The following is a 105,882-nucleotide window of genomic DNA, read 5'->3' on the forward strand; positions in this document are numbered from 1 at the left end:
TGGGTGCCTCGCGCCTGTCTTTCCCGCCGCCGCCTCCCTGCCAGGTAGGAATGGTCAGCGCGCCAGGGCTGTGGGGACAGGACCCGGGTTCGAATCCCGACCCCGACGTTTCCGCACTACGTGCCGTTGGGAAGTGGCTGACGTCACCTCGCCGGGCCTCAGTTTCCTTATCTGGTATGGTGAGGAGGTGGAGCATGGGACGTGGTGTGCCTTACATCAGTGATGACTGTTGGAGCTAGCGGGCTCCCAGAGGCGCATCCTGGCAGTCAGTCATTAAAATTTTATTGAGCGTCTACTATATGCCAGTCGCTTGTATTGGGCAGCAAACGGGCAAAAACGTTAGCCACAAATGTTAGGTGCACAATTTAAATTTCCTAGGAGCTGTGTTAAAGGAAAGAAAAGTTTAAAAAAAACCAAAACCCAGGTGATGTTACTATTATTAATGTGCTTTATTTAACAGCGTGTCCAAAATGTTATTTCTATGTGTAATCAAAAGTTATGAGTTTTTTTACATTTTTCTGCCCCCCCGTCCACGCCTCTGAAATCTGGTGTGTCTTACACAGTGCGTCTCAGATTGGACTGGCTGCATTTCCACAGCTGAGCAACCACGCGGCTACGGCGCTGACCCTGCAGTGCTAGATGGGGACGTGGAAGAGACACCAAGTGGATTTCCTATCAAGTAGGTGGGAAGGGGTAAGAAGAAAAGTAAATTGGAGAAAGGTATGGGGAAGGTGGGGAAGGTTGAGAAGATGGTATTTGCTGAAGGAACCGAGCAAGTAATTATGTCGTTCATTGTTTAATGCAGTGTTTGTCTTTTAGGACTTCCTGTAATGATGGGCATGTTTTCCACCATCAGTGCCTAATTTAGCAGCCACTCGCTGCACGTGGCTTCTGGGCACTTGACATGTGGCTGGTGCCGTGGAAGAACTGAATTTTTAACGTCCTTAATTTTTACTTAATTTAAATTTAGTCACATAGAGGATGACCGTTCTTTATGCTGTGTGCGTTCTCCTGTGGGATGCTCACAGTAACCTGTGAGAAGGGAGCCAGCTTCATCGCTGTGGGGAAGAACGAAGTCCATCGTGTATTTATACTTTGTCTTTGTTCTCATTAGTAGACATTGTCTTTTGGAGCAGCTTGAGATTTACAGAAATACTTGAAAGAAAGTACAGAGTTACCATTTTCCCCATACCCAGTTTCTCCTATCAGTAACAGGGTTCATTAGCATGATACATTTGTTATAATTAATGAATCAATCTTGATACATTATGAATCAAAGTTCGTGGTTTATTTAAATTTCCTTTGTTTTTACTTAATGTCCTTCTTCCCTTCCAGAATCCCATGCAGGGTGCCACATTACTAAAAGTTGTCCTGGTTTTCACTCACTGTCTCTCTCTCTCTTTTCTTTCTTGAGCTAGAATTGACATGTAACACATGCCAGTTTTTGATGTATGGCATAATGATTTAATGTATGTATATGTTGTAAGCTAATTAGCACAATAAGTTCAGTTGACACCTATCACCACCCATAATTATAAATATTTTGTTGTTGGTGTGATGAGAACTTTTAAGACCCACTCACTTGGCTTTGCTGTTTCTTTAGGGACCTCACGGCTGTGGTGGGTTCTCAGATTCTCCTTATTTTTGATGACCTTGACGGTTTTGAGAAGAAATGATCAGGTATTTTGTAGAATGCCCCTCTATTGGAATCTGTCTGGTGTTTTTCTTGTGATAAGACTGGAATGATGGGTTTGGGGGGAGGAAGAACCCCAGAGGTAAAGCGTGACTCTCGTCACCTCCTGCGAGGGTACCTACAGCCGCGTTATCTGTACCTGTTTATGTTGACCTTGACTGCAGGCTGAGGTAGCATTGGTCAGGGTTCTCCTCTGGAAAATTACTTGCTGCCCCCCACCTTTCTGTAGCGTGTACTTCGGAAGGAAATCGTTATGTGCAGCACACGCCTAAAGAGTGAGAAATCTTCCTTACGTGAGATGTCTATGTGAATTATGTGGAATTCTTCTGCATGGGAGCGTTCTCTTCTCTCCCTGACTTATTAGCTTACCCATCATTTAATTATAACAGTGTGGCCGCTGGATATTTATTTCCTACTCTGGGTTATAATCCAATACGACTGTATTCTGTTGTTTGAATTCTTCCAGCTTTGGCCATCGGGAACTTTTCCAGCTGGCTCCCGTGACCCCTTAACACACTCCCATCAGTGTGTTTGGCTTGGGGTGTTTTTGTTTTCCTGGGAACACTTCCTTACTTCCTGGTACTACAAGATGCTCCGGGCTCATCTCATATATTTCCTGCCCCAGTCCTAGAATCAGCCACTTCTCCCCGCCTGGTTCCTTTTATTAGAGAGTAGTTTTAGAAATCAAGATCTGGGCACTTGGAGTGTTCATTGCCACTGGGGTGTTGTTTCTTTTAGGTTCTCAGTACTTTTTACTCGGCCCCAGTGTGCCCTGCGGGTGCTCCGCCCTGGGGATACCACAGCAGCCGTGCCACACACAAGTCACAGTCAGCCATGGGAATGGGCTGAAGCGGGCAACTCCAGCACTGACAAGGTGTGCAACCTTGGGTAAGTTTTCTTAATCTCTCTGAGCTTCAGCCTCCCCATCCCCAGCCTTCACATCCGTGAAGTGTGGGTGATTATAAGACTTCAGGAGGGCACTGGGAAAATTAAATGATCTCCCCACTCCTAGAAACTTTGGTGTGACGTGTTTATTAAATTTGATTATTGTTCATAGTGATCAGAAATTGCACAATTACGATCATTACAAAATAATTACGATCTGCAGAGGTTCAGAATGCCAGAAAAGCATGTAGCAGAAGAACCTCATTTTGGGGTGGCCAGGAAAGCTTCCCAAGTCAGAGGGGTTACAGCTACGGCAAGAAGGGTAAGTCACCAGGAAGGGGAGGGCAGAATGTTTCTGACAGAAAGAACAGGAAGTGCAAAGACCCTGATTCAGGCAGGAGCCTGGCACAATTAGGGACTGAGAAAAAGAGGCCAGTGGTGGAGACGAACAGGAGAGGAGACTCATGGGATCGGAAGGGGCAAGTCACACAGGGCCTGGTGGGCCATGGCGAATTGAGACTCAGTCTTAAGAGTGACTTTTTCAAGGGCACATGTCTATTAAGGACCGTCAGGATTGGAACCCAGTTCTGTTTAATCTCAGAGGTCTTTATTTTCTTGGTCTGAATTTGAGAGAGGAAGTTCTTGGTTGGTGGGGGGCTTATTTTGTTTTTGTTTTTGGGAAGAAGCAGTTTTTGTTCTTAGGGGTCAGAATCGGAATATACTCCAGCCACCCAGATTCTGGGTTGTTCTTGTTATCCCTCTAAGTACCAGCTCTGAGGGCTGGTGAGGTCAGGAGACACAAAGATGACTTAGCCTACATTCCGGCCCTTGGGCACCTCACTACCCAAGGGAGAGGAAGACGCAGAGACATGTAAATCCAGCCAGAGTGACAAGGGATAGGCACAGAGCACCACCTCTCACGGAGCTCAGTGTCCAAGCCGGAATACAGTTGGAGCAGGTGGGAGGTAGGGCTTCTGGACAGAGGGGCCGGGAGGAGCGCAGGCACGGATTTGTCCCAGGGGATCTGGTAGGAAACAGGAGCCATCAGAAGCACTGGATGCAGCTTGTGAGGTGGCACTGGGGAGACGTCGGTCTCCAGCCTCAAAGGGCCCTGGAGAGTCAGGCAGAGAAGCAGGGATTTTATCCTGTAGACCAGGAGCCAGCAAATTACAGCTTGACTCGGCCCACGCCGTATTTGTACTGCCTTTGAGTAACAGTGAGGGCTGCTCTTTTTTTTTTCCTAAAGAGAGAGAGCACGAGTGCACGAGGGGGTGGGGAGGGACAGAGGGAGAGGGAGAGAGAGTTCCAAACAGGCTTCATGTCCAGCGTGGCGGGGTTCGATCTCCCAACCCTGAGATCATGACCTGAGCCGAAGAGTCAGAAGCTTAACCAACTGAGCCATCTGGGCCCCTTTGATGTTTACGTTTTTAAGGGGTTGAGAAAAATAACAGAAGAGGAGCGTCTGGCTGGTTCAGTGGGTGGAGCACATGACTTTTGATCTTAGGGTCCTGAGTTCAAACCCCATACTGGGCATGGAGCCTACTTATAACAAAAATGAAAGGAAAAGCAGAAGCAGAATAGCATCTCGTGACATGAGAAAATTATAATTTATAATTTAGGTGTCCCGTTAGGTTGGGTAGTGACACAGCGTCACCTGTCGTCTGCACATGGCCCGTGGCGGCTTTCCAGCCACAGCAGCAGAGGCAGGGCCGCGTCCTGGCTGGACATGCTGTGGGGTCTCACCGGACCCTGCTCTTCTATCACCGTTTCAAAATTCTTAGTTATCTGTGCACGAGGGGCCCCTCATTTCTATCTTGGCATCAGACCCTGAAAATTACATAGCCAGGCCTAGTGACAGAGACCGAATGGCCCACCAGGCCTACAGTATTTACTGTCGGGCCCTTCTCAGAAGTACGTGAATCCTGTTCAGAATCGCAGCCCCTCCAAGACGTCCATGACCTCATCTCTGACACCTGCAGCTGCCTGACCTTACCTGGCAGAGGGAACCCCGCCAAGGATCTGCAGAGGGAGAGATTATCACGGATGATCCACATGGCACGTGTAATCACAGGGATCTCATGGGAGGGGACCAGGAAGATCAGAGCAAAGAAGTGATAACGGAAGCAGCGGCCAGCATGCCCGTTGCCGGCCGTGCCCGTGGAGGAGGGGCCTTGAACCACAGGGTGCAGGCAGCTTCTGGAGACTGGCAAAGGCCTAGAAACAGATTTCCTCCTAGCACTCCCAGAAGGGCCCACAGTGCGGCTGACACCTTAATTTTAGCCTCGTAAGACTGCTTTCATGCTTCTGACCTCGGGGGCCGTAAGAGAGTAAGTGTGTGTTCAGGAGACACAAAGATGACTTAGCCTGCACTCCTGCCGGAATGCAGGGCAGCCATTTGTCACAGCGGCCACAGGGCACTAATGCACCTGTCCTAGGCAACGAGCATGTAAAAGAATTTGTTTTGTAGCCAAAGGGAATCTTAGATGAGAGACTGACTTTGCTTATTTATACGAGGAAAGCAAACCGGAGGCAGTGGGTGGACAGCCAGGGCAGGGACCGGGGGGCTGGGTATGGGCAGGAGGGTTCCAGATGTTGACGAGGTGGGATCAGGAAACTGGTCAGTGCCCAATCAAAAGTGGAGAAGGAGGTGTCCTGATTTATTAGACCCAGTGATGTGAGGGGAAGCCGTGACGTCTGAACCATTTCCAGGGCTGCGAACATAGGTGGGGGCTATTTTGGGGACACAAGAAACGGGTTTCACTGTCAGGCAGTTACTGGCCTCCCAAACAGAGCTGAGGCATTGGAGCAGACACTGCTTGGGAGGACAGAGGCTGGACGGGCCTGGACAAGCCCAGAGAGCCTTCTGGAACTCAGCACGCTTTACTGCTGCCGTCCGAGTCCATCTCAGATGCCCAATAGGTCAGTTGTGTCAAGAGACGGGAAACTTTCTTTATTTTTCCTTAGGCAACAGCATGTATTTTCAGGTTAGCCACAGTTTGGAGGTCATGGCCTTGTGCCAAGGACACCGGCCCCTTCCAGGTGTGGGTCACCTTGGTTCCTGCGTGTGCACATTTCTGCCCCGAAGAACCCAGCCCTGGAGGAGACGCAGGAATGCAGGGCTTGCTTTCCGGCACTGCTGTGCTCCTGCGTCCCTGCACCTCCGTTTGCTTATCTGTGAAAGGCAGGTGGCACCACCGCCTCAGGGACAGGCGTGAAGCAGGCACCGAGCTGAGCATCTAACGCAGCTGACACTGCAGAGAGCCGGAAGGATCTGCTCTTATTTATATATTTTTTTTTAAGTCAGCTCCATGCCCAGCGTGGAGCCCAGTGTGAGGCTTGAACTCACGACCCTGAGATCGAGACCTGAGCTAAGATCAAGGGTCGGTCACTTCACCGAATGAGCCCCCCAGGCACCCAATCTGCTTTTGGTCTTAAAACCGCGGCTCCTGGAATGCCACCCCTGAGATAACGTGGGTCACTGACCTGGACAACCGTGGCAAATTTTGCTTCCCAGAATGCTCTTTCTGCAACTGACCCATAACCATTCCCGTGAGTATCTTTCTGGCAAGAACAACGCTGGCGTTTTCTCTCTCCTGAGGTCAAAGGTTAGGAAAGGCCCTGCAGGTCTGGTTCCCAAGGGTCACGGCATGGCCTGGCTTTCCCTGTTGTCCTGGGGTTGTCGATAGCCATCACTTTCACCTCCAGGTGTCCTCACCCGGTCACCCTCCATCCCACGCTGACAGTGTAGCAGCCATTATCACTTTTCGTTTCTGTTTTTAAGGTTTCTGATATTTCCTTTTTATGGCATGTAAGTTCTCTTTCTTGCTGGGCTGATGTTTCCTTGTATTTGTGGGGCTTTCTGCAATGCTTTTTAATTTAGTTTTTTTTTTTGTTTTTAAGTGAAAATTCAGGTGTTTTCTAATATATTCACAAAGTGGTGCAAACTTCACCACTGTCTCATTCCAGATCATTTCTTTACCCCAGAATGAAAGAAACCCATGCCTGTTAGCAGTCACTTCCCAGCCTCTGGCGACCACGAGTCTATTTCTTGACCCCAGGGATTTGCCTGTTCTGGTCACTTCATGTAACTGGAATCACGTCCCATGTGGCCTTTTGTGTTTGAGCATCCTGTCATCAAGGTCCATCCACACTGGAGTGTGAACTGGTACCTCACCATATTTTCTTGATCCAGTCATCACGTGACGAACATGGGGCTTTTCCCACCCCTTGGCTATTGGGAATAATGCTGCTGTGAACATTCACGGATGAGTTTTTATACGAACATATGGTCTCCATTCTCTTGGGTCGATACCTAGGAGTGGGATGGTGGGGTCCTTTGGTCACTCTATGTTTAATGTTTTGAGAGACCATTTTCCCCGATCCTTTGTTTATAAATGAGGTGGAGGCTTCGTGCTTGCTGTCACAGGCAGGCTGTCAGCTGGCTGCGACGTTTCTCCAACCTCATTCTTCATGGCGACTCACAGGAAGCAGACCAGGGGCTCGTGTGTGTGCTCTGGTCTGTGTGCAAGGTGCCTCCCACCGGCCCCTGATGTGCTGGCACAGGAACACCAAGGACGGGTGTTTCTCTTTCTGGGTCCTCCCCCACCCCCCAGCAATACCCACACTCCCCGTATCACAAAATCTTCAAACCTCTCAGCTCCCCAGACCTCGTTTCCAAAAGCACACATTTCTCAGAGTGCCCCATGCTTGCCGGTGTGCAGTGGAGAGCCGGTTGTGCGGTAGGAATAAGCCATATGTTATCAGTCTACTAAGAGCTCACGCAAATTGATAAGAACCAAAGGAGCAAAGGTCAGAAACAATTTGCAGGCAGAGTCCACAAACCTCAGAGCAGGTCAACCAGGGGGCACAAGGGTAGGACCCAAGGTGTAGATCATTCCAGCATTGCCAGAACCCCCACACTGGCTTTCCCCGGGGCTGGCAGCCATGTGATGCCAGAAAGACACCCATTGGAAGATACCTGCTCAGCAGAGAAAAAGGTTCACTTTCTGTCTCTGTCACTGAAGTGCTAACCATTCTCCTGAGCCACCCATGGAAGAGCTGTAGGCCAAAGGACATTCGACATTCTAGACCTTCGGCTTGGCGCTGGTCCAAATGCCCAGAGATGAGGCTGGCTTAATGAATTGCCCATCCTCTAGAAAAAATGGGTAGAGGCCTGTGACCATGCGGAGTTAGAGTGGCTCCCGGCCTCCAGGCTGGCCACTGTGTGGATGCCTTTCCTTTTTAAAAAAACTTTTAATTTTTGGGGGCACCTGGGTGGCTCATTGGGTTAAAGCCTCTGCCTTCAGCTCAGGTTGTGATCCTGGGGTCCTGGGATCGAGCCCTGCATCGGGCTCTCTGCTCAGCGGGGAGCCTGTTTCCCCCTTTCTCTCTGCCTGCCTCTCTGTCTACTTGTGATTTCTGTCAAATAAATAAACAAAATCTTTAAAAGAAAAAAATTTTTAATTTTTATTATTATTTTTTAAAGTCAGCTCCCCTCCCAGCATGGAGCCCAACATGGCGCTCGAACTCACAACCCTGAGATTATGACCTGAGCTGAGATCAAGAGTTGGACACCTAACCGACTGAGCCGCACAGGTGCCCCATGTGCGGACGCAGTTCAGTCCTCATGGTAAGTCTCTGAGCTGGGGCCTGTTAGCCCCATTTTACAGAATGATCAAGGGGACCCAAGATCACACACTCCCAGAGGGTGGCAGGGCGGAGCTAGGGGTGGGGACCACAGGGCCAAACAGCTCATGATGTGAGAGAAGAGGATGGGGCACAGAAGTGTGTCTACACGACACGTGGCCATCCACCCACAGCTGGAAGAATCCTGGGGAGAGTGGAGAAAGGGGAGGGTGCAGGCCAGCCCCGAGAGGGGCCCCAGCCTCAACCCCAAGGGGATGGATGGGAGGATAGACTGCGTAGGATGCAGATAAGAGGTGGGGGTGTGGGGGGTTGCGTCTAGGAGAGAGGAGGGGCGCGAGGAGAAGACTTGCATAGATGACTCTGGAAGAGAAGAGCCCAGCAGGCGGGGATCATGGGTCCACAGTGTGTCTCAATGTGTTAATTCTACTTCCCCTTTCAACCAGAGCCCAGTGGCTTAAGATGGTTGGGTTTGGAGGGAAGGGGACATCCTCAGTATGCAGTTAAAGCACGAGGTCCGTGTGGGACAGCGAGGAGACCAAGGCCATGGAGAAAGAGTCTGTCTTGGCCTTCATTCCCTCCCCACGTCCCTAGGCACCCGACACCTCTTCCGCCTTACTTAGGTCCATCCCGGGCACCTGGGTTTGCTCTGGCTGCTGAAGCAAAGCCGTCCGGTCTGGGTGGCCCCGGGACAACAGAAATCTAATTTCTCACACTGAGAGTGTCAGATCAATGCTCTTTGTTTGTTTAAAGCTTTGATTTATTTATTTTTTAAAGATTTTATTTATTTGTCAGAGAGAGCAGGAGTGAGCACAGGCAGATAGAATGGCAGGCAGAGGCAGAGGGAGAAGCAGGCTCCCCGCTGAGCAAGGAGCCCGATGCGGGACTTGATCCCAGGATGCTGGGATCATGACCTGAGCCGAAGGCAGCCGCTTAACCAACTGAGCCACCCAGGCATCCCTAAAGCTTTTATTTTTAAGTCATCTCTCCACCCAGCGTGGAGCTCGAACCCACAACCCCAAGACCTTGAGTCACCCACTCCACAGACTGAGCCGGCTGGCGCCCCTAAAGAGATGTTTGATGTTATCATATGTATGTGAAGGTCCATTTGAAGTAAAATTGTTTTATTAGTAAACAGAGTTCTTTCCTCACGGTTCATTCTGGAGGCCAGGAGCCCAAGCTCAAGGTGTTGGCAGGGCTGGTTCTTTCTGAGGTGTCCCTCCTTGGCTTACAGATGGCCGCCTTCTCCCCGTGGCCTCACTCGGTCTTCCTTCTGTGTTCATCTGTGTCCTATTTTCCCCTTTCTGTAAGGACACCAGTCACTGGATTCGGGCCCACCGTAATGGCCTCATTTTAACTTGATCACCGCTTCAGAGGCCCTCCCTCCAAATACAGTCACATCCCAAAGCCCTGCGAGTTAGGGCTGCGACACATGAATGTTGGAGGGGGCACACGGTTCGGTCCGTCCCCCTAGGTAAGCCCACTGGGTTTCAGCTCAGGTGGCCCTTGTCTCCCATGGGCACTGCCCAGCCTCTGCAGTTAGGGACGTGGGATTCTCTGGTGGATGGGGCTGGCTTAGAGCCCCGGTGGGAGGACGGGGGGGCCATCCGTCAGGGGCTCAGGCCTGGTGAGGGGCCCCAGAGGCTGACCGGATGAGCTACAGCTGGCACAGGAGCAGGAAAGGGGATCCACGCGCAGCCGGCGGGGAGGGGGCGCTGGCCATCTTCCCAGAGCAGTCCTCCTGCCCCCAGGAGCAGGGGTTCCACTGGGCTCACACCGAGAGGGAAGCCCCACAGGACACATGCTCTCTTTCCCCCTCCTCTCCGTGCCTCCACACCAGGCCCGGCTTTGCTCACACCCCTGCCTCCCTCCTTTCCCCTGGCCACCAGCCCCCCCGTCCCTTGCCGTAGCACTGCAGGTAGCCTGTTCCCACAGGTGCTGTGATGAGAACAGAGCTGAGAGCCCCTGGCAGCTGCCAGCACGAGCCCTGTTCTCCCCAGTCGCTATGGCTCCCTGCGGGACCGGCTGGTCTTGTCACCACCAGTGCCCAGCACAGGGCCTGGCAGCCAGGAGATGTCCAAGGGTTGCTGGCCGAAGGAGCAAGAAACAGGCCCTTCCTGGGAGGCCAGCCACACTTAAGACCCCAGCACGGGTTTGTCCCATTCTGGCATGGCCCGCCCCCGTCGCCTCTGGCCGTGAATTAGGCCACTCACGCCAGGGTCCCTTCCATGGCTGGTGAGCAAGAAGGGCCCCCCACTCCTGCCCCAGCCCAGTGACCACACAGCTAACCCCTCCACCTGTCACCGGTCCTGTCCCCTGCTGCCCCATGCTTTGTGAATGAGCTAGCTTAGTGCCCACCCAGTGACCAGTGTCCTGTGTCCTTAGTGCGTGCGGGGACCCAGAGGCCAGAGTGGTCAGCCTGGGGCGGGGCGGGGCAAGGTGAAGCGGGGTTGGTTGGGGTGAGGAGAAGTGCCTCGGCTCTTCCAGCTCTTCCGGCCGCCGTCCTGGGTCTGGGTCTTGCATTCCCCGGGGAGGAGTGTTTAACCCACCCGAGTGCACCCAGGGCAGGCCAAGGGTCAGGAGGAACTGAAAGCTGCTGTTCCCAAGAAAGGCAGGACTGTTGTGAAAGGCCAAAGGTCTCTGAGCAGAAACCCTCTAGGGGGTGGGGGGAGCCCCTCCAAGTTTGGAGAGACAGGGCCAGGAAGCAGCTGTTAGTCTCTGTGCTGTAAACCGGGTCTCTCTCTCTCTCTCTGTGTCCCACTGACCTTTGAGCCGAAGGAGTCTTCCTGCTGGGGGATGGGGGGTGCAGCTCTAGCCATCCCTCCTCTCGTGCCAACCAGTTCTCTCTCCAGTCATTGCCAGGTGTCCCCTGCGAGCAAAATCGGCCCAGGTGAGAATCCCCCACTTGAGAGAACCAAGCCTGGAAAGGGGCCTCCTTTGCCTGGGGTTCGGAGGCTGATGTCAAGGGCCTTCAGATCACATCCGGGGCAGCTGTTCGGGGAGCCTGCTGTTTGAGGTGCCCTGTTCGGGGGCCTGGAATTCCCCCCACCCCCAACCCCACCCGCCCTTTTCCAGAACTGGGTCCACATACCACTTCCCCCAAGAAGTGTTCCGTGGGTACTGCGGCAGGCAGAATCGTCCCCCGCCCCAGGTGTCCATGTCCCCATCCCCGGAACCTGACGCTGTCACCTTCCACAGTGGAAGGGACTTGGCCGATGGGGTTGAAGTGAGGCTCTGGAGAGGGACGATGATCCTGGGTGATGCTGATAGCAACACGTCATACGAGGGTCCTTAGGACAGGGAGGCAGGACGGTCCGAGCCAGAGAGGGAAAGAGGCAACAGGAGTAGGACACAGAGAGAGGCTGGAACGAGCTCCAACTGCCAGCTTTGCCGGAGGAGGAAGGCCATGCGCCAGGGAGCGTGGGCCCCTGGAAGCCGGAGGGGTGAAGACACACATGGCCCACCGAGCCTCCAGATGGATCTTGGCCCGGTCAGTAGCTTGATTTGAGGACTTCTGCCCTCCAGAACCAAAAGATCAGAAGTTCGTGTTGTTTTAAGCCACAGTGCTTGGGGGTAGTTTATGACCGTGGCCGTGGGAGCTCAGAACAGGTGTGCGTTCCCTCTGGAGTCCGAGTCGGGGGTGGGGGTGCTGGGCGGTCAGGCTGGCCTCCGTCCTTCTTGGGGCACGAGCTGCCCTGTACCATGGGCCTGCTGTCTCTCCCACTTGCGCCGAGGACTCCGTGTATGAAGGTTAGGGGTCGGGCTTTGGGTGGACCAGACGTTCTCAGGCTGAGAACACCGCAATGAAGCAGACAGGGGGGCCTCTTTTCTCCCCACTCCACGTGCCCAAGAATCACACATAAAAAAACCAGAAAGGTCCCATCTTTGCTTCCCGTTCTTCTTCTTGCGTTCTTCGAGGTGTCCTGGGCCCCATTCCTTTCGCCCCCGTCCCCAGGAAGAGGCCTCTTGGATTTTTTTAGCCAACATAAAAGGGAAAGTGAATTTTGCATTCAGAAGTTTGCAATTAGACACGTAGCCCATGAGGCACCTCCAGCCCCTTTGTCAGCAGCAAAAACACCCAAGTGGGGCTGGTTGTGTGGCCTCAGCCTGAACCCAGAGAAAGGGACCAGGGACTGAACCATGAGAAAATGCTCTTGTCTCAGAGACAACGGAAAGGAGGGGAGAAGGACCCAGAGCGGGTGTGTCTTCAAAGCCAAGACAGGAGTCCTAGGGGAGCCACCAGGGGTCTGCGGGCCACACGAGCAGCTGTCAGGGATCCGTGGAGCCGGAGCAGGGGGTGACAGGGATAGTCGGCAGGAGGGGTCAGGGATGCCCGGTTTCTTGGGGTCGGGGAGACTGGAGAGGCATCCTTGGCCTTTATCCCCAGCAGAGGGGGTGGCCGCACAAATGGACAAGACGGAGAACCGGTGGTGGGAGCAGAGAGGTGGGGAAAGTGTCCGCTGTGGTTTTTATTTTCTCCACTCTGATGCTTTGCGTTCCAGGGGCCTCGCTGCTGTGGGAGGAACTGCCCCTCCCAGGGCTCGCTGATCTGAGAGAGAGCACACCCCTCGCCTCCCTCCGCTCCTCCTCTGACCCATCAGGAGGCAGTGTCCCCTTGCCCTGATGTCCCCAGGGCCCAGGACCAGATGACTAGGCCGGCCACTCTCCCCCAGAGCCCGAAGAGGTTGTTCAAACCAGCCGGTCCTAAGCCAACTGACCCTGCCTTCCGTCCCGTAGAAACCACTGTGAAGGCTCCTGCGCACGTCTCTGCCTTGCTTGCTCCCTTGCGTGGCCGCACGTGGTGTGGTGCCCCCTCCTCCTGGGGTCTGTGAGTAACGGACTGTCTCCTGCTCTGTTAGCCTCACCATATCTGAATAATAATAAAACCTACATTTTAAAACCCCAGGGGACCCACCTGTCCCTGGGGAGGGCCAGAAAGGAGAAAATGGGGTCCAAAGAAGGTAGAGGGAGTGGACACACGGGCCTCCTTGTCTGGGTGACACTGGAGGAGGGGGGACTGCTCGCTCAGTTCGAAGCCCGCCGGAGCTGACGTGTGCAGGAGGTGACCCGTCATGTCCTGTCATCTGCTCTCAGCAGTCACAGGGCTTCCCATGGGCTGTGCACCTGAGCCGCCACACCCTCACCCTCTGTGGGTCCCACCCCATGAGCCCTGCGAGGTAGCTGGCCTTGCCCCCCTCCTGGCTGGCACTGACCGGCCGCAGCAGCCCAGGACGAAGCTGCCACTTGCCCCGCAGCACCCAAACACCCGCATGGTGACCTGCCCCAGCACGGCCCGGGCATCCAGAGTCAGCTGGGGGAGAGCCGCACCTGGGCTGAGCACCATGCCCCTCAGTCCCCCAGCCTCGACCCCCTGTTGCTGTCACCTTGGGTACAGCCTGGAGCCCTGTGGGGCTTTTGGACCCCTCAGCTTACCCGTCCCTTCCTTTTTTAATGGAGCCCAGCAGTTAGGAGGTGCCGGACTTCTGCAGTCAAGCAGGCCGGGCCGAGCTGCTCAGTCCTGACTCCCCGCACACAGCACTGACTGGCCCCAGCCTCAGTTGTCACATCAGTGGATATAAAATTCCTGGGGTGGGGACCTGGCGTGTTGCAAGTACATGACAGTGGCGGTTGCATTCTTTGTTGCTACAGCTGCTAAGGGATCAGGGTCAAACAGGGACGGTGGCTTAAACATACACAGATACAGCAGCACAGCCTGTGAGAACAGAAACTTGGATCCCCTAGTTCCTCACTGGAGCAGTGGTTCCCAGTGGGGGTGGGGGAGCCAGGAATTTTTGTCTGGGGACAGTTGGGGCTGTCACAACCAGGGAGCCATGCCCGTGGCAGCTAGTGGGTGGAGGCCGGGGATGTGGCCCAGCATTCTGTGACACACAGCATGACCCTCGGCAACACAGAAGTATCTAGACCCTAGTATCCACAGTGCCGGGACTGAGAAGCCCTACCCTTGAGTGTGAGCTGTGAGAGGCCAGGGGTTTAGTTCCTGTCACTCACTGTGTAGCCTCCTATTCTGGAACGTGGCCTGGCAGAGAATAGGCTCTCAGAAGTGTCCATGGTACTCACGCTGTCCCAAGTCACGAGTGCTAACACCTGCTCCCAGCACCCTTGGACCCTTCTAAGGCACCAGTTGCCACTCCAATGCCCCTTGGCCACCACCCTCCTAAGCTACCTGCCATGATGACAACCATGACAACGGTGTCCCCCTTACTGGTGGGCTCGGACCACCACCAGGACCTGGAGGCTACCATCAGCCACCGGATCCCCTTGGAACTCTGTGCCTCCTGCATCTGCGTGTCCCCATCTTTCTATTCTGACCATGATGAGTTTGGCTTTGAGGAATGTTGCCACCGATTTTCCTCACCAAGCTCTTGAGAAGAGGGACTGTGCTGCGAAAATGATGGCACTGTGGGACCCACAAGGTGGCCAAGTTTCCGTGAGGATGGCAAGAAAGCAGACTGTGGTGACTGGGAGAGCAAGCTGGAGACCACGGAGCATAGGTTACTCTTGGTGCAAAATGTGATTCGGTCACCACCAGCATTGCACAAAGCGGCCATCGACAAAAATGGCCAAGTCATCCCTGTAACTTCATCCAGTGAGGGTGACATCCATCAAAGACTTGGGCGATCACCTAACCAGCCTGCACAAAACGGGATCCCAGAACCCCTGCATGGCAGTTTCTTTTTGACAAGGACACCCCAGGAGGGTGATGACAACTGAGCCTTCAACAGGCTTCCCCACAGCCACGAGTGATGTCCACGGCAGGGAGTGCACGTGCACTGTGTGTTCCGTGCCCTCTTCGCTCAGTTGTATCCACTTCGTACACTTGTACCGTTCCTTCAAATAGAGCAATTCGTTATCTCCTGAGGAATTGTGTGCGCCTGTTTTGACCTGTCTGGGGGTTCCTTGAAGGAATGATGCAAGGCACTGGCTTGTTTTTCCCACGTTGTAACTCTCAAAGCAGGGAGGGACTATGCAGAGGGCATTCCCTGAGTACAGCTGACAGGCAAGTGAACAAAGTGCTATCATATGGGGGAAAAGATGACAGTTGGGACAAACAATAGAAGTGCTGAAAGCCTCAGAGGAAAAGCTGGGGGGGGAGCTACTTGGGGGAGGAGCTGCTTGGGGGAATAATGGCTTTGAAAATCCTCCCATCCCCGGGGCAAGATGCATGCTCAGAAAAGATTTTAGAAGCCCCTAAGTGTTCACCTCCGGTGATCTTTAGTCTCACCCCAAGCAGGAAGTGAAGGCTAAGGCAGAGTTGTAAGCAACCTGGCTTGGAGTTCTAGGAGTGCCCCAACGCAGAGTCAGTCTGCAAACACCAAGAAAGTACTTTGTCTCCTCTCCTCTTTCCTGTCTTCCACCCTGCCCTCTTCCTCTCTCCTTTCCACCTTTCTCCATCTCCTCCCTCAACTCCTCCTCCTTGTGTCCTTCCTTCAGGCCTTTAAGAAATGTCCAACAGCTGCTAATCAGAAGCTAAAGGAACTGACCACACACAGCAAGAAATACAGTTTTAAAAATATTCTAGGAGGGGCGCCTGGGTGGCTCAGTGGGTTAAAGCCTTTGCCTTTGGCTCAGGTCATGATCTCAGGGTCCTGAGATCGAGCCCCGCATCGGGCTCTCTGCTCAGCGGGAAGCCTGCTTCCCCCCCTCCCTCTGCCTGCCTCTCTGCCTACTTGTGATCTCTGTCTGTCAAATAAATAAATAAAAATCTTTTTAAAAATTCTAGGGAAGTCATTCAGACAACTGCAACCCACAGCAAACAACAAACCCAGAGGGGGACAAACCCGATTTACGGAATTAGTATATTGTAGCATTCAAATTACCTAATTTTCAACAACAACAAAAATGAAGCATGCTGAGAAACAAGAGCATGGCCCATTTGCAGGAAAATGAGAAACAAGTGATCCCTTGAGGACACATACATTAGACTTGAAGAAGACTTTAAATCAACTGTGTTAAGTATACTCAAAAAGCTAAGGGGAACCATAGACAAAGAACTAGGGGAAATCAGGAGAATGATGTCTCATCAAATAGAGACTATCAATAAGAAAGAGAACTTATATGAAAGAAACAAATAGAAATTCTGGAGCCGTAAAATAAGATAAGATGAAAATTTCCCTGGACAGTTTCAACAGAAGATTTCAGTGGGCAAAAGAAACAACCACTGAACTTGAAAATTGGGTCAATTGAAATTATCCAGTTTGGGGAGCCTAAAGAAGAAAGAATGAAGAAAAATGAATAGGACCTGAGACCCCTTTGGGACACCAGCAAGAGTATAAGCGAGGGTATAACGGGCATCCCAGAGGCAGGAAAAAATGAGAAAAACTTTCAAAGAAACAGTGGCTGACTGCTTACCAAGTTTAGTAACAATCATGAATCTGTACGTGCAAGAAACTTGACAAATTCCAAGCAGAAAATAAACCAGAGATCCATACCAGACATTATAATTAAATTATTGAAAAATAAAACCAAGAGGGGTGCCTGGGTGGTATAGTCAGTGAAGCAGCTGACTTGGTTTCGGCTCAGGTCATGATCTCAGGGTCATGAGATCACACTCAGCACAGAATCTGCTTGACATTCTCTCTCCCTCTGCCCCCCTAAAATAAATAAATAAATAAATCTTTACAAAGAAAAAGAAGGACCAAGAGAACTTTTAAAGCAGCAAGAGAGAAGTGACTCATTACATACAAGGGATCGCCAGTGAGAATAACAGCTGATTTCTCATCAGATATCATGGAGTCCAGTAAAAAGCGAAAGTCATTTAAAGTGATGAAAGGAAAAAACCTGTCCACCAAGCATTCTGTATCTGGTAAAACTATCCTTCAGAAAGGAAAGAGAAACTAAGATACTCCCAGTTAAACAAAAGTTCAGAGACTTTGAAGCTAGTATACCTGTCCTACAAAAAATTACTGAAAGGAGTCCTTCTGACTGAACTGAACACTCGCTAGCAATTAGAAGACCCAGGAAAAAATAACACTGGGAAGGTAACCACATAAGTGAATATAAAAGCCAGATTTACTGTATTCTTGGTTTGTAACTCCTTCCCCCTCCCATATATGATTTAAGAAACAAATCCATAAAGCAAGAATTATAAAGGTATGTTAATGGGAATACAATGTATCAAGATGTAATTTGTGATGGTAACAATACAAAGGGGAAGGGATGCAGATGAGCAGAATTTTTAAACTGTTGAAGATAAGTTGTACTAATTGGAACTGGATTATCACAAGCTGAGGATACTAACTGTCACCCTAGGTAAATAAGAAGAAAATAATGGAGCATATACAGAAAACAAAATAAGGGAATCAAAGTGGTACACTGTAAAAAAAAAAAAATCAATGAAACACAGGAGAAAATTGTAATGAACAAATTGAGGAACAAAATAAGTATAAGACACACTTGTAAAACAAATAATAAAATAGCAGAATTAAGTCCTTTCTATTTTCTTTAAAAGATTTTTATTTATTTATTTGACAGATTGAGTGAGAGAGAGAGAGCACAAGCAGGGGGAGCGGGAAAGGGAAAAGCAGACTCCCCGCTGAGCAGGGAGCCCAATGTGGGGCTTGATCCCAGAGCTCTGGGATCATGACCCCAGGTGAAGGCAGACACTCCACCGACTGAGCCACCCAGGCACCCCAGAAGTAAGTCCTTTCTTATCAGTAATTACTTTAAAGGTAAGTAGATTAAACTCTCCAAAGAGAAGGCAGGCAGTGACAGAAGAGATAAGAGACAGGATCCAGCTGCATGCTTCCCACAAGAGACTCATTTTAGATCCACAAATACAAATAGATTGAAATGAAAGAGAGGGGGAAAGAAAGTCCATGAAAATAGTAATTGAAAGAGAGCTGGGATAGCCATGCTAATATTACACAAAATAGTCTTTATGTCAAAAACTTCTATGAGAGGGGCGCCTGGGTGGCTCAGTGGGTTAAAGCATCTGCCTTTGGCTCGTGCTTCCCTTGGGATCAAGTCCTGCATTGGGGCTCTCTGCTCGGCAGGGAGCCTGCTTCCTCCTCTCTCTCTCTCTCTCTCTCTGCCTACTTCTCTGCCTACTTGTGATCTCCGTCTGTCAAATAAATAAATAAAATCTTAAAAAAAATTCTATGAGAAACAAAGAAGAACATTACCAACTGATAAAAGGGTCAATCTACCAAGAAGATATGAAAATTATAAACCTATACCTACTGGGGTGCCTGGTCAGTGCAGCAGGTGGACTGTGGGACTCTTGATCTCAGGGTTGTGGGTTTGGGCCCCATGTGGGGTGTAGAGATTGCTTAAAATTTTTAAAAAAAATCTTTAAAATTTAAAAAAATATATATAAACATATACATACCAAACTATAGAGCCCCAGAAAATATGGATCAAACATTGGCGGACCTGAAGGAAGAAATAGACCCTTTTACGGTAGTAGCTGGTGACTGCGATACTCCCATTTTCAACAATAGTTATATTTTTTTTATTTGTTAGTTGTTTATTTATCAAGACAAACTATTCCATAACCCAATATCTGTGCTTCATAGTTCAGGAACACATGTCAGTGACAAACTTCAATTGAACTCAACCCAAAGAAATTCTTTACATTCCAAAAATCACTTTGCACTCTGAAAGATACCAGCCCTCTTCATCTCCTGAGAATCTTTCATGAATCATAATTTCTGTAGAAATCTGCCTATGCCTTCTTTCTTGGTTCAGCCACAGCAAACTTCTAGAAAGCTGCGACCCGCCCCGGGATACAACGAAGGCTCCAACAACATGAAATCGCAGACGCTTGGCCAGAAGGCCTCGCATCTGAGGTTTCGTCAAAGCCCTGGAAGTCATGGTAGTTATTCTCCTCAACACCAACCTCAAACCTAATGTCCTTCCTAACTGATAAAGAAAATCCCCACTTTCAACAATAGTTATAACCGGACCTACTCGACATGCTGGGAATACTCCGGCAAACAACAGCAGAACACACATTCTTCTCAAATGCGTGTCATACATCCTCCCGTATAGACCATAAGTCAGGCCACACAACAAGTCCAGTGAATTTTAAAAGGTTGAAATCATGCAAACTATCCTCTCTGACCACAACAGAATGAAGCTAGAAATGAATGATGGAAGGAAAACTGGAAAATTCTCCAGTATTTGGAATTTAAACACCACTTAAAAAAAAAAAAACCTCCAGTTAACATACAGTGTTCTGTTAGTTTCAGGTGTGCAATCCAGTGATTAAACACTTCTATACGCTACTCAGTGCTCATTGCGTAACCACAATCTTAATCCCCTTCATGTATTGCACCCATCCCTACCCCGTCCCCTCTGGTAACCATCTCGTCATTCTCCATGGCTAGCACTCTGTTTCTTGGCTTGTCTCTTTTTTCCTCTGTTCATTTATCTTGGTGCTTAAGTGCTACATACAAGTGAAATCATATGGGATTTGTCTTTCTCTGACTCATTTCACTTAGCATTATACTCTCCAGCTCTATCCATGTTGTCGCAAATGGCAAGATTTCATTTTCTTTTATGGCTGAGCAATATTCTGTTGCATACGTGCTATGTTGTCTTTATCCATTCATCTGTCGATGGACACTTGGATTCTTTCCATAATTTGGCCATTCTAAGTAATGCTGCAGGAAACATAGGGGTGCATATATCTTTTCAAATTAGTGTTTTTGCATTCTTTGGGTAAATACCCAGTAGTAGAATTACTGCATCACATGGTAGCTCTATTTTTAATTTTTTGAGGATCCCCCATACTGTTTTCTTTAGTGGCCGCACCAGTTTGCGTTTCCACCAACAGAGCACGAGGGTTCCTTTTTCTCTACATCCTCACCAACACCTGTTGTTTCTTGTGTTTTTGGTTCTAGTCATTCTGACAGGTGTAAGGTGATATCTCATTGTGGTTTTGATTGTATTTCCCTGATGATGAGTGATGTTGAGCATCTTTTCATGTGTCTGTTGGCCATCTGGATTTCTTAAACAACACACTCTTAAACACCAATGAGCCAAAAAAGAAATCTCAAGGGAAATTAAAACCTATTTTGAGATGAATGAAAACAAAAACACAACATGCTAAAACTTACAGAATGCAGCAAAAACTGCTCAGAGAAGTGTATAGCTATAAGTGCCTGCGTTAAAAAAAGAAGAAAGGGGGCGCCTGGGTGGCTCAGTGGGTTAAAGCCTCTGCCTTCGGCTCAGGTCATGATCTCAGGGTCCTGGGATTAAGCCCCGCATCGCATCGCATCTGGGCTCTCTGCTCAGTGGGGAGCCTACTTCCTCCTCTCTCTCTGCCTGCCTCTCTCTGCCTACTTGTGAGCTCTGTCTGTCAAATAAATAAATAAAAATCTTTAAAAAAAAAAAAAAAGAAGAAGAAGAAGAAAGATCGTGGGGGCACCTAGGTGGCTCAGTCGGTTAAACCTCTGCTTTTGGCTCAGGTCATGATGCTAGGAATCTGGGATTGAGCCCTGCATCGGGCTTCCTGCTTAGCAGGGAGCCTGCTTCTCCCTCTGTTTACTGCTTCCCCTGCTTGTGCTCTATCTCTGTCAGATAAATAAAATCTTTAAAAAGAGAGAGAGAGAAAGAAGAAAGATCTCAAACCAACAACTTCACTTTATACTTTAAGGAATTAGACAAAGTAAACTAGCCCCCAAAGCTAGCAGAAAGAAGGAAATAATAAAGATTATAGGGGAGATAAGTGGAATAGAGAATACAAAAACAACAGAGAACGTCAACAAAACCAACAGTTGGTTTTATGATAAACTGACAAACTACCTAGACTAAAGAAAAAAGAGGAAATAACTAAAATCAGGAATGAAAGTGGGGACAAAACTCTGGACCTCAGAGAAGTAAAAGTTTGTAAGACAATGCTATGAACAATTAGATGCCAACAAATTAGATAGCCTGAGAGCAATGAACAAATTCACAGAAACACACTACTAAAACTGACAGAAGAAATAGAAAATTTGACCAGTTCAATGTGCTACCCTAAGGATTTGACTCCTCCCAACCCCCGCTAAGCCAGTGGTTTTTCAAACTCTTTTCAGAGGCCTAAGGGTTCCCACATACCTAGGGTGAATGGGGATGGGGGTGTTCTTAGGCACCCCAACCCCTGGTTGAACCACACAGTTCTATTTTCATCTGTTCTGTTCTTGGTGGGTGAAGGGGTCTGCAGAGCATTTCTTGAAGAGTCAGGCCCTGTGGATTTGACCTAGCAAACCCTGTGAAGAAGGAAACCTGGCCAGGTGGAGGTGTCAGGGCTCCATAGCCAAGCAAGGGGCAGTGCCAGGCTGGAGCTGCTCAGAGGAAGGACGTGTACAGCCATAGCAGCCCGAAGGAGCTGCAGGTTCTGACAAGTCCTGCCTGGCTGGTCCCGCTCCCCTCATGGTAGCCCTTGTCTCCTGTTTGATTGGCTGTTCAGTGTCCCCTGCAATTCCTTATGAATTTTAGACTCCCTTTTTCCATTTCTGCAAAAATGGTCATTGGTATTCTGATAGGAATTGCACTGAATGTATAGGCTATATTGGGTAGTACTGTTGTCATAACCATGTCAAGCCTTCCATAAACATGGAGATGTCTTTCCATGTACTTAGGTTTTCTTTAATTTCTTTAAGCATGGTTTACAGTTTTCAGTCATAAGTCTTGTGCTTTCTTAGTTAAATTTATTCTTATGTATTTTATTCTTTGTTGATGCTATTGTAAATGTAATTGTTTTTTAAATTTCCTAGTCTATTGCTCATTGCTATTGTATAGAAATGTAACTGATTTTTTTATGTGTTGAGCTTGTGTTCTGCAACTCTGCTGGCTTTACTAGCTCTAATTGTGTGTGTGTGTGTTCTTTAGGATTTTTCTCTCTATATGATCATGTCGTTGGTGAAGATAGTACATTTCTTCCCAGTTTGATTGCCTTTTTAATTTCCTTTTCTTACCTAACTGCTCCAACTCCAGCACTGAGCACACTGTTGATTGGAAGTGATGAAAGTGGGCATCATTTTCTTGTTTCTGATCTAAGGGGGACAGCTTTCAATCTCTCAACCGCTGAGTATAATGTTCACGGCTGGTCTTTTGTAAATACCCTTTATCATTTGATGTTGAGGAAGTTTCTTTCTATTCCTAGTTTGGTGAGTGCTTTTATTGTGGAAAAAGTGTTGGATTTTGTCAAATGCTTTTCACTGCATCTGTTGAGATGATTGTGTAGTTTTTCCTTCATTCTTTTTTTTTTTTATTTTATTTATTTATTTGACAGACAGAGATCACAAGCAGGCAGAGAGGCAGACAGAGAGAGAGGAGGAAGCAGGTTCCCTGCTGAGCAGAGAGCCCGACGCGGGACTTGATCCCAGGACCCTGAGATCATGACCTGAGCTGAAGGCAGCGGCTTAACCCACTGAGCCACCCAGGCGCCCCAACCTTCATTCTATTAATGTGCTATATTAAGTTGATTTTCAAGTGTTGAACTATCCTTGCATTTCCAAGATAAATCTACTTGCTCATGGTCCATGATCCTTTTAATATGCTCCTGGATTTAGTTTGCTACTCTGGTGTTGAGGACTTTTTTTTTTTTAAGATTTTATTTTTTTATTTGAGAGAGAAAACATCAGCATGAGCAGGGAGAGTTGCAGAGGAAGAGGGAGAAGCAGGCTCCCCGCTGAGCAGAGAGCCCAACACAGGGCTCAATCCCAGGACCCTGGGATCATGACATGAGCCAAAGGCTGACACTTAACCAACTGAACCACCCAAGTGCCCCTGGTGTTGAGGATTTTGAAAAAAAATTTTATTTAAACTCAACTTAATTAACATATACTGTATTATTATTTTAGGGAATATGTGTTGAGGAATTTACATCTGTCTTCATCAGGGACATGGGCCTGTAATTCTCTTGCAATGACTTTGCTTGGCTGTGGTATCAGGGTAATGCTGACCTCATAGAATAAAATAAGGTATGAGGTGTTCCCTCCTCTTCTGTTTTTGGGGAAGAGTTTGAGAAGGATTGGTGTTAATTCTTCTTTTTATGTTTGGTAGGATTCACCAAGGAAGTCGTCTGGGCCTGCATTTTCCTTGTTGGGTTTTTTTTTTTTTTTAATTAAATTTATTTATTTTTTTAATAAACATATAATGTATTTTTATCCCCGGGGTACAGGTCTGTGAATCACCAGGTTTACACACTTCACAGCACTCACCATAGCACATACCCTCCCCAATGTCCATAACCCCAACCCCCTCTCCAGACCCCTTTCCCCCCAGCAACCCTCAGTCTGTTTTGTGAGATTAAGAGTCACTTATGGTTTGTCTCCCTCCCAATCCCATCTTGTTTCATTTATTCTTTTCCTACTCCCAAACCCCCCACGTTGCATCTCCACTTCCTCATATCAGGGAGATCATATGATAGTTGTCTTTCTCCGACTGACTTATTTCGCTAAGCATAATATGTTGGGGGGTTTTGATTGCACATACAGTCACCTCACCTGTAGTAACCCTTTCCGGGTTTTCTGTTTCTTCCTGAGTCAGTTTGGGTACCTTGTTTCCAGCAATTTGCGAGTTTCATTTAGATTATCTAATTAGTTGGTGTACAACTGTTCATAATATTCTCTCCTAATCCTTAAAAAAATTTTGTAAGGGCAGTAGTTCATGCCCCCCCATTAAAATATTATTTGTTTGTTTGTTTATTTATTAGTGCTCTCTAGCCCCATGTGGGACTTGAACTCATGGAACTGAGATTAAGAGTTGCATACTGTACGGACTGAGCCAGCCAGGTGCCCCTGCCCCATTTTCATTCTGATTTTAGTTTTTGTTTTTTTTTTTTTCTCTTTTCTGGTTCCCTGTTTTGTGTCATGTCAGCATTCCTCAGATGCCTTTGTAAACCCATTATTATAAAAGTAAAATTAAAAAAATCTCTGTGATAGTAGGGACTAAATCTGTCTCGTCACCATGTTGTAACTACCAAACCCGGCATGTAAATATTCCTGGTAAATATCTCCTGAATTAGTTCTTGCTGGTGTAGAGCATGGAAGGGACTAGAAAGGGCCTTGCTCAAGCCCTAACAAAAGACAGGCTGCTACTTTTGACTCTTCTCTTGCCTGGGCTGATGTCCCCACACTGTATCTTCTGCGTGACCTTGGCAGAGCTCAGACACGGGGCTGACCACAACCCTCCCCGGGCTAAATCTCTCAGCAGCTCCCTGGTGTCCTTTCGATGAAGGTCACCCTTCTTGGCTCACTATGGGAGGCCCTGATTAGACTGTCCCCTCCCACCTCATCTTCCACTACCCACCCCATCTCCCGCCCCAGCTGTCCTGCACTTGGCAGGTCCCTCAGGCGTCCTGCTCTGTCTGACCTCTGACACCTGCTTCCCCTGCAGGTCTCCATTCAGTAGCTGTTCTCTCTGGAGACCTGGTGGGCTGCCCTCTGCATCCCCACAGCCTGCATGTGGACGGTCCTCCAGAATGTGGACTATGGTCCCGTAGTGTCTGGGGGCCTTATGCGGGGAGTGGTATGTTGTTATCTGCCCTCTGTCTCCAGCTTTCTGCACATTACTTGGCACCTGCTTTCAAAGATAGGTTTTGTTCTTTTTCAGATGTGGTGAGGCCAACAGATCAGGAGGCAATGGCCATTAAAAAGACAGATTGCTGGGACATCTGGGCGGCTCAGTGGGTTAGGTGTCCGACTTTTGGTTTTGGCTCAGATCAGGATCGCAGGGTCGAGGGATCAAGTCTCGCATCAGGCTCCCTGCTCAATGTGGAGTCTGCATGAGACTCTCTCTCTCCCTTTGCCCCTCCCCCTGCTCACGCACACATGCTCTCTCTCTCTCTCTCCCTCTCAAAATAAATCATTAAAAAGAAAAAAGTTGCTATTCACAGATCTCAAGAGAAGGGGGCACACCCTGCCACACTGGGCTGTAGGGGAAGCACGAGAGTTGGTCAGGAGGCAGAGGGAGTGAGGGAAAACGTGGGTAAGAGCCTGTACTCCGGTTTCCATGGGAGGGAATGGGTGAGGCAGCCCCTGCAGGCTCAGGGCTGGCTGGTTTGCATGATTCCAGTGGGCTCTGGGGCATAGGGGCTGTGTCTTAGTTGTTTGGCACCAGGCTCTGGGGTGATCAGGGCAGGGGACAGTGTCCCTGAGTGTGAGAGCCAGAAAGGAGGGGGCTCTGGTGTGGGCTCTGGATCGGCTCGTTTGCAGATGGGAGCTTCGCTCAGGAGGCATTTATGATCTTTAGGAATCTGCTCACCTTGGGACGGGCAGTCCTTCCATGATCAGGGAGGTCCAGGCTTTTGAAACATCATAAAAAAGACATGCTTGGAACACAGAGGATTTTTAGGGCAGTAAAGTACCCTGATGCCATAAAGATGGATGCGTATCATTATACGTTTGTACAAACGCATGGAACATAGGGCCCCGGAGTGGACTCTGATATAAACTATGGACTTTGGATGATAGCGACGTGCTGTTCGGGGCTCCAGGGCGGGATGGACTGATAACAAAGGAGACTATCCATGCATGGGGCAAAGGGTATGTGGGAAATCCCTGCACCTTCCCCTCGGTATCACAGTGAAAATTAAGCTGCTCTTTAAAAAAAAATGTCTTTTTTTTTTAAGATTTTATTTATTTGACAGACAGAGATCACAGGTAGGCAGAGAGGCAGGCAGAGAGAGAGGAAGGGAAGCAGGCTCCCTGCCGAGCAGAGAGCCCAATGCGGGGCTCGATCCCAGGACCCTGGGATCCTGACCTGAGCCGAAGGCAGAGGCCTTAACCCACTGAGCCACCCAGGCGCCCCTAAAAAAAAAGTCTTAATAAAGAACAGAAATGAAAAAAGAATCAGTATGAAATTATGAATGACAATTATCTGTGGCTAGGGCCGCCCTGCCCACTGAGGTAGCCACTAGCCGCCCCACCGGGCTGTTGGACTCTTGAAACGCGCTGTGAACCTATAGCCAAGTTCTATTATGCCAAAAAAAGGGGCGCATATCTCATGAGTCGTTCTTATTTGATTACATGTGGAAATGATGATATTTTTATAGATAGGATTAAATACAGTATTAAAATTTTTTTGAAGACATGCTTTTCTTTAAAAAAATAAAGATTTTATTTATTTATTAGAGAGCACGAGCAGGGCGGGGAGTGGCAGAGGAATAGGGAGACGAGGGCTCCCAGGTGAGCAGGGAGCCCAATGCGGGACTCGATCACAGGACTCTGGGATGGTGACCCTAGCTGAAGGCAGCCGCTTAACCGACTGGCTCAGAGCCAAGCTTCGAACCCGCCGCCGCTTACTTGGGCAGACAATGTAGCCTCTTGTGCTTTAGTTGACTGAGTTTTTCCCGGTGAAATGGGGATGAATGTTAATCCTACAGAGTTGTGATCCTCTCAGGCCAGTCTGTTTGGAGGAGCCCAGGCCATCCCCAGCGTCTTCCTGTCATACCAGGATTGTAGCCGTGATCCTAATCTCAAAGCATCTTGCTTCACATTTGCCGCGTGTCTTGTGTGCTCTACCCTGGGACCATCTGTCTCCTTCACTGGTTCCCCTGGCACCCAGCCCAGTGCCTGGCATACAGTAGGCACTTGCTAAATGCTTGCTGAATGAACAAGGTAACAAATCGCCCCCAGCAGATGTTTGGTAAGGATTGGTGACATCACTGTCATCTTCCGTGGCTGGGACACATCAGCCATCACCCCGGGGCCTAGCAAATGGCTGGCATGGAAGAGGCGCCCAGGAAACCTGTGTAGAAGGGGTAACTGGAGCTCAGCAACTTCACAGAGGGTCTCCTAGAGGGCCCCATGGGCCCGTCACCTCAGAGCCCACCGCCCTTCCTCCCCACAACAGCCCTGCCTCTGCCCCAGCCTGGCAGGCTTGGCAGTAGGCCCCCTTCCTAGCTGGGGCAGTCCAGCTGGCCTGTCCCCCACATGTCCTGTGAGAGCAGGGAAGCACCAGGACTGAGGCCAAGGCTGCATACAACCAGGGCCGGTGGCCCAAATCCCTCTAGATGGCCTGGCCCCCACCCAGACAGACAGTCACCACAGCTACCCCATGGAACAGAGACCACTGGTCAGCCCCGGGAGGGAAGCCCCCAAAACCGGCTTTCCAGGAGGCAGCAAGGTCAACCACATCAGGAGCACAGTGAAAGGGGTCACACAGGGACAGTCTATAAATTAAGTCCCTGAAAGTCAGGCCAGAGGCTTGCAAGGCATCCTAGAAAAACCTTTTTTCCTCCCTTCCTCCAGTTGCCTGGTAACCACTGTGCATCTGGGCCAGAGCAGGAGGCAGCTAGGCCCAACAGGAGTCCAGACCCCGGGTTGGTGTGCTCCTCCTGACATGCGCAACAAGGAGGCGTGGGGGGAGGGTCCCTAGCTGCTGCTTTCCCAGCCCATCTGAGCAGGGACCTGGGGACACCAGTGGTTCAGGAGAGCTGTCCACAGCACTGGGAAGCGGGGTGGGGGGATCTAATATATGCAGAAGCAACTTCATAAGGACCCCCACTTCAGCTGGTGGCACTTCCCCAGGGCCCCTGTGCCTTTCTGATGACTCTCAGAGCCTCCCTGACCCTCTGTCTCTTCCTCTGCAAAGCTGTCCAACACACAACACCTGGGAGGGTTCTCCAGCAGAGAAATGAGAGCTAGCCGGCCCCCCAGAGGAACTCACTCCAAACGGAGCGCCTGCGCCCGCGTGCCTCAGACAGTCTCCTCCCCGTTAAAGCTGCTGGTGGGCCAAACCGTGCAGGGGAGGGAGGGGAGGTAGGCTCGCTCGCAGGGGGTCTCGGCCAAGTCGGGGTCACACCACGTCTTGGCGGCTGCCGCTGGCGGGACGGGCAGGTGCAGTAGACTGGAGCGGAGAGCCTAGCCGGGCCCGCCACGCCGCGTCCCCACGCCCCCAGCCACGCGGAGCCGCGTCCCGCCCCCCTCCCTCACCCAGAGCAGGAGGTCGAGGAACTGCAGTCGCACGCGGGCCCTGGGGACAGCCACAGCCACTGACGTGGGACTGCTAGGCGCGGGGGCCCCACTGTGGCTCACCCGCCAGAGCGGGGCGGGACATGGCTCGTAAGCTCCGCCCCGCGCCAAGGCCCCGCCCCACGCCAAAGCCCCGACCCCAAAGCAATCGGCTTCCATCCAGGGCAGCTCCTGACAAGGGGCTCCCGTGGGCGGGGGGTGGGGGACAGGGAGATGAGAAATGGGTACGAGTGTGAGAAATACCTGGGGTGGTCTCTAGTTAAGGATGCGGGGGATAAAAACTTAAAAGTTCCAAGCGATCAGCTGCGAGGTCTCTGCAGAGGCCCCTTCCCGCGGCAACTGCCCACTCCCACCGGTGGCACCTCTGACCGGGTGAGCCACGCCAAGCCAGGGGAAGGCAAAACCTTCTACGTGGGTTTTGCTTTGCTTCGTGCCGTCGTGGTTACTTGGGGATCCTTGCATCTCTTCCCAAACTAGAGCATGTCTTTGTTCTGGTGGTTGTTAATAACATTTTTCCCAGATAATATTCGAGAAAAATTCACATACCACTGGAAGGGAAGGTCGCAGGGGCGCCTGGCTGGCTCCGTCAGCTAAGCGTCTGACTCTTGATTTCAGCTCAGGTCACCATCTCAGGGTCTTGGAATCAGCTCCAACTGGGGCTCTGGGTTCAGCCGGGAATCTGCTGGAGGAGTTTTTCTCCCTCTCTCTCTGCCCCTCTCCCTGCTGAGCGTGTGCCTGCTCTCTCTCTCGCTCTCTCTCAGATAAATAAAACTTTAAAAGAGATAAAATAAAATCTTTAAAAAAAGAAAGCGTAAGGTTCATGTGCTTACTATACTCGTAGTACCGAACCCCTGTTCTCCCCTCCCAGCCCATGGCAATGACGAATTTTATTTTCTGCTTCTATGGATTTGCCTGTTCTCAAAACCAGGGCATTTCTGCAGAACTGTAAGGCTCCCCATTGTGGGGAAGGAGAGAAAAGTGGGGTGAAGTCAGGGCCCCATGGGAACAGGTGGCTTGGGAACAGGGAGCAGGGCAGAGGCTCTAGGCAGCCTGACGCCCGTCTGTGGGAAGCCAAGGTATGCCCTGGGGTCCAGCAGGAGAGGGAATGCGGGGATGAGAAAGGGTCCTTTGGGGGAGGCTGTGTCTGTCCATCTGTGTGGTCCTGTCTCCAGCCCCCAAGGGAGCCAACCCTTGTCTGTCTCACATCCTCATAGTTGAGAAAGTCAGTGTTTCCTGCCAGCTCTTTGAAGTAGGTCCTCATGTCCCCAGGTATCTACAGCCAGCTCCCTCCAGGTGCACCTTGACATGGGAGAGAGGAGCTAGAAAGAGAAACTGGGAGAAGCCCAAGGCAGAGGCGGAGGCTGAGTGAGAAAGAAGGAGGGGGGTGGGGAGAGTCCGTGGCCGAAGGGTGGGGCTCCATCTATAAAGGCTGTGACACCTGTTGGCCTGCCGGGCAGGAGAGCGTGGAGACACCCCTGCAGGCACAGCTCCTGGGTCTCCGTAGGTGTTGGTGAGTCCCGCCCCCTCTCTGCGCCCCAGGGGCCCCCCGATCTTGGCTGAGACCAGCGCAGGCCCCACCAGCACCCCGGTCCCCTCCCCTGTGCAGAGGGCCCTGGGGGTTGGACTTGAGATGGGGGTGCTCCCAGGGCCCACTGCTGTCCATTTTGGGTCCTCATTACCCCTACCTCTCCCCTTACTCCTCAAGACAGCCGAGGAGGAAGGCCAGCCTGCACCATGAACCCGCGGCTCCCGCTCTGCCTCTTGGCCAGCTTGGTGGGTGCCTGGTCTACCATCCACGCTCAAGGTAATGTCTTGGGCCATACCCACCCTGCCTCCTGGGAGCCCTCCTCTCCCCACCCATCCTTCCTACCCTCCCCCCTTTGCCCCTCCCCTCCTCCAGAAGCCTCCCTCTTCCATCTCTACCTTGAATTCTGCCGGACAACTCCCGCTCCCTGCGATGTAGGAACTCCTCTCATTTGTGAACCCCCCCAGGGGGTGCAGGCCCCCCAGCCCCTCCTTCCAGAGCCCCTGTGATGCTTCCACCACGGTTCGTGACCCAAGGCCTCCCTGCCAGGACTCTAGCTAGCCCAGAGACTGTCAGGAGCAGAGGGACTGTAAGGAGCAGGGGTGGCAGAGCCAGGGGCACACTGCAGTGATGGGACCCTACAGGACTGAGTGTCCCCCTTCTCCCACAGGCTACCTGTGCAGTCTGGCTGAGAGTTACTACTCAGTCTTCATGAGCCTCAGTTTCCTCATCTGCAAAGTGGGGCTCTGAATTCCCACGGCAGAGACAGGACACCAGAATCCAATGGGCTGATATTTGCAAAACTCTTCAGTGCCCGGCGGCAACAAAGCTAACCATTACTGCTATTAATGGGGAGTCCCTTCCCATTTCTCCCTCTATTAGGCATCTGAGGATTTGGTACATACAGTGTCCACCAAGAGCCCGGCCACTGTGTCCTGCGTCCCTAGGACATAGGACAGGGCCCCAGGGGAGGCAGCTGAGCCCCAGTAACTGGCTGAGCAGGGTCCCTGGCTTGGTCAAAGTCCCAGAGCCACCCCTACCCTCCCTGCCCTCCCTGCCCCGCCTGCCCCTCACTGGGCCTGAGAAGACCTAGCCCTGCTTCCAGGAGACCTTACCTTTGCCCAGGATGGGGCTGGGCTTCATTCCCCTTGTCCTGCTGTCAGAGGCCTATCCTGGGGCCCTTTGATCCTGGGGGCAGAATGGCCCCCGGCTTGCCTGGTACTACAACCCAGGGTCCTTCCAGCACCCCTGCCCGTTGCCCTCTGGGGCCAGGGTTCGGAGATGCGGGAGACCACTCAAGTCCTCCTCCCCCATCCTTCCTACTGCACTTAGCCAGAACCCAGGTGTGGCACCTGGAGACGGGGGTCAGCAGAGGGATGGATCCCACAGGGCCTTGAAGGCCTCTCCCTGTCCATCTCATCAGGTCCCTCTGCTCATCCTCCCAGGCCCTGCCAGCACCAGCACCTCCTCTTCCAAGCACGCCCTGCTCCGGGTCCCTGCTCCTCCGCCTCGCAGCGTGACCGACCTCTGGGCTCCCCACCCCCCACCCCCAGGCTGGGAGATCCCCGTGTCCAATTCCGCTCTGTACACATCTGGCACCTAGTAGGAACTCGAGATGTCTTTTTTTCAACCAACCAGTAAATGAACAGAGACCTCCAGGTTTCTGGCCCGCTGATTGAGTGGTCACTCTGATGGGGACAGAGGCAGAGGCATTTGAGATAGGTCTAGGCGGGAGGGCCAGCCTGGAGCAGGAGCTGGGACATCAGGAGCGGCTGGTCAGACCCTTCGTTTTAGAAGGGACTGGGCTGGGCATGGGGGCCCCTGGCCCCCACTTGGAGCATACCATCTGCGCCCCTTGCCCTCTACCCCAGAGCAGGAGTAGAGAGGGCTTTGATCCCTCACTCATTGTGTGGTCCTGGGCCCGTCCCAGCCCTGGACTGTGGACCCCCTCCAACTCCTGCCAACTCCCCATATCAGGGGTCAAAGGTGAGCCGAGCTAGCCTCCTTATCTCCGGGGCTGGGAGGGCTGCGGTCTGTTTCAGGGTGCGTGCGTCTGGGGCAGTGCTTGCCCAGTGCATGTGCGCACAGCGACCTGAGCCTCCGGCCGTGTTTGCAGGTGTCTCGGAGGACTGCTGCCTGGACTACCACCGCTGCGTGCGGCCCCGCCTGCTCCGGCTTGTCCAGGGCTACCGGCGCCAGGAAGTGAGCGGGAGCTGCAACCTGCCTGCCGTGATGTGCGTGGGCTCGCAAGAGGCTGGGGTGGGGAGGGGGGCTCATTCACAACTTTGCTCCCTGCTCCCACCCTAACCTGGGGACCCGCTTTCCCACCCCCCACAGATTCTCCTTCCCGAAAAACAAGGTGCTGTGTGCGAACCCGAGGGACAGCTGGGTGCAGAAGATGACACACTTCATGGATGCTGGGAACAAGACCTTCTCAAAACACCTCTGGAGACACTTTCATGGTGCGTGAAACCCAAGCCCAGCATCTGGGGCCTCCCCCTCCCTGCTGTGGGCCCCTAGGCTTCTGAACCCCCAAAGGAGGGGATCGAAGTCCAGCATGCTGACAGCTGTCACCACCCCAAAGAGGGCAGATTGCTGGTGAATGGAGACTGAGTGAATGAACAACTCTTTCAGCCCAGACTTTTTCCATTGCTAGAGATGGCAAACTCAAGCAAATGGGAAGCTCATCAGCTCAAGTGACTACCCAGCAGCTTCAGGCACGGCTGGATCCAGGTGCTCAGAGGGCACTGGCAGAACTCTTATCTATTCCTTTCTCTCTGGTACAGACTCCCCCTTTAGATGTAGGAAGGCAGGCCCTGGAAACTCCAAGCTCCCGCCACCCAAGTTTAGGAGGCCCGACAGAATCAATAAGAGGGAAACTTCCTTCCGGACAAAAACGAACGCAGGTAAGGATTCTGATGATGTGGCTCTCTCCACCCATCACCATTGCCACGGGATGAGGGCTCCTGAGCAGCAGACTGGGTGAGGGGACTCCCTTCCGGGACCAAGGAGGCTGGCCCTGTGTCAGCCCTGCAGGCTGACATTCAGGTGGCCGTTTACTGCCCTAACCCAGCCTAGGGGGCTTCAGCAAGTACTGCAAGGAAATGACCAAGAGCGGCAGGGCCCCCAGCTCCACTCCAGTCCTGGTCACCTGCCGGCCTCTCCAACCACCCCGCCCCTGCAGGACCATGAGCCCGGACATCTCCAGGATTAGCCCAGCACGAGATGGGCTGGACCTTTCTTCACCACAATGGCCCCCTGCGGCTCCGGGTGCCCCAGCCTCCCTGTCATTTGGGCCAAATCTCTGTGCCTGTGCCTGTGCCTGAGACTGCGGCTGGCTACCTCCTATCGCCCCTGCCACATCCTGCTCCTCAGGCAGCTGGAAGGAGAGGGCTGACCTTATTTTGAGCCTCCTTGCCTGCTCCAGGAGCCAGAGTCAGCACTAAGCAGTGGGTTTGTAGAGGATGGTTGGAATACCTTGCCTACCTGAGCCTCTTGCCACCTGTCCTGGGCCACGCCCACCTGGGTCCCTCTGAGTCCTTGCAAAGCACCCATCCCTGGATGCTTCTCCCAGACCGTGCTTTTCTACAGTTTTTAAATAAACCTTTGATGGAATGCTCTTCCTGTCGGTCACGTTTCATTATAGACTGTGCATCGCGGCCCCCGCCTGTGTTGAATCCCACGTGACTGTCCCACCCCCAGATCTGTGCTGGCAGTCCTCACAGCGGACGGCTCCTGGGGGACATGCTGGCTGCAGGCCCGGGTGCGAGTCCAGCTGGTGACCTTGGGCAAACCACTCATTCTCTTGGCACCTCTTTCCTCGCCTCTAAAACAGGGCTCACTGTGCTTGTTCTGCTCAGATCCCCAGCTAATGCGGAGGAGTCCTCTGCAAGCTCTGACAGGGGTCCAGAGAAGCTCCTGGTAGGCCAAGGAGACCAGAACCGGGCCAAGAATACAGCCCAGGCATCAGTGACCATCCTGCAGGGAGAGGCAGGGCCATACTCCGGTCACTCGGCCAGACTCAAGCCATCCAACTGCCCTGTCCTCTGGCAGTGTGTTTCCGGCATGACAGAGAACATTCCAGATGAAAACCAAATGCTCCCTCTCTAGAGGACAAGAGGCAGTTTGTGGGCCAGTGGGTCGCACCCAGGCCCCACTAGGCTATGTAGGCAACTTGGGCAGATTTTACAAACTCGGTGAGCCTTGGTCCCCCCTTGCCCCGTAGAATGGGCAAGATCACTGCTTTTCTCAGACAAGTCAACAGGGACTAAATGCACTACTCTCGGGGGTGCCTGCCTGGCAGTCAGGACCTTGGGGTCGTGAGCTCCAGCCCCACACTGGGTATAGCAATAGCTAAAAAAATAAATAAGTAAACTTTTAAAAAAAAAAATGTACTGTCTGTGACAGGCATGGCATACACTCACGCTGACTGCGCATCCACTGTCTCCTGGTACAGAGCTGGGCCATCATGGTGCATAGACGTGACCCGCCCGGGAACCAGGCAGGATGGCCCGGTTGGTGATGGCAGAGATGAGGGCCCAGACGCCCCATTTTGAACCCTGGCTCTGCTACTTGCCACTTAGGGTCACCTTCTGCTCTGTAGCCTGTTTTCCAATCTGTAAACCAGGGACCAGCACAACAGCCTCTATTCCAGGCAGTTCCAAGGACAATGACATGGGTCAACGATGGAAATTACTCGGAATGGGGCCCGGCATATCGCACGTGGTCAGGAAGTGTGAGCCGTTGTCATCAGGACCGGTGAACCCCACCAGGGCTTCCAGTGGTGGCCACCGGCAGCCTGGCTTTGTGTCAGTCATGAGTCGGAAGTTCACCCTGGGAGTGTGTCCCCCAACCCCGCGGCAGAAGGTGGCCTTCACCTGTGTCTCACCTGCATGCTTTCTCCTCTAAGCCCTGGGCTGAAGTCCATTTTACCCTCTGGGGCCTCCTGCTCCCTGACCTGTGAGCCTGACCTGGCCTTGCTGAGCGCAGCATCTCCGGACTTCCAGAACATGCCAGAGAGGCAGACTTAACCCAAAATAACTTTATTGTCATCTCTGCTTCTGCTATAATAGCGGCCTGGAACCCTAGCCCACCCTACCGGGGGCCTGAGCATGGCTGTGTGTCACCAACTCTGGCTGGGGCCCCACAGGCTCTTTGGCTCGGAGGGTGAAGCCCCAGGCCCACACCAGCTGTCCATTCCCATGTCCCACCGCCTCCCAGTGGTGACCCACGGTGCAGTGCAGCAGTGTAAGCCTGAGATCGACCAGCTACAGGGAATCACAGGCCCCTCCTTGACCCTGGTTGTTGGAGGAGGCCGGTGCATGCCATGGCTTCCAGCTGGCTTCCGGGGAGGACAGGCTGTTGGGGTCCCCCTGGGCAGAGGCTGGGTTCGCCTGAGGTCAGAGAATCGCATATTACTCTTCCTGAGTTTTGGGGTTCTACCTGGTCAGTGATCCCATTGCTGGTGGGATCAGTAGCCCCCAAGGCCAAGGCTTCACTGGGGTCACCAGGGTCTCTCTGCGGTGTGTGGTGAGCTGAGTGACATTAGTTTCCCCCAAATCCTGCCAGAAGAGGCAAGGACGGGGCAGTGCCCACGTAGGGAGTCCAGAGATGGGGGCTTCGGGAGGGGCCTGGGGCCAGGCAGGAGAGGCGGGCTCCTTCGGACTACAGCAGTTGCAGGTGCACCTTCAGCCGCAAGGCCCTGCCCCCTGGCGTCAGCAGACCCTCCGGCCAGGAGCTCCAGGGCCCTGCCACGCTCACCACCTCCAGCTGGTAGGTTCCAGGCCCAGGCCTCCGACGCCCCAGCTGCAGGGAGCTGAGGCCCGGGAGGTGATGCATGCGGAAGAACCCTGGCCCGTTGCCATGGGCAATGACATAGCGGACCCGTCCCCCCAGGCTCTCCAGAGCTGGTCGCAGCTCCAGGATGTGCTCAGCCCGGCCCAGGCGGGAGAGGTTCAGGCCCAAGGTCAGCGGGGCCTCTGAGTCAAGGCTGGCCAGGCTCACCTGTGGACAAAGACCAGGCAGGTGCCCGTCAGAGGCGGGGAGAGTCGGAATGCAGTGGGTAGGGGCCGTAGAGAGGAGCTGCCTGAGAGCTTTCCGGTTCCCCGGGGTGGGGGTGGTTGCTACGCTTCCTGCATCTGGGCTCTTTGAGAGCCCCCTGTGTGCAGATGACAAACCCCTCTTTATGTGAGCTTCTCTGAGTGCGCTCCTGGTCCTGGCAGCCGGACAGGGCCCTGAATAAGCCAGCGGCCTCACTGGCAGGCTAACCCGGGCTGGGTGATGCAGCCAGGCCTAAAGGAGGTGATCTGTGTTTTCTTCCTCTTGGCTTGGGCACTGCTGTGTTTGTTCCGCCTCATTTGCATGTTGAGGGGTGCTTTGTGGTTGTGTTAATGCTAGTCCTGTTTCCCCCGCCCTTGGGGTCTGCAGACCAGCAGCGGGCCCCCAACCCCGGTGTTGCTCAGACATGGGCTCTTGCTGACACCTCCTGGCTGTCTTTGGTATTGCAGGCAAAGCCCAGGGAGGGGGCCTGGGGGGCAGGGCAAGAGGTGGGGGGCAGCCTCCCTCTACCCAGATCCGTCGGTGCCCATCCCCGGAGCCCCAACAACTTGCACTCACTCTTACAGACGCAGGGCCCTACCCTCGTGAAGCTTATGGAAAACAATGGAACAACAGGAAAGGGAAAAAAGTGAGGGGGAAATAGGGCAAAGTAATACATATTTGGTTAAATCTAATACTGAAAGCCCCTCAGACCCAACATTCCTATCTGACTTCTGCCTTCCTTCTCCCCACCTGGTGACCCCCGTAGGTGCTGCGCCGTGGCCGGTCATGAGGGGGGAGGCCATTGACCTTGCACTCATAGCAGGCTTCGGATGAGAGCAGCTCCTCCTCGTCTGGGGTCTCCTGGGGTCCAGGGCTGAAGCCCAGGCCAGAGACACAGTGCCTGGGCCAGGACAAGGGGGTGATGGGTCTTCAGGGGCAGGCTGCGGGGTTCTGCCCCCCCCCCAGCTTCCGCTCTCCATTCGGAGCCACGTTGCCCGTGGGGAGGGGTGCTGGTGTGTCAAAGTGCAGGAGTGCCTCGTGTGTGCCTACACAGAGGACATGCGCATGTGTGCGTGCATCCCTTGGCTCCCCGCGGGCAGAGATGTGGACCTGCAGGCACCCCATAGAGCTGGTGTGTATTATGTGTGCACGTGTGCACGCTAAGATCTACGAATGCATATAGGGTGACTGGGGTGCTGGCATAGGCGTGAGTCGTGCAAATGCTCAAGGGCACTACAGAGAAGTGTGCACCTACAGCTGTGTATTTGCAAATATGCAGGTGCACCACGCAGGCAACTGCACCAGAGTGGGGTGTGAGCTCGCGTCTGCACAGGCAACTGCACCAGAGTGGGGTGTGAGCTCATGTGTGCATACATACATGTGTGCACAGATGCTCTTGTGGGGTTGGGGAACCTCGGCCCACCCCCCTCCAGCCCCTCACCCTTGCCCAGCCCGGAAGTAGCCTTGGGGACAGCCACACAGGAAGCCACCAGGGGTGTTGGTGCAGCTGTAGCTACAGGGCCCGCCCCAGGCAGCACACTCATCTGTGTCCTGGCAGCCCCCCAGGGCCTGGTCAAAGTCAAAGCCAGAGGGGCAGACGCAGCGGAAGCCTCCCAGTGTGTTGTGGCAGGAGGCGCTGCCACAGGCCGCAGGGGACAGCACGCACTCGTTTTCGTCTGTGAGTGGGGAAACCAAGAGAGAGAACATGGGGAACGGGGGGGGCCTTTGCACCCCCAGAGCCCCTGCCCGCAGCACTCCCGGTTCCCATAAAGTTAATTCTGGCCCCTCCTCCCTCAGAGCCCTGGGTCAGTGTCACCCTTCATCAGGCTCTGCGTAGGCCCTGGACTAGGTATGCCCCACCCTTACACTCCTCAGCTGCCCCAGCCCTGTAGTCCTCCTTCAAAGCATTTCTCAAAATTTCCTAGAAATCCCAAATCGTGGAACAATCTAGAATGAGGTTTCGTACATGGCATTCCTGACACTGGGGACCGGATCATTCCCTATGGTGGGGGTTGTCCCGTGCACCACACGACACTGAGCAGCACCCACGGCCTTCACGCACAAGATGCCAGGGGTGCCCAACTCTCAGTTGTGATGAGTGGAAGGTCTCTAAGACATTTCCAAATGTCCCCAAGGGCGCAGAGCCACTCCCAGTTGGGAACCACTGGCCTAATTACTCCCAGTCCCCTCCACTAGAGGAGACAGCCAGAGAGCAGGGATGGAGTCTGCTACTTGGCCCACTTCTGTATCCCAGGGCCTGAGGCAAGGTGGGCCCCGGGCAAACCACAGTGGGAGGAGTGACAGAATGCATGCACAGAGGGGAGGCGGGCCGACTGGGAGGGACTGGCAGCGGAAGGGAAGGTCTGCGCAGTCCCCAGGGGCCAACCACCATGGGGCAGGACAGAGAGGGAGAATGTAGCTGAGAACCCACCATCGGGGGCAGGAGGAGAACCAGAGAGAAGGCAGTGTCAGAGAGGTGGCGGGAGGGCAGGGACAGCTGCGTCAGAGAGGCTGAGGGAGGACAGTGTCCGGGAGGTGCAGACAACAGTGCCCAGAGCAGGGGAGCTGGAGGGGTCTCCAGGGAGCAGGCGGACGAGGGTAGAGAGTGAAAGCCAGACTGTAGGGGAGGAGTGGAGAGAGGTGATAAGGATGAGGCTGTCATGAGCACAAAAAAAAGCATGTGATGGAGAAGGTCAGGGTGCCGAAGGCTAGTCCCCCAGACAGAGGGCCTCTGCAACAGCTATGGAGAAGATGCAGCACGGGCGCTCCTATTCCCTATTGCCACACCCGTGGCAGGCATCACTAATCAATCCCAGCACTCTTTCCCAGGGATCACAGGCACTGACTCAGAATCCTTCTCCACTGAGTCCCACCCAAGCCACCACTCCCTAAGAAGTGGACTTGAGCTTTGCCAAGCTTGCTCTACAGCCCCCTGACTCCCCAGCCTCCCCAGCCGTGGACCTCCCAGGCTGGACCATCTGTCCTTTAGGATTGTCCCAGTGTCCTGAGTGGGGGTGGCTAATTGTGCTTGTCCCAGCATCCTTGGTGGGGGTGGCTCCTGGTTGTCTGCTCTGGATGGATCATGATGGGGGGACCCTGGCTTCCTCCCAGCCCTGGACACTCACCCACACACTGGCTCCACTGCGAGTGTGGGGTGAAGCCCCGAGGGCAGGCGCAGCGGTAGCCCCCCAGCTCGTTCTGACAGCCGTGCTGGCAGCGGTGAGGCCCGTCACACTCGTTCACATCTGCAAGACATGGACAGGGCCAGATGGTCTGCCTGGAGGCCCTCTGGACCGCAGCCTGGGCCCGCACCCCACCCAAAGCCCAGCTCTACCTTCACAGCCACGGCCCAAGCTGTCCAGGGCGAAGCCTTGGTGGCACTCACAGCGAAAGCTGCCGGGCGTGTTGTGACAGTGCCCACGGGTGCCACACGGGCCAGGCTGAGCCAAGCACTCGTCATTGTCTGCAGGGGACAGAGAACGGGGTGGTGGTAGGGGGACGGCCTAGCGGTTAGGGGATTCGGGTCAGAGACCACCATGCCGGGCCCACCGCCTGATCGACGGTGTGGCTTCAGGGTGAGTTACTGACCCTCTCTGTGCCTCCGATTCTCATTCTGTGAAGAGATCTGGATCCGTCCCCACCTCCCAGAAGTGCCCCAAATATTTGAGATCATGCACGTATAGGACTTCACTCCACCCCCTCATCAGCATTGCCTCCAAAGCTATGCGACCTGGGGTGGCTGACTTGCCCTCCATGGGCTCATGGGGGGGACCCCAAGGATGGGGTGAGAAGAGACACCGGAGAGCTTGCTCTCTTCTGCCTTGTGAGCACACGGAGAGAAGGCAGCTGTCTGCAAGCCAAGAGGAGAGCCCTTAACAGAAACCCACCTTCCCGGCACCCTGACCTTGGACTTCTAGCTTCCAGAACTGTGAGCAGCGGGGGTCTACTGCTTAAGCTCCTCCCCTCATTACGGTCTAGGGTGTTTCTGTGACACCAGCGCAGCAGAGATAAGGCTGGTAATGGTGGTAATGGCCCACGCTGGGGTTTGGGGAATAACACATTTCTGGTGGGGAACCCTGGTTTTGGCTTCCTAGAGTATGAAGATCCTTGACCCTAGACATTTCCTGTTGGGGACGTGGAATCTCTCTTGGGTGCAAGGGACACAGAGGACATGGCACTTCTAAGCTGGGAGGTCCCTGTATCTGCTCATGGACACACCCCTACCTGAGCTGTCCCTTGAGGGGCCACAGAGACCAGCCCAGGATTCCTGCCAGGAACAACCAGAGAGAAGCATCCAGCCCTAGGGCGGTTTCTCTCCCTTGCATCCAGCAAAGCAAACCAAGGGCCGGGGACCCTGCGTGGTCATGTAATTTTGATCCTCTAGTTCAGACATCAGCAAACAGAGACTGGCCCCCCACATGCTTTTTATAAATGAATTTTACCCGCACACGGCCACGCCCATTCATTTGTGAAGCACTGTCTGTGGCTGCTTTTGATCTACAAGGGCAAGGCTGAGTGTTTTCGACCAAGGCCGTATCGAACACAGAGTTGAAAACATCTCCTATTGGGCCTTTGATAGAAAAAATGTGGCATGGGGCGCCTGGGTGGCTCAGTGGGTTAAAGCCTCTGCCTTTGGCTCAGGTCATGATCCCAGGGTCCTAGGATCAAGCCCCGCATCGGGCTCTTTGCTCGACGGGGAGCCTGCATCCCCCTCTCTCTCTGCCTGCCTCTCTGCCTACTTGTGATTTCTGTCTGTCAAATAAATAAATAAAATCTCAAAAAAAAGAAAAGAAAAAGTGTGGCGATCCCTGACCTAGCTAGCCTAAGACCTCCCACGAGGAGTACAGGCTACACAGGTGTGGGAGAGGAATGGTCTGGAGCCCTCTATCCATGGGAGAGGAGTCCCACATGAGCTTGCCTGGTGTATGGGCGTGTGTGTTGGCACAGGGGCCCCCGCGTGTGGACCAGCCTAGAGGTCGCCACATACAAACGCCACGTTGGACGTGCTCCTTTTTGGGGACAGGGAAAATAACCGTGCAGAGAACAAGAAACGCATCTTGTTTCCAGGCTCAGAAGGCTCGGCCCCGGATGGGCGCACAACTCACTTTTGTACCTCCTTCAGCCCCTTGTACAAATGTCCCTTTTGAAGCGGCTTCTGATCCCTGCGTAGGAAATACTGCAGCCTTCCTGATCTCCTTCCTCTGCTTTTATGTTTTGTCTCTCTGGTAACACACCACAAGGTGTTACCTCACTGGTAACACGCCACAAGGTGTTACCTCACTGTTTGTTTCTATCTGGATAGAAACCCTGCTGTGCCCTCAGGGTTTAGGCCAGGGCTAGGCAAATCCCTTCTGCAAAGGGACAGCTGGGAAAAATCTGTGTGACTTTGTTACAACCACTTGGCTTGGGCTCTGCTGTTGTACCTCCAAAGCAGCCATATGTAAATGGAAGGGTGTGGCTGTGTGCCAATAAAACTTTGTTAACAAAAGCAAGAAGGGGGCTGGGCCTGACGGAGGGGATTGGAGTGGGCATCCCTCTGGCCTAGTGCACTGCTGGTACCCGGGAGGTCTCAGGAGGTGCTGGCTGAATGCATTAGTGGGAGCCTGAATAGGGCCACCCACGGCTGACCTTGGCCCTCAGAGGGGGTCTCATTCTTTCAGGCCACAAGACACTCAAAAGTGATGGGAGTGGCTGATGCCCCGGCAGCCAAAGCTGTGAACCAACTTCCCCTCTGGGCCCTGTGAGCCCCTGGGGTTTTAGGAGCACCCTGGGGAGCTCTAGGAGAGAGACCTAGCAGGGACTGGTCAGGGCAAAGGTAAGTGTGCTGGGTCAAAGTCAGAGAAATTCCTCTCACGTCCCTAGGGTGAGGAAGGAGACTGCCACCGGGGTCTGAGCAACCACAGAGTGCGGACTTTGTTCCGATCCCCTGTGTCCGCGATGTCCGGCACACACTCAGCGCTCGCTATGTATTTGGGAAATGAGTGAAGGTTGGTGCCTTGCACCAGCCGGGGGGGGGGGGGGGGGGGGAGGGGGAGGGGACTCACCAAGGCAGGCCTGGTGGTGCCGGGTGAAGCCGGGGGGACAGCGGCAGGTGAAGGAGCCGACAGTGTTGGCGCAGAAGAACTGGCAGTTGTGTTGCCGGGAGGAGCACTCGTCCAGGTCTGCGGCACAGACAGTCCCCTCGGGCTCAGAGCAGGGCCCCCTGGGGCTGGGGGCTTCCCAGGGGAAAGACCCCAGGGTTGGCGTCCAATGCCACGCAGTGGGGAGGTGATGAGTGGCCGGGGACACGCCCGGGGCATCCCTGGGGGACTAGGGATGGAACCCCACAGGGCCTGGGGGGGACGTCACCTCTGCACGTCCTGCCGTCCTCCTCCAGCTGGTAGCCTCGGGGGCAGGCGCACAGGAAGCTGCCCTCGGTGTTTTTGCAGAGGAAGGCACACGGTGTGGGGGCCTGGCCACACTCATCTATATCTAGAGGGTCGGCAGGGGGTCAGACAGATGTTCCCGGAGGCTCGGGGCCCGGGGTCTCCACTCAGGCTTTAACCAACCAGACTCTATGGGCTTACATAAGGAATTGGCCCTTTTTTCACAAAAAGCCAGAGAATAGACATGTTTGGCTTTGCAGGCCACATGGTTTCAGTTCCAACTACTCAACTCTGCCCTTGTGGTGGGAAAGCAGCCACAGAGTGAAGGAAAACAAATAGGCGTGGCTGTGTGCCAATAAAAATTTATTAACAAAAAAGGTGGAGGGCCGGACTAGTCCCCTGAGCTGGAGTTTGCTGATCCTTGACTTAGGTGAACATCTGCTAAAATCTCAGGATGCACAAACCACCACAAGGAAAGTGATCAGGGCAGGGTGTTGCTTCCGGTTCAGGCCAGAAGCGCGGCTACGAGCTGCGCAAAAGGGGCGGGGCCGGGGTGGGGGTGGGGAGGCTCACCCAGACAGGCCGTGGCAGCAGCATCTGGCCTATAGCCGGTCTGGCAGCGACAGCGGAAGGAGCCAAGGCTGTTGATGCACTCGCCGTGGGGGCACAGGTGGGCGAGCATGCGGCACTCGTCCACATCTGGGGGACACGCAGGGCTCCGCTGCACTGGCCGTCTGGGGTCACTAGGGCACAGCTCCGCCCTTGTGTCCGCCAGCCCTCTCCCTGGGGCCATGCCAGCCTCTATGTCCCCTCCATGGCCCCGGAGACCCCACCCTTGGGCTGTGAGTCATACCTCTGCCAGCAGGACACACTCACGTAGCTCCTTCCACACACTGAGAACACCTGGCGGGGGCACACTCTCCCCACCACCTCACCAGGGCACCCACACGCGAACACAGAACGCACAGACACAGAGACGCACACACACTGCACACCAGCCACACGCTGACGCTTCTGCAGAATCACAAGGCTACACACTCAGGGGCTCCTCTGTCCCCCCAGACATACCCTCACAAAGGCACTTCCTCCTCAGCCCCTGGTGTCACGGCTGCTTCCTTGTGATGACCAGTCTCACCCTCACTGACACACTGGAAGGGACACACTCGTGCAGAGACACACTCACACTCACACACGTACCTACCCTTGCGGACGCTTGCTAGACTCCACGGATGGGCTCGGTCCCACTCAGCCGCCTTCTCGTACCTTCTCCTCATGCAGCCAGCACACAGAAGACACACCCAGTTCCTCCCCTCACTGGCACACTCACTTGCTCACTAACATGTTCACACACTCAAGAACACACAGAGACACCCTCATGACCAAGCTTGCTCACAAGGGGAAGGCACACCAGCTCACACTTCTGCAGGCTCATTCACGAATCCACAGAGAACAAAGAACACACACCTGCTCACCCTTTCACCTCAGTTCAAACACGCACACAGCAACGAACAAGCCCCGGTGCACACTGGCTCTCACACCAGCCAGCACAGAGATGCACACAGTGAGAACGGGCCCCAGTGCACACTGGCTCACACACCAGCCAGCACAGAGAGGCACACGGTGAGAACGGGCACTGGTACACACTGACTCACACACCCTAGCTCCCTCTAGGACACAGATCTGACCATGAAAAACTCGCCACCCACCTTGGCCTTCAGCGGTGTAACCTGAGCCGTGGGGACACAGGGTCCTGTGGGCAGAGGTGCCCGGCAGGGGACAGAGCTCACAGCGGGGCCCCCATCCCCGGCCGCCTCCGCAGCAGCACTGGGCCCTTGTGACAGCCTCACCACTGCTTGATGGAGCCTGGCACACGGCCTGCAGCACCTCGGAGAAGCAGGGCCCCTGCCGGACGTCTGCGGAAAATGGGTGGGGGTGGTGGGTGGGAGAACTGTGCCATCCGGGGGGCCCCTTCCCTGGGGCGTCCGGCAGCCCTGAGATGCAAGGATCCCAGATGTGTCTGACATGCTGTGTGTGGGCACGGGGTGAAACCCTTCAAACCACCGTCTCCCGGCCCCATTAGATGCCCTCTGTGGGCCAGGACCACAGCAGAAGCAGCAGACCCAAAGGGCCAGAGAGATGCCTGCGGCTGCAGAGCAAACAGCTTCCCAAGGTCAGAGGGTGGCATCTCCCAGCCTCAGAGAGCACGGATGGTCAAGGGCAGCACGGAGGCCAGGGAACACTGGGGAGGAGGCCCGCAGAAGTATGAGGGACAGATAGTAGGGACAGAGCAGATGAATGATGTGGAGGGGACAGACTGGGGACTGGAGTGGGTGAGGAAGAGGAGGCTGCTGGTGACTGCAGGGAGCTGACCTGAGGCCCAGCCTGGTGCTAGAGCATCTCTGAGTCGGAGTCTGGGAGGCAAGAGGGCTGAGCTGGCTCTGGGGTGATCTGTGTCGAGGGCACTGGCAGCAGCGCCATGTGGGGGTGGCCGTGTCCGTTGTGCCGGACCACACTCACCATGACACTCGGTGCCGGCAGGGCTGAGGCGGAAACCCTGGTCGCAGTCACACCGGAAGCTGCCCTCGGTGTTGACACAGCGGCCGTTGGCGCACAGGCTGGGCTGAGCACGACATTCGTCCTCATCTGCGGTGGGGGGGATGAGGCAGGCCACCAGGGAGGCCAGAGCCCCCCAGGCCAGCCTCCCCTCACCCTGGAGAGTCTCCTCCTGCCACATTCTCTTGCTTTGATTTCTCTCCTCCCAGGGGTGTCCCTGCACCCCCCAAGCGCCCCCATACCTGTGCAGCCCTCCCCGGGGCTAGGCTGAGGCCGCAGACCTGGGGGGCAGACGCAGGCGAAGGTGCCGATGAGGTTTTTACACAGCATGCCCCGCTCGTGGCAGGCCTGCTGGCCATCCGCACACTCATCCACATCTGCCAGTAACGAGGGACAGAGAGCGGCCAAGGTCAGGCACACTGTGGCCTGGCCCCAGGCTGTGGGGGCCTGGATCCCACCTCCCTCTGGGAGCCCCAGGCAGGGCAAGAGTGAGGTTCGTGCAGCACTGCCCTGTGCCCAGGCCTCTGGAGAAGCTGAGGGGTCAAGAGCAGATCCCTGCCCGCACCCCGTGCCCATATCTGGGTCTGGGAGTCTCTCTGGCCTTCACCACAGCCTGTGGAGCCCTAACCCTGAAGGAAGCCTGGAGGCCCCAAGTCCCAGCCCAGAGCTTCTCGGCTCTGACACTGAGGACACTGGGGACAGGAGAACCCCTTGTGATGGACAGCCATTCCGAGCTCTGTGGTCTACTGACCAGCGTCCCTGGCCACTCCATGCCTGTTGCCCAACACCCAACTGGGACAGACATTGCCATGCCTTCCCTGGGGGGCACAGCTGCTGTCCTCACTGTCCTACTCAGCTCTAGACAGACCACCAGAGCCACTGACCTGTGGGACTCGGGACCCCATTTCCACAACAGAGGCGCCACTCACAGAAGAGCCCCCACGGCACCCCACATGCCCCAGGGCTCCCCTCTCTTCATCTCACCCTGGGGAGGCCCAGGCTCTCAACTCCCTGTCTTCTCCAGGACCGTGACCCAGCGAGCCCCCACCACCACCCCAGCCGGTCCCACCTCGGCACATGGCTCCGTCCTCCCGCAGGGCGTAGCCGGCAGGGCAGGTGCATACGTAGGAGCCCTCTGTGTTGCGGCAGCGGAAGGCGCAGAGCAGGGGGTTCAGGGAGCACTCGTCCACGTCTGCGGAGGCCAGTGCAGGCGCCGGCTGGGCAGGGTAGGCTTGTGGAGTCCACGCCCCCGCCCCCAGGGGCGCCCCCCCATCACACAGCCCAACTCCTGGACCAACAGGGTCGTACCCTCGCAGGTCATCATGGGGCCAGGCTCGAAGCCCTCGGCACAGGCACATTCAAAGCCTCCGATGACATTAGTGCAGGTGCCTTCGCCGCAGGGGTGCCCGACGGAGCACTCGTCCGTGTCTGAGGGCGGGGAAGGGGGCGGTCAGGGCCCATCCGCCGGCAACCGACCTCTGCAGGCTGCACAGAGCCAGGTCTGGTCTCTGGGCCGGATGCAGGTCAGGCATGCGCAGGGTGCTGGCCAGAGTGCGCGAGTGAATGAGTGAGTGAACCACAGGGAGGAGGGTCCAGCGGGCAGAGAGAGTGACAGGGGCCGAGGGACAGGATCCTGCCTTGGGTGGCGCCTGCCCTGCCCACCCTACTCCTTCCTCCCAGGGGTCGCGGGCTGGTCACGCACCCACACAGCGGATGCCCGTGAAGTCCAGGCTGTAGCCAAAGGGGCACTCGCAGCGGAACGAGCCATCGGTGTTGACGCAGATGCCGTTGGTGCAGACGCCGGGGCTCTCCGCACACTCGTTCACGTCTGCGGGCGGCAGGGGGTGCCCGCATGGCGTCTGTCACGTCCCAGCCACACCCAGGCACTCTCCCTCACCCCCGGGGCCACCCACTGGTCGAGGAGGGAGCCTGAGACTTGGGAACAGGGGCAGAGCCCAGACAGAGGCGGGCGGCGGAGGGGCCCTTAGCACGTGGGCGAGGGGCTCACCTTCCCGAGAGTTATCCGGGCCTGGGACCGCCCCGTGGCCAAAGGGGCAGAGCTCCTGAAAGGCAGCTGGACACCAAGAGGGGAAGGGGGTGAGGGTCGGGGGCCGGTGCCGCCCCAAGGAGACCCCTGAGCGGCTGCAGGCGGGCGGGCAGGCAGGCAGGCGGAGCCGCAGGGACACTGGACATGGCGGGGTGCTCACCGCTGCCCTCCTGAGGACACAGCTCGCAGGGGTCGTCCCAGCCCTCGCCAGGCCTCTGGCTGCAACAGCACCGGGCCTTGGTGGTGTTGAAAGCTTTGGCCACCGAACACGTCCCGGCCTCAAAATGGGTGAAGCAGAAGCTCCGCCGCGTGTCTGTGGGGTGATGCCCCGGCAAGCATTGGAAGGGTCATCGACGATGCCCGGCTCGGAGCCAGGTCCAGAGAACAGGCTACCAGACCTTGCCAGAGGCCAGTCAGGACCCCACAGGCCCCTGACCGTGGTGATTGGATCTGAGATGGGCACGTGTCCCACCCTGGGCCAATGAGGGCCGGCCCCTGGAGCACGGGGGATTCCTCCCAGGCGTACCCCACCTCCACAGCTGTAGGGGTGCCCCCTTGCCCAGGAGAGCAAACTCAGCCACACTTGTTCTTGGCTCAGAAGCCCCTTCTTGGAGAGACAAAGTGATTCCAGCGAGCCAGAGGACCTGGGACTGGAGACCCCAAATCCTTGTCATGGACCACCCCTCCCCCCAGTCCTCAGCCCTAGATTCTCCTCAACCTGAGAATCCTCCAGGCCAGGTTGGGATCCGAACAACAAACACGGGTCGAGTTGTCCGGCCCACCCCCTTGTTGCCCCTAAGCTGGGAGAGAAGAAGAGGCTGGCTCGGACTGGCTGAGGCTAGCCCCCACGGGACAAGGCTGGCCTAGCTGAGATGAAGCCAGCCCAGATAGGGCAACCGCAGCCACCACAGGATGACCAAAGCCCAGGAGACCAGGTTAGCCCAGCCTGGACCAGGATAGCCCTTCGCAGAAGCGACTTGTCTGGCCAACAGGTTGTCTTGATTCGAATAACCCCACCCATGCAGAGAACACCTCTGTCCAGGTAGGGCTCCCGGAGATGCACACAGAAACTGCACCCCCCTTTTCTGGGTGACCAGCCCCTCTCTCCCTCCCTTCCAGCTCTTCTCCAAGCCCTGTATGCTTTTCAGGCCGCAGACTCACCAAAGCACCGGTGCCCATTGTCAGAGAGGACAAAGCCAGGTGGGCAGAGGCACTGGAAGCTCCCGGGGCTGTTGGTGCAGGTGCCAGAGAGGCAGAGGTTGGGCTCCTCCAAGCACTCGTCAATGTCTAGAGGGGCGGGACACGAGCCGAGTGGGGGCAGGCAGGCCTTCCACCAGCATAGGACAGCCTCGGCTGCCAGAAGGGGCAGACAGAGTGGGGGCCCAGCCGGGGAGGGTCCACGGACCAATGCAGGCCAGGGGCCCTTGGGACTCAGCGTGAGCCAGAACACCAGATGGGCTGTTTCGGGGTGGGGGTGGGTGTCTTTCCTAGAAGGTGTCTCCAGGATAGGGATCACGGTCAGGATAAGTTCGTCTTTAGAGACTAACTTTGTACAAAGCTAATCAAGATTGGATAAACTTAACTTACACTGGAGGAAGTTCACTCAGGTTAACTGCTAGGGTAGCCCGATCGAGGTTAGCCCACCCTGTGCCAGGTTAGCCCATCTGCTTAGGCCAGACTGGTCCAGACTACCCAATGTGGCACAAAGTCACCCAGTTGGCCAATTACACAGGGGAGCTCAGGTCAGACAGGCCGGACCAACCATCACTCATCGAGTAAAGAGTTCTATGTGCGGCGTGACCCCACACCCATGCCTGTTTGATAGGATTCATGAAGAAGCCTATGGGCCCCAGATAGAGAACCTGGACCAAGCAGCCAAAATGATCCTAGTAACAGTAATTGTGTATGGAGCTGTGTTGGGTGCTGTGCTAAGTACACCTCCACCCTCACCATGACCCCAGCTGGCAATCCCATTTTACAGATGGCAAAACAGAGGCCCGGACATGCCTCCTTGGCCCCAGAGCAGGAGGCGGGGCTGGACTCACCGACACAGCTGTCACTCTGCACCTGGAAGCCAGGCGGACAGATGCAGCGGAACGAGCCCTCAAGGTTCTGGCAAGTGCCTGGCAGGCAGGTTCCCGAGAGGCTGAAACACTCATTGGTGTCTGTGGAGAGGAAGAGGAGGGGTCCCAGCACCAGCCCATGACAGGGGACAGGGAGCAGCTCCTACGGTCACTGCATGATGGCCAAGGGCCCCAGAACAGTTCTCCTGGATCCAGGAGAAGGGCTAAGACTCAGAAAGACAGGCACAGCCAGGGAAGGACCCTCCCGGCCCTCAAGTGAGGGTTATACACCCGTGAAGCCACGTGACATCCAGGGGAAGGAGAAGCAATGTTCCTAATCTTAAACTACATACAGACCCTTTCGTGACTTCTGTGGCACCCATCTAGAACCTTAAGACAGCCTCACTGTAGGGGCGCCTGGGTGGCTCAGTGGGTTAAAGCCTCTGCCTTCGGCTCAGGTCATGGTCCCAGGGTCCTGGGATCGAGCCCTGCATCGGGCTCTCTGCTCAGCGGGGAGCCTGCTTCCCTTCCTCTCTCTCTGCCTGTCTCTCTGCCTACTTGTGATCTCTGTCTGTCAAAAAAATAAATAAAATCTTAAAAAAAAAAAAAAAGACAGCCTCACTGTAAACCGAGCAGAGAGCCCCATGTGGGGTTCGATCCCAGATCCCTGGGATCATGACCTGAGCCGAAGGCAGTAGCCTAACCAACTGAGCCACCCAGGCACCCCTCTTCTTCTTATACCTTAAGATAAATGCCTGATTATGAAATGGAACCATGATCACTTGGAAGTACCAACCGCAGGTAAGCTGGGAGCAGGGGGCTGACAGAGACTCACCCATGCAATTCCTCCCGTCGGCTGTGAGCTCGAAGCCATCCTGACAGAGGCAGTGGAAGGAGCCGGCTGTGTTAACACACTGGCCAGATCGGCACACCTGCCCCACCAGAGTGGTGCATTCATCCACGTCTGCAGAAGGGGTACAGGCAGGTGGGGGTCACCCACAGTCTAGGGACCCTGAGCTTCCCCTGGGCTTTTGTCCACATGGAAGTTACGTGGAGGGTAGTGACTTTAGTTTATTGTGTACTTACGTGTGAGTCTCTGTATATTAACTTCCCACTAGCCCGTGAGGCAGATACCAGTATTGTAGCACTATGCTATGAATTTGCCTCTGGATACTCCAGTAGCTGAACCCTACAAATTTTGTTTGTTTCCATTTTCATTTAATTCAAAATATTTTTTGATTCCCCTTATGCTTTCTCCCTTGATCTTGGGATCCTTTAGTGGTATGCTGTTTCATTTCCAAATAGTTGGGGATTTCTCTGGATGTCTTTCTCTGACTGATTTCTACTTTAATTCGCTTATATTCTGAGGACCTACTTTGTATGACTTCAATTCTTTTAAATTTGAGTGTTTTAAAAAATATGTATTTATTAATTCTGAGAGAGAGATAGACATAGAACACGAGTTTGGGGGAGGGGCAGAGGGAGAGAAGCAGACTTCCCGTGGAGTGGGGAGCCTAATGTAGGGCTCGATCTCAAGACTCTGAGATTATGACCTGAGCCAAAACCAAGAGTCCAACACTTAACCAACTGAGCCACTCAGGCACCCTCATTCTTTTAAATTTAAGGTTTGTTTTATGGCCCAGAATATGGGCTGTCCTGGTAAATGTCCATGTGCACTTAGAAGGATGTGTGTTCTGGAATGTTCTATAAATACTGAGCAGGTCTAGGTGATTGACATTGTTGTTCAGGTCTTCCCTAACCTTACTGATTTTTTCCTTGTCCCCCGCCTCTTCCTGAGGGAGGAGTGTTGAAGTCTACAACTATAACTGTGGGCTTACCTATTTCTTTTTCAGTTCTGTCCATTTTTACATCATATGTTTTAAAGCTCTATTGTTAGATGCATATGATTTTACGGTTGTCATGTCTTCTCAGAGAATTGCCCCCAAATATATGAGTTCTCTCTTCATCTCTGTTAATAGTTGTTATTATAGTCTATTTGGTCTACGATTAATATAGGTAGGGACTACTATTAATCTCCTTTTTTGCACAGGAGGAAACAGGAGTCAAGAGAGGTAGTTGACTTGTCTGGGGTCACACAGCAGGCAGGTAACAAAGCTGGGATTTGGATTCATGCTGCTTGGCCCTGGAATGCATGCTTTTAACCACTGCACTCAGCCAAAAGCCATCAACCGGGTCTTCACTGTTCTCCCTGTCCTGTCCACCTACCTCCAAGAAGCTGAGCGTACACTCTAGCAGGAGACCCCCTGGCCCGACAGATGGAGGTGCGGGAAATTTTGAAGTTGTGGGGAAATTTTGTAGTTTTCCTGAAGGGATCCCTGGGGCCAGATCCTTTATTTCGAAGGGGGACCCTGAAGCCAAGGACCCACTTTTCGGCGGGGAGCAATGAGGCCTGCCCCCCGGCCCAGGTGGCTCACCCACGCAATCTCTGCTGTGTGTTGCCGCGAAGCCAGGGAAACAGAGGCAGTTGTAGGAGCCGACAATGTTCTTGCAGGTCCCGTTTCCACACGGCTGCCGGTCACACTCGTCGACATCTGCCGGAGCAAAGCCCCCAAGCCCTATCCAGCTCACCCATGGCATCGGGCAGTGCAGGGAGGGAGGGCCTGGCCGGACGCAGCCTGCCTCCCCTGCACCCAGTCCTGTCCAGGTGGGATGGGCAGGGACACCTGGGGGGTGATGGCTGAAAGTGCCCCTGGACCTATTTATCACTCTCGTTTTGCAAACTGAGGCCCAGGGGCATGAATAAGTCATTTACCCAAGCTCTCAAGTGCCGGGACTCGAAGCTGGGTCTGTCTGTGAACCAGGTGGATGAAAACACAGACCTCACCCCAGGGGAGGTGCAGACTTGTGGCCGCCACCCCAGCCTCACTGGGCAGCCTCGCTCTCCAGGAGGAAGTGGGAAGGGACTCTCACCTGTGCACAGGGTCTGGTCCGCCGAGGCCCGGAAGCCACGGTGGCAGAGGCACATGTAGCTGTTCTCTGTGTCTATGCAGTCACCGTGGCTACAGACGTCTGGGATCTCCCAACACTCGTTCCGTCCTGGGGGAAGGCAGGCAGTGTGGTGTCCCCAGAACCCCTCCTCTGCATGCATGCATGTGCACACACACACACGCACACACAGAGTTTGCTGAGCCCTCATGCACCATGATGGGGAAGCCCCCCATTCAAGCTGCTGCTAGCACCAGGCTCCTGTTCCACCCCCCACCCCATTAACAGGTGCTCGGCATCCCTGCCACCCCGTGGCACAGCCCGTAGAACCATGCCCTACTCAGGTCACTCTGTCCCATACCCCACACCCTCAGCCCCCACCCTGCACCCTGCTGGGGTCCCCGCTCACCCACGCAAGCCCCGCCAGGTGACAGCTTGTACCCTCGGGCACACGCGCAGCGGTAGCTGCCGGGGATGTTGACGCAGTCGGCGTTCTGCTGGCAGGGGCCCGCCCCGACGGCACACTCGTTCCTGTCTGCGGAACACAGCCAACGGGGAGGAGTGCGGGGGGAGGCCTCCCTGCTGGAATCCAGCCCCACACCCTGCCCCAGGCTTCAGAGCGGGGACTCCCTCTGGGAGTGGCAGGAACCCAAAGGAGAGCGGTGATGTGGGATGGAGGCCCCTGGACAGGCATGAGCCCCATTCTACAGAAAGGGAAACTGAGGCTTATGGCGCTTAAATGACACGTCCGGAGCGCACGCGGTGGGGGAGCAGCCTCCCACCCAGGGCTGGGGAGGTCGGGCAGGTGGCACCTTCGCAGACCAGCAGCACGCCATCATAGTGGAAGCCGGCAGGGCACTCGCACCGGAAGCTCCCAATCTGGTTGATGCAAATGCCACCGGCACAGAGGGCAGGGATCTCCCCACATTCGTCGATGTCTGGGGGAGAGCGTCACCTGTCAGGGGCAGCCCAGCCCCAGGGAGCATCCAGAGGGGCCCTGAGCCAGGCTCCTCCTGGCTCACGCCTCCCCACACCCCCCCCACCCCGCACAGTCTGGCCACCTCCTCCCACCCCTGCAGCCCAGAACCAAGGATTCTGTGGTGGCCAAAATCCCTCTGCCACCAGAGAGAGAGCAGGATGCGGGACCAAGAGCAGGAGGTGCATGTGTCTCCCGGATGAAAACCCACCTGCTGCGGCCCAGCAAGGCTGCCTGTGCCTCCTGGGGGTCACAGCATGGACCAGCCTCGAAGGCACGCAGCTTGGTGAGGGAAGCCGATGCAAGAACCTGTACCATACAACCCCAGGGGTGTGAAATGCCCACAAGAGGGAATCCACAGGCACAGAAAGGAGAACCGCGGATGCCAGGGGCTGGGGGAGGACAAAACGGGGAGTGACCGCTCACGGGGAGGGTTTTGCTTTGTTTTGTTTTGTTTGGCTTGATGAAGATATTTGAACTTAGATCCTGGTGCTGGCTGCACCCCTCTGTGAAGACACGGGGAACCCCAGAACTGTACTTGAGCTGGGCCAAGTGTGAGATGTGTGAGTTAAATCCCACTGAAGCTGTTATGTATACAGTTGTCACTTAAACAGTGCAGGTTCAAACCACAAGGGGCCACTGATGCAGCAGTGTTTAGTTTTTATAGAAATGCAGTACTTTCCTCCTGCTTTTCTTAATAAGGTTTTTTGGACCCTAGCTTACTTTATTGTAGAAATGCAGCGTATTATACACACAACGTGCGAAATAAGCATTAATCTGCTATTTACCCCATCAGTAAGGCTTCCGGTCAGGCAGACTAATAGCTGAGTGATGGGGGAGTCAAGCAATACATATGGAGTTTTGACTGCACAGGCTTTGGTGCTCCTTCCCCTTGCGCTGCTCAAGGGTCAACTGTAGGAAAAGGGAACCCAGTGCCCATCCAGGGGGAACGGGCTCATGAAGGGGGACGGGTCCACCCACAGAATGCCACAAAGCAGGTCCAGAGGAGCCGCACGGCAGGCAGTAACCTGCCCAGGGCTCCACTACTCATGGCTGGCTGACAAAAGGTGAGTGGCTGACCACTATGTAGGGCATTCTAGAATGATAACATCTCACACTCCCCAGAAAACATTGCCATACATTTTCAGTGGGGACCACGATGTATACTGAAAAGCATGAAGAAGGATCTAGAAACCCCTGGGGGACATAAGGCATGGGAACTGTGGGAGTGTGAAGGGGACTTTGGTTTGACAACAGTCACTGCACCTGCCGTGTTCTTATTGTTTCAAATAAGGAGGACACCTCCATGGGGCGAAAATGGCTGGACATGGGTTCGTTAGTTCGACTCCGCACGGCTAAAATGTGGCATGTGGGGACTAGACTGTACAGAACCTTGTGTAGTCAGAACGGAAGTGTTCTGACCCTGCTACAACATGGATGAACCTTAGGGACATTGTGCTCGGTGACAGAAGCCAGACCCAGAAGGACGCATCCCGTAGGACCCCACTCCCAGGAAGTCCCCGGAGTTGTCCTGTCCCCAGAGACAGAGAGGAGATGGTGGGAGCCAGGGCTGGGGAGTCCGTGCTTCATGGGGACAGAGTCTGTTTGGGGAAATGGAAAGTTCTGGAGACACAGAGTGTGGGTAGTTGCATGACAATGTGTGCTTCACGTCCCTGAGCTGTGCACTAAACAATGGTTAAGATGGTAAATACCGTGTTGTGTGTGTTTTATCAGAATTTTAAAAAATGAGTAACAACTTGATAAAAATACTTTTTTTTCCCTCTCAAATAAAGGGCAGCGTTTGGCGACAGGACTCCTGGCCTGGTCTGGGGAGTTGGAAGTGCGGGAGCATGGGGTAAGCGTGCGCGGAAGGGAGAGGTCAGGGCTCTGGGGACAGAGAGACCTGGGGCTCTGGGCGGGGGGCCACGGTCACTCACCGAGGGGCTTCCCTGTGTGGATGTCAATGACGAAGCCGGGGGCCTGGTGTCCGCACAGGAGCTGGTAGTCCACTGGGCAAAGGAGAACGGGGCAGAGGATGTTGGAGCTGTAGGATCCCAGGGAGGACACCTCCTCTTCCTGATCTCCCCCCATTGCCTCCTCCAACCCCTGCAGCCCAGCCCACATCTGGCCTCCCGATAACTAGTCCCTCTCCCTCCCTGTGCCTTGACCGCACTGAAGGGGCAATGGGCAGCCGTCCACCTGGCAGTGTGATCTTCCAACACAGAGACGCAGAGAATGTGGCCTCGCTCATCTCTCCCCTGCACAAACACCACCACCCATGCCCCGCTGTCCTCCCCAGAATAGGTAGACTCTTCAGTTTGGACCTCAAGTCCTTCCCCTCTGGCCCTATGACTCCAGCAGTAACTCCTGCCCTCCCATCACACTGATTTCATTACACATCAGGAGATGCCCTACTCTGCCATGCCATCAGAACTTTGCACATACTGTTCCCTTTGCTGTTCCCTAGCAAAGCCCACTTCAGCCTTGAGGACTCAGGGCAGCCCACAGGGAAGGCTCCCTGGGGCTCCCTGCTCACCCACCATGCTGGCACCGGACAGCTGATGGCACTGTCCTTGGGCTCCCCTCCCCCCGCCCCCACCGGGGCAGCGCAGTGTCCCCTTGCCATCTCTCCCCGGGGGCCTGCCCTGGCTCCCACTCACTCTTCCATCTGCATCGTGATGAGAATGGACCCCTGGCTGGCGTGGACTCCTGCCTTGTCAGAATCTACCGGCAGCTCAGTTTCAGGTGCGTGAGATCCGGGTAGATACCCAAGTCCCAGCATCCAACTTAAGGGTGACCTTTGATCTGTCTTGACAATCTCCTGACCAGAGCTGGCGGTTTGCAGCTTCCCCCGCAGCCTGCACAAGCTTGGGTCTGCCCAATCTTGTTTCCTAGAACCCGGAACATGTGCACCTTCCCAGAAGTGCCCAGTAACCATCCCCTCTCCATCGCCCTGCCCTGGATGGACACTCACTGTCCCCCAAGTTTGTGTCCACCCAGAACCCCTGAGTGTGACTGTTTGGGGAAACAGTGTCCTTGCAGATGGAATCAAGATAAGATGAGGCCATCCTGGGGGTGGCTCAGTGGTTAAGCCTCTGCCTTCGGCTCAGGTCATGATCTCAGGGTCCTGGGATCGAGGCCCGCCTCAGGCTCTCTGCTCAGTGAGGAGCCTGCTTCCCCCTTTCTCCCTCTGCCTGCTTATGATCTCTCTCTCTCTCTGTCAAATAAATAAATAAAATAAAATAAAATTTAAAAAGATGTCATCATCCTGGATTACGGTGGGCCCAGAATGCAAAGCCTGGTGGCCTTATAAGGAAAGGAGAGACACACAGAGCCTCGGAGCTAAGAAGTCATGTGAGGGTGAAAGCAGAGATTGGGGACAGACACAAAGGATGCCCAGAGCCCCCCAGAAGCTGAAAGAAGCAAGGACAGATTCGAACCTAGGACATCTGGAGGGGGCATGGCCCCCTCCGACACCTGACACCTTGGCTTCTGACTTCCAGTCTTCAGAACTGGGAGAAAATGAATTCCTGGGTTTTTTAAGCCACAAAGTCTGTGGTCATTTGTTGCTGCAGCCCTAGGAAACCACCTGTCTTAGCCAGAGTGGGCTGCGGGGTGGTGGTGGCGGTGGTTGGGGGTGGGAGTTTGCCAAAGCAGCAGACATGTATTTCGGACAGTTCTGGAGGCTGGGAGTCCAAGAATTCGGAGTCTGGTGAGAGCCACCTCCTGGTTCATACTGGCTGTTTTCCCGCTCTGTCCTCATGTGGTGGAGATCACCTGCTTTCCCTGTCCGCTCATGCCATTCAGGAGGACTCCCCCTGCAGGACCTAATCCCCTCCCCCCAGGCCTCACCTTCTAACACCACCGCACTGGAGATCTGGGCTCAAACATATGAATTTGGGGGACACATTCAGCCCCCAGAACTAATACTTTAACCTCCTCATTGCCCACTTTCACTGCCCTCCTCTTTCGGCTCTTTCTGATACCTGGGCCGGCTGCCAGATCATTCCATTAGCTCTCGTTCCAGCTGCTAGTGTGGTTGGGGGCTCAGTGCTAGCTCCAGGCCTTTGCTCATGCTGTTCCCTGCCCGGAACCCCCTTCTTCATTACAACCAACATTTTAGCAGTCCTCACCAGAGCTTCCCTGAGTCTGCCCCTTCCCCTGCTCAAGGATCTTTACCACAAATATAGGCTTCGCTGACCCATTCTGAATTTCCCAAATGTGCAAAACAGAAGGAAGGATGCTTTGCTCACCCTAAGAGTGATGATTTCCATACACCAACTAGACATAACTGAAACTCTTCAGCCCTCATCAGAGTAATGTAGGATCAGGGCTAATCTGGGTGCCCTAAGCAGGGTGTGCCCCCTTAAATACTGCACTAACAAGGACCAAGCTGGAAAGAAGGTGGGGGAGGGTACTCACAGCTGGCAGGAGTGGGGCAGGCCTCACAGGGTCTGTTCCAGGCCTGGCCAATGTTGTATGAGCAGCAGCACATCTTCCGGGTAACGTTAAAGGCCAGCTCATTTCCACACGTGCCATTATAGTGCCGGAAGCAGATGCTCTTCCTCATGTCTGCAGTCGGGTTAGGAAGAGGGGTGTGGATGAAAGATAACTGAGCCAGAGGAAGAGACAGCCAGAGAGCTGAGAACTCATTAATGGATCCATTTGAAAATAACTGGCTTGATGTCTCTCCCCCAAGACACATGAGGTGTCATTTATAGTCGTTTTTTTTTTTTTTTAAGATTTTGTTTATTTGACAGAGAACACAAGTAGGCAGAGAGGCAGACAGAGAGAGAGGAAGGGAAGCAGGCTCCCTGCTGAGCAGAGAGCCCGATATGGGGCTCGATCCCAGGACCCTGGAATCATGACCCGAGGCGAAGGCAGAGGCTTTAACCCACTGAGCCACCCAGGCGCCCTATAGTCTAGTTTTTTTGGGGCAGTGCACAACCTGAACAACCATACATGGCAGCCCTGAGCCCCCAAGTCCTGCATCTTCTTCTCTGCTGCTGACCAGCCACTCATACACTCACCATCCATCTTTCTATTCCCCTAAACACACCTCTGTGCACTCTTTCAAAGCATGGAGACTCCGAGAAGTCCCTCCCACACCCAAGTGTTTTTCCCACAACTATATTGTCTCCCCAGTCATCATATTTTATACCCATGCAGTTGTTGCCACCATTGACTTGCAGGTACTCCGCCGGGCAGACACAGGTGTAGTTCCCCAGGGTGTTGTAGCAGGTCCCGGGGCCACAGATGTCCGAGTGTGCAGAGCATTCGTCGATGTCTGCAGGGGAGGGAGGGGAGCATCCGGGAGTTGTTTATATAACCCCACCCCAGATCTGGATCTGATGGAGCCACTTCATCATGGGCTTGAACTTGGTTTCAAGATTAGCTTAAAGGGTGCAGGCATCTTAGTGATATGGGGAGACCCAATATGGAAGTAAGTGGGGGGAAAAAAAAGTTTACTGAGATCTCACTTCAATTAAGCTAGTAAGAAAAAAATAACACCTGAGCCCATGAGTCAATTACATGATCACCAAGAATGGGGCAGCCGTGTGCTTCCTAATGAGAGGTGACAGGAAGCAAGCATCCCATGCATGCATCAAGTATTTTTGGAAAAAAAGGACTCTCAGTCTGATCAGTTTTCTAATCCAGGAGCAGCAGATTTTTCCAAAAAGCAGAGAGTAAACTTTTTTGTTTTGCAAGCCAAATAGCGGTCTCTGACACCCATTTACTCTGTGCCTGCGGTATGAGAAGAGCCACAGATAATAGGTAAAGAAATCAGCATGGCGGGGTGCCTGGGTGGCTCAGTTGGTTGAATGTCTGCCTTCGGCTCAGGTCCTGATCTAGGGTCCTGGGATCGAGCCCTGCATCGGGCTCTCTGCTCACTGAGGAGCCTGCTTTCCCCTCCGACCCCCTGCTAGTGCTCTCTCAAATAAAGAAATAAAATGGAAAGAAAGAAGGAAAGAAAGGGAGGGAGGGAGGGAAATCAGCATGCCTGCGTTCCAATAACACTCGATTTTTGAAACTTGAAATGCGAATTTCATGTACTTTTCACATACTGCAAAATACTATTCTTCTCTTGATTTTCTCCAACCATTTAAAAAATGTAAAAAGCATTCTTAGCTAGTAGGCTGTGCAAAAACAGGAGGTGGAAATATCAGCACGCTAGGAGCGGCGTCCTCAAAGAGGGCAGAGTGAGGAATGCCAGCTCCTGTTCCTCCACAAAATCTACTGAGCTGGCAAAAGCTGATGAAATCAACTTTTGCAGAACTCTGGAATCCAGGCGAAAACTCACAACCATGGAATGTGATGTGTAAGATGGCCTAAAGGATGCACAAGACAAAGGAGCGCCTGGCTGGGTCCGTGGGTAGAGCGGGTGACGCCTGATCTTGGGGTTGTGAGTTCAAGTCCCACATGGAGTGTAGAGATGACTTAAAAACAACAAAGTCTTTAAAAAAAATCCACAGAACAAAACCTGTTAGGGCTAATTAACAAGTGAGGTCAATATAATTGCGGCAGATAAGACCAACACACAAGTATCAGCCTTATTCCTGTATCATGTTAGTGAGAAATCGAAGAGGAAACTGGAAAATTCTGCTTCTAATCACGTCCAAAAAATTAAATACCTAGGAATAAGTTTCAACAGAAAGGTGCAAGAGTTGAACACTGAAAACTGCCAAAGATCACCACAAAAAGAAAAATTTTAAAAAGACCTATAGAGGGGCGCCTGGGTGGCTCATAGGGTTGAAGCCTCTGCCTTCGGCTCAGGTCATGATCCCAGGGCCTGGGATCGAGCCCAGCATCGGGCTCTCTGCTCAGCAGGAAGCCTGCTTCTCCCTCTCTCTCTCTCTCTGCCTGCCTCTCTGCCTGCTTGTGATCTCTGTCTGTCAAATAAATAAATAAAATCTTAAAAAAAAAAAAAAGACCTATAGAAATGGAAAGACCCTGTGTCCATGGGTCAGAAGATTTGACACTGTTGAAAGGGGAGTAGTTACCAAAGCAATCTCCAGTTTCAATGCAAGCCGTTCGAAATCCCAATGACTTTTGCAAGAATGGAAGAGCTGATCCTGAATTCATATGGAATTGCAGGGGATACCCAAAACCATCTTGAAGGAAAAATAAAGTTGGGAGGGCTCACACGTCCTAATTTTGAAACTTACAATGCTCCCGTAATCAGGACAGTGGGGCGCTGGCACAAGGGTAGACATATAAATCCACAGAATAGAATTGAGAGTCCAGAAATTAACCATATGTCATGTGATTTTCAACAGGGGAGCCAAGACCATTCAATGGGGGGGAAGATGAGTCTCTTTCACAAGCCATGTGGGGACAGTTGGAAATCACATGCAAAAGAAGGAAGTTGGATCCCTCCCTGACACCATATGCAAAAGTTAACTCCCAAGAAGTAGGGGTCCTAAATATAAGAGCTAAAATGATAAAACTCATAGAAAAAGGCATAACTGCAAGACATTGCCTGTATTTGGCAATGGATCCTAGATGATACCAAATGCACAGCTGTGGAAGAAAGGAAAAACCCAGATAAATAGGGCCTCATCAGAATTAAAGCCTGTTGCGCATCAAAGGACATCAAGAAAGTGAAAAGCCAACTACAGAATGGGAGAAACTATTTGCAAGTCAGAGGTCTGATAAGGATCTTTTTTTTTTTTTTAAGATTTTATTTATCTGAGAGAGAGAGAAAGAGAGAGCGTGCACACGAGCAGAGGGGAAGGCTAGAGGGAGAGGGAGAAGCAGGCTCCCTGCCCACTGCAGGACTCGAGCCCAGCCTCTAGTCTGGGATCATGACCTGAGCTGAAGATAGAGCCACCCAGGCTCCAGAATATATAAAGAGCTCTCACAATTCAACAACAAAAAGACAAACAACCCTATGTAAAAATGGGCAGAAGGCATGAACAGATACTACTCCAAAGATATATGAATGACTAATAAGCATATGAAAAGATGCTCATTAGTCATTAGTCATCAGGGGACTGCAGATCAAAACCACAATGAGATGCCACTTCACACCCCTTAGACAGTATAACTGAGCAACGGAAAATACCGGTGTTGATGAGGATGTGAAGAAACTGGGACCCTTGCACATTGCTGGTGAGCACGTAAAATGCTTAGCTACTGCAGAAAACAGTTTGGCAATTCCTCACCCAAAACAGAAGAGTCAACAGAATCACCATACAACCCAGCAATTCCAGAAGTGAGACCTACATTCGACAAGGACCAGCTACCGCTACAGAACATGCCCATGGCAAAATGAAGACGAGGGCTTCCTTGTTGGAGATAGAATGAAGAATTCTCACGAAGAATTTCAAGATGGCAATAGCCAAGCATTAAGCCAAGTGTGGGCCCTTCGGAGAACAGCGTTCTGTGCTACTGCACAAGTCCCATCCCTTGAGTCTGACTGCTGGGAAGGGCTGAGAGGACTGTAGCCCTCAAGCACACTGCTAGTCCTGCAAGGCTGCACATCCAAGGTCAACATTCAGGTTCAAGTCTGCTGGCCCTGTGATCTTTATTTTTTGATAGGACTTTTTAAGAAAATATATTTTATTTATTTGAGAGAGAGAGAAAGAGAATGAGTAGGGGGAGGGGCAGAGGAAGAGGGAGAGGGAGAAGCAAACTTCCTGCTGAGCAGGGAGCCTGATGCAGGACTCCATGCCAGGACCTTGAGATCATTACCCAAGCCGAAGGCAGACATTTAACTGACTGAGCGACCCAGGCAAGCTACCTGGGGCATTTCTCTTTCTCCCTTGATATCCTAAGGGACAGGGGAGGTAGAGAGGAATGAAGTATATTTCAAGTATCTGGGTTCTGATTCTTGAAGGTGTGACAGCTTCCACCTCCATGTACAATGGAAATCAGTGTGTGGATCTTAGATTTCTCTTTTCTTTCCCCATTTCCTTGAGTTTCTAAGCAGCACTGCTCTGAGAAAGAAGATACATATCCTGTCCTTGTGCACTGGTGTCGGTGTCTGGCTGCATGTAGGCGTTCAATCGATATTGTTGAAAGGGAGAGATAGAATGAATTGGTGGATGGGTGGACGGATGGGTGGATACACAGAGGGAAGGATGGATGAATAGGTAGATGGGTGGATGGACAGATGGATGGATGGATAGAGGGATGGATGGACGGATGGACGGATGAGTGTGGATGGATGGATGAAGGGATGGATGGATGGATGGATAGAGGGATGGATGGATGGATGATGGACGGGTGGGTGGGTGGATAGATAAAGGGATGGATGGGTGGGTGGATGGACAGATGGGTGGATGGATAGACAGACTTGGTATACTGTACTGGAAGAGCTCAGACTCAAGGACCAAGATGTTTGGGTTTCCCTCACTTACTAGCTAGTGCGTCTGGACAAGTCACTTATCTCCCTGAGCCTTAGTTTCTGCATCTGAAAAATGGGATCATAAGAGGAACATGGCCTCATGGGGCTGTTGTGGTGAATGAACAGATGACAACGGCAGAAGCTCGGTGCAGGGGTGACATGCACAGACTCTGGGTACCTGCTGGCTGTTACTACGATGCACTTAGCAAGCAGGAAGGAGGCAGGCAAAGCACTGCTTGAAGGAACAGTGTGGCTACTCCCTCTGCGTCTGTCCCTTCCCACTCCCAGCGCTGGGCCTCTGTCAGCTTTTGCCCCAAGGAGGGAGGGCATCGCTGCTATAGCAAAGCCAGGCTGTTTCTGAGTGTGTAGGAAGTCAGAGGGAGGCAGCAGAGCAGAGGGCAGCTAGAAGGATCCCAGGAAGCCTTCCCCGCCCTTCCGATGCCCCCTCACCCCGCCACCAGCAGCAAGGCAGGTGAGCTGGCCCCTAGGGGCATTTCAGGACCCAGCACCTGAGGACAAATGTGCAGCTAGGGAGGAAGGCTGGGGGTGGGGTGCATACTCACCCTCACAGGTGCGGGTGTCCCCATTGAGGTGGTAGCCAGGGGGGCATGTGCACCCAAAGCTGCCAAACGTGTTGCCACAGTTGCCCCCCTGGCACAGCCCAGACAGCTCCTGGCACTCGTCAATGTCTGTCAGGGAGTGAGGGAGCCGCGCTTGGAAGCTAAGCCCAAGCAGAGGCCTCTGGGGATGCCAATGCCCTGCCCTGGGCTCTCCGGGGGGGCCAAGGAGAGCCGACCTGCTTCTTCGAGAATACCTGAGAGCCGTTGGCTCTCTGGAGGGTTCAGGCCAGGGCTGATCTTGGAGGCTTCACCTCGACTGTTTTGGGCCAGTGTCACCCTGAATTCATCCCCTTTCTCTTCATTTCCTAGTCCATCCTCCCATCCATCCAAACTAACCATCCATCCATCCATCCATCCATCCATCCATCCATCCATCCTCCCATCCATCCAAACCAACCATCCATCCATCCATCCATCCATCACCTGGTTCCTCCTCTCCAATCTTATCACCCCCTGTACATAAAAGGATGGAGGGATGAGGGGCACCTGGCTGGCTGGTTGGTAGAGCATTGACTCTTGATCTCAGGGACATGAGTTCAAGCCCCACTTTGGACGTCGAGCTTACTTTAAAAAAAGAATGGTTGCATGCATGGAGGGATGGGTCACTGGGTAGGGGACCACTCGATAGGAAGATGGATGGATGCACAGAAAAAGTAGTGCCTGAAGAAGCAAGTAGGTCGATGACAAGATGAATGGATGGATGGATGGAATGGTGGGATGGGTGGGGGAAGGAGGAGTGGATGGATGGACGGTGGATGGACAATGGACGGGAGGATGGGCCCACAGACCAACAGGTGGAAGAAGGGGTGGATTAAAAAAAAAATCACCACAAACTAGAACAGTTTAGTATCACAGCCTGGCCTTCAGGCAGGAAGGGCTGGGGCCCCTATGGCTGTGCTTTGGTGAAGCTGGGGTGAGACGAAGGTCGATCAGTGGGTACGTGGGTGGATGGTCTGCCAGAAACTCACCTTCCAGGATGACGGTGATGGGGTTGGGCCGGAAGCCCTCGCCCCCTGGGCACAAGGTTCTGTACTCGGCTGCAAGGGAAACAGGTGCTTCTGAAGGGCAGAGCCCAGAGGGGGCAGGGGACTTGGGGTCCTGGAGGGCCCTGCACCCCGCTACTAAACCAATTACAACCCTTTACCTCCTCAGCCTTTTGCAGCCAAGAGACCCTAGCCCATCTGGGATGATGGGCTGTGTGTGTGTGTGTGTGTGTAAATATGTTCACATCTAACATGCGAACTGATGAACTGTGTGCTAGTAGCTGAGCATGGAGAGAGGAAATGTTTTCTGACCCAAAAGCAGACCAGTGCGACTGCAAATTTCCCCATTGAAAGAAAGACCATGGACATCACGGACACACAGACACACACACAGAGACATACACACACACCTGAACAGGTGGACGGGTGTGTGAACCTGAGGCCTTTGCACATGTTATTCCCACTGCATCGCACACCCTTCCCCCTGCTCTGCCTAGAAAACTCCTACTCATCCTTCAAAACCTCATTTAAGCCCCTTATCCTGGGAAGGCTTCCCTTACCCTCTTCCTCACCACGGCCATCACTGAGCCTCAAACAAACCCTTAGAATCACTCTACTTCCGCAGCCCAGGGACCACTGGTTTATGGGTGTGAGGCAGTGTGCAGGGCTGTGGCTCATCCTTCCCTGGGTCCCCAGCCCCTTGCACAGGACAGAGAGGAACTCCCATTGTTTGCTGCTGGACCGAGGAAACAAGTGAATGGAAACAGAAAACTTGCAAGAAGGAATGGCATTAAGAGAGGCACAGCCAATGAACTGTCAACGTGCTGTGCGACCCAGGACAGCCCCTCTCCCTCTCTGGTTCTCAGGGTCCCTCCCGTAGCAAAGGTGACGCCCTGAGTCCTGAGGCCTGCTCGCCTGTGTCCCCCCACTCAGGGACTCACTGGTGTTGGCCATCGGGCACAGTTCACAGGGGTTGCCCCAGGCCCATCCCAGGGAACAGCAGCAGGACGCACGGCTGACGCCAGCCCCGACCTCCACAGCGCAGGAGATGCCGCCGTCGCCCCGGTCGTGCGTGTCCAGGAAGCAGTTCCCGACTCGGGTGTCTGAACAGGCAGAAAGGGGCAGTTAGCGAGTGGTACGCCCAGCTCACCTGCCGTGAGAGCCCCAGGCGGAGCGGAGGCTTACTCACCCACACAGCCCACCCTGCTGGGGTTCAGCTCAAAATCCTGGGGGCAGTGGCAGAGGTAGCTTCCAGGGGTGTTGACACACAGGCCATTGATGCAGTTCACGGGGTCTGCGCACTCATTGACATCTGTGGAGTAGGGGGGCACCGTCAGCGGGGAGCCCTCCCTTGACCCCCTTCCCTCCTGCCTTCCTCCTGGGAAGCTGAAACCCTCAGTGTCGGATGTGGGGTTGTGGGGCGAGGCCGCGTCCTCCCCTGGGAAGAAAGCCTGAGGGGACAGCAGCCTGCGGGGGCTGCTCTGCCCTGTCCAACCCCATCTCCTCCCGGCTCTGTTCCACTTGGCATAGAGGTTTGCCCCTAGAAAGTTCCCTGTGCCCTGGCTTCCGTGCAGCTATCATACAAAGCCAACATTTATTTATTTATTTATTTTTTAAAAAGATTTTATTTATTTATTTGACAGAGAGAGATCACAAGTAGATGGAGAGGCAGGCAGAGAGAGAGAGAGGGAAGCAGGATCTCTGCTGAGCAGAGAACCCGATGTGGGACTCGATCCCAGGACCCTGAGATCATGACCTGAGCCGAAGGCAGCGGCTTAACCCACTGAGCCACCCAGGCGCCCACAAAGCCAACATTTAGAACATGTTTTCAAACCAGGGATTGGCAGACTCTTATCTGGGGGCCAAATCCGGCCCCCTGCCTGTTCATGTAAATAAAGTTTTATTGGCACACATCCATGCCCACTCATTTACATACTGCCTGTATCTGCCTCCAGGTACAAGGCCTCTGAGGAGCTGTGACAAGGACTGTATGGCTGGAAAGCCACGAATTTCCTAGCTAGTCCTTTGCTGGAAGAGTTTGCTGAGCCCCGTTTTAAGCGCAACAGTAAGAGACCATTCCGACGACTGCAGTGGAGGGAGCACACCTTTGTCCCTTCACTGCATTCATTCAGGAGATGAGAGATGACAGGTCAATGGGAACAGGAATCAGTGGGGGCAGTGAGCCCCCCCGCAGAACAGGACATTCGAGAAGGTCTGAGGGCAGGGGTCGGTGAGCCCAGCGCCCGCCCACACCTGCAGCCTGGTTGACCCCACACCTGTGCAGTTGCCCCCGCTTTGGTCCAGCTCATAGCCCCCACTGCAGGCACAGCGGAACATTCCAGGCAGGTTCTCGCAGCTCCCGAACATGCAGAGGTTCCCGAGAATGCACTCGTCCACATCTGTGGGGGCCCCAGGTCAGCCCGCCTCTCCCGGCAGCCTGCTCCTGGTGCCCTGCTCGCCGGGACCCGCCTGCTGCGTCCCCCAGCCCGGCAGCCCCAGGCCTCACCCTGGCAGGCACGGTGGTCCTCTGTGGGGCTGAAACCCATCTCGCACTCACAGCGGTACCCGCCTGGGGCATTGAGGCACTGCCCGTTCTCGCAGAGGTCCACGTCCTCAGCACACTCGTCCCTGTCTGCGGGACCCCGAGAGGCAGAGGGCTGGGGGCCAGCTGGCCGGGACCCACACAGGGTGGGCAGATGGCTCCAGTCAAACCCTCTGTGGTCACCCAGGGGCCCAGGGAGCAGGCAAACCGCTCTGGGAACTCGGACCCCAGCTCAGGGAGACGGGGGACTTGGTGATGCAGGACCCAGGTGGAAGGGTCTGGGGAAGGAAGCGAGTGTTCCTGTCCCCACATCCTGAAGGCTCCGTGCGTCCGGAGTCCAGGGGAGAAGACAGCGCTCTGTGATGCTGGGCCGGGTGTGTGGCCCCGTGGGCTGAATGCACGTCCTCTCCAGCACCCCAGCGTGTGGTGTGGGCGGTGGATCGGGGTGGGTCGGGAAGCCCGCTGACCACCGTGACCCCCTCGGAATCTAGTCCTCATGACTGTCCCTCTCGGGCCCCGTCCTGCTCTCACCTTCACAGGAGAAGCCGTCCCCACTGAAGCCAAGGCGGCAGACGCAACGGTAGGAGCCGGGAGCATTCAGACAGTCAGCTCTCGGGCTGCACCGGTGCTCCGGGAAGGAACACTCATCTAGGTCTGCACGACATGGAGCCCAGAGCCCGGAGCCCCGAAGTGTGTGCATTGGGGGGCTGCAGGGAGGCAGACCCTCCAATCTCGGCCCTGACCAGCCCCCACAGACACCCCCCTGCCCAGCCACCCCTGCCCTGTGCCCTTCTCCCCCCTGCCCCCGACCTACCTCTGCTGTTCTGCCCAGACCGCCTGGCCCCAGGCACTCACCGTGACATGCGAAGCCATCCCCCACCCAGCCTGGTTGACACCTGCAGCTGAAACTCCCAGGGACGTTGAAGCAGGAAGCGTGGCTGTCACAGCTGTGTCCCCCAAGCTCACACTCGTCCACGTCTGCGAGGAGAAGAAACTGGTCACGGGAGGATCAGGAGCAGGCGCAGGGCGGCAGGACACCTCCCGCCCCACAGCACCCCCACAAGGCCTGGGGCCTAGGGATAGGGCCTCAGGTGCAGAGTGGGAAGACAGTGCAGCAGCAGGGGAAAAGCAAGGACCCTCTTGGGGGAGGGCTGGCCCGGAAAGCCCTGCCCCCCACTCCAGTAGCTTCCACCTTCCCCCAGAGCCCAGAAGGAAACCCCAAAGCCTAAAAGGCATGACTCCCAGCAGCCCTGCAGTGGTTTGAAATAGCAGCAAGAGAGACTTAGCCTAGACCTTAAGAGTGACGGTCCTAACGCGTATGTCCTCATTCTAAAGCAGGATTCCTTCTAAACCAGTCTCCAGTCCGCAGCCAAGTCTGCAGTCTGCCTCGCCCTTCTACCCTCCGCAGCGTTCCCCCACCACCTACGTGAGCTACTGGGTACTAGTCATTTCTTTACACTCCCTGCACTGTTACTTGGGCGAATGGATTTTAAAAGCTAATTTTACATCAACCACAGTCTCTACAAAGTCATGGGCTTGATGCCGTTTTGTAACGTGAGACTCTTAACACGCGTTCAGATAACTGTGTAACTGTGTATTTCTGTCCTCCAAAAAGGTACATTCAAGTCCTGACTCCTGGAACCAATGAACTGGACCCTTATTCGGAAATGTAACAAGTTAGGATGGGGCCCTCCTGGACTGTGGAGACCCTTATCCGATGACTGGCATCCTTGTAAGAGGGAAATTTGGACCCAGACCCAGACAGAGCCCAGGTGAAGACAGACAGAGTGGAGTGACATATTTACGAGCCAAGAAACATCGAGGACTGGTGGCCACCACCAGAAGGCTGCAGAGGCGCAGGATAGATCCTCCCCTCAGACCCCCAGGAAGGAACCGACCCTGTGCACACACTGATTGCAGGTTTCTGGCCCCCGGGGACCGTTCTTGAGGGAGAATACACTTCCGCACTTGTGAGCCACCAGGCTGGGATGAAACCGTGACAGCAGCGCAAGGCGCCTGAACCAAGGACTGCTGAAATGTTGGAATGTTCGCACCCGTGTCGCTTAAGTCATCAGGCTGGCATTCCTTGGGGACACTGCCGGGGACACCTGGGACTGCAGAGCTGTGTGCAAGGGGAGCCCCGGAGGAACCTGACCTGGTCCTGTTTCTGCTTTAACACAAGACCCCACGCATGCAAATCTAGAAGAATGAGGTCTGGCTGTACTCAGCCCGGAGGGGAGGGGCAGACCCAAGGACCCCTGGCCGCCTACTCACCGGAGCAGCCCGTGGCCCCCTTCCTGATGACGTAACCGGGCTGGCAGTGGCAGACAAAGGAACCTTCTGTGTTCTCACAGTCCCCGTGGAGGCAAATGTGAGGGCTCAGATCACACTCGTTCACGTCTGTGGGATGACAGGAGAGGAAGCAGGTAAAAAGTGGAGAGGGTGCGTGAGCTTGGCTGCGTGGCCTGCCACATGGCCCCCCATGTTGAGGTTGTCCCTGTCCATCTCCAGGACTGGGGAGCTCCTTCCGGTTCCACCACCGGGCGACTAGGAATGTCCTGTCAACACGTGACACAGCGTATTCTGTGGCACGTATCCGGCATGTGTTCTCAAAAGGATTTTGTGGCTGAATACATTTAGAGCACACGGAGCTAAATGAAGTGAGCCAGGTTTTTCTGCTACAGGCCTTGTCTGAGCCTTTATGCCAGCGTGGATCTGTAAGAAGGGTATGGAGCTGTAAAAGAATTCCCTGCTTAATTTGATCCGAGGCGCAGAAGTGCTCCCTAAGACTCCTGCAATCAGAACCCCCAGCTGCACCCGGCCGGACTCGTCTCCTGGGGAGGGAGTTACACTCTTCCTTCCTGGAACGTTCCCACTCTGGCCCCAGCCCTGCCCTGACAGGGCAGACACCTGTTCCCCAGAGCCCGGCAGCCAGGACAGGACAATGACCACGGTCTGAGCAGCCCGGGGTCCCCAAGCTGGGCTCAGGGAGCAGTTCTGAGTGTCCTTCCCATCTTGCTCACTGTTACACCTAAGACGCCTCAGTGTGCAGTGATCTTAAAATGCAGCCCGGGAAGTGGGGTGTGAAGCTGTGCGTGTATCAGGTACCTGGGGAGGGGTTGGTGGACATGCTCAGAGCACAGGATTTGGGGCTCTGCTGCTCTGAATCAGATCCCACAGGCTCTGGCCCATCCCCCTTGCCCGCACGTGACAGGAAAGGGGCCCGACGTCTGCCTCGGCTGTGTGCTTCCCGGAAGACCTGGTACGTGCATTCAGACGCGGTCTTCTGCACCCCCAGGCCCAGCTCCTCACCAACGCATGTCCTCGCGTCCAGTGTCGCCACGAATCCTTCATAGCACAGGCAGAGGTGGCCCCCAGGCACATTGGTGCACTGGCCCCCATCGCAGATGTCCGGGGTCTCCGCACACTCATCCACGTCTGGGGGAGCAGGGAGGGCGGCTGGGCTGTAGTTGGGCAGGAATGGAGGGGAAACCCAAGGGACCCTGCCACAGGGTCAGTGGCCTGTCCCAGGTCTGGCTGGTTTCACCTGGGACGGCTTGGTTGGATCCCCCCTCCCACATACCTGCGCACGTCTTCCCGTCGGGCATCAGTGAGTAGCCCGGTCTGCAGCCACAGCGATAGCTGCCCTCCGTGTTGGTGCAGTGCGCCTCACAGCCACCATTCCCAGCGAGACATTCGTTTATGTCTGCGGGAGGCAGGGCAGAGGTGGAGGGGCGGGGCTAGGCTTGGGGCTGGCGGGCTACACCCTGCCCCGCCCACCCCCCTACCCGGTGTCTGGCAGGTGGGCGTGGTCTCACCCGAGCAGCCCTGGCCGTCAGGTGTGCTCTGGAAGCCAGCGTGGCAGGAGCACTGGAAGGCCCCAATGACGTTGACGCAGTGGCCATGGGGACACAGGCCGTCACTCAGGGAACACTCGTCAACATCTGTGGGGGAGAACGCGTTGCTCATGGGGCCAGGTGTGAGCGGATGGCCAACATGGACCCTTCTGCCATCTACAGGCCCCTGAGACACTCGGACACTCGTGTGCACCAGTGCTCTCACACACGCACAAACGCCCTCGCACAGAACACACTCTTCCTGAACAAACACACGCCCACACTGAAATACACACTCACATCCCTCTCCCCACTCACAAGGCTCACACATGCTCCCTATATGCACACACTCGCCCTCTGTACACGCACATCTGCACCCACGTGCTGGTTCACAGACGCTCACACACACACACACACACTCACATGCAAACACAATCACAGACACACACACATTCACACCATGTGCACTCCCAAACTCCCAGGTGTCTCACAAACACCTGTCACCCACACCTGCCTTTGAGTCAATGCACACCCAGCTGCACGCTCAGACCCCCACACAAACACACCCTTGGACCCCTTCACCTGCAAACACCTTCACCCAGGAGCAAACACATATCCACACTTAGACACACACTTCTCACAAGTTCACGCAGACCCACAAATAAACACAAATCACACACTCACTCTTGTGTAGACACCAATACACACCTCCACACGGACACACACAAGCTCTCCCATCTCACACCTCCACACGGACACACACAAGCTCTCCCATCTCACACCTCCACACGGACACACACAAGCTCTCCCATCTCACATGTGCAACCACTCACACTGACTGATGTACACGGACTCACACGTGCACACGTGGGTACGTCGTCAGACATGCACAAACATGCATTCCCACTACGACACTCACCCCACCGACGCCCGCACACCGGGGGCACGCTCACCCTCACAGGCGGGGCCCTGCGCCGTCAGCGCGTGTCCGGGGGGGCACAGACACATGAAGCTCCCGTCCGTGTTGACGCAGCTCCCGCCCCGGCACAGCAGCGGGTCCCGCACACACTCGTCCACGTCTGGGCATGCAGAAGGGAGAGCAGCTGTGAAGACCTGGACCGGGGCAGGGTGGGGCGGGGCTCATGGAAGCTGCCCCCCCACACACACACTCACACCCTGGCCCTGCCCAGGAGAGCCTGGAGGCTTGGGGCTCAAGTGACCCAGCAGAGCAGAGTTTAAGCTGAAAGGGGCAGGGGCAAGTCAGCCCAAGATGGAAGCTGGAATCCGCAGAAGAGTCAGGGCCATGAGGCTGACATTCCTGGAGTCACTGAAGGAGACCCTGAGAAGCCACCCTGTAGCACACGGTCTCCAGGCATCAGTGCGGGGAGCGGGCTGTGGCACCACCCTCCTCAAGCTCCAGTCTTGTGTTCCTCCTTCTACCCCTCAGGCCGACCCCAGGGCCTTGGCACCTGCTGTTCTCCCTTCAGGCCAATCTTCCAGCCCCTCTTCGCCACATTTAGTCCCACTCTCTCAGCCACAACCTCAGGCCCCCCAGAACGGGCCAGCCCTGGGGACCCCACCCCACCCCACCACATGGCCCCCTCAGGTGCTTCTCACAGTGGCCATTTTCCATGTGTCTGGGGATTCATTTGAGGACCATCGGTCTCCCCATCAGGTCATGAACTCTGAGAGACGGACTGCCTGCTACTGAGCGCTTAGTGGTTCTTCTCAATAGAGGCACATAGAATGTTCACGGAATAAATAAAAAAGGGAAGGAAGGAAAGGAGGAAGGGAGAGAGGGAATGAGGGAGGGAAAAAAGGAAAGAGGAGCTCCTCTCTCCGGGGCCTTCTCCTCTTCTCACATGACCCCTGCCCTGGGGGAACTCATCCAGACCTCGGTCCCTAGGCCTTAATTCTGCATGACAGACCCGAGGTCCGGCGGCCTTCAGGATGCCACCGCGTGGCACCCAGATTCGCCGGGTCTCGGACGGGTTGAGGCTTCTCCCCACACCTGCCCCTCCCCCCTCGTCCATCTGGCAGCGTACCCACCACCCCTCCCCTCAGCCCCAACACCCATTGGGCATCGCCCTGCCCAGGGCCACCCCGTGCAACAGCCCTGTGGTCACCTACCCACGCAGTTCTTTGCTAGCACCAAGCCACTCTCGTAGCCACGGAAACACTCGCACTCAAAGCTGCCCGGGGTGTTGACACAGGTGCCCCGGCCGCAGAGGTCAGGGGAGATGTGGCACTCGTCAATGTCTGCAGAGAGAGGGGCAGGGGACAGCCTCCACATCTGTAGATGCCGGGCGCTGAGTGGGAGCCTGAGCTGCCGAATGGAGCCCGGAGGTGCTCCCACCGGCAACTGCAGGGAGTTTCCTCCCTGGAGGTCCCCTCTGTCAGCTCCTCCTTTCACAGTCGGGGTCCCTAAGGGCCAGAGGGGCCAGCAACCTGCCCTGGGTCACGCCGCCAGCGGGCAGGCAGGACTAAAGGTGCCCACGGAAGGGGGTCCCGACTCCACGTCTGCTTTGAAGCCCCCATTCCGGCCGGTGTTCCCCACGGAGGCCAAGGGGGGCCCATACCTGTGCAGTTCCTTCCCTGAGCATCAAGGGCGAAGCCCCCCGCACAGGAGCACCGGAAGCTGCCCACGGTGTTCCTGCAGGCGCCATGCACGCAGAAGCTGGGGAACACCTTGCACTCGTTCACATCTGCGGTTGGGAGCAGAACATGCGGTCGGTCAAACACTTCCCTGGGTTTGCTCCAGAGGCTTTGCGGCAGGGGCTCTCCCCACAGACGCTCTGTGCTCCCCACAACGCACTTCCCACCTCCAGGCCTACGCCTGGGCTGTGCCCTCTCCCTGCCCTCAGGGCTCCGGGTGCTGCACACACCTTTATAGAAGGGCTGGCCTGACAGGAAGTCCCAGCTGGCGAAGCCCGGGCCCCGGGGACACAGGCTGGCAAATGCTGGGGACTCGGGCTCTGGGCACGCCTCGCACGCAGCCCCCCAGGCAGCCCCCACGGAGCAGCAGCAGACGTCCATCCGGTGTTTGCCAGGCAGGGCGGCCGCACACTCGTCCTCCTCCCAGTGTAGGAAACATGGCTCCAGGCGCATGTCTACACAGAGAGGGACAGTCACCGGGTCCCCCCTCCCCCGCCACCACACCACACCTACCACCACATGGGCCATGCGGTTGGTCCCCTCTGCAGAGTCTGTCTGACACACTCTCCCCAGTAGGAAACGTGCAAGGGGAGTGACTTCCTCTGGCGGTAACACTGTCCTAATGGTGTCATCCAACAGGGACATCATAATGGTAATAACTTGTCCTGCTAAGGGGCTTGCTATGTGCTGGATGCTGTCCTAAGCTCCCCAACCCACATAATCTTCAAAATAGCATCAAAATGAACCTATTATTGTCATGGCCATTTTACAAGCAAGAAAACTGAGGCACAGAGGGGTTAGGGGGCCTCCCTGAGGCCACACAGTGAGCAAAAGGCAGAGCCGCGTTCATACCAGGCCATCTGGCCCCAGAGCGTGTGCTTGGTCTGGAAGACTCCCTCCCAACCTGACAGCAGATAAGCCTCCCTGGAGACCAGACACAAGGGACTAAGCCAGGGGCCACTAACTTCATCCCTAGGTCAGCCACCTGTTTTTATAAATAAAGTTTTATTGACACACAGCCACATCGCTTTGCTTCCGCATTGCTGGGGGCTGCTTTTGCGTGATGCAACAGAGCTCAGCGGCTGCGGCAGAGACTGTGTGGCCCACGATACCAAAATAGTCACCCCTGGCCCTTTCCAGAAAAAAGTTTGCTGACCCCTGGTCTGGGACAATTTCTCTCTCTTTACAAAAGGAACACACATTTTAGGCAGGTCGATTTGAAGTTGAGACCCTGTTCTAGAACCTTGAGAACTTCTGGGAACCCTGTGACATGCACAGGGATCCTCCCCTATACCCAGTGCCCGGGTCCGGGGCTAACAGTCACATCCGAGCAGACGGGGCCCGAGTCGCAGCCTCCCCGTTCACCTGGTCCTGAACTCAGCCCACAGGGCCTGAAATGCAGTGGCTTTTTCCTCTTTACTCAGTTATTTCCTTTCCTTGGTTACATTTTGGAGCCGGTGGGAGACCCTCTGCCTGCCTAAAACTCAGCTCAGAAGGCAAGCAAATTTGAGAAGCCATCTACGAGAAGGCTCCTAACCAATGGCAGTAGGAAACCGACAGCAGGGAGAGAGCCTGTCTGCTGCCTGGGATGTGTTTTTGGCCAAAAAATGTCCACCTCAAGATGTTGGCCAAGAAACCCTCAGCCGGGGGGAAAACAGCTCCGATCTCTGTGCCTGAGGGGGAGCCATTCAGAAGGAATGTTGGAGCCCTGGATGCTAAGGGAGATTCCGGACACACTAAGGGTGCCTGGTGAGCAGACCCACCCTGAATCAAAATTCTTTGGTGACGAGAAAGAATGAATAAATTTGCACGCTACGTCACAAGACCTTAGCAGGTGCCGCGGGCCTTGTTAAAGTGCAGCAAAGCGAAAGGGTGAGCCCCCAAAACACACAAGACCTTCTCTTGAGACATGTCAGCAAGAAATGAGCAGGGAGCAGAGGGTCCTGGAGGTCTCCACAAATCCCTTCTGACCCCAGGAGGGGTCTCCAAGCACAGGGTAGGGACAGTGGAGGGAGGGCAGGTGGCCCCGCATGGACTCACCCACGCACAGCCAGCCCGTGGCATCCAGCGTCAAGCCGTAGGGGCACTCGCAGCGGAAGGAGCCAGCAGTGTTGAGGCAGTGCCCGTTGGGACAGACCCCGGGGAAGACCTCGCACTCATTTATATCTGGGCGGGGACAGAACAGGAGGAGGGCTGGCCCCTGGGACTTGGGACAGCCAGGTTGTCCCTTGAGAGGTAGAAAGGAACAGGGCCAGCCTCGGGGAATGGGGAACCTCAGGGGCAGACCTGGGTACCGAGGAGGGGAAAATTCTGTCTCGATCTCAAGACTTCAGGACCCCAGGCATCCCCTATGACCTGCACCTGTTGGCGGGTCGCTTGCCCGGGGTGGGGGGGCAGTGAACTACGGAAGGGCTGGGAGTTACCTTCACAGGTGAGCCCCGCTGTACGGGCAAAGCCATGGGCACAGGCAGGGTCTGTGGTTGAGAGAACCAGAGTGGGCACAGGAGTCACTCTCTCCATCAAGAGCCCCGTTCTCCGAACGGGCACCCAGGAAACCGCAGTGGCCATGCCTGGGTGGTCCCCCAGAGCTCACGCGGGGGGCTCCTAGGGCATTACCAGGCTCACAGCGTTCGCAGGGGCTCCCCCAGGCAGCACCAAGGGTGGCACAGCACTCAGACCGCAGGGAGGCTCCACGCAGGTTCGCTTCACAGCGGCCCTCCTGGACCTTGAGCCAGCAGGTGCCCCTGGTGATGTCTGCAGAGCAGGCGGTGACCCCGTTCACCTGCCAGCCCACACCTGCACGCTGACCCACAGAGACCCACCCTCCCCTGGGATGGGATGCAGGGCTGGGTAGCAGGGTCCCTGCTACTCCATGGGACTCGGGGCCTTCTCACCTAGGCACAGGGTGCCGGAGGGCCCCAGCCGGCTGCCAGGGGCGCATTCGCAGGCATAGGAACCGGCCAGGTTCCGGCACGCACCATTGACACACGGGTTGGACAGGCACTCGTTGATGTCTGCAAGGACAGCCCCCCACTGGGTCCTGAGCTGTTGGAGGGGGAGCCCCAGCTGACCAGGGCCCCCTCCTCCCCAATGGCCACCACATGCACGTCCATGCACGTGCACCTGACCAGACACAGCGTGTGCACGCAGGCAGGATGCCCAGGGATGGAACACGCAGATATCCACATGAGTGCTCGCGCTGAGCTGTGCGGGACACCCATGCAGGCACGATGACACGCAGGGTCTTATGAGCATGCACACGTGACTGATGGGGAGGGACAGACACAATGGGGCTCAGTGACCCTCAAGGGGGTCACAGCACACAAGAGGAGAGGGAGAGGCAGGAGGAAAGCCCAGAGAGGACCAAGCCAGGATGTGGCTGGGAAGCAGGCAGCTGCAAGGGCTGAACAGAACGTGGTCTGAGGACGGACACACGGGGGACATGCTGGGCAACGAGGACCTTGGTGCAAAATGTGTGCATGGTTGGACACGTGTGTGTGTATACATGTGTGTGCGTGCACAAGGGCACAGGTGTGTGAACACACATCTAAGCGTGAGCCTAATGTGAAAGCGTGAGAATGTGGGCACACACATTTCTTTGAGAATGTGCGTGACTGGGTGGGCATGTCTATGAGTGTGAATATGGGGGTATATATGTGTTCTGAGTCAGTACCAGTACGAGTGCCTAGTTTTACGCGCACACATGTGAACGTGTGAAGGTCTGGATGCATGCATAAGCGTGCGACTGACTGTGTGTGGCTGCGAGTACAAGTGAGTCAAGTGTGAGAGTAAGTGGGTGTGTGAACGTGGGTCTGAGCGTTCGAGTGCACGACATCCATGCGTGTGTATAACTGTGTGAGACCAAGTGGGACTATTTGCCCCTAAGTGTGCGTGAATGAGTAGATATGCATCTTCCAGCATGTGTCTGTGTGTACACACCACACTCAGGCGTCCGTGTGCACGCCCGTGTGTGCGCACGCGCCCCGGGTAGCGCGCTGGGACCCGATACCTTCGCAGGTCTCCGTGTCGCGTCTAAAGCTGAAGCCCCGGGGGCAGGAGCAGCTGTAGCTGCCGGGGCTGTTCCGGCACCAGCCGTTGTCACACAGGAGGCTGTTGCGAGCGCACTCGTCCACGTCTGCGGGGTCGGGGTGGGAGAGTGGGGTGAGGGGGTGCAGCGGGGGCGGCCCACGCACCTGCCCGTGATCGGCTGGGCACGCTCACCCACGCACTCCTTGCCGGCGGCGCCCGCCTCGTAGCCCGGGCCGCACACGCAGCGGTAGCTGCCCCGCAGGTTCTCACACGCGCCGTGGGCGCAGATGTCAGGGTCCAGGGCGCACTCGTTGATGTCTGCGGCAGGAAGAGGGCGGAGCAGCTGCCGGGCTCGCGGGAATCTCCAGAAGCCTCCCCCACCCCGTTTCCCTCTAAACCCGCGGTTTCCCGACACTGTGGACCTTTGGGGCCATTCTCTGCTGTGGGGTCCGTTCTGTGCATTGGAGAATGCTTTGGCCTCTACCCATCCCATGCCAACAGTACCCTTCCTGATATTTCTCCAGACCTTGCCAAATGTACCTGTGCAGCCGTGGGGGGTGGGGGCAGGGAGGGAGGATCGTCCTCAGTTTGGAACCCATGGAACAAAAACTTGTACAGCAGCAACATGATAAAAAATTAAAGCAATCGTAATTGCTGACATTACAGAGTGTGTATTATTTTGTGCATATTAACTCACCGGACCCTCATGACATCCCTGAAACAGGTCTATTACTATCCCCACTTTGCAGTCAAGGAAACCGAAGCAGAGAGGGTAAGTAACTTCCCCCCATTACTCAATCTGTCAACAGCAGGGTCAGGATTTGAACCCAGGCATCTGGCTCCAGACCTATGCCTTTCACTGGATGAGGGCGTGGTGGTCCAGACATCTGTCCTCCCCTGATGGCCTAGCAGTCAGTGAGAAATCAACTGTATCCTAAATCCTTTTGTTTCTGCGTGTGTGTGTGTGTGTGTGTTCGGCCAACTAACATAGAGACACACAAATGGGGAATTTCCTTTGCTTGCAAGTTTCAACTCTACAGATCAGGCACTTTGGGGTGAGACCTGCCGACCACAGGAGATCAGCCAGGGATTCTAGGGTAGGGACTGTCCGGTTGTGGGGGCAACCAAAAGAATCACAGAGGCTGCAGAGTGAGTGGGCCAGAAAACACAGATCAGGAGGGAAAGGAGGCGTGGGAGAAAGCATGACTTTATACATCCACCATCCCCAGCTCTGTGAGTTGAATCGTGTCCTCCCCAAATTCATACATTAAAGTCCTAAACCCCCAGGACCTCAGCACCTGGCCTCACATGGAGAGCAGGTCTCTACAGAGGTAATCCTATTAAAACAAGGTCATGAGGGTAGATTCCCAATCCATGCCAATATGATGATTGTCTACTTACAAAAGGGAGAAATTTGCACAGACACACATGCAGGGAGAGCCCCACGTAAAGATGGAGGCTGAAAATGGGGGGATACTTCTACAAGGCAAGGAACACCAGAGATTGTCATTGACCACCAGAAACTGGAAGAGAAGCAAGGAAGGGCTCCTTCTTCACAGCCTTAGAAGGAACCGATGCAGCCTATACCTTGATCTCAGATTTTGGCCCTCCAGAGCTTCGGGAGAATATGTTTCTGTTGCTGAAGCCCCCAGCCTGTGGTACTTGGCTAGAACAGACACAGCAAACTGACATGGTGCCCCCCCAGCCCTCTCCCAACACCCGCTGCCACACACCTCTACCATCAGTGGTGATTCCCAGACCGCTGTGGCACAGAACCTGGAACTCGGCTGGAGTGGCAGGGACAGGGAGAAGAGGGACCAGTGGTCAGTGCTGAGCCGCAGTCACTCCCAAGGATGTGTCGCACAAGAGTCTGGGACCAAGATGCCTCCCCTCACGGAGAGAGTGATTTTCTGCGGTCTCTACTCGGGGAGAGTCACCGGCAGAGAGATGTCCTCCCCCACAAACCCATGCAAGACCTCTGTCCCTTCCCACCCCCAGGGTGATGAACTGGAAGGTGTACAGGGATGAAAAAGGCAGGTAGGGTTAGGCAGCAGGACACTCACCAGAGTTCTTCTCAGGACACGGCTGGCAGGGCTCCCCAAATCCGTGGTCTGGGCTAGCACAGCAGCACTCAGATTTGGTGACCGCACCCGGGAAGGGGCGGGCACAGGAGCCCTGCTCCAGGGTTCCATAGCAGGTGCTGCGCACATGCGTGTCCACGCACACGCGGCCATCCGCGCCCACGGCCAGTCCCCCCAGGCAGTGGCAGCGAAAGGAGCCCTCAGTGTTGGTGCAGTGGCCGTTCACGCAGATGCCCGGAGTCTGGCACTCATCAATGTCTGTGGGGGTGGGGGAGGCACGGGGGCTCTGCATCACGTCCTCCCCCAATCTCTCCCCTCCCCGCCCATCACCGTCACTTCCATCCTATCCCATCCTACCCATCCCCTGGCCTCACCCACGCAGGAGTGGCCGCTGGGTGCCAGCAGGAAGCCGGATTTGCAGAGACACGTGAAGCTGCCATCCTCATTGATGCACACTCCGTTGGTGCATGTGGTGGTGGCGGCACACTCGTTGTGATCTAGGGACACCCAGAGGCTGAATCCGACCCCGGCCCCTCGCTGGGCTAGCCCTGCCTGCAGACCAGCACCTCCCACTCACTTCTAGGTGGTGCAGCAGAGCGAGGGCTGAGCTCCCAGGACCCCACCCAGAGAAGCTGGGGGCCCGATTGGGCACCCCGTGGATTGTCTATGATTCTGTCTGCCTGGACGTCAGTCTGTCTGCTGGAATGCAAGCTCCCCTGGGGCACGACAGGGCTGCCTCCTCAGTCTGCATCTCCCTCCTGGCCCAGGTAGGTGCTCCATAAATATTTGTTCAGAGTTAAATAAATGAGGGGGCGGTCGTACGGCTCTGGGCATGTACTAAATGCCACTGAAATGTTCACTTCTAAATGACAACATTGATCTCACCTCAATTTAAAACAAAGAAAAGGGGAAAACAGCTGACAAGAACATGGTTTAGTTGAAAGGAAGAGGTAGGTGCAGGAACAAATATCAAAGCATCAGTTTTGCACAAAAAGACTGCACCAGAAAAGGAAAAGATATGAACGAAAGATGTCACGAAAATTTGTGCGTGGATGTCCACCGCAGTATTCTCTGTAATTGTGAAAAGTGGAAACAGCCTCGATGTCCATCAGCTGAGGAGTGAAGAAGCAAGATGTGCCCCTCCACCCACACACAGGCACGTCACTTGGCAACCAACAGAGGCGAGGCGCCGACACAACGCTGCCCTCTGTAAGACCGGGAGCCTGACCCAGGCACACCCTCCCCCCCACCACCACCAAGGTCCTGATCCCAGACTCTCAGCCAGACTCGCTGCCACCCAGCAGGTCGGAAGACGCGCTTCGGTCCCGGGTCGGACAGCCCTTGCTGGGATTCATGGCATGAACTCGGGAGGGGGGCAATGAAGGGCGAGTGGAGGCAGCAAAGCGCAAGACGGTATCTCAGGCAGGTTGTCTGGGTTCCGAAGGGGGAGCACAGGCTTCATCTCCGGGAGGGACGTGGGTGATGCGGCAGGGGAGACGCGCAAGTGGCCCTCACGGGAGCCACCGGGGCCCCTAGGCCCCCTACCCGCCCGCCCGCCCATCCCCAACTCACCCACACAGTTCTTGCCTCCTGGGCCGAGCTCGAAGCCGGCATTGCAGACACACCGGAAGCTGCCGTCGGTGTTGACGCAGCGGCCGTGGCGGCAGAGGCTGCTGCCCACCAGGCACTCGTCCACGTCTGCGGTGGGGGGAAGGCGGCAGGCGGTGAGACCCGGACTCAGGCCGCAGATCTGCGCCCAGCAGACCCAGCGTCCCCGCTCTCCGGTGGACAGCCATACCCACGCACGCCTGCTTGGCGGGCGTCGCCTGGAAGCCTTCGTGGCACCGGCAGTGGTAGGAGCCCGGGGTGTTGCTGCAGTCTCCGTGGTGGCAGGGGTTGCTGGCGCATTCGTCCACGTCTGCGGGAAGGCGACCCTGAGCCCCCGCCCACCGCCAGGCGCGGCCCCGCCCACCGCCAGGCGCGGCCCCGCCCACCGCCAGGCGCGGCCCCGCCCACCGCCAGGCGCGGCCCCGCCCACCGCCAGGCGCGGCCCCGCCCACCGCCAGGCGCGGCCCCGCCCACCGCCAGGCGCGGCCCCGCCCACCGCCAGGCGCGGCCCCGCCCACCGCCAGGCGCGGCCCCGCCCACCCAGCCGGAACTCACCGATGCACTCCCCTCGAACGTCCTGCGTGTAGCCCGCGTTACACTCGCAGCGGTAGCTAGAAGGGGTGGGCAGGCAGCGGCCGTTGAGACAGAGATTGGTGAAGTGTCGGCAGATGTCAATGGTCCGGTTCAAGGTGGCTGTTCCTGAGGGAGAGAACAACAGGTGCACCTGAGTTGAGGGCTTGCCTCTGCGTTGGGACGCCCACTCTGAGGTTGGAACACTGCCCATATCGGCCTGGCGTGGTGCCCTAACTTCAGACCCTCACACAAGGCCTAGACCCTGACTTTGAGACCCAGATCCCACCTCTAGGCCCACCCCCAGATCACTGTCAGTACTTTCACCTCTACTGCCCAGGTCAGGACCCCGAACCCCCAAAGCGCTGACCCACCCTCTGAAGCCTGTACCCACTCCCCCCAGGTCTTGGATCCCTCTTCCCAAGTCCCAGGCTTACCAATGTGGGCATTGCCAAGGTCCAGGCTGGGAACACCACGCCCACTGGAGCCATGGGGGCTGTGGCGACCCCGCCCAAGGCCAGGACCCACACCATTGGACCCAAAGCCAGGGAGACCCGGGAAGGGGCCAGGGTAGGAGGGCAGCAGTGGGAGCCCCTGCACACACAGTCGCTGGAACTCATCTGCAAAGAAGCAGGGTTTAGGGTCAGGCCCTCTGTCATGCCCCAGGGCCCCTCCTCTGCAGGGAGGTCTGGGGGCAGAGGAGGGCAGGGGCAACCCCAGGCCACTCACCAGAGCCCTGCAGAGGACACGGCTCAGGGGCTGGGCCAGCTGCCCAGCACCTGCCCCTGTCACAGCAGCACTGCCTCTGAGTGTAATGGCCAGCAAGGTCTCCAGCACAGCGGCCTCCAATCAGCGTGGAGAAGCAGGTGCCAGCCCGGTGGTCTGTGATGGGGATGGGAAGGATCGGTCACCAGTCCTGGGTTCAAACCCCAGCTCCAACACAGCCAGCAGGACAGGACTCCTTGCAGCTCTGTGCCTCGGTTTCCCCATCCCTGAACAGGGGTGCTCAGAGCATTCACCTCCCCTTGGAACAGTGTTGCCCAGATAAAAAAGTGAAGCACCCATATCTGGCACAGGGCTGATTCTCACTGAATGAGAACCTTATTACGAAGATTTCCAAATTATCCCGGGAGATGGATTTGGGCTCATTCCAACCAAAAGCCTTCCAACACCTACAGCAGGCATTGGTAATAAGCTCCCTGTCACCCCGGGCATTCAACCACACTGAGAAAGACCCCTGGGTTTGGGGGGCTGCCCTGGCGGGAGGTCAGGCCGGATGCTCCATCGAGGACACCGGGATCTGTGGCTATGTGCCCCCACCTGATAGCCCTGGGCATTTGGGGAAACCTGAGAGGCTATGAATTTGAGGAGGCGCCCAGGCGCAGACTGCTGGATTGACGACTGCAGCCTCAGGGGGACTGAGGCAAAGGCTCCCTGGACTGGAGAACCACGGACACCCTTCCCCATCCCATTCTGCTCTGGAGTCTAACACTTATGCCGTGATCAGATTTCTCAGGCTCAAAGAGTGTATTTTTAGCTTAAAAATGCACAAATCTTGGCCAGTGGCCCACAGTGAAACCTCTTCCACCAGCTGGGAGGGCCCCTGACAGCAGCCCCATGCCTTGCCCTGCCCCAGGCTGAGGAAACACACGAACGTTTCTTTTTTTTGAGAGAGAGAGAGAGCGAGAGTGAGAGCGTACACACCAGCGCGTGCACAAGCAGGGTGAGGGGCCGAGGGAGAGGGAGAATCCCAAGTAGGCTACACACTCAGCCTGGAGCCCACTCAGGGTTTGATCTCAAGACCCTGAGGCCACCACTCAAGTAGAAATCAAGAGTAGGACGCTCAACCAACAGAGCCACACGGGCGCGCCAACACGCAAACCTTTCTGCCTCCCCTGCCCCAACCCATGGGGACCCCCACGTGCACATGGAGGAGTTGGGGCTTTGCACTCCCAGCACCATCCCAGGCCCTTTGACAGGGGAGGGGAGCCCCCCCCCCCCATGGGACAAGGCCTGCCCAGGCTGGGGGAGGTCAACAGATTCACTCAAGGTCACACAGCTACTGAAGAGGGAGAGGGGACAGGAAATCAGATACCAGAACCCCAGGGGACCTGACCAAGCAGCTACGTCTCAAGTAGGGGAGACAGAGCCAGAACATAAGAATTTTAACAAAAATGATGCTGCTTTAGCTTCTAAAGCACCCGCTGTGATCAAGGCCCCACTGAGTGCCCCAGCAGCACTGTTTTTTTGTCTTTGTGAATGTGTGTTGAGTGTCAACTCTATCCAGCCCCCCTGGCAAATCATTCCGAAATTGTACTTAAGAGGTAGGTACTGCCGTGATCCCTGACAGATGAGGAAGTTGGGGCACAGAGAGGTTAAGACACTTGCCCGAGGTCACAGAGCTTGTGAGCAGCTCAGGTAGCGGTTGGAACCCAAGACTGAATCCCAAGCCCATGTTCAGAGGCAGCCTGACCTTGGTTCAAGTCTAAGCTCCACTGTTCAGTAGCTGGGAGAGGACCCCTTATTCCAGGGAACTTGCCCAGGGGTATCTTCCATGCTGGAGATGACGGCCCCCAAGGGGGGAGGAATAGAAGGTCTAACGTTGGCCATAGCACACGGGCAGAACTCCAAACACAATGTTCCCAGCCCTGCCTGGTGGAGGCCCAGCCAGGGGCCCTGGTGATGCTGGGGAACAGCCAAGCCCCTTCCCTCCTCTCTAAACTCTGCCCATCCCCCGCCACAAGGGTCCATAATCCTGGCTTGGCCCATTAGCCACTGACAATGGCTAAAGTCGACTGATGAGTTCATCCAAACAGCAGGGCAGGTAGTGAGAGCCCAGGGTCCCCTGCCACTGGGGCGGGGTGTGGGGGAATACAGGAGGGTGAGAATCCAGGGGGAGGCATGGCACAGAGGACCTCATCCTGGCTAGTTGGGGAGTGTCGGGGTAGGACATGGGTACAGGCATGTATCTGTTCTAAACTTACTGAGTTCGCTCAAGCAAACCTCCCCTCTCTGGGCCTCAGTTTCCCTATGTCAAACAGAGGGTGTGGGGGAAGATAGGAAGTGTCTGGGAGGGGCCCCTGGGTGGCTCAGTCAGTTAAGTGTCAGACTCTTGATTTCAGCTCAGGTCATGATCTCAAGGTTGTGAGATGGAGCCCCCCCTTGGACTCACACTCAGCAGGGAGTCTGCTTCTCTCCCTCTCTGGGATGCCCCCCAGCCCGGGGTAGCATGTGCTCTCTCTCAAATAAATGAATCTTTAAAAAAAAAAAAGTGTCTGGGAGTGAAAAGAGTAATATAGGTAGGGAGCCAGAAAAACCAATGGGCAGAAGGACACAGAGATGGAGGGAGGTTGGAGGGTCAGGAGGGTGGGAGGCTGGAGGGTCAGGAGGGCAGGAGGAAGGAGGATGGGAGGCAGGAGTGCCCTAGAGTCAGAGCCACAAAGGGACCAAGCGGCTGAGGGCGGGGCCAAGGGGAGGTGGGCGTAGCAAGGACAGAAGTGAGGGGCAGTGGGCTGGTGGGCCCAAGAGATCAAGACAGTGGACCAGAGAGCTATAGTATGCATAGAGATGGAGGGCCAGACTGGGGTCCGGAGAGCACAAAGGCTGATGGGTAGGGCGCCAGAATGCCAGAGAGTATGGAAACCGAGGGCTGGAGGAGCCCCCAGGCCAGAGGGTTGCAAGGACGGATGAGCAAAGGACCCCTCTCCTCTCTGCACTCTGTCCCTCCAGACCCCTCAGGCCCCCGCTCACCCAGGCAACGGGAGCCGTCCAGGCTGCTGGCAAACCCACGGGGACAGGTGCACACGAAGCTCCCACCGGTGTTGGTGCAGTCACCCCCAGAGCAGAGGCCTGGCACGCTGAGACACTCATCTACATCTGTGTAGACGGATGCCCGTCAGAAGAGGGTCTACCAGCAGCCCTCCCGCCCCTCTCCTACTCCTTGCCAGGGAGCCTGAGCATAGGGGAGGTTACTACTCACCCTCCTCCCATCGCCCTCCCCATGGCCCACCTTCACACTTGGCACTGTTCTCGCTGAGTCGGTGTCCCGGTGGGCAGCGGCACTCAAAGGAGCCCACAGTGTTGAGGCAGCTGCCGCCCTGGCACAGACCAGGGACAGCCTGGCACTCATCCACATCTGCAAGGGAATGAGGGGCCCATCGGAGGGAAGAGGCAAGGCCTCGAGGGCTCCCACTCAGCTCCAGCTGCCCACCCCTTTGTCCGTCCTCACGGACTCGCTTACCTTGGCAGGCCCCTGTGCGGATATTGGGGATGAAGCCCCGGCGGCAGGGGTGCGGCTGCGCAGGGCAGAGCTCACAGGGGATGCCCCAGGCACGGCCCACGGTAGCACAGCAGAGCGCCTTGGTGCACACGAGACCTGCAAGCCGGTACTGGCAGCCCTCGGGGCCCACCTGACCGAAGCAGGGGCCCGTGCGGTAGTCTGCGAGATGGATGGATTTGGGGAGCTGGCCTCCAGCTGCCTCGCACCCCAGAGCCTCTCCATCCCTGCAGCCATTCACCCTTCAAATCCCCTCCTCTCCAAAGCCTTCTCCAACCAACCTCCAAAAAGGAGGCCAGGACCTCCAAACTCGCAAATCCCAGGGCACATCGAGAGAATGTGACCACTCCCCCACCCCCTCAACTCCCTTCTGGCCTGGGCAGAGACCACAGATACCCAGCAGGAGAGCCTGTCTCATCCACGAGATTGTATCTTGCCCTGCCAAATCTCCCAGACCCAAGGAGGAACCCAGCATCTGCCCCAAGGCTCTGGGCTCACAACACTACACCCCTGGACCCTGAACCCAGCCAGAGGGGTCTCATCATTGCCCCGGCCTCGGGACATGGGCTCAGATGTGGCTTCCTGGCCCCAACCTCCAGATGGTTCCAATCAAGGGGCTGGCAATGGACCAAGGGAAGCCCCTCCCAGAAGGAGAAGCCAAAGCCAGCCCCCTAGACCCAGGGGGAGGAGGAGCTGTACAGAAATCCACAATGGTCCTGACTCCCCGAAGCCAAAACAATTCTAAAATCTCACCTAATTCACCCAGAACTCAGGACTCCCCCTCGCTCTGGCCTCTCTGGGGGCCCTCACCATCTACCACCCACTTGGGCCTCCCCTCTCTCGCCCTCCCCACTGATTCTCCCTCCCCCTCAGTCAGCCCAAATTCCAGTTTCTAAAAGCACCCCACCCCTCGTGCTGAGGTAACCCTCCCAGCCCCGGCTTCTGACTCATGGCTACACCCTTTCCACCCGGGCTTCAGCCACCGATGTGTGTCCTCTCCCAGGAGCACCTCCCAACGCCGGGGTCAGTCCCGGGCCCTGCCCACATCCCCGGGTTTGGGCTCCGCATGGGGCGGTCTGACCGCCCTCACAGCCGAGACCCCACCAGCCTCCTCGCCTAGGCATGTCCCACGCTGCCAGCTCTTGTTGGCTTTGTCCTTCCCAGCTTCCCATGGACTCCATGAGTTCTCTACACCCTGAGTCGCCCTCCCGGATCTTCCGCAAAAACCTCAACCACCCCGCTTAGCTTCGGGTCCACGCATGGGGCAGCCCGGGATGGGCATCCAGCTGTTCCCACCTTCCCCAGCACCAACTTTCCACAAAACACCATTGCTTCCATCGTCTGAGTTTGTCCAAAGGCCCCCACAGGTGATCCCGCCCACCTCAGCCATGGCAGTACACTGACTGATGACCAAGGATTATGACAGTGGGGGGTGGTTTGCAGTAAAAGGGGGCTGTCTCCTCTCATGAACTCTGACTTATCACTTCCTCCAGGAAGCCCTCCTTGACATCCTTCTCCGGAGCAAACAGTTTCTCTGCCCTTCACAGCATCACAGACAACACAAAGGAGGCCAGCTGGAGCTTCCCGGGGCCTGGCTACCTCTCAGAGGCTGCCAGGAAGCCCCCCTCCATCCACCCAAGCCCCTCCCTCCATGCCCAGTTTGGTACCTCTCTCACAGTGAGGCCCCATGAAGCCATACACACAGGCGCAGTGGTTAGGTCCGATGCAACGACCCCCGTTGTGGCAACCATGGTCACAGACAGCTGCGGAAGAAGAGACGACAGTAGCCTGATGTCCTCTAGCAGCAGAGGGAGCTGGGGCCCAGAAAAGCCCATTTTCACCCAGGAGTCCCCACCATTGGGCCCAGACCCAATAATAAGACTGTGACGGTGAGCACCTCCCTCCAAACCCTGGTCACAGAAAAAGGACCCATGGGCGGTGGGCAGGTGACATCAGAGACCGCCCACCGGGATCCCAGGCCCAGGTGCTCCTGGGGGATACTCACGCTGCCCACACACAGTGCCGGTGTAGCCCTGCTGGCAGAGGCAGGACTGCCCTCGGCAGCCGCCCCCGTTCATGCAGCTCACGCTGCACCCTGACCCTAAGGACGGGGAGGAGGGACACACAGTAAAGCGACAAGCCCCACGAGGCTCGTGAACAGCCACAGCACTAGGCTTGCCTGGCCCAGCTCTGGTCCTCTCAGTCCTGCGGCAAAACCAACCTGTGCACCACCCCCCTGCCCCAGTGGCATCTGGAAGCTTCTACCCTTCTCCTCAGGTCCCCTGGGGGCCATTTCCCCTCTCCCCCGCTCACCTCGGGTCACCCCGCAGCTGGGGGCCAGCTTCCCATCAGCACAGGCACACAGGCTGGGTCGGGAGCAGAAGCCCTCGCCGCAGGCATGCCTACAGACAGCTGGAAGGGGCACAGCAGATGACGGTCAGGACCAGGACCTGACTCCTGTGCCCTCCACACCCCATCGGTGCCCAGGCAAGGTTCTGGGTGTCTGCTGGAGCCATCGGGAGCTGGCCTCTTTGGGCCAGAAGTGCTGAGCGGTGAGGACAGAAACCGGACATGCTGGGTTGGTGACTGTGGTGTTGGGCCGGAGGGCTCTCCTGGGAGTGGAGTCAGATTCTAGAATCCCGAGGTGGCAGGTACAGACTGACAGAGAGACAGAGACAGAGATGGGGGAGAGACAGAGAATGAGAGCGGAGACAGGCAGGCAGAGAGACAGGGAGGTAGTAAGGCAAAGGACAGGAACATGGCAGGTAGCCTGGGAGCCTGAGGACAGGCAAGGGCCAATCCCATGGTTCAGCCTGACACCCCTGGCCAAGTCCACTTGGAAGTGGGGTTGGGCTTGCCAGCAGGTCAGAGAGCTGCCCCAGCGTCCCAGCCCGAGCACCGCCCCCCTCCAGATGGCAGTGGTACTCACGAACAACACACTGGTTCGAGCCTGGCAATGTCCTCCAGCCGGGGCAGCAGTAGGCATGGAAACGGGAGCCGCACACATTGGGCCTTCAGGAGAGCGTGGCACAGCTGGTGAGCCCCCGCCCTGTGGGATGTTCCCTGGGCCTTGCTCCCCCTAACACAACGGGACAACCCAGCCCAGCCCACACCCTCTCAGGATGCCCGGAACCACGCACCCCTGCAAGATGCCTGGGCCGCTTCTCCTCGGCACGTGTCCAAGACCTGAAGACTCCAAGGCCTTGTCCCAGCGGCCCTGGACTCCCACCAAGCACAACAGGGCCATCCAGGCCAGCAGGAATAGAGCCAGGGGGCCCCAGGCCATGGTGAAAGCACCAGCCCCTCTCCTTGCCAGCCCCTTCAGAACCATGATGTGTCGTCCCTTAGAGGCTGCCGAGAGGAAACAGAGTCAACCCCAGCAAAAGCCCTTGGACACAGACTACGCAGAACCAGGAGCGCTGGGATCACTGCAGGACTACAGGAAATGGGGGGTGGGGGTGGGGGGGCCATGGGGGAGCTACTAGAGCCAGGGAGTCATCCAGCCCTGACCCAGAAGCAGGGGAGCAATCAGGGCAGGCTTCTTGGAGGAGCTGTGATGTCTCAGAGATGGAGTTAGCCAAGAGAAAGGTGCTGGGGCCAAGTGCGCAGTGAGAGCAGAGGGAGAGAGGGACAGGCAGGCTGGTGTCGCAGGAGCCCACAGTGTCGTGGAGCTTCTTCTACCTGTAGATCCAGGGTGATGGAGAGCCCTTAAAGGGCTTGAAGTAGAGGAACACAGTAGAACGGGTGTTTGGAGTGTGGAAAGGCTCGCAGGAACCTGGGAGGAAGCATGCTGTCGAGGAGGCCGGGGCAGGGGTCCAGATGAGAGAGGAGAGGACAGAATTCCAGGGAAAATGAGGAGGTGAGTCACCAGGAGGTGGAGACTGGTTCCAAAGAAGGCAGGAGGAATTGAGGAGACTCCCAGAAACCTGGCTGGCAGGGTGGAGGGGGACGGGATGGGTGAGGAGATAGGTGGCAGGTGTACCTTCTCGGTAGGGCACTCCCTCCACCCAGCAGGGCAGGAATAGCTTTTGTGCCCACTTTGTGGTTAAGCAAACGAAGGCCATCGCAGTTAGTGAGGGGCTGGCTGTGAGTGAGTGCTGAAGCCTAGGCAGAAGGGAGGGAGGGGAAGAGGTGGAGGGGGGGTGTCCCACCCCCTCCCAGGAGGTGGCTTGTTCTCTCCAGGACCTGAAGGATGGGAGGGAGGGCATGAGGACAGGACCACTCCTGGTTAGGAGATGACCAGCTGAGGGTAGGAGGAAGAAAGCTGAATATTTGGAGGGACAGATGGTAGAATAAATGGCCTTCTGGGGAGCCCTTTCAGGCCCTCCTTTCCAGACCAGGGAGAAGAACTGGGCCTCGGTAGGGAATGGGCAAGGACTATGCAGTGTGCCATTGGGCAGCTGGATGCCCCTCTCTGGGCCTTGGGCAGAGAGAGCCTGACCTAGTCCCAAGGTCCTTGAGGAAAGAAGAGACCCTTGTCAGCTTTGGAGAAGAGGCAGAGAAGAGCCGACCTGGCTGGGGAGGGACACCCCCTTCCTGCTTCCAAGCCATTCAAAGCCAGTTTGCGCCCCGAGGACGCCTTCTCCAGGCAGTCTCAGGGCCCGCGCAGCCTCCCTCCCCGCCTCCCCCAGGCTCTGGGGCCCTTGGCCCGGCCTGACCGAGCAACCCCCACCGCCGCCCCGCCTCCGCGCCCCGCGCCCGGGAGGTGTTCGAATGAATGAGCCGGGACGGCGCGCGCGGCGCGGGCGGGAAGCGAGCGGTCCCGGGCTCCGCGGACGAGGAGGGGCCCGCGGGCCACGCTCTCCACCCGGCGGAGCCTGAGGACCGAGGCCCCCCCGGGCTGCGACCACGCTCGGCTCCGCCCTCACCTGCGGGTGGGGCGCCCCCGCCCGGCGCGGGGAGCGGAGCGGGTGGGCCCGGGGCTGCCGCAGCGAACAAAGGAATCCCCTCCCCCTCCCTCGCCCCGGCCTCCCCGGCCCCACCGTCCCCGCTCGCGCCCCGCCGCGGGCCCCGCGCTCCCCCGACCTGCGAGCCGGCGCGCGTGGAGGCCGGCACGGCGAGCCGACGCGAGGCTCTGCGCTCGAGGGGTGGCTCGCGCCGCGCGGGGCGCCGGGGGCGGGAACGCGAACCGAGAGGCCGACCCCGCCGCGATCGCAGCCCGGAGCCGCCGCTCCGGGGGGAGTTGGGGGCGGGAGGAGTCGGGGGAGGGCGAGTTTGCACCTCGAAGCTCCCGGGGCGGGGGCCGGGGGCTCCGATCCGGACTGTGGGAGGGGCTGGAGCCGGGGGAGGGCCCGGGGCTGCGGGTGAGGCTCGGAGGGGCTGGAGAAACGGGTGGGGGCCCCAGAGCTGTGGCCGGGGCTGAGCCGCTGGATGGGGGTGCTCAGGGCGCTTGGCGGAGGGAGCGGATGGGCTGCGTGGACCGCGTTTTCGGGTAGGAATTGATCTGGAGGTAGCCCTGAGGTGGGACTCCAATTTGGGGGTGGCCGGGAAGAAAGCCAGGGCCGGGAGGTCCCGGGACTCACCTAGGAGGTCCTCCTCCGTCCTCTCAAGCCACCTCCCTCGGGCCGAGAGAATTCCAGGAGTGACGCTGGGAACTCACCTGGCGGCTCCTGGAGCCCGGGTTCTTCACAGAGTAAGATCCGAGGCCCCTAAGAATGTACTCGAAACATGGGGCAAAGATGCCTTTCCTGGGGAGAAAGTCCACATTTTTCATCTGATTCTCAAAATGAAGAGTTTAAGAATCCAAAAGGTCTAGACTTTCTGAACCCCAGTTTTTCTCACGGGCCAGAATTGTAGCTGCCAGTTTGTACTGGACACGCTGAGTGAAAATTTCTGGATTTCACCCGCCACTTCATTACCTTTGAGAACAGACACCACCATTCAGGGTGGCGATCAAGTTTGAGCTGTTCATTGAACCTGAAACTTAGTTATTCCACTCAGCAAACTCCTATGCTCCCGGCAAAACCCGGTTCTAAAAGCCCCTCCCCTGGGCGCCCCACTCCCAAATTGTTGGTTTATCCTATTGAATTCCCAAAGCTAATTGTGCTGATCACAGCACTTCAGGAATGTAATAAATAAATAGTAAAAATAATTTGAGCTAATATTTATTCCATGCTTATATGCCCGGCTTGGTGCTGAGGGTGTCATACACATTATCTCATTGAATAACTAAAAACCCTACGAGGGAGAGGCTCATAATCGCCCAGTGTAGGTGTCAGGAGACAGACCTGGACTCGGACACTCCTGGGCTGGAGGAGCAGAGGAAAGGAGCATTCTCTTTGGGGATGGGAGTCTTGACGGTTCAGTAGAAAGGAGCAGATCAGAGACAGGAAGGGAAGGACAAACAGAGGAAACAGCTCAGACAAAGGCCCGGAGACAATAGGGTGTGGAAAATGCAGGAATCGAATGAGGCTAGAGCTTTGCGGGAGCAGAGAAAGGGAGAAAGGGGAAGAGGGAGTCTGGCCAGGTAAGCAGATGCCAGGAGCCCTCAGGAGGCTCCCCTTACATGGCGGGGGGATCCCAGGAAGGAGAATCGCTCTAGAAGCTGCACTGTGGGGGTTAGAACGGGGTCTGGTCTGGGAGCAGCTGGATTGGTGTTCCCCGGGGAGGGTAAGCCAGGGAAGGAACCCCAGGATCAACCAGAAAGCAGTGATAGGTGGGACTCTAGTGTGGGAGGACCCAGGGGCTGTCATGGATGAGCCAGCTTCTGGGGACACTTCTGTCACCCCTTCCCAGGCTCCTTTGCCGGGGCCCACCCTGGTCTATGCTTCACCTAACAGGTGTGTCTCACGTGGGCACAGGGATAGGCACCCCGGGCCCCAGAAGCAGCCGTAACACTTGTGCAGAAGCTGGGGAGGAGCCCAGGAAGCCTGGTAGATCAGTGTTTCGGTTCTAGAATTCTCCCCATCTGCTCTCTGGAAGCAGAGGACAAGGAATCCATAGGGTTTGGTGAGCCGGAGGAGGTGGGGAGTTGAACAGAAGTTCTCAATGACAGCGTAGAGCAAGTGTACCTGGTCATTGTGCTGCCTCCCCCGCCACACCGTCCTGCTTTCCAGTGGCACCCCCACCTGGATCTTTCTGTGACCTATGCTGTCACTCTGTCACATCACACCGTCCTGATGGGCATTTAGGTTCTCACTTACACTCCCCCCAGCATCCCAGTGCCACCCAGAGACTATCGTTAAGGGCAGAGCATGTCACAGTCTCCCTTTCACTAGTGCCACATCCCCAAGTCCCTATACAAGGTCACCTGTCACTCACTGCTGTCACCCACTCATTGTCACCCATCAACGGAACACCTTGCTGTTCTCTGGTTACTCTGCTGCCTGTCACATTTGTGTTGCCATCTTTACGCCTTCCCCTTGTTGCTGTGACTTTGTCACCTGTTAATGGTTGTACTGGCCCCCAGAGTGCCAGAGTTTTTAAACTGCAAGCGACAGAAATCACCCTCCACAGAAAAGGCTCTTGGTTGCACACAGATCCCTCCACAAAGGAGAAAAGCAGTCAGCAGGGTGACCCCCCAGTTGCCCACAGATCTGGTCCCACAAAGACACCTTCCATCCTTCTCTACTCCTTGGGTTTCAGATGAAGCTTAATGGTCCCAGACATCTGAAATCAGTGCCACCCTCAGCAAAACGGGGTCCGGGGTGTTCCCACCTCTTCCAATGCCAGCATCTGTCAAGTATGGGGGGAAGGGGGGGTGCCTGGCTGGAGGGACGCAGGGGGGCATATCCCCACCTTGCTGTGAGGGGGCCAGGAAAATGGATGTCTAGAAGTCCTGTTGTGGGATCTGTCTCATGAGGGGTGCATTTCCCAGACCCAAGGAAAGGTCCCTTGAGTCACCTGATGACCAAGTCGATGGCAAAGGTCCTGTAGGCTGTGCTGCTCCTAACTTGTCATCAGCCCTGTTCCCGTCACACCTTCCGACATCTTCCTTCTGTCCGTCACCATCAGAAACTGTCTTAACGTTGTCATCTCTCATCGCTGTACTGCTTCTCCACTGCCGCCCGTCATGTTCACACACTGTCTCATTGTCCTTTACCACCGGATTCCAGCCTCCCCACCAACAGTACACCAGTCCCGGGGTGGGGAGCTCTTCTATTACAATGTCATCTGTCGCTGTCAGCCTGTCTCCTCTTTGCCACCTGTTGCTGTCATGCTGTGTCCTCATTGTCACCTGTTGCTGTCACGCTGTCTATCCTTCACTCCCAGCTCCTACTAATTGTCACCTGTCCCTGTTACCCTGAGCACCCCACACTGCTGTCCCCTGTGGAGGTCATGATGGAATGTCTGAGTCATTCCAGCTCCACTCTTTCTTCCCACGTGTGCCCCTCCCGCCCCCATGATTTTCTGTGCAGTCCTCAAGTCCCCTCGGGGAGACATGACACCACCATGTGTGTCCTGGGCTAGGAGACCACCCCCCCCCCATGATGTCCATTACCCTGGGCTTGAGGAAGGGATGGAGACAGGGTGGGCGGAGCATGCTCAGGAGCTCAGGGCCAGGACAGGAGACAAACACACATGGCAGGAGGGGGTGCCTGGAGTCTGTGCTGTGTGGGGCGCAGTGCCGGGTGGCCTGGGGACAGAGCTCTCTTTGTCTGAGTACAGGAAGCAGCTGAGCCCGGAGGATGGAGCACATGGGCGGGGATTTTGGCCAGATGCCTGGGAATGAGGCTGGGAGGTGGTGGGTCCTGGAGGGCCAGGGGAAGGCCCAGAGGAGGTCAGAAGCAGGCCAGGAGGAGCAAAGAGAGCAGCCAAACCCTGAGCGCTTCCCCATCTGGTTCTCGGAACACGACAAGACCCCCCAGTTCATGGAGTGCTCCCTGTGTGCTGGGCTGAACCCTCATCACAGACCCCCGAGGTGGCTCTGCTATCTTCCCCATTGCACGGTGGGGAAACTGAGGCACAGAGTCCCCAAGTCACTCACCCCAGTCCCCCAGCCAGTAAAGAACCCAGGCGGACTTGAACCCAGGCCACAAAGCCCCAAGCCGCAGTCTGCTGGGCAAGGGGAGGTAGCAGAGTGCTGTGTCTTTCTGATACATATGCATATACTCTTTTTTCTTTAACAGTAAACACAAATGTTAGAGCCTGTGTACGTTGTTCCGTCCTTGATTTTCTTTTCCTCTTTGGAAAAACTTATTTTACTCGTAAACTAAATAAGTGCCTCTCGATGATTGTCTTTTTTCTTTTTTTTTACTGTTTTTATAAAATTAAGGTAACATTCACATAACATAAAATTAGCCATTTTAGGGGTGCCTGGGTGGCTCAGTGGGTTAAAGCCTCTGCCTTCGGCTCAGGTCATGATCTCAGGGTCCTGGGATCGAACCCCGCATTGGGCTCTCTGCTCAGTTGGGAGCCTTCTTCCCCCACTCTCTCTCTGCCTGCATCTCTGCCTACTTGTGATCTCTGTCTGTCAAATAAATAAATAAAATCTTTTAAAAAATGGTTAATTTTTTAGCCCGGCCAGCCTGATCTCGGGGTTGTGGGTTCGAACCCCACATTGGGTATAGCAATGACTTAAAAATAAAATCCTAGAGGCACCTGGGTGGCTCACTGGGTTAAGGGTTGGACTCAGTCTCAGCTCAGGTCTTGATATTAGGGTCTTGGGTTCAAGCTCTGCACTGAGCTCCATGATAGGCATGGAGCCTACATAAAACAAAACAAAACAAAACGGTAAAAATAAATAAATAAGTGGAATCATATAAAATGTGCTCTTTTGATCTGGCTTCTTTCCCTAGACAGAAAGATATCAAGGTTCCTCTGCATCGCAGCAAATGCGGGTGTTTTGTTTCTCTTATTGGCTGAACAGTATTCTGTTGTTGGGATGGAACCTAGTCTGCGTGTCTGCTCACCAGCAGACAGATGTCTCGGTTGTTTGCACCTTTTGATAATGGCAACTAGTGCCACAACGAATGTACTGGCTCTTTTCATGTCTTTTTTTTTTTTTAAGATTTTATTTTTATGTCATCAGTGCACCCAACATGGGGCTCGAACTCAGGATCCCGAGATCAAGAGTCTCATGCTCCACCGACTGAGCCAGCGGGGCGCCCCCTACTCTTTTTCACTTCTTAAGACATCTTGGTCCTAGTTCTGTGTTAGTTTGGAAAGAACTTGCTCGTCCTTCTTTACGTCTACGGGGGGCTCCGTGGATGAGCTGAACTGTCCTTTATTTAGCTACTCATCTCCTGGCGCACCTGCCGGCGTTGAACCTTTTGTAAATTTCAGCATTTCAGGACAGCATTTCAGGAAAGAGCCTGGTACGGGTGTCATCTCACACTAGCTATCCCATGGGCTTTTTAGAAATCTTTTTGTTATGGAAAATGTTAAACATATGCAAAACTAGAGAGAATATGTAGGTAGCATGGTGAACTCCCGTGGATTCATGGTTCAGCTTCGGTAATTACCATCTTCACCTTCCACCCAACCAGCCTGTCTGCTGAAGGGACAATGCACAGAGTAGAGATGTCTGGGAGATGACAGCTGCCAACAGGATCAGCCACGGGGGAGCAGAAGCCCAAGATGGCCCTGGGACAACTGTCCCAGGGGACTGCTATGAAGACAGAGTGAGGGGGAGGACGGGAACAGCACATCCACGGGGCATGACGAGGAGCTCTGCAGAGAGAATTAGGAGTCATCTCGGAGCTGCTGACAGCGCTTAGCCTTGGGGTGGTCGACCATCACTCAGCCCAGGGGAAGGAAGGATGGCCACTGCTGGTGCCAGACTGCTGGCCAGGGAACCAATGGAAGAAAGGTCGCCCTGCAAAGACACTCAGAGGTGCAAGGCAGGGACCTCCAAGTGGGAAGGACTTCCTGACACCCCCGTGACAGACAAAGCAGACAGAGCCGTGGAGCAATAATGGGCAAACACTTCCTGAGCTGAAGACAGACCTGTGTCTCCAAAGGGAAAAGTCCCTGACTCTCAGACGTCCCCCACCCCAGGACGCAGCCCAGAGAAGAGACACGCACGTGCCACATCTGGAATGTCATCACGTGGAAGATGAAGAGGAAGTCCCAGGAGAATGTTCTCATCGGGAAGTGCCAGAAGGGACAAGGCGACAGACAACCACTCCACACTTGAGCGGCGAGCCGGGGTGATGCCAATAAGATGCTACCTCAGCCCCACTCAGAGCGAGTTATGAGAACCAAAGAAACCGGTGTTGGCAAGGATAAGAAGTTGGAGCTGTGAAAACAGCATGGCCGGTCCTCACACAGTGAAGCATCATGCATGAGCCGCCAGTTGCATTTCTGGGTCTATAACCAAGAGAACTGAGGGCAGGGACTCAAACGTATATGGGGACACCCATGTTCCTGGCACCGCAATTCACAATAGCCAGAGTTGAAGCAATCCCAGTGACCGTCGCCAGGTGAATGGGTAAACAAAACGTGGTCCATCCACGCAACGGAATATGATTCACGAAAAGGGAAGGAGATTTTGACACATGTTATAACATGTGTGAATTTAGAGGGTGAACTTAGAGGACATTATACTCAGTGAACCCAAACACAAAAGGACAGTTCCTATAGGGTCCCACTTCTATGAAGTCCTTAGAGGAGTCAGATCCATGGAGACAGGAAGTAGATGGTGGGAGCGGGGGAGTGGTGGGGGGAGTCAGTGTTTCATGAGGACAGAGCTTCATTTTGGGAAGCTGAGAAAGTTCTGGAGACGGATGGTGGGGATGGTTGCCCACCAGTGTTGAGTAACCATTCCACAATGTATACGTACATCAAATCATCACACGGCCCACTTTAAATAAATACGATTATATTTGCCGATTCTTTCTCAATAAAGTTGGGGGGAATTGTAAGAATTTAAAAAGTGGGTAAGATGGTAAATTTTAGGTTCTACCTATCCCATCATGATGTTTAAAAAATGTGGAGATCACAGTTTCACTCAGCACCAAGGGACTTAGGGACGCAATCCTTCTGAAGGCTCCACGGGGACAATCCCTTTCCTTGCACTTTGCACCTTCCAGAAGCTGCCTGCACTCCTTGAATTGTGGCTGCTTCCGCCATCTTCAAAGCCAGCAGCTTAGCACCTTCCAATCTTCCAACCTCCTGGTTCTGAGGACCCTTGTGGTGACATTGGACCCCCAGGTAATCTAGGATGTACGCCCTTCTCCAGGTCCTTAACTGAATCCCATCAGCAAGTGTGTTTCCGTCCTAGGTACCCTATTCATGGGTCCCAGGGATTAGGATGCTGGGGGTGCGTTCCTTAGCCTACCACAGTGAGCTCCCCATTCAGTACTAGGTCCCAGGAATGAGCAAGACATGGAGTCCGAGCTGTGTGTCCAAGCCCTGCCTCTCGACCTCCAGACCTCGGTTCCTCCTCTTCAAAACGGGAAAGAAAATCTCTCTTTTGGTCATTTTGCTGTAAAAATCAGGTGAAATCAAGCCGGTGGAAATGTGCAGTGTCCACACGGCCAACCCAAGACACAGGTGATCGGTGACCCAGGCCTGGGGTCAACATTTCTTCCTGCAACAAACACTTATTGACCACTTACTGTGTACTAGGCACTGCTGACAGGAAGGCAAGCAGAAATAGACCTTGACCTCCTGTAGAGCCTGGGCAACATTCATTCAGCTGACGTTCATTGAGTGCCTACTGCATACCAGGCACTGTTCTAGGTGCTGTGGGTTGGCAGGGGGTGGCATACATCATCAAACATAGCACACATTCCTGGAACTAACATTCTAGTCGAGGTAAGTACCACAGAAGGAAGGTGCCCAGTGCCCACCCTTAAGCTGGGGGGCGGGGGGCATCAGGAGAGGTTTCTCTAAGGCAGTGACCCTCGCTCTGAGATTGGCCCAACAAGGAGTTAAACTGAGAGCGAAGAGTAGAGCATCCTAACAAGAGAGAACAGCATCAGCAAAGACCCTGGGTGAGTTTGTGTGGCTAGAGCACAAGGAACAAGGGAGAGAGGAGGGAGGGGTGACCTGTGGGGACATCCTTGCTATTTCAAGGTCAGCAGGGAGCCATCTAGGGCTTTTTGTAGAAGGTGATCACAAGTGGATTCTGCAACACCTGGGACCACTGGGCCAGGTGTGGGTTAGTCCTCTAGGGAGGTGGGACCTGGGCACCCACCTTTAGCCCTGCCATCTGCACGCATCTCTCCGGGGTTCCGAGATCTGGCCAGCCTGTCTCCCAGTGGTCCCATTCACCTCCAGCTGCTCTCAGCATCTCTCCTTGCAGCTTCCTGCCCTGTCCCCCAAACTTCCTGGATGCCATTAGTTCAGTCAACCCCTATTAGGCATCTGTGTGCCAGATGATATACATTTATTATCACATTGAGTTCCCCCAATAATCCTAGACAAAGGCATGAAGCCCAAGGTCAGAACCTGAAGGCAGCAAGCAGCCACGGATGGTTTCAGGCAGGAGCCACTCAAAGTTGGAGGATTGTCCAGGAGGGTGGTGTTGATCGGATCTGCCGCTAGGGGGCACTCGAGTCCTCCTATGGATGGTCTTCAAAGCTACTCTGCGCAGATTGGTGGCAACAGGCCACAGGGTGAGCGCTTGAAATATGGCCAGTCCGAATCCAAATGTAAGTATAAAAATACACACCAGAGTCCGAAGACTTCGTAAGAGAAAAAGAATGTAACACGCTTCGCTAAGCCCTTTAAAAAATACCGGTGAGGGGCGCCTGGGTGGCTCAGTGGGTTGAAGCCTCTGCCTTCGGCTCAGGTCATGATCCCAGTATCCTGGGATGGAGCCCCGCATCGGGCTCTCTGCTCTGCAGGGAGCCTGCTTCCTCCTCTCTCTCTGCCTGCCTCTCTGCCTACTTGTGATCTCTGTCTGTCAAATTAAAAAAAAAAAAATACCGGTGACATGTTGAGATGATGATCTTTGGGGCACACTGGGCTAAGTAAATTACATTATTAAAGTTTCATCGGTATCTTTTTTTTTAAGTTTATTTATTTATTCTTTTAGTAATCTCTGCATCTAACGTGGGGTTTGAACTCCCCACCGCGAGATCAAAGTCACATGCTCTTCTCACTGAGCCAGGCAGACACCCCTTTAATTTCTTGTAAGACTGTACACACGGGTTGTGTTTATGTTTCTACCAAAAGGAGCCGGCTTTAGAGAGAAGTTACTATTTTCAGCTGTTGTAAGGGGGTAAATTACCCTCTTTTTCTCTCATTTCCTCTTATATTGGTCATCCCTCAAGTTAACCATCTACAGTGTTCCTGGCCAGGCTCTACCCCTCGCTCACTGAGCAAAAGTCTGTATTCATAGACCAAAAGTAGAGTTGGGGTCATATAAATAGGTAATCATACTGGATACGCTTTTTCACCCAAGATATCCATGGAAAATGCTCAGACCCTCTGCTAAGGTCCGAATTCACTTCTTTTAATTTCTTGATGATCTTCCCCATATGGTGTAGATGAACCAATAATTTATTCAGCCACATCCTCATGGACAGGTCTCAACTGAGTTTACAGGTTTTATTCTCTCCACGATCAAAAAGAAAAAGAAACAAACAAAAAAACCAATGCAGGGGTGCCTGGGTGATTTAGTGGGTTAAGCCTCTGCCTTCGGCTCAGGTCATGATCTCAGGGTCGTGGGATCAAACCCTGCATCGGGTTCTCTGCTCAGTGGGGAGCCTGCTTCCCCCTCTCTCTCTGCCTGCCTCTCTGCCTACTTGTGATCTCTCTCTCTGTCAAATATGTAAATAAAATCTTTAAAAAAAAAAACAAACAGTGCAATAGGGGCACCTGGGTGGCTCAGTGGGTTAAAGCCTCTGCCTTTGGCTCAGGTCATGATCCCAGGGTCCTGGGATCGAGCCCCGCATCGGGCTCTCTGCTCAGCGGGGAGCCTGCTTCCTCTTCTCTCTCTGCCTGCCTCTCTGCCTACTTGTGATCTCTGTCAAATAAATAAAATCTTTAAAAAAAAAGTGCAATAGATATTTTTATACCTATGCCTATATGCACTTAATGATTCTATTTCTAAGGGAAAGATTTCGAGGAGTGAGATGTTAAGTGAAGGGCTTGCGTGTTTTTAATTTGAATAGACTTTGTCGGGTCCTAGGTATCAACAAATGGATTCCAAAGTTTACAGAGAAAAACAAAGCCCTAGACTAGGGGCGCCTAGGTGGCTCAGTTGTTAAACATCTGCCAGATCTGCTCAGATCATGATCCCGGGGTCCTGGGATCAAGTCCCACATCAGGCTCCCTGCTCAGCAGGAAGCCTGCTTCTCCCTCTTCCCGCCCCCACTCCCCCGCTTGTGTTCCCTCTCTCGCTCTCTCTTTCTGTCAAATAAATAAAATCTTTAAAAAAAAAAAAAGACCTAGACTAGCCAACACAATACTAAAGAACAAAGTTGGAGGATTGACACTACCAATGTCAAGACTTTCTATAAAAGCTTCGGTAATAAGGACTATAGTGTTAGCAAAAGAACAGACCAATAGATCAGTGGAGCTGAACAGAAAGCCCAGAAACAGAGCCACACTGATAAAGTCAACTGATCTTTGACACAGAAGCAGCCCTTTCAACAGAGGGTGCTGGGAGAATTGGATATCCATAGGCACAAAAATGAGTCTAGACACACACCTTACACCATTCACAACAATGAACCCAAAATGGATCATAACGAGGTATCTTGAATTAGCAAGTTCAGAGACAGAAAGTTGAATCTGGGTTACCAGGGGCTGAGGGGGAGGGGAGTGGAGAGTTATTATTTAACGAGCACCGTTGCTGTTTGGGATGATGAAAAGTTCTGGAAATAAAGAGTGGTGTGGTTGCCCAGCCGTGTGAATGTTATGGATGCCCCTGAGTTATACACTTACAAATAGCTAAAATAATAAGTTGTTTACTATGTATATTTTATCGCACACACACAAGCACACACACACACATAGGGATCATAGATTTAGATGTAAAATGAAAATCTATAAAACTTCTAGAAGGAAACATGGGGAAAAATCTAGGGGATCTTGGGTTTGGCAATAGGCTTTTAGATACCTAAAATTAAAGGTTGAAAGAATAATCCATTAAAGTTAAAAAAAAATGTCGAACTTTAATAAAATTAAAATTTTGAAGGGGGAGGGGGATGCCAGCTGGCTCAGTCAGAAGAGCATACGACTCTTTTTTTTTTTTTTTAAAGATTTATTTATTGGGGCGCCTGAGTGGCTTAGTGGGTTAAAGCCTCTGCCTTTGGCTCAGGTTGTGATCCCAGGGTCCTGGGATTGAGCCCTGCGTTGGACTCTCTGCTCAGCAGGGAGCCTGCTTCCCCTTCTCTCTCTGCCTGCCTCTCTGCCTATTTGTGATCTCTGTCAAATAAATAAATAAAATCTTTTAAAAAAAGATTTATTTATTTATTTGAGTGAGAGAGCAACCTTGGGGTGGGGGAGGGGCAGAGGGAGAGAGAAACGTAAGCAGACTCTGTGCTCAGTGTGGAGCCCAATGTGGGGCCCGATGTGGGGCTCCATCTCCTGACCCTGAGATCAGGACCCTGAGATTCCTACCTGAGCTGAAACTAAGAGTCAGCTGCTTAAGTGACTGTGCCACCCGGGTGCCTGGAACAAAAGACTCTTGATTCTGGGGTCATGAGTTTGAGCTCCACACGGGTGTAGAGGTTACTTAAAAATAAAATCTAAAAGAAAAATCAATTTGCTCTGCAGAAGTTGCCCTTGACAAGTCATAAATGGGAAAAATTAGTATCCAAAATCGAGATTGTCAGGGTAAAGAATTCAAATTTCCACCAACCATGTATGAGTGCACTTTTCCCCACAGCTTCACTGGCAATGAGGGTTTGCACTTTTAAAAGTTTTTCCCAGTTTGAGAAAGCAGTATCTCACGGTTATCTCAATATGCATTTTCGGACTCCCAGCCCCGCTGATTTTGAGTGACTTGGATTCATTTCTCTGTACACTGCTTATTCATGTTGTGTCTTTTTTTTTTAATCATCTTTTTCTTAATTTCTACTCTTTGTACTCTTTGTCATCTGATTTACTGGCTTCAAAATTTTGTGGTATCTTTTACCACCCAGAATTCTCTTTGCTCCTAAGGAAACTCTCTTTTGTCCTCAGATTGTACACATAGTCACTTAGATTTCCCAGAAGAACTTTTATCCTTTTGTATTTGAGTATTGGACCTATCTGGCCTATATTTTTGCTTATTATTTCAACAATAAACAAAGGCTTTACTAAGGGTCTACTTGTTTTTTGCAGGTGGATGTTCAGAATTGGGCCAACACCATTTTTAAAATAAATCACCCTAAAAATAGAATAAAATAAAATAAAATAAATCACCCTATTCCCTGAGAATTAAAATACCACTTTTCTCATATATAGATTTTCATATATGCTGGGATATGTTCCTGGACTTATGTCCTTTTTCTTCTTCTTTCTTCTAAAGATTTTATTTATTTGTTTGTTTGTTTGTTTGTTTGTTTTGAGAGAGAGAGAGCATGAGCAGGGGTTGAGGCAGAGGGAAAAGGAGAAGCAGACTCCCCAGGAGAAGGGCCCCTACGCAGGGCTCGATCCCCAGACCCTGGTGACCCGACCGAAGGCAGACGCTCAACCAACTGAGCCACTCAGGTGCCCCTAGAATTTTTCTACATTCTAAAGTGCTCTGTACTCTTCTGTCCTGTCAGTGTTAAACATTGGAATTGAGGTCATGAAATGGAATTCATAAAATGAAGTTACAGATGCATCGTAAGAGTTTTCTGTATTCTCCCATAGCACAACTGACCTCATCAGATGTTCCCCTGGGGTCAGTGATCAAAATGTGCATTTGTCGGGGCACCTGGGTGGCTCAGTGGGTTAAAGCCTCTGCCTTCAGCTCAGGTCATGATCCCAGGGTCCTGGGATCAAGCCCGGTATCGGGCTCTCTGCTCAGTGGGGAGCCTGCTTCCTCCTCTCTCTCTCTCTCTCTCTCTCTCTCTCTCTCTGCCTGCCTCTCCGCCTACTTGTGATCTCTCTCTGTCAAATAAATAAAATCTTTAAAAAAAATTTTTTTTAAATAATAATTTTTAAAAAATGTGCATTTGTCTCAGAAATCGTTCATTTCCGGGGTGCCTGGGTGGCTCAGTGGGTTAAAGCCTCTGCCTTCAGCTCAGGTCATGATCCCAGGGTCCTGGGATCAAGCCCCATATCGGGCTCTCTGCTCAGTGGGGAGCCTGCTTCCTCCTCTCTCTCTCTCTCTCTCTCTCTCTCTCTCTGCCTGCCTCTCCGCCTACTTGTGATCTCTCTCTGTCAAATAAATAAAATCTTTAAAAAAATTTTTTTTTAAATAATAATTTTAAAAAAATGTGCATTTGTCTCAGAAATCGTTCATTTCCGGGGTGCCTGGGTGGCTCAGTGGGTTAAAGCCTCTGCCTTCTGCTCAGGTCATGGTCTCAGGGTCCTGGGATGGAGCCCGCATCAGCCTCTCTGCTCAGCAGGAAGCCTGCTTCCCCCTCTCTCTCTGCCTGCTTCTCTGCCTACTTGTGATCTCTGTCTGTCAAATAAATAAATAAAATCTTAAAAAAAAAAAGAAATTGTTCATTTCGTCTAGCTTTTTCAGAATGTTGCCTGGACCTGCATGGAGAGATCTCTTATTTCACGTTTACCTGAAGACTGAGACCTTATCTCCTAATCTTGTTTACTTTTTGGCTCTGAGTTTTTTAAAATTAACCAGGGTGGTAAGAGGTTATCTATTCCTGGGTCTCCTCAAAGAATCGACTTTCTTAGTTACGTGTTCACCTTTTCTTCTCTATTTGATTCATTTGGGTTTTTTTCTAATCCATTTCATCTTACTACTTTGCCTACATTTCCTTCCTACATTTGTTTTCGCTCTTTGTCTGATTCGTGAAGCCGGGTCTGTGTTTCCTTCGTGGTCACTTTCTTTAATAATGGGGTGACTAAGGCTCTGGATATTTCTCCAAGACTAGTTTTATCAGTTTCAGGGATTTCTTTCTTTTCTTTTCTTTTCTTTTTAAGATTTATTTATTTATTGGTCAGAGAGAGAGAGCACAAGCAGGGGGAGCATCAGGCTCCCCGCTGAGCAAGGAGCCCAATGCAGGACTCGATCCCAAAACCCTGGGATCATGACCTGAGCGGAAAGCAGATGCTTAACCAACTGAGCCACCCAGGTATCCCAGGGATTTCTATATAAAATGTTCTCTTCAGGCCCGCCAGTCTGGCTCAGTTGGAAGAGCCCATGACTCTTGATCTCTGGGTTGTGAGTTTGAGCCCCATGTTGGGTATAATGATTACCCAAAAATAAAATCTTTAGGGAGAAAAAAGTTCCTTTTACTGTTTACTAAATAGTGCACAAGTTCCCCTCTTGGCTTCCTGTGTCATTCAAGACACTGTAGGGTAGGTTTGGGGAAGGGAGGGTGGCCAGGGTGTGGAGGCAGGGATCATGGCTTTCTCCCTCTGTTCATTCGCTTTATCTCTTCCATGGGAGAATCCCACCCTTTGTAGAGAATTAGGGCGTATCTTTTTCTTTGTTCCTGATTCTGCCAGATGTATACCGTCCTGTGTGCACCAGTCTTACCGACCCACAAGGTTCTGTATTATCTCTAGCCCTTGTTTCTTCCTATCTCAATTGGCATTTTGGTTTTTGTTTGACTCAGAATCTGCATGCGTTTATTTATGGATTTTCTTGAGATATAATTCATACACCATAAAATCTATCTTTTGAAGTGTACAATTCGGTGGTTTTTACTCGATTCGCATGGTTAATTCCAGAATGTTCTCATCTAATGGGAAAAAAAAAAAAAACCATCATTTCCCTCATCCCATCACTCCTGATCCACTCATCTGCTTTTTGTCTCTATGGATTTGCCAGTTGTGGACGTTTGATATCCATGGAATCCTACAGTATGTGACCTTCACGTCTGCCTTCTTTCACTGCAGTCCTCAAGACTCACCCCCACTGAAATGAATCCGCACTTCTTCCCTTTATGGCTGGGTGAGATTCACGATGTGGAAGGATGGTGACAGCATCATCCATTCATCGGTTGATAGCCATGTGGGTTGTTTCCATGTTTTAGCTGTTACGAAGCCCTGGGTTAGGAAGATCCTCTCACAGGGCTTCTGGGGAGTCTGCTCTGTTCCCTCCAGCTCCCCCACAGGACCCCTGGCTGTACAACCCCACCTTCGCCATCCACTCCCTCAGCAAGGGAGCCCAAGCCGCTCCAAACCCCCACCAAGCAAAAACAATGATGCAATGAACTGGGCTGTTTCTCTTTCTTATTTTAAAAACCAGCATTCTGTTCTTACACTCTTGATCTAATCAGTACATCTTCTGCTCTTTCTCTGAAGATAATCCTGGTGGGGTTCTGTTGCTTTTTCTTTCACTTTTTGCATTTTTTTCTCCCTGACTTTGTTTGTTTGTTTGTTTGTCCGATGTTTATGCTGGTTTCTGCCTTTTGTTTTGACAGTGTCTCCAAATCTTGTATTTGGATGCGAGGCACAGGGGCTGACAGCGATGGGAGCGGGGATTCATATTGGTGGGGGGTTTCACTGAAGCTGTGCCCCTCCTCTTTATGGGTCAGTCTCTAGAGAGATTTTCTCTGGGACCATTAGGTTTCCCCAGAGAGGACTACAGTCTCCTGGGCTGAGGGGGTGGAGGGAGCGCCCTTGGCTTTCTTGGGACCCAGCAGGGAAGGGGCTAGAGACCTCCAATATAGAAGTTTTACCCCACCCCTTGTTTTTTTTGTTTTGTTTTGGTTTGGTTTGGTTTGGGTTTTT

General features: G+C 54.5%; 2 protein-coding genes across 4 annotated transcripts; one reads left to right on the forward strand and one right to left on the reverse strand.

Annotated features, from left to right (window-relative positions):
* Nucleotides 1–29,526: 29,526 nt before the first annotated feature.
* On the forward strand, nt 29,527–33,290 carry CCL25 (C-C motif chemokine ligand 25). 2 transcript variants are annotated; one of them, XM_047704776.1, is made up of 6 exons: nt 29,527–29,656; nt 29,852–29,950; nt 31,788–31,905; nt 32,009–32,133; nt 32,458–32,577; nt 32,745–33,290. In XM_047704776.1, exons 2-6 carry the CDS (start codon nt 29,881–29,883, stop codon nt 32,747–32,749), a joined length of 438 nt encoding a protein of 145 aa, XP_047560732.1. In that variant the 5' UTR covers nt 29,527–29,656; nt 29,852–29,880; the 3' UTR covers nt 32,750–33,290. The 2 variants fall into 2 exon arrangements, with proteins under 2 accessions (XP_047560732.1, XP_047560721.1); XM_047704765.1 differs by having other exon boundaries at nt 29,528–29,656; nt 32,856–33,290.
* Nucleotides 33,291–34,939: 1,649 nt separating this feature from the next.
* Nucleotides 34,940–88,495, reverse strand: FBN3 (fibrillin 3). 2 transcript variants are annotated; one of them, XM_047704745.1, is made up of 64 exons: nt 88,350–88,478; nt 88,139–88,221; nt 87,523–87,621; nt 87,215–87,310; nt 86,877–86,972; nt 85,174–85,371; nt 84,943–85,068; nt 84,684–84,809; nt 81,663–81,815; nt 81,371–81,553; nt 80,919–81,056; nt 80,554–80,673; nt 80,328–80,453; nt 79,130–79,252; nt 78,738–79,013; nt 78,408–78,461; nt 76,867–76,992; nt 76,655–76,780; nt 75,540–75,659; nt 75,262–75,399; nt 75,069–75,119; nt 74,686–74,811; nt 72,876–73,100; nt 72,570–72,695; nt 72,121–72,249; nt 70,944–71,069; nt 69,973–70,098; nt 69,738–69,860; nt 69,467–69,592; nt 68,429–68,554; nt 67,010–67,132; nt 66,686–66,808; nt 66,119–66,244; nt 65,889–66,011; nt 64,802–64,924; nt 64,554–64,715; nt 63,598–63,666; nt 62,573–62,698; nt 57,822–57,947; nt 57,083–57,232; nt 54,598–54,669; nt 52,497–52,622; nt 52,094–52,219; nt 51,670–51,795; nt 51,174–51,290; nt 49,574–49,702; nt 48,721–48,840; nt 47,837–47,962; nt 46,836–46,988; nt 46,637–46,702; nt 46,331–46,456; nt 45,937–46,056; nt 45,698–45,820; nt 44,871–45,005; nt 44,593–44,718; nt 43,782–43,988; nt 42,649–42,774; nt 42,059–42,181; nt 41,755–41,871; nt 39,045–39,173; nt 38,836–38,955; nt 37,152–37,386; nt 36,461–36,611; nt 34,940–35,674 (listed from the first exon to the last, which is right to left on the reverse strand). In XM_047704745.1, the coding sequence occupies exons 1-64, from the start codon at nt 88,454–88,456 to the stop codon at nt 35,336–35,338; spliced, it is 8,487 nt and encodes a 2,828-aa protein (XP_047560701.1). In that variant the 5' UTR covers nt 88,457–88,478; the 3' UTR covers nt 34,940–35,335. The 2 variants fall into 2 exon arrangements, with proteins under 2 accessions (XP_047560701.1, XP_047560710.1); XM_047704754.1 differs by lacking the exon at nt 84,684–84,809 and having other exon boundaries at nt 80,919–81,062; nt 88,350–88,495.
* Nucleotides 88,496–105,882: the final 17,387 nt, after the last annotated feature.

Source organism: Lutra lutra, chromosome 1 (genome assembly GCF_902655055.1).
Source record: "Lutra lutra chromosome 1, mLutLut1.2, whole genome shotgun sequence".
Lineage (NCBI taxonomy): Eukaryota > Metazoa > Chordata > Mammalia > Carnivora > Mustelidae > Lutra > Lutra lutra.

Bases quoted from the DNA above. Each gene is read 5' to 3' on its own strand.
- CCL25 (XM_047704765.1), top strand. From the start codon at position 29,881: ATGAACCCGCGGCTCCCGCTCTGCCTCTTGGCCAGCTTGGTGGGTGCC. The intron at 29,951-31,787 runs GTAATGTCTTGG...CCGTGTTTGCAG, and splicing joins GTCTACCATCCACGCTCAAG to GTGTCTCGGAGGACTGCTGC. The intron at 31,906-32,008 runs GTGCGTGGGCTC...CACCCCCCACAG, and splicing joins TGCAACCTGCCTGCCGTGAT to ATTCTCCTTCCCGAAAAACA.
- FBN3 (XM_047704745.1), bottom strand. From the start codon at position 88,456: ATGGCCCTGTTGTGCTTGGTGGGAGTCCAGGGCCGCTGGGACAAGGCC. The intron at 79,253-80,327 runs GTGAGTTGGGGA...GGGTGTCCCTAG, and splicing joins AGGAGGCAAGAACTGTGTGG to ATCACAACGAGTGTGCCGCC. The intron at 69,593-69,737 runs GTATGTGGGAGG...CTGCTCCCCCAG, and splicing joins CGACGGGAAGACGTGCGCAG to ACGTGGATGAGTGTGCGGAG.